At 41.3% G+C, this 143,844-nt stretch overlaps 8 protein-coding genes and 5 long non-coding RNA genes across 14 annotated transcripts in view; 12 read left to right on the top strand and 1 right to left on the bottom strand.

Annotated features, from left to right (window-relative positions):
* Window positions 1-6,186: 6,186 nt before the first annotated feature.
* Window positions 6,187-7,503, bottom strand: LOC112564502. Its single transcript, XR_003099233.1, has 3 exons — window positions 7,365-7,503; window positions 6,799-6,926; window positions 6,187-6,322 (listed from the first exon to the last, which is right to left on the bottom strand). It is a non-coding gene; the product is annotated as an uncharacterized LOC112564502 (long non-coding RNA).
* An 8,446-nt stretch (window positions 7,504-15,949) lies between these two features.
* On the top strand, window positions 15,950-31,230 carry LOC112564504 (probable ATP-dependent RNA helicase DDX58). The gene is made up of 15 exons (XM_025239359.1): window positions 15,950-16,449; window positions 16,970-17,140; window positions 17,347-17,739; window positions 18,062-18,307; window positions 19,061-19,311; window positions 19,716-19,882; window positions 20,472-20,670; window positions 20,936-21,098; window positions 23,087-23,182; window positions 24,665-24,837; window positions 27,010-27,151; window positions 27,376-27,479; window positions 27,822-27,951; window positions 28,621-28,788; window positions 29,191-31,230. The coding sequence occupies exons 1-15, from the start codon at window positions 16,236-16,238 to the stop codon at window positions 29,808-29,810; spliced, it is 3,237 nt and encodes a 1,078-aa protein (XP_025095144.1). The 5' UTR covers window positions 15,950-16,235; the 3' UTR covers window positions 29,811-31,230.
* Window positions 31,231-32,508: 1,278 nt separating this feature from the next.
* On the top strand, window positions 32,509-45,756 carry LOC112564867 (probable ATP-dependent RNA helicase DDX58). 2 transcript variants are annotated; one of them, XM_025239951.1, is made up of 16 exons: window positions 32,511-32,956; window positions 33,777-33,947; window positions 34,107-34,511; window positions 34,971-35,015; window positions 35,551-35,826; window positions 36,352-36,581; window positions 37,299-37,465; window positions 38,307-38,505; window positions 38,727-38,889; window positions 39,808-39,903; window positions 40,159-40,337; window positions 40,659-40,800; window positions 40,992-41,095; window positions 41,873-42,010; window positions 42,394-42,562; window positions 43,123-45,756. In XM_025239951.1, the coding sequence occupies exons 1-16, from the start codon at window positions 32,737-32,739 to the stop codon at window positions 43,755-43,757; spliced, it is 3,339 nt and encodes a 1,112-aa protein (XP_025095736.1). In that variant the 5' UTR covers window positions 32,511-32,736; the 3' UTR covers window positions 43,758-45,756. The 2 variants fall into 2 exon arrangements, with proteins under 2 accessions (XP_025095737.1, XP_025095736.1); XM_025239952.1 differs by lacking the exon at window positions 43,123-45,756 and having other exon boundaries at window positions 32,509-32,956; window positions 41,873-42,132; window positions 42,395-42,534.
* Window positions 45,757-48,384: 2,628 nt separating this feature from the next.
* LOC112565381 lies at window positions 48,385-51,945 on the top strand. The gene is made up of 3 exons (XR_003099395.1): window positions 48,385-48,423; window positions 49,863-50,139; window positions 51,765-51,945. It is a non-coding gene; the product is annotated as an uncharacterized LOC112565381 (long non-coding RNA).
* Window positions 51,946-57,974: 6,029 nt separating this feature from the next.
* LOC112565170 lies at window positions 57,975-61,248 on the top strand. Its single transcript, XR_003099357.1, has 4 exons — window positions 57,975-58,079; window positions 59,638-59,675; window positions 60,355-60,619; window positions 60,981-61,248. It is a non-coding gene; the product is annotated as an uncharacterized LOC112565170 (long non-coding RNA).
* Window positions 61,249-72,441: 11,193 nt separating this feature from the next.
* On the top strand, window positions 72,442-74,963 carry LOC112565169. The gene is made up of 4 exons (XR_003099356.1): window positions 72,442-72,541; window positions 73,357-73,394; window positions 74,132-74,396; window positions 74,745-74,963. It is a non-coding gene; the product is annotated as an uncharacterized LOC112565169 (long non-coding RNA).
* A 3,998-nt stretch (window positions 74,964-78,961) lies between these two features.
* Window positions 78,962-80,216, top strand: LOC112564632. Its single transcript, XM_025239588.1, has 3 exons — window positions 78,962-79,028; window positions 79,314-79,571; window positions 79,970-80,216. The coding sequence occupies exons 1-3, from the start codon at window positions 78,969-78,971 to the stop codon at window positions 79,985-79,987; spliced, it is 336 nt and encodes a 111-aa protein (XP_025095373.1). The 5' UTR covers window positions 78,962-78,968; the 3' UTR covers window positions 79,988-80,216.
* Window positions 80,217-82,371: 2,155 nt separating this feature from the next.
* Window positions 82,372-83,962, top strand: LOC112565203. The gene is made up of 3 exons (XR_003099369.1): window positions 82,372-82,469; window positions 82,971-83,250; window positions 83,692-83,962. It is a non-coding gene; the product is annotated as an uncharacterized LOC112565203 (long non-coding RNA).
* Window positions 83,963-88,566: 4,604 nt separating this feature from the next.
* Window positions 88,567-92,123, top strand: LOC112564592 (peptidoglycan-recognition protein SC2-like). Its single transcript, XM_025239516.1, has 6 exons — window positions 88,567-88,581; window positions 88,753-89,014; window positions 89,745-89,843; window positions 90,462-90,662; window positions 91,135-91,248; window positions 91,494-92,123. The coding sequence occupies exons 1-6, from the start codon at window positions 88,573-88,575 to the stop codon at window positions 91,715-91,717; spliced, it is 909 nt and encodes a 302-aa protein (XP_025095301.1). The 5' UTR covers window positions 88,567-88,572; the 3' UTR covers window positions 91,718-92,123.
* A 31,646-nt stretch (window positions 92,124-123,769) lies between these two features.
* On the top strand, window positions 123,770-128,748 carry LOC112565258 (peptidoglycan-recognition protein SC2-like). The gene is made up of 6 exons (XM_025240620.1): window positions 123,770-123,923; window positions 125,228-125,443; window positions 125,706-125,748; window positions 126,127-126,333; window positions 126,769-126,882; window positions 128,166-128,748. The coding sequence occupies exons 2-6, from the start codon at window positions 125,228-125,230 to the stop codon at window positions 128,387-128,389; spliced, it is 804 nt and encodes a 267-aa protein (XP_025096405.1). The 5' UTR covers window positions 123,770-123,923; the 3' UTR covers window positions 128,390-128,748.
* A 1,450-nt stretch (window positions 128,749-130,198) lies between these two features.
* LOC112564713 (peptidoglycan-recognition protein SC2-like) lies at window positions 130,199-134,780 on the top strand. The gene is made up of 6 exons (XM_025239723.1): window positions 130,199-130,325; window positions 131,305-131,520; window positions 131,950-131,992; window positions 132,181-132,387; window positions 132,715-132,828; window positions 134,378-134,780. The coding sequence occupies exons 1-6, from the start codon at window positions 130,239-130,241 to the stop codon at window positions 134,599-134,601; spliced, it is 891 nt and encodes a 296-aa protein (XP_025095508.1). The 5' UTR covers window positions 130,199-130,238; the 3' UTR covers window positions 134,602-134,780.
* A 1,920-nt stretch (window positions 134,781-136,700) lies between these two features.
* Window positions 136,701-142,311, top strand: LOC112564714 (peptidoglycan-recognition protein SC2-like). The gene is made up of 6 exons (XM_025239724.1): window positions 136,701-136,832; window positions 138,349-138,564; window positions 139,191-139,233; window positions 139,408-139,614; window positions 140,062-140,175; window positions 141,934-142,311. The coding sequence occupies exons 2-6, from the start codon at window positions 138,349-138,351 to the stop codon at window positions 142,155-142,157; spliced, it is 804 nt and encodes a 267-aa protein (XP_025095509.1). The 5' UTR covers window positions 136,701-136,832; the 3' UTR covers window positions 142,158-142,311.
* Window positions 142,312-142,895: 584 nt separating this feature from the next.
* LOC112564712 (peptidoglycan recognition protein 3-like) overlaps window positions 142,896-143,844 on the top strand; it is a 5,133-nt gene continuing 4,184 nt past the window's right edge. Inside the window, exons 1-2 of the mRNA XM_025239722.1 lie at window positions 142,896-142,942; window positions 143,502-143,717. Coding sequence (XP_025095507.1) covers window positions 143,502-143,717 — 216 coding nt within the window. The 5' untranslated portion in view covers window positions 142,896-142,942. The remainder of the gene's footprint in view (window positions 142,943-143,501; window positions 143,718-143,844) is intronic.

Below are 143,844 nucleotides of genomic sequence, written 5' to 3'. Positions count from 1 at the left end.
ATGTTCATACAATAGTTCGATACAGAGGTTCTTCACGAGGCTGTTATGGTGTTATTTTCCACTCTATCACATCTGTCCGTCTGTCATTATACTGTCCCGCTTCTGCCGTTATGGGACTTGCGATTCGTTCGTGTGGGCAAACAGCTTAGGGTTCAGTATTTCGGAGGAGATAGTGTTCCAAGGAGAGCGATTTACTACATAGGCATGTGGCCGATTCTAATGATTCGAGCGTTTGGGATCGTGTCCGTGGGCAGTGTGTATAAGGATCTTCAAGATGTCATTATGATTATCACATTATGTGCATGCAAGGTACTCGAACACACTTGTGACGTTCTTGTCCAGGCTATTCCGTGGTCGCTCTTGCTGAGTGGCATTGGGTTGATCGTCGTGGCCCTGCGCTACATCAGTTCGAAGCAGTGTGTGACCATTCTAAGTGTTCGGGGTGTGCATGTCTTGTTCTAGATGTGTTACTCTACGTTTTGTGTACAACCCGGTTCTCTAAAGTCTATTTGACCTCTTGAGCGCGACTGACAGCAAGAGCATAGCGTGCATGGGACGACAATTGTGATGGGCTATGGACGGGTAATCGGTTATTTCTTTTTGGTTGATTTAGTGTTCAACGCTTATCTCTGACCTTATGGCCTGGCATTGTTCAGGGGCCACCGAGCATGTCGAGCGTCGCTCTTTCTGTAAATAGCATTCTTTCCTCGAGGCTAGACTGCTGTAATAGCTCGCTTAAACACGAGTACATCGTGGTTGAAGAGATTTAAGCGTAACAGCTCTGTCGACTCTCTGCTTTGCATCTCGGGCTGAGATTGGTAGCGGCGTCACACCAGTTCGGCGTTTTGTCGAGGACGTGTAGTTGGTCTCTGTGTTTCTATGGTTTTTGAGCCGTATTGGTGGACACCTTGGGTGTTTTATAAGAGGGCGTTTTTCGTTCTCGGGCGGTTAGTTGAGTCGTCTTTGTAGTGCTGTGATGGGCTATAGAGGTTATTTCACCTAAGTTTTCGTTTCTTCATGTTCGGTGTGGGCGTTTTCAGTGTTCACCGGAGTTTTCTGAATCTGTTTCGACAAGGTTGTGGAGCCGCGGATCTTTCTTTTTTGATTCAGTAATGATTAGATTCACTGTATGTTGCAATTGATGACGTTTGTGTGGATGTTTGGCTTTGGCTAGTTTGAGCTGTGATTACTAGCAAGTATATCTTAGGATAACAGTGTACGTCAGTTTTAATTCGGGTTCGATGGCATTTAATAGGGACGCTTTGGGTAGAGACAGGGTCTTTTGGTTGTTGGCAAGATGCATAGCTTGTCGGTGAGCCAATTCATTCATCTTAGGCGTGCCGTGAAGTGTCGCGTCGTGAGTGTGACCTTTTAAAAGGATCTCCTTTAAGATAAGGCTGAACTGTTTTGTTGCTCGATTCGTGTCTACTCGCAGTTAGGTAAAGGGACATATGCTAAGTGATTGGGAGCCGGAGTCTCGTCATCAATGGGTCATTTAGTTAAGTTTTCCCAGCTTGTGTGTCGGAAAGATGTATTATTTATGAATTTTCTGTGGGGTCGTTGCTGGCGCTTCTCTTCCTTTTCTCAAACAGTACATGTTTGCTTGTTTCGGTACGTTTCTTAGTGTGCAATAAGTGAAGAATGGTCAAAGAGTTTAATTTTGATGGCCTGTCTGCCATATTTAGAGGGGTTGCGAGACTAAGTGCTTAAAAGTGTCAAACCTGGCCCTCGGCGACGTTTTTGGATCATCGCGGCGTAGTCTTTTTTTGATCTGAAAGGCATAACCGTTAATATAGTTCAAGTCTGTAAGTCTTCTATTTCTTAAAAGTGTGAAGTGTACGGGCGATCAGGTAGTATAGGGTAAGAGTAATAATTGCAAAAGTTTAATGCCCCGTGAAAGCCATTCTTTGCATTGAAGGTGTAATACAAAAGTCAGTTCCCCACAAACGTGTCTCTCTCTCGCACACACACTCTAATGGAAAGAGAGAGATAGAATAGAGCTATGCAGCAGTAAGTACTAGAAGATTACAAAGTTCAAGAAAGAGTAAGTTTCTAAAGAACTGTTTTGAAAAAAAAAAGAGCGTTTTTTTGGAATACGGAAGGGCAACTAGTGTTGTACAGATGTGTAGACCAAACATTTTCTTAGATGACTACAAGGAGATGCCAAATTGGAAGGATCAGAGATGAGGAATGGAAAAGAGTTGTGATCCTAAGCTAAACCAAAGATGAATGGTCGGAAACTGCAGCATTACCAGCCCATTTATTTTTTAACCTTTGAGATATTATTTTAAGCATTCTGCATGATTACGCATACATGTAACACATGCAAACATATACATAAACAGCAGACTATACTATACCATAAGATTAAGATTACAAAATGACAAAGCAATCCATCTACTATAAGCAAAAGAGTTTCATTGAATGAAAATTCAATTCTTTGTCACCCTTACAGGCTTATACCAATATAAACAATACAATTTCTGATTACACAACTAATTTTCCTCTAAATAATAGTTCTGACGGTTTTTAAACATGTCCAAGAGCAATAACATCGTACGAATTGTGCAGGCTTATTTAAATAACAATGATAAACCCTGGAAATAAAAAAATCTGAATGTCACAATTAACACCTGTTTGATAATTTCTTCCTGTAATCTATCAAATGTCTGAACTGAATCAATCTGTTATCTCCCTTCTTCTATTGTCTTTTGGCTAACAAACGCATGTTGTTAGATCTTTCAATAGTAGAAAAACTTTTTTTGCTCTTTACAGCCCTGGAAACTATGTTGCTCATGTCGCCAGTTCCAGGCAAAAAAGGTGTCGTTCTTCGAGCACTGGTGGTCTTTAATTTCAGCCATTTCTTCAGTGAGGTAATTACCAGCTCATCTCCTAATCTCTTTCTGTTGGACACTGCTTTTTTTCTGTTTCCTTCTGCTGCTTCTGCCTCAGAGAGTAACGGGTTCATACCTGCCAATAATCGGCACTTAGAAGCGATATCATCCAGTGTTTGAGAGATCTCAACATTTTCCACCCCTCCCACACTCAGTGAATATGAGTTCAAGAAGTTACTTGCGTAGCTTTTAGTGCAGTCTGACTAAGATTGGTCAGGGTACTGGGTTTCTTTGTTGAATTGAAAAAATCTCTTTCCACTGTAGCCATTGACCATGAGAGAGTAGGAGTAACTGTCTGACAACAAGACCACAAAACCTGAAAATCTGCTTTCATCAAGCAGGGCATCCTTAAACCAACTATCCAGTTTCTTTGTGTCATAGGGGTCAAAAGCCTACTACCACACTCACCTGCAGACTGTCAAGAAAATTACGGGAACTCTGACAATACCTTACTGTGCACAAGTCACATCATCAAACCTTTTCACACTTGGCAATACAACAAACACTTTTTCATTTTTTGTATTGATTTGTCTTTTTCCCCATGGTCTTTGGGTTTAAGAAGTTATGTTCACTAGGGTGTACTTCAACGTGGAGATTTATCCTGCAATTTTAGAAAACTGCTTTCAAAAAATCTCTGCATTCAGCTCTGAAGGCCATGAGAGTTCCATCGTTACTGATGACTGTTTCTTAGTACAGCCGTCCCGAGTCTATCAACCCTGAAGCGTGAGTTCGATCAATGCTCAGATTGACACTGGTTAGAACTGTTGCATATTTCATCAACCTGCACACAGTTGGAGGGCAGTTTCACAATTTTATTAAGTAATCTTGACATGGTAATTGTGCATCAGAGATTTTTACATAATGTCATGTAAGTCTAAACAAAGGAAACCGGAATAGAGGCTGATCAGCTTACAGTAAAATTTTTCAAAAAAAGCGTTCAAGTATACTGGAGCAATTAAAAACTAAAGAGAAAGCCAGACGACACTGAAAGCAAAGGGGTAGATAAGCACTCCAGCTTTTTACAGAATCAAGAAGATTTGTTCTTTGGGCAATGTTATTTTTTCTCCATCCACCTCTTGACAACATATTTCCAGACATAAGGGAAGCATAACAATTCCTTTTACTGTCAGCAAGCAATTGTGTTCACGCCAATCGGGGTGAGCACAGATTGGGGCTGGAAAAGATGTGAACACCAGCTATTATTTCTATTAATCTTTACTACTTCTGTGCTGGCGCTTGTCTCTAACAAGTATCAGCACGGATGTAGGAAAGTGACTCTACAAGCTCCCAATGAGAAGCCTCCTGCACCAACCGCGCCTAAAGCATTGTTCCACTAAAAATGAAGTCCACAGCTGCCCAAACATTTAACAAACCACATTGTGGATTGAGGTAATCATTCGTAATTAATTTTCGCAAGAGTTCTGGTTTAACAGAAGGATCCCATCCATAAAATTTGAAGACTAAATTGCTATGCTTGACGTTTGATTCGCTACTGACCTACTGAACTTTGTGAGTCTATGCCCGGCACATGGCCACACAAAATTCCGAGGTCACGGTCAAGCTGAAGTCCTATACCAGACATTGCTCACTCCCGAGTAACGAACATGGAAATCAGCGTTTAGTGTGATCTTATGAGTACAAGGATTCATCAAACAAAGACAACTCAGGCACGGCGACGGATGTTACACAGTCCGGAGCATTTCGAAAGTGGGAGCAAGCCCAGATGAAGTTAGATAACCTGGCTTTGTTTACCGCACTGAAAGATTCTCAGCTACGTTGGCTGTCCTCGGGGAACATAGCGAACATGCTTCAGCAGATTTTCAGCAGATCTCGAACTGTAGTCGTGATTCACAATCTTGAAGTCACAGGATCTTGGCTTCAAATCTGTTCATGGCTCATCACGAAACCTATTGTCAAGAAACATTTCAAAGTTACATTATGTCTGGCAACATCTATTTGTCTGAATCAACAGTACAGGTTTCAACAGGCCACATAATTATGACATGGATAATATAAATAATACTAAAAATTAAGTTAAAGTATTAACGATGGCAGCATAGTGTGAAAATGAAAGTTATTTCAGCTAACTTTAGCTTTAATGTTAAATTGTTTGATTTGGGAAAAATCCAAAAATAATGTATTGGTAAAATAGCATAATAAGCATCACCATTATTAATCTATACTCTTCTTTTTAATCTTTCCTGATCAGATGCCAACAAATTCAGATCAATTTTCTGCAGCAAAGAGCTGTAGTAAGATCGTGATTGTATAAAACTCTATTTGTAGTTCGAAGCATGAGGAAATGAAAATCTCAACTTTTTATAATTTTAATAATTTCTTTGCACACCTACACTGTACGCTGATCTTTAGTGCTAACGGCCTCATTGGGCTTCACCGTCCACAAGTGTAGTCTCCTCTACCGATAGCGAGGCTTAATTAAAGTGGACAAAAAACCGCAAAATGTTATGCACCGCTTTAATTGAATGTGTTTTTTATATAAGTACCCACATCGTACTAAATGACATCGACTAGATAAAATAGATGGATCAACTTACTGGGACACACTTGCAAGGCTTCGGCCGTCTGTTTGAGAGGGTGTGGAGGTTCTCGGGATGACGAAAGTAATCGTTCACAAAAGCGCGCTTTCAGAAATACTATGTGCCTTTGGTGTCTTTCGTAACCATGGTTGCTGTTTCACGAACACTTGTCGCCCATGATGAAAGATTAAGGTATTTTGCAGCGCAGCGCAGCTCGTGCCAAATGTCTTGATTGCTCGAGTGTCTTTTAGTAACCAATTTTATATTGTTTTCCTTTAGCCACTCTCGGAAACGAGACTTCCCCGGCATCTTTCGAATGTCTAGCAGACAACAGAAATTGGGTCGACACGAAGAGAGTGACTCGGCGAAAGCGAACACGGACGTTCCTCCCGCCGAGCCGAACTGGGTAGTCATGTGATTAAAATAGCAATGCAGCGAAAAATCGTCGGTATTTTGCGCCAAAGTCTACTCCGGGAAATAAATTTGTTTGTAATTATTTTATCGATATTAAAAGGACTTAAAAGGAGTCACGAAGAAAATGTAAGGACCTGTTATGTTGAGAATTTGAAAGGACCGATGGCAAATAAAAAGGACTTTTTTAAAGGCCTCTTTTGGCGAAAATTCAAATATAAAAGGACTTAAAAGACCTTGCAAGGACCTGGGAACCTGTTTTAGTAACAACGTCAAGACAGTGGCCACTGTGCTGGGATGTATATGCAGGCTTACCATGAAGCTACGATCGTTGGTGGGGGCGAGTCTGCCAGAAGTAGCTATAGTAAGGGGTGCTACTGGGTTTCGGCCTTGCAACACTCACAGCGACAACAACGATCTCGCGCTCCTGATGGCTTTTAATTCCTAGCAGCAAAAACCTTCTGAAAGATCCTGGAAGTCCTGTCACGTAGATGTCGCCCGAAGAATCTCATGAATATTGCGTGTATAGAGAAAGGGCATTGCAATAATGTTTACTGGGTTATGAGGAACTACATAAATACACGAAGATAGCACAGGGATGGACCAACGGCCAAAAAAAAAAAAGAAAAAAAAAAATAACATCCCTCACATCAATGAACATTTTCTGCCTTTAGAATAGAATAACGATTGCTTGTATGTTGCTTTCTGTACCAAATTTAGCACAGGCAGAAAGCATGCCTGGAATTTCACTCTTTGGGCCTATAGGATAAATACTGAACCCAAACAAAGATTTAACTCAATTCCTGCCCTTCACTAATGTGCACACAACAGGTCAAGACTGAGTCTCTATGAGTCTGAATTGTAGTTGACAATTACAATCGGCTTTTGTATAAGAGACAGCACTTTGTATGCTAATAAAATGTAACAAAGTCGAAGAGGATTGTGCTGCCCCCTACCTCACTGGTCATAAGAACGAAGAAGATGGAACGGCGGACATCAGAGTTCATGTGCAGCTTCCTTGCTAGGTCCACAAGTTTCTGACTAACAGATCCACCAAATGAGGGAGCAGCTGGTGCAGACTTGTCTGGCAATGCATGATTTAAGATCATACATTAGATAAACAATAGAAAAGCCTAAATTTATAACAGTTACATTTTTTACAATTTATTTTTTTTAAATAACTGGCTGCTGCTGAATTTCTTCACACAATTCACAGACTGCGTTAAATATATTTATTTAAAGTACAGCTTATAGAATTACATGGGTGAAAAGAAGTCCTAATGTCTTAAGATGCAGTTTTATTTAGAAAATATATTATAAACTACTATCTTACACAACGATATTACAATAAAAACCAACTGTTGTCAACTGTTGAAAACTGCTAAAACGTGGCCTACATAAGCTCCACGACACACGATAAAAACTAAGGTGATGTAGATATTAATTTTCATAAATGCCTCTATAAGAAACATAAAAGAATAACACAGAATCTCTATAAACACCAAGACATTTGCCAACTCACCTTGGGGCACTTGCATCAGCAAAGCTTGCCTATGACCTTCCCAGGCAGATCCTACAACCCACCATCGCCCTGCCTCATCAGCCTTCAGTAAAGTCTGCCAGTCCTATTTTTTAGCTGATTATCAGCTAGTGCCCCATCTAAACAAGACACAGTAAAAGTACATGTGTCATTGTACTTATCTGGCAATTCAAAAAAAAAAAAAAAAAACAAGAAAAACAAGAAAGAAAACAAAAATCTAAACTTTTAAAACACAGTAAATATGTGGGAGAAAAAAAACAATAATATAAAATTCAATAATATAAAAAATAATAAAATAATACAATACAGTGGAACCTCGGTTAGCGAACGCCTCGGATAGCGAATTTTTCGGTTAACGAACAAAAATTCGTTAAAAGTTTGTCTCGGATAGCGAACAAAATTTCGGTAAACGAACAGCCACGTGAACCACACGTTTGACCGACCAGGAGTGTCATCATCGCGCTCGAGACAAAGTTACGATCGGTCGTTCCTTACCTGTGCGCATCTTCTTATTTACGTGATTGTTGTTGCTTTATTTTAATAAAACAATCCTCAATCATGGCTTCAAGAAGTATTAAGAGCAATTAATAGTAGTGAGGTCATGACAAGGAAGCGGCCAACAATTGAATTGAAAAAGGAAATGATTTTATGAAGGTGGCATGTGTCTGTCGGATATGTGATGTCGTATTACCAAAGAGTTTTACAAAAAAGACAGAAGGAACAGACACTGGACAAGTTTTTTCCTTTAACCTCAAAGCTACAGAAAAGGAAAGTCACCCCCGATTTTATAATGTCACTGTGCTCATGGAGGGGAATCAGTAATTCCACCCCTTCCTCCCCACACCTCCATCCACCCACGCCGTCAAAACGGCAAGTTTTCTATGTTTTAAATGCTTTCATTAATGTTTTTTCATGTTTATTTAACTCCATTATATTGCATTACTAACTGTTCTCATTAAAAACAAATTACCTATATAGCCTGTAAACTTTCAAATATAGCGAGTCAACAGGGGCTGGGAACCAATTAAATCTATTTTCCTTTATTTCTTATGGAAAACACTGTTTTCGATAACGAACATTTCGGATAACGAACAGCTTTCCAAACGATTAGTTCGTTAACCGAGGTTCCACTGTAATATAAAATTCGAACACCAATAAAACATGCTTGAGGGTATGTAGCCTAAATCCATGAGCTGGCCCAAACAAGAGAAAAAAAATACTGGCCTCTGATGCATGCACCAGCAACACGACGCATCGGTCAACTGGCTTCCAGGTCACTCCTGGGAACTTTCCTCAATTGTTGTTGCGATATGGCCATAGGACTTCGAGCATGAACCGCAAGCGAACAGGCATATCTCCTTGACCTTCATCTTGACTTTCACACTCACGTGCCTTCTTCTGAATGTTAGTGATCATGTGACCTAGAGCTTCTGGATCATCACGCCTCAAGTTGAAGCCTGAAGCTGCAAACAAAAATTGTTTTGGACTTCACAATCATTAATTCTCTGATCATAGGTCTTCTCAGAAAAGAAATCAAACAATTTTCAGTATTCTATGGTCTTGTCCCAAAGCAATCTAAAATTCAACAAGATTCTTTATTAATCTGTCACCTTCTAAGGGGCATTGAGATGTTCAACAACAACATAAATCTATACAAATTCACACAATTCCTATACAGTATCTCTCACTCACACCAGAACCAATCCCTCAACTACAACCTAAATGATTAAATGGACCTGTCTGAAGATCATAAAAATCACCTGCCTGCATTATGACAAATTAAGCAACTACTTACATTTCAACAGTAATAGAATGAGCTCCACATCTTTTTCAGAGAAACTTCCACAAGCCACTTCATCACATCAAGCAAACAAGGTATGGAGCAGTAACTGTCAACAATGTTGTAAATAAAACCACATGTAACGTTTGGTATTTTCTTACTAAGGGTAAAAAAATAGCAATAAAAAACCAGTTTAGCTGATGACAATCATGTCATCCACAAGTGCTAGGAAAAAACAAATGCTTCATTTGTATAGTTCTATGATGAGTGTGGGCAACTTGCTGATTTTTGTTGGGTTACTATTTATTCACAAAATATGTATAATTCATTTAGCCAAAAACACAACATTGTTCTTTTTATTGCAGTTCAAAATAATATTTCTATTTCTGATGGTTCATTAAATATATGGATTTGAAAATAAGCAAGTTCTGTTGAGCCGAGATTGCCAAGCTTTTTACTAATGGGAAGGCAAGTGTACTAGTCCCTAAGATAATCTATTTACTGCGACCATTATAAAGTGTAGTCATAAGGACACTGAAGTGAATGCTGAAACCACATTCATAAACCCAGGTACTTTCTCTCTCTCTCCTTTTAACCTGTGAGATGGAAAGAGGCATATTTTACGCAGTAGAAAAGTACAGAATCATGTGACAATAGCAACTACTTCACCTTGAAGTTGTACAAAGCCACATAACAAGAGCATCATATTGTCCATAATGTGCCTTCTCCATAATTGTCCTTTGTTCGCAGATTCTCAATTTTCTTCACAAGTTTCTGAAGGAAGAATGCTCCTGCCACAAAATAAATAAAATATATCCATCATAGCCTTAAATGAACATGTTCACTCAAAACAAATGCCATGAATACTGTATGCACATACACAGCCAATAAGCAAGATTAGAAAGGGGATCTTCAAAATAAAGAGCAAATGAAGATGCTGTTCTACTCTGTTATTCCGGTCTTACAAATCACCTCATCATATTTCATTGGCATGCACAAGATTTGTTTTACATATTCACCTTATTTAACCAACAAACGTTACTTTAATAACGCCATAATATCTGATTTATTGTATGCACATGTATCCGCCCATCATCATCAACACACACACATGCAGGTTTGTGCGAGCATGTGTGCGAACAAGACAAAGACCATAGGGAATTGGGTTATTAAATTTAAAAAACATTTATCAAGATAAGGCCTTCTTTTATCATTTCTTATTTTCATTGATTTTGTTTCCCCCCAAAAAATTTGAAGATACAGTAATCAGGTTTTTCTCACAATTTATGCAACTCAACCAACTTCTGATCCAACATTATTGTGCAATATCGCCACTAGCATGGACCATTTCCATGCAAGGCGTCGGATCATAGCCTCTGATTGTACAAGCTTCTATGATCAGAGCAAAACAGCGGTTCTCTGACCAGCTGCCTTCGCTCATGTTATTCATTACAAATCTCTCATCCCATTAGCAATGCTTTTCATATTTGTTGATTCACTTGCCCTGGAGTCATCAGAGCGCCAAAGACGAACAACGTGTCCAGCGGATTCGCCTATATGATGGACAGCACGACAGTCGTCTGAACGGAATTGGAAATATTCCTTGGTAGCTTATCTTGATATTTCGATACAAACTAGGACCCAGGATATAAGCTTAGTTATTTTCACAACTGACAAGCATAGGGGTACAGAGATATTTTTATACCATATTTCTATAAGAAATGTTCCCTTTCTGGAATTAAAAAAAAAAAAAGAGCTTTTAATATTACTTCTCTGGCCATTGAACAAGTCATGTTTTGCTGCAGTTCTACTCAACCTGTTAAGAGACATATTCATTTGTTTTTGAAGCCGTCATGTGTTGCAGTATCACCTCCCACACCCATTCATGGCCTTTTGCTTGTGGGCTGATGTATTCTAAGTGCCCCATCAGTAGCACCTTTATTTTAAAATCACATCATTGCACATTTACAGTTTTATTAATGCAGCGGTTTAAAAAAAAAACCCTTCAAAATAAAATTAAAAAATCTATTTCTAATCCTAAAAAACCGGGATATCAGCAGCAACAAAAAGAGGCTGCAGAAATTCAAATCTCATTCTACAATTCGAATTAATCTCTTTTATTGCCTCCTAACTTTGAGTGAGATGGTAAAACTGAGTGAAAAAAACGACAGACAGAAAGATTAAAAGTCATGTCACATATCAGCCAATTTATGTAGTGGCTCTCTCCTGCACCAGCTACTCAAAGCATTTCACACACATACAGGAGCAAAAGCACACCTTTATAGGGCAGGCAGCTAATGCATCTCCATTAACACATACAAACAAACCTACACAGTGCAGAGCACAGTAAAATATAAAGGTGAGATATATCTATACCATTTTATCCACCATAAAAGGCAGGCTCAAAGCACTTTACAAAAATCAAAACACACATTGATTGGTATGCTGGGTCTCAAAAACCAAGAGATTAGTGCATATTTCTAGTTGAGCCACTCATTTTAAGAGATTAGGTGCATGCCTCCCATAGTAGAGCTAATCGTGCTTAAGGTGTCGTGCCATCAAACATGGATATTGGTCTGCAGTCTTGCATTGCATAGAATCATTCGATAATAAATATAATAAAGTTGATTCATTTACATATACACAGTTTTTAACATGAAATTGTATAAATTTGGTAATGCTTACGTACTTTGATTGATTGGAGTTTTTTTTTTAATTAAACAGTTCAACTAGATAATTGCAAAGAAAATGACCAAACCCACCTGAGGTGGAGGGGAATCACTGTTCCCAGATTTCATTCAACCAGTCTCCCATAAATGTCCTCTCGTAGATTATTTTTGTTTTAATTCCCTTTTCTGACCACTTTCTTGTTGTCGTGTACCAAGTTACCTTCTTTATCTGTTTTTTTACTTTTCTTTCCTCAGCTTCTGAAACTGACATGTCATTCTCTTTCTCCTCCATCATTAATCTTCCTCTTCTTCATCCAACCCTTCTCCAAGGTCCTTTCATAATCACCTTCAGCTGGTTAATTTTCTCTTCGTCATTTGCCCTCATTGTTTCTCACTTGGTATGTCACTGCAGCCTCTGAATTCACATATCTGCAAATCTCACTAATTTCGACTCTTGGTCTGGATTCATTCAGGTCAGGGATCATAGCTGCACACAAACCTAAATGCTTCTGATTCCATTTTCAACTATGTGAAAGCAATGAGCAGCAAACATTTCTTCCAGGTAAAACTGAAGGAGGCAAACAAAAAAATCAAAGCCAACTTTTAATAAGGGTTGGAACAGTTTAACATTACCTTGATCCATTATGATACAAATATCAAACAGTTAATAACCTGTTAGTTCTCTTTTAATAAAAAATGCAAGCCTTACTTTTGGTACATTTAACGTTATAAGAACCCTGCCATTCAGCGCTTCATTATCTGCTGTCCTTTACATAAAGTTACAGGCTTGTTAAAACCTGTCTGTCCTTCTTTTCTTAGGCATATCAGTTCCTCAGTATGTTCATACAGTTGGAAACATTGATTACTTAGAACTTATATATAACTTAATCTTGCCTAAACTGGTCTGCGCAAGGATTAAGGTTTCAATGTGAGTTACCCAATAATATTAAACTACATATAATTGACTTCTGAAGTATAAACGGTCTGTAGAGGATTAAAAGGCTCAGTGTGAATACTAGTCCTTTTTAGTTTGTGCCAAACTGTTTAAGTTTGGACTTCCAGTTGCTTATCATGACATTTTTACATGCTACTTTTTTATGGAGTTTACTGTATCTTTGCAAATAATACTACACAAAATGGTAAAAGGGAACATTAGGGGCTACACAGATGTTGGTGAATAAATGCCCACCAAAAAAGTTCAGGAAAACATGTACCTGTGCGTTTTCTTGTTTTCGCGACTGCTCTCTAAAATCACTTTCTTCACTGTCACCAGCATTTAAAATTGTCTGAGTGGAGTTAAAAAAAAATCTTCCAGAAGCAAATTACACTCAATCAGTCACGATTAGTATCTCATTTCTGTTAGTGCTAAATCATTAATGCTTAGATTGCAACTTAATCTCTTAAATTTGTATTCTTTTGATCTTTCTCTGCTAGGAAGTTCATGCTATGTTAGGAACTACTATAACTTTTAAATGAAGCTGTTGGTGCATTCATGGTGTTCCTGCCATTACTATAGTAAGCAGGTCATGCTTAAGATTTGAACACACAACCACAAAAGATACAGCTTAGTTCCTTCAGGGACATCAGCAAACAACACTGCCGAGCAAAGACTCCTTGCTTTTTGTGTTCACTTGAGAGTTTTCCAGATCTCTTTTGTTCCAGACTTCTCTTAAACTTCCCCAGTCCTGCACAGGGCCATATGTGCACAAAACTAAAAAAGCTTGTTCTCAGTAGTAAAACGGCAAATTTGTTAGCAGGTTTTAAAGCCTTACAGCATATATAGGCAGAAACGTAAGTGGCTCATAAATCTAGAGCACAGTTGAAAACCCATGTAATTTCCACCTTCTCTACCTTTCCCAATAATCATGTTACTTGTTTCTAAGCACCTGCTGGGAATGTGGGGCAATTTTCTGATCACAGGTATAAGCAGGCCTTAAAACTTAAAGCTTATAGACCAATTACGTAACTTTAACAACTCTGCTTACTCTTACTGTTCTGTGAGCAGGATGCCCAGTTCCCACTCTGTAATTCACCATGGAAAAACACCAGAGAACAACTTTGAAGATGTGATACTTTACAGATTTAAAAAAAGAAATCATGGAAATATTTATAACCTAAAACATTCTTCATGCCATACTTTTTGTGCCTTTTGTGATTTTGATCATTCGTTGCTTGTCCCAGCATTTCCCATTTCTTTGTCGCTCTGTTTGAAGATGTTTTCATCTGCTTCTTCAGTGCCACTTGATTGTTGTCCCAGTATGGGCTTTCATATTCTTCATTTCTGTTTCTAGATGCTCGCTCTTTGTTTTGTTTCATTTCATCTTTGGTCTTGTTTTTTTGAGCAGATTCTTCTTGGGAGAGCCCTCTTTGTTAGGTAGACTTAGATGTAAAAATGTCACTGACAAGCATGTATTCTCTGTGGGTATGTGACTAGATATTATCAAACATTTTCAGCATGCAACACGTATTATTTCATGTTGTAATCTTTTTCATATTATTACATTGTCAGCTATGATTGCAAAATGAAAACATGGATGTGTCTGTCTATTGACAGACCACTTTGTGCTTAGTGTCTACATCAATGTGCATGCAAATGACACATCATCAGTTGCATTTTTCTGAAAGCACATACATGCCTGCTGTAAAATGGGTTAGGTGATATCACTTACTAATTATTTTTGTGGTACTGTAATTATCACTTATTCAGATGAACTCATATGGGACTACACAGAGACTCTGTGGGGATCTGGTTTTAAAAAAAAGAAACAGCAAATCATTTTTTTTTCAAAACTGCATCAAATTCATCAGTCTTACTTAAAGTAGGCTTTAACACATTTAAGAGTATCAAGGCTTAAAACATGACATGTGATCTTGGAGCAGACACGTTCAAATTAATCGGATGTCGACACAATATGAATCATTTAATCACGTCCTCAAAAAAAGCTTAATCATTAACCCACATCATCATTATAGCACCATTTCAGTTTTGTAAAGAAAAGTGTGATGGCTACGTTGACCCTTTTAATCATTTTTTTTTAACTGAAGAACTATTGCCACAGAATTTAAATAAACATTTTATGCCTTACAGTGCCTGAATAATTTGTATGCAATTCGCATTTCAAATACAGAAATCCTTGAACGAAAAATACGACAGAGGCACTGCGACTAACAGACATACTCAAAGACAAATATACTAAGGATCATGAGTAATTGCTCACAAAACAGGTGTTTTAATCTGAAAACTCGTTCATAATTTTCTTTTGATCTAATCTATTCTTGCACGAACTAATATCAAGACACGTCCATGATTCTTGTTACCTCATGCTTTCCAGAAAAGTATGCGATCTTCCGCTCTTCATTCTTCTCCTTTTTGCATCTCTTCTGCGTTGTTCCTCGATTTCTTTCGCAAGCCTCTTTTGTTATTTTTCAGACTTTGCTCGGTATTTCTCGCGTGCCTTTTTTCTGAAACTCTTCATTTTCGCTTTTGCATTTTCTCTTACATGTGCAGGTGAACATTCGTGTTGCTGTAGCAGGTATGGGAGACTACTCCGACACTGAGTCAGTTGATTAAAACTAATTTGGGCGATGTGTCTTTACAATTGTTTAGTGGATTATCTTGTTTTAGTTTATTGTTATGATTAAATAATCCATTTTGTTTAATATTTTTTGCTGAAACAAAAATCTCGCTATTTTTTAACAAATTACTTCACGCAGTTCTATGATTATTTCAAAGTTGCACAATCTAAGAATATAAAAGTATTTGAATCACCTCGCCAAGTAAAAAGTCAAGACGCTATCAACAACAAAGAATATATAATATAGAAAACGCCGATTAAACAAATACTTTTATTGATATATGCAGGCATGATTATGTTAAGTTTGTGATGTAGCGCTTTAATTTACTTACAATACCTTTTCAACCTTCAAAATCATTAATTACTTTAAAGAAAATAAAACCGAAAGCTTGTGTAATCGCCGTCTGGAAACCGTGAAAACAAGCGTATTGTGACGTCAGAGGCCCGTATCAGGTTCTTTGACTAGATCAAATACACACATGATTTATAGATTTTGGTGTTCGCAATGATCAGTGCTGGCGCTCTGCTCGTGGTGTTGCAAGGTTATATTGTTAACTGCAACGTTCAATGCAAAGTTAATTGTAGTCGAGCGTTTGCTCTGCAGCCGGGAGATTTTTGAAAATACCCATGAAAACAGGGTATTTCGTGTAGACATGGACGTGTATAAGTTCGTGGTGTAGATGAAGTTTGAACAATTTTTGACAATACTTTGATCAGTGTGCGTCGTATCCGTGTGTCAGACAACATCAGTTTGGATTCCTGCATACAATGTATAATTTGAGCTACGCCACGAAAATAAAGGAAACACATTGAACAAGCTTTTAACAAAATGGATCAGGATGGTGATGCGGTTGAGTACCTTGCTATGGACGCCGCTTGTACAAGTCATTGTAGTGCCCCAGATGCAAAAACACACGACGAAGAGTACGAGGCGAAAATACGAATGGTTATACAATCATTTGAGCCATATTTTGATCTGCTTGAGTTCATACCTACACGAATACTGCCATTCATGCAACTACCTCAAGGTGTTTCATTTCCAGGTAAATAAAAACTTTTATACTTAGATACATATTTAAGAACTTTTAGTCATTGTTTTTCACTAACTGAAACTTGATTATCCCCAAACCTATTTGGTACAACATACTTTTGGAGGGCTTACAACACTATGAGACTTTTGACAAGCTGGATATAAAAGTGGTTAGAATTAGGGTTAGAGCGTGGGTTATAGTTAAGGTTATAGTCAGGATATGCTATAGGTTTAGAGCTAGGATTTTTTCTTTCTAGCTGTACATTAGAAATATTATGTGTTGGATAAAGGTTAGCTTTTTTTAAGTGTAACAACTAACGTTAAGGCATCGACATAGCCCTCCTAAAGAATATATATAGGTCCCCAACAATTTCTAAAATTTAGTTTAAATTAGTTCTATGTTATGCAGTACTTTTCTTATTTTTCTCTGCATCTCTGTTCCTCTGCATATTCATTCACTTATTTGCTTCTTTCAATGATCAGTTTTAATCATTTTCATAGTATTGTTTAAATGTTTTATTTTATTTTGCCAGGGAGTACTGTGCTGAAAACAATTTTCAGCCAGGAAGAGAAAAAAGACTATAAAAAGGCAGCAGCAACCTTCATACAAGCATTGCTAAGCAGCAGTGCTCCATCAGGAGTAATACACAGCTTCCTTGAAGCTCTTTACACAGCCAATGATTCTCCAGAGAAGCCTAATAATGGTAGATGTAAAATCTTAAGCTTGCTGTTTTATTAAGTGACATATAAATGGAACCCCTGTGGTTGAGTTTTATTCAGCTTGTGTTTAGTTAGGAGTAAATAATTTAACATTTTCCTTCATAGATATTCTGTGTTTGCTATATTATTGTCTATATTTGCTTCACTGAGAGATATGAGATTATACTTTTATTATGAATTTTGTCATCAGATGCTTGGATTGTTCATGACATCTTGCAAGTTGCCTGCTTTTGTCTTCCATTACAAGAAACATTTTTGAAACTCGTGGATGAGGACCTTGTCAATATTGATTTATTACTGAGACACCCAGGTTTCAGCAACCTGCAGGAATTACAGATGTGGACTCTTAAATTTCTTGATGAAAAAGGAGGTCATTATGCAGCCATGTTTTTACTGGTCAGTCTTTATGCTATGCTGGTTAAAAATTTGTATCAGCTTTGCCAGAAAGCGTCAGCAGAAAGTGCAGGGCTTTTTTCTGCAATGCCTGTTTGGATTCAACACTTAGTGGATGCTTTGCACCATCAAGTTGGAGACAAAAACCTGTCAAACCTTGGGCTGCCCAAATCATGGAGTGCACTTTATGGTCAGTGTTATATGATGCCACTGCTAGTGCATCAACAGTTTACTTGGCTGAAAAGGAAATTAGAGGGAGGGCTCAAGGTCAGACTTGGCAGACTACATTTTTAAGAGTGGGCTGAGAAGGCTGCATTGTGATACTTTTTTCCCTGTTCCTAGCAGAAGACTACTATTTTATTTGTAAGACTTTGAGGGAGTAGAAGGTAGCTGTAGTATACATGCAATGTAAGAGTGATAAACACATGACTCATGCCTTTGCATACAATTTAACATCAAGTGTTCCTGATATTGTGTTATATTTTATGTGGGTTTTTTGTTTTTTTTTGCAGAGGAGCTTTCCTTTCAGAAAAGGGCTCGACCAAGAGAAGAAGCAGCTGGTGAAAATGATGAGTGTGCTGCTAATGTAGATGTAGGATCCACACCAGTGACAACTGGGAAAGCCCTTCTGATGACTGATAAAAACAAGCACATTCATGCCTTTCTTAATGATACTGGAACCCTGAATGTAGCAAACTTAAGTGGTTATCTCAATACAGAGATTGTTGAACACTCTTTTGAGCATCAGAGAACCAGAGGTATCAATGTAGAGAAACTATTTCTCTAGGTATTAGAGGTTTTTTTTCTTCTGAGATTGATTCTAGACACAATACATTGAACTTTTTAAGCATCTGCCAAACTAACTGCACTACAACTAATTAGTAAAGCAACTGATCTATATGTATATTTGAAGCCAAAGAGAATTGCAATCTATAATACAATATTTCACTAAACATTTTACTCTATCTTACATTAGTGTATGAATTATATAAATACATATACGCATATGCTGCTCACTCTCTCTCTCTCATACACACAGAAAATACATTTAAAAAGAACTCTTTCAATATCTGTGAGACAAACCACATTGCAGTTTATTGGTAATACCATCTATTCTACAAAATTGCTTGACTGCATCTTACATTAGGGTAACATTTATATACTTACACATATACACTCACTATCTTTCTCTTTTACATGCACACACATATATTCTTATATTATCAAATAGTAGCTAATAGTGTTAATATTCTGATTAGAACAAACTTGGTTGTCGGGGGAAATCATCAACCCTACATGGAGAACAGACATGTGGAAAAAGATATTGATTGATTGCTGTATTAGCATCAGCTTGCGTTAAACAGTTTCTTCAATTTTTATTTTCTTTTTGATATTTGTTTCTAATTATTTAGGTTAGAAACTTAAATGACCTTTCCTAATGCTTAATGTTACATTGAGTGTTTTTAAACGTGTATCACTCTTCATTTCTTGCTATTAACATTTTATTTCAGTGCCAGCAAAGCACTCAGATGACAGTGGCTCTGTTGTGACATTTCTGTCAAATGAAGACAACTTAATGGTTTCTACGAATGACATGATAAGAGAGGGCTCTGTGATATCATTCCCTGCTGGCCCTGCAGGTGAGATCACTCTGCGAGAATATCAAGAGGAGCTTCTGTCTTCTGCTCGTAGGGGAAAGAACTGCCTCATACTTCTTCCTACAGGGACAGGAAAAACATTTGTCATCCTAAAGTACATTGAGGTAAATCTAAAGATAATTTCATGTAATACATTGAGGTAAACCTCAAGATACAAGAAAGATAATTTTAAAAAATAAATTGAACTTTTAAATAATTTTGACTGATCAGAATAAAAACAAGACAACAACATAAAAGACAACAGACCTAAGACATAAAACATATCACTCAAGTCTGTGTAGTGCAAAGGAGAAGCTTGTCACTCCGATGGCACTGGTACCTTTTCTTGTATTGGCGGTAAACTGGAACTTCATGTTTGTGGTTTGTGTTCCATGATGTGCTATTCTGTATATTGTGAGATCCAGTAAACTGCATTGGTATGATGGTGGAAATTACTGTGGCACATCATTGGTAGCTTTCCTATATAAAATATAAAGATGCTGTGAACATTTTTTGTGGGTCTGCTCAGGAAATTCTGTCCAGGGGAGGAATGGATCGCATCTTATTTGTAGCACCAAAAGTGAGACTTGTACAGCAGCAGTACAAAAGATTCCAGAAATATTTAGCAAACAACACATATTTTCGGTGTGGAAGTTCAAGAAGTAACAATGCTGCTTTCTCACAGCTTCTAGATGAGTAAGTTCTTGGGTATATTTTCCTTCACACTTTTTCTTGCTTATTTGTTTTAATAATAAAATATTATTCATGTTAGTAATAATAATATAATTTTTGAAATGCATTTCCCATGTGGATGCAAGCTCTATGCGCTTCACATAAAAAAAACAACAAACACCTGACAGTCAACCATACAAGAATCATAAGCATCAGCAAATGGAAAATATGAACTAAGTGTGTGTGGATGAAGATGAAGAAGTGAGGAGTGAGCGAAAGAGTATGCTTGAGTATATGAGTATATGGATTTTCAAAACTTTGGGTGTAGACAGAGTTCAAAGAGAAAGGGGCAGATAATTCCAAATAGTAGGGCCTGAGAAGGAACCAAATTTCTCCCTTTTGATATGTGGCACAGAGAGGATGGCAACACAAGCATACTATAGAGACCAACTCAGGTGGTAAGGCATCAGTATTAGTAGGGGTTCTCAACTGTTAACTTAAAGTTTGAGCTTGCATTTGATTAAGGTACTTCTTAATCTGTCAAAATGTAATGTTAAATGTAAGAACGTTTCAAACTGCACTCGCATGTGTATGTTTGATCTACCTTTTCCAGCTACCATATCTTTGTCATGACACCTATGTGCCTAGTAGAGGCCATCGAAGCGAAAGAGGTTCGTATCACTGACTTTTCACTCATAATTCTTGATGAATGCCATAACACTCAAGGAGATCATCCTTATCAGAAGCTCATGAACATCTACATGGATTCCAAATTTACAAATGACAGGAGAGATGTAGCCTGCCTTCCACAGGTGAGATGCATGTTTTCCTTCAGATATTTCAAAAAATGTTTGATTCACAGTGATTTATATTTACCTGCAAGATTTTGAAGCTGTGCTTATCCATTTTACTTAGACTGCTTTTTATTTTTTTTTCTGTCAATAAAAGCATATTTTTGTTTATTTGCATTTATTTCAGACAGTTTTATTTGCTCACAGTGTTTTGGAATGTGTCCATTTTAAGTATCTAAGGTAAAGATTTAGCATTCATTGATTGTGGCTATGTTGCTCTGTGAAGATAGTGGGACTGACTGCAAGTCCAGGTGTCGGAAAGGGGGGAAACCTTGAGACAGCTTTGGCGCATTTAAGACAGCTGTGCATTAGTCTGGATGTGCAGATGATCTGCACTGTCAAGACACACAAAGAGGAATTGGAACGATATGTCAGTGAGCCCTCTCATGGTGAGTCCCAGCCGTTGGGTATGATGGGACATTGCATGTCTATTTTTTCCTTTAAATAGTACATTTCCTGCTGAATCTATTTGAATACAGGGTAATTGAACTCACATTGACATATTGTCTGTGCTGCATACCACATCTGAATACAAGCTGATAGTGGTGCCTTCATTTCACCTTCACCTTCACTTTCACTTCACTTCACTGACATCAATGCCAGTTTCTGTTCAGTTGCATTGTTATCATGCTACATCTTAGCTCTGAAATTCTCTACCATATTTCTTTAGACACAGTACCTACAGTTTCTTTTTTAAGCAGTCCTCTCCCAGCCATCCAAAGCACTGTTAATTTTATAAATGAAGAACCCGATATGTAATGAATGAATAATTTCATTTTTTAACGTAAAACACTGAGCTTTGGCTTTTTTAACTGGTGGGATCATCATCATCAGCATTGTCACAGGTGAGTAGATCAAAACTTCAGACATGCATAATCTTTTAACATCAGAACATTATATATATAGTTTCCTGGATGAATCTTACCCTTCTTAAATTATTTATTATTATAATCATCATCAACATTGTCACAAACAAGTAGCACCCAGATGTTAAGATGCATTCTATAGTCACTGAAGGTGGATATCTCCTGCCAAAAGCAGAGGCTCAACAACATGTTCAACACAGTGTTGTCAAATCAGAGCACGGGTGAACACATCAGCTCACTTTTCAAAGCACAAAGATACATGCTACTCAGGGTTATGCAGGTGGGTTCATGCAGTATTTCTTGATTTAGTTCACAATAATGAAGCGCTTAAATTACATTTGCTGTTTGTAAGGAATCTTAACTCAGAAGGGTAATGGTAACAAATCTCTCCACTAATAATAAACTTATTACAAGGCATGAATGAGCCTTAAAGGTAACACAAACCCTAACCCTAACCCTTTATCACAAAATCCACATGTCCATAATTTTCACTCATCCATCTGAGCAATAATATCAACATACTTAAACCTCTCATAATCACAATTCTTTATTTATTCATCTCTAAATAATAATATAAAATGGTTTTTCCTCGGTTGGAGGCAGTTGAAGCACATGATTCAGAGGCTATGACAGTATATATTGCAAGCACCATGACTGATTTCTGAATGCTCACCAGATCAGAGATTTTCCCATTCCTGCAGTTAGTGAATACGTTCATCATTTACAGCTTTTTAATCCTTTGTACTGACCTATGGTAGTAAAGTCCTTCCCTTTTTATTTAGAACAGCATATTGTCGCGTGTCGCATGCTGGCTCAGCCTGTTGCGTCAATAAAGTTTGACGTAATTTTGTTTGGTGACTTTTTTTTTTTTTTTTTTTTTTTGATCGGGGAGGAGAGAGAGAGAAGGAGAACCATCATGGAGGAAAGTTTGACTGTGTGATCACCGTCGAAGAGACGGAGACTTGTTAGTGACTACCGTTGAAGAAACGGTGGTGGCTGTTACCGCTGAAGTTTTAACTGTGTGGTGATTATCGTACCGCGGAGGAAAGTTTGACTGTGTGATTACCGTCGAAGAGACGGAGACTTGTTAGTGACTACCGTTGAAGGAACGGTAGTGGCTGTTGCCGCTGAGGAAGCCTGAACTTGGTTGTCACGGGGGTTCTGTTGCGGGAACGGAACTGTCTGGAGTTGTGGGTGGGGTCGGTTGGCGTCCGGTTGGGAGGCGTTTGTTTTTTGTTTTTTGTTTTGTTTTTGTTTTGTTTTTTTGGGGGGTTTGTTTTTTATTTTGTTTTCATTAAATATATATTTGTAGCGTCGTTTCGTGTGCGTGTTGGTTTGTTCGGCGCTGGGAGCGGCTGGATTCGTCGCTACACGCGACACATATAGTATGTCAAGTTTGGGTCTGACAGACTGGGTTGTGGCAGTGCATTCATCATTATGAAGTTCTTGTTTTTGATGCTGTTATTGTTCTTTTTTCTGATTAATTTTGTACTTTTTTTTTTTAAATTCAGAAATTCACAGATGTTCTGAGCGCAAGAAAGATGGCTTTAAAAATGAACTGGAAAGCATGATGGAGGCTATTGAAAACGAGATGCGAAAATGGGTTTGTGAGTATCCAGGAGTATGTAGAACAATTGTACACTTTTTAACCTGTGCACCACCTATTTGTGTTAGGCAGACCTAACATCTGTTTAATGTACCTGACAACTGGTTAATGTAACTCTTCCTGCCTCAGGATACACACTTGTGTAAAATCTCACATGTACACATTCTTTTTATTGATTTTTCTTCTGCATTTAATTTATACAGCCCCATCTGTTAGCTCTGAAACTTCTTAAACTTGATGTAAGCCCCAAACTCATCCTATGGATTGTTAACTTTCTGGTAAAACGTTCCCAGACAGTCTGTTTCCAGCATGCATTCTCCTCTTCCAGAAATACATCTGTTGGGAGCCCTCAGGGTACATGTCTCTCGCCTGTAATCTTCACCCTCTATACCAATGACTGTCGTGGCACTGATTCGTCTCTCTTGATAAAATACTCTGATGATACTGCTCTCCTAGACCTCTCAAACTCACACTCTGCCTATGGTGATGCAGTAGATAAATTTAATAAATGGTGTAAAGAAAACTATCTTGATCTAAATGTAAAGAAAACAAAAGAGCTGGTGATTGATTTCAGACGCAAGAGCACTGTTATCCCTGACCTATACATTGATGGTGCCAAGGTTGAACGGGTTGATCAGTACAAATATCTAGGAACTGTGATCGATGACAAACTCACTTTTAACACCAACACAGAGGTTATTCACAAGAAATGTCAATCTAGATTGTACTGTTTACAAAAACTCCGTTCCCTGAATGTCAACAAAAAGGTTTTAAGTGCTTTTTATAGATGTTTTCTTGAGTCTGTGTTGACATTTGGATTTTTTATGTTGGTATGGAGGATTGAGAGCTAGTAATAGGAATGTGTTAGATAGAGTTGTGAGTGTGAGCGGGAGGGTGATTGGGGAGAAGCAGGAGTGTCTGAGTGAGTTGTATGAGAGGCGAGTAGTACGGAAAGCGAAAGTGATTGTGAAAGATAGTACACATGTTTTAGCACAGTATTATAACCTTCTTCCGTCCAAGAGACGTTTTAATGTTCCTAGAGCTTCCACTGCCCGTTCTAGGAATAGTTTTATAAACAAGTCTGTTGTCTTACTGAACAAGTGTTGTAAGGATTTGTGAGTGTGTGGGTGTGGGTGTGTGTTTTTGTGAATATAGTTTTAGTGATGTTTCTTATTTAGTTTAGTTATTTACATGGACTGTAGGTGTTTGTGTGAGATGATAGTTTGAGTGGAATTAAGTTGTTATTAAGTTTTTATTATAAGTTTTTATTATAAGCCAGTTGTTTTACCATGTCTTGTAATTTCTCCTCGTGAGATAATAAAGTTAAATTGAATTGAATTGATAAACAATTATACTGTCTTTTATTTTGTCAGAAAATTAAATTTAAAGATAATTAAAGATAAGAAAGAAACTGTGTAGGTATAGCTTAATATGCATTAATCAAGGACAACTGTCTTCCTGTAAGCACTTGTTCTACTTTCAGCATTGGAAAAAGAAAATTCTCCTTCTTGTGAGTCTTTGAAACTTCCTCCAGCATCAAAGCGGGGTAAACAATATTATACACAGTGGGTGTGTGAACTACAAAGTAATCTGGTCAGCCTTGTTCAGAATAAAGATAACTATGCCAAGATCTATGCCTCAGCTGAGATGCTAAAGGTAAGTACTAAAGGTAAAACAGAAAAAAATAAAGATCTTTTCTTAGTACGTTAGGTCTGAAAAACACTGATAATGCCAGCCACTCTAGACTTGCCCCAACTTTTGAATTAACTCCTGCATGCTCTGCCTTCTGTAGCTGTCATGACCAATGATATTGTGACTGTTGAGTAGTCTGTGTGAGAAATGTTTGCAGGAAGGGTTACTTTGCCTGACTGTGGACAAACAATATTTCTAGCAGCACTAAGTCGATCGATTTCAATGGAAAAACTAGTAGAATGACGAACCCAGGATCCCTGCAGCTCCGATTCAAGGTACCCTTAAAGGACTTGAGAACAGACAACCAGCAATTTGAGAGCACTGCTTAGTCTCACCAGATGCTTTGTCACAGGACTTAGTTTTGATATGTGTTTTGAGTCGTGCCTGCCATTGCAGGCTGCCTTTTGTCCTTCATAAATGAGTTTGTGTGTGTGTGAATGCATGAGTGCGATGGGCTGCTTAATCCTGTCTGGCTTAGATGTGAGAACTGCACGTATTAGTCTGCTGAATGCACAGTCAAATATAAATTTATAATGTTGCTTCCTGATGGTATAGCTGCTGTAATGAAGTGCAGATCTGAACAGTTTAAATCTAACATCTTGAACTGAAAAAGCAACACCGGAATCAAGGCATCTGTTGTACTATCACTCCATATGACTATCATTTCATAATTCAATCTTGTCACCCTTTGAAGAAACATGCTGTAAAAGTGCTATTTTTATTGTCATTATTATTATTATCAAACTGTATCATGACAAGAGATAAATATCTTGGATAAAATCTTTGCATTCAACCACATGGGAAGTAGCCTACAACTACTAAAGAACAGCAACATTAATATTTGTACTAAAGTAAGTAACAAAGATCAATACCAAAATGAAGAAAATGTCATTCAGTACATTCATGCAAATGTTAATTTTTAAAAAAGTTATGAATGACAGATATTGCCATCTAGGTGCATGTTACGCTGTTCTAAGAAGTTGTCATAGTATCAGGCAATAAATGTATCCAAAGCTACACCATGGCCCACTGATAGAGAGTGCAGTTCAGTGTCATCTGAGAATTTGATGAGATATTGACCCTCATTGTTACTGCGACAACTGTTGGTTTACAAAATAAAGAGAAGCAGGAATAAAACAGCCTTGAGGTGAGCAAGTGCATGTTGTGACTGAGTCAGAAAAGTGCCATTGACAAGTACCCGTTGCTGCCTGTCAACCAAAAAGTGAATGATCCATGACACTTGATGATGGTCACGGGAAAACTCATCAAGGAGTCTTCTAGCTAGGATATGTGGTTGAAAGGTGTTGAAGGATGATGAGGTCAGCAAACAGTAGTTGTGCATGGGCTTGTGGATTCTCGCGGTGTTTGAGCAAAGTTCACAGTTTAGCATCATCAGCATGTCATTTGGACTGGTGTGCAAATTGCATGGGGTCAAGACAACTGTTAGTGGCTTTTAGAACCAATGCTTTGATGATTTCTCCAATAGATACTTTTATGACGAACGATGTTAAGGCCACTGGTCTAAACTTACTGAACTGAAGATTCATTATTATTAAATGTTTATAATTAGTACAATGTAAAGCCAGAAAGGCCAACTGCGTACTTGGAATCTGCACTATAAAAGCAAGCTTTATTATTAAACTGTTTAATTGAATACTTTCTATTGACTAGACAGAATACCCTGCTTACCCAGCCTTGCAATAATTGTGTTGTCTTTGAATTATTGCCTCATTTGCATGGCAGGGACAAGAGAATTGCTCTACAAGAAGCCATTAATGTCTAGGCTCAACCCTTGTTGGGCAGAGCAAGAGGCAGGGTTACTAGCATATAGTAGGCTTACAGCCCAAGAAATTCCAGCATTAGCATCGTCAGTGGCTAGTCTTACCCAGCAACAATTGTCTTTCCAAGCTTCCAAGTCAATCACAACAGTGCATCTCCTTATTCATGAACTGGCCCTTTTAAGTATACAAATAGTTCACTGTGTTTAAATGTTTCCTAATGTGGTTGTAACAGATTATTTGTGCCAGAGCAGAACAACTGATATGCAATCTACTTCCAGAAAAAGCCTATCACTGTGGCTTTAACTAGCCTATGGCCTTATCAACTTTAAAGTTTATGCTTATCTTCATCATATAGATGTGTCAGAGAGCTCTACTTCTGAATGAAGACTGCGAATCTCAGTATGCCTTGGATTTTCTTAATAGCTACATCATCAGCATGCAAATGGAAAAGCCTCATCTTCAGGATATTGATAAGTGGCTGTTACAACAATTCAAAGGTAACTTAATTTCTTTTTTTTATTTGTAATCTCTAATTGCACATGTGTCTAATTATTAACATACATGATCATGATGCTTAAAAGTTTATGACACCAGAGAATCTACATATGTTTCAGTGTGTGGGTGCCTGTACAGATGTGGTTATGTTTATATTTGCTTAAGAATTCTGCTGGGCACCTTATCATGATAGACTGATGTCAGATGTCATTCTATTGTTTGACAGCACGTGAAACAGATTTTGTCAGGGCAAGCAGGGACAAAGATGACTTCAATCCCAAGCTGAAAATGTTGGAAGAGATCTTGCTTGATGTTTTGGAGAGAGACGGGGTAATTAGCTTTGTAGTCATGTCTCAGTCATGGCTTTGCAGTCTACACCGCCTGAAAAATGGCTTCATTTAAAACAATAAGCTCAAAACATATTTCACTGGTGTGGCCCTATGCTTCTCGAGGAGTAACAAAGAATAAACTATATATTTCATTGGAATCCTGTACTTTCTTATTTTCAAACTTTTGTAATGCTTCTTTGTAGATATAGGTAAGAGACTCTTAGCTGGCCAAGCCTATCTAACGGCAACTTTTATCATTTTACATTCAACAGATATGGTACATATGACGATGACCTGCTAATGGTGTTGATGTGAGTCGATTATGTTTTCATTTTCTTGATAGAATGCAGCGGCTTGCATGGTGTTTGTGAAGACCCTGGACCTGGTGGAGGCGATTATAAGCTGGATGGAAAAGCATCCAGTCCTGATGCAACTGTCACCTGGGCGTATCATCGGGTGCAATGCAGATGATGGTATGATCCTGGGGAACGTTGGGGTGTTAATAATGGGTTGGCTATGACGTGGATAGGGAGGGTTTAAATGAGATGTGGCTATAACTATAGATCATACTGGTTTTAACAAGGCATAGAGGATACAGCCTATAGATCATAATGGGTCTTAATGGGTTTTAGACATGATCTCGGACTACATTAGGCTGCATCTTTAAGTGATTTCAAACAGCAGTTTTAAGACGACTTTCAGACACTCCTCAGTGCACTGTAAAAATATCATAAACTCAATAGGGATATGCCTATGACTAGTGGATGAGACTGAGTCTCCCTGGGATATATTACCATCTCTGGATAAAGGGGAGTTTTAATAGTTTTAATCTGTGGGTGAAATAATGGACCTGTTATTAATGCCTAAAGTGTAATATTACTATTGATAAAGGGATTTATTAAGGATTTATACCAGTGGTGCTCAACCTTTTCTCGCCCGAGGGCCGCACTGGACACGATATGTGTCTCATGGGCCAGAACATGGCTGTTTTGCCAAAATCATGACGTTTAAAATGAAATCATGTTGTGTCTGGTTAAAATGAGTAGGCCGGATGTGGCCCGCAGGTCGTAGGTTGGGCATCCCTGATTTACAATTAATAAGCAGGCTGTTTGAAAATGAAAAGCTTTAATTTTCTGCAAAAGGAATGTCCAAGTCTGGCTTCAGCGATGTCATGGCCAAATTTAACAGCGGTATCCACAAAGCTGTTGTGTGCACATCAGCTGCTGAAGAGGGGCTAGACTTCCAGGCCTGCAACGTCGTGGTACGGTACAACTATGTCACCAATGTGATCGCCATGATACAAACTCGTGGTAAGGCATCCTTCACACTTTGCCCAGTTTGTGAGTTGTGATGGTACCTCTCACCCAGAGCGTGTGAGCTGCTAGTATATATGGCCTGTGAGTATGTGCGTGTGTATTGTGAGCATAGAGTGTGCATAGTGAGTGTCGATTGTATTGAGAATGTAAGCGTAAATGGACTGTTAACTTTAGTGTATAGCTATGGTAAACTCAGAGCACAGTCTGGTTTGACTGCTAAATAAGTCAGCTGAGACCTACAACTTGATGCTTAAGTATCTTGCAATCGCTTGATGAGAGCAAACACAACTGTAAATTTTGGATAATATGGCGTTACCAAATAAATGTGTAGCGATAAAAGGGAATAAAATTGTGTATACTGCAGACAATTTTGCACATACCCACTGACTTTCCCAGGTCGTGCGCGCCATATGGACAGCCAGTACTGTGTGTTGGGCGGTGCCACAGGGGCCAGCGCCGATAAGGAGCAAGAGAACCTGGAAAATGAGCGGCTGATGGAACAGGCAGTGCTGAGGATCCAGAGTGACATAGAGACGAACCCCAATGAGTTTGCACAAGAGACAGAGCGCCGGCAGCGAGACCAGTGGGAGGAGAGACTGAAGCGCAAACGGCAAGTGGAGGAGGAGCGACAGGAGCAGGGTTTCTACACCAAAAAATACAAGCTGCTTTGCCAAAAGTGCCAGGAGTTTGCGTGCAACTCCGATGACATCAGAGTTATCGAGAACAACTGTCACATAGTGGTGAACGAAAACTTTGCAGATAAGTGGGACAAAGTTAATGAGAGTTCCATGAGAAAAGTCATTAGTCGTTACATCGTTATCTTGGCTGACGTTATCTGTATGAAATGTTCCCAACACTGGGGTGTTGTGGTCCGCCATGTGCCCAGTGGCCGGCAATACCCAACCTTGAAGCTAGAAAATTTTATCATCCAAGAGACAGATACTGGTAATAAGTTGCCAAATAAAAGAAAATGGTCAAAGGCGCCATTTCATGTCCCCTGTCTTACAGAGGAGTAAAACATTTATTTCGGAGGAACTTTGTATAGTTGTATGTGGGGCTGGATTGAAGACGTACCTAGGCTTAAGTTTGCTTTTTTAATGCATGCATGAAGATTTTATTCCCTAGGCTGGCTAGCTAATCTATCAAGTTTTCAGTCTCTGGAATGCATTTCCAGTTTTGCAACAAAATTAAGGCAATAGTGGTGGGGACAGCCTGGTGGTTAGCATGTTTGACCAAAGTAGATCACCAGCGGAAAGCTTGCCTGGACATGTGACTGGAGAACTGTCTGCTACCCATCCACTAAGAATACTTTGAAAGGGCACTGGTTTGACTAGTAAGGTAAAAGGCAACAGAAAGAGAGGATTGGATTCTGCTTTTCCAGTATCAGAACCCAAACACAGTTCATTACCTCTCTAGGCAATAGGCCAGAGACCATATAATATTATATTCGTCTGTCTGTCATATTACAAAATAAGAATCAGTTGTCAAGAATGCAAGAGGATCTATATCTGTGGGGTTCATGCTTGCAGCTGATCTGCAAGAGCTGGCACAAATAAAATCACCTATTTATAGCACACTTCATTTTGGAACAGAAGGTCCGTTATTCAGGCCAGTGGCTTGAAAACTCCTTTTGATCATCCAGCAGATGATAACTTCCTGATTTTTCTCCTGCTTTATCTGGGAAGGAAGTTAGTGGTCAAAGGTGAGGACTGGACTGTTTCTTGTCCTAGACATGGTGAATCACTTACAAGTCACTGCTCTTAAAGACACTAGACCACTAGACTTTATTTTTACATCTAAATGTGCAATGTCCCATCCATCTTGCTAGTGAAGTGTCACTGATGTGCTGATTCACTATTGGTCAAAGTGCATTCAGAAAATGCTTTAAATCGCTATTTGTAAGACTGATTTTAGAAAAGTGCATCTCAAAGGCTGCTGACTTCACCAGTCAGCAGGGTATTAACTCATCAAATTAACATGTCAAGCAACACTATAATGGTAAAGAACCAATTTATTTTGGTCGCTGTGACAAAGATTTTATCTTTTGGTTTCAATTTTTGTCTTAAAATGCTTCAGGTGCTGTGATAAAATGATATTAATATCCATAAGACTATTTTATTGTATGTGTCTGTAGTTTAAATGCCATTGTTTTGCTTGCATCAAAACATATTGTGTAGTGTAATATTGTGTAATAAGTGAATGTCACTTATTAATCAGTGTGAAATATGTAACTGTGTTTAACCTATGCTAACACAAAATACATGACAGCTTATAAAAGTTTGCCCTTGTCACTTATTTGGTAGTATGTGTCTTGGTAGAGTAAAGACAAAGGACTGTCAAATGTATGACTACAGCAAGATGTTTGAGGTTTTAAGCGATATTTCTATTGCGAAAAGTGTTTTGATGTTGAATAAATATTTAACCACTGTATGGTGAGTTTTGTGCTTTGTGTTTTGTCCAGGCACGTTCATTCTGGTGAATGGAGGAGAAAGATTAGTAGTGAGAAGGAGGAGGCACGATAGGTCATGGTATAAGGAAGGTGGATTTGAATTGTTGGAAGTTGAGGCAATACTGTCATTGTTGACATTATTTCCCTCAGGTTACAAGCACAAAAGTAATTGGAGTGTTGTGTGTCATTTCCTGGACTAGAGCCCCAACAACATTTAGGACATTGAAATTTTATGTCAAATTGCATAAAAGTCTTATGCTTTATCAGTATCATCCAAGAGAATAGATATATCATGCAACCATGCATTTTACTGGGCTGCCAACAGTTTATTAAAGTTCTGCTTATTCTATAAAGCATACAGTGTAAAAAGACTTCAAAAATTAAAGAGCAGAAAATCAAAAACCATATCTTTCTTGACCCTAGCCTTCATCTTCGTTTTAAATTCGATTTAAGAGGCATTTGTGAGAAACAGCTGCTGCAACAGATATACATATGCATCGCGCAGGTGTCTTCTGCTGTGAAGTAACATAATAAGAGACAAAGACATAACTTTGATGCATTTTGTTGTTAAATGTTCTGTTTGATCCGGATTTTCTTCCATTTTTCACCAAGAATGATGATGTATTTTATTAATATAGTTTTGCAAGTAACACATACAGTAGCTCACAAGTTGTCGGGGATAATGGCAGCCTGCAGTACCTCAGCTTCAGTAGCTTTTAGAATAAGATACATTTTTTTAAAAAATCAGATTTTATGAAGTCAGTTAATTGGGAAGGGTCATTCTTATTTTATTGTCGCAATCTTGTTTGTTTTTCTTTAATTATTTGATTGTATATTTTAGCATTAAGTGTATTATACAGAATTTGTTATTTTCCTTATTTATTTCACTTAAGTGGTATGATTATTGTATACAAACTGAAGCTTTTGTCACATTCACCGTGTAGTTTTCTTGACTGTGTTGCTTTGGTTATAATCTCTTTGCAATGTGGAAATAGGTTGTTGCACCCCCACAACAGCGGTCTATCCATAAAGAATAAGAATCTCTCCATCATAGGGGTTGTCGCCAAAGTTCTTGCCCTCACACAGTCATGGACCACACCCGTTCACCTGCTGTCCTCGAAACTGAAAGTAGGTTTTCCACCTTGCTGACAAACAGAGCATAGTGTAGACTGGAAATTACCAGAACACTTCGATCGGTTTCGTTTTCTTGTTTGCTGAAGGCAGAATGTTAGAGCAAAAAACTTTACCCGCAGGATGTACTTCCTGTTTCTAATTCGTCAGCATACATGTATAGGTGTTTACTCCTGTCGTCTGCTTTTCTGTCTGCTCAACTGTCAGCTGTTACCGCTGCTGTGAATGCATAAGACGAAGAACCAAGAAGAGGAGGTACAAACGACACCGATGAATGAAATAAATGGTCTGGGTTTTGATATTTAGTTGACATCAGCTGAGCCAGTACTGTAGACATAGGACTAGCGCAGTTTAGTGTGGCTATGGAGTCTAATGCAGGTGGCAGGGTGTCAGAGCCGGGGGTCAGTACGACTGCTAGCTCCAGCCTGGTGGACCGCTCCGAGGATGCGGACAGGTGTGAACATGAGGCGGCACTAAGGGCGACCCTGTGTCTCTTTCAGTCATTTCTGGGTGAGTTCGGATTCATGCCCACCCGTGTAGTAACATTCTTGAGGCTCCTTCCAGGCATGAGCAACTTTCCTGGTAAGTGTTAATCTTCCTCATTTTTCTCTTTTTAACCCTAACCCTCCTCCTCATCTTATTCCATTATATTTTATTTTCTTGTTTTGGCCGCCAGTGTGAGTACACGAGTGGTGTGTTGTGGATGTGAGAGATCATGTACGTGTGGGTTAATGTCACTATATATATATATGGCTGCACAGCCTGCACTTACTAAATCCTTGACAGGAGAGCAGGGTGAAGCAAAGACCGATCTGGAGGGAGGTTAGAATAAATGAACAATACTTTATTTGCGCGCGCGGGTGACGTGTCGACACATACACCGAGAGTGATGGGAGAACGTTGTGATATTCTGTGCCACCTGGCGAGTGTATCTTTACCTGGCGAGCCCGTTTCAGCAAGAACAACAAGTCAGAAAGATTCAACCCAAAACACAGTCCTCTAATAATAATAATACAAGTTGTAGAGTGAGATATGTGTATATATATATATGGCTATTTGTTAAGAGCCGAGAGTAGCACGCGCTCGACACAAAGTCACTTTACTCACTCACCTGCTGTGTGCAGGTAAAACAGCTCTGACGTCACTAATGGCCCGCGCGCACTAAGAGTCGCACACAACACAAATAAAGGCGGGTGCCATAGAGGCTGCAACATTATTGATACTAACGTGGTTTTGTTGTTTGTCGGAAATAAGCTCTTTTGTGTCTCCAGTACTCATGTGATAGTAGTGCGTTACTCATTTATTTTCACGGCTCTCGCTGATCCACAGACTAAACTTGGTATTGAGGCTATCCATGTTCGACTGAACTGTAATAAGTTCATATTTTGTTAATATTAACAAGGACGTGCCACGCTGAGAGAGATACGGGAATGTGAAGATCGCAGCTTGTATTCAGAGGCAACGACACGTTTTCTGGGAGACCTGCTCAGCGAAAATGCACCGACGGGGGCGGTGAGCGCTCTCATGGACGCTTTGTTCGACGCCAACGACAGCCCCGACAACCCTAACGAGGGTGAGTCTGTTTACACAGCTACAGATGATGATCTTAGTTTCCTTGCTCTAGATAATTCCAACACATGACGAAGGAATATCATATCAGTGAACGACATAATATTTTATCAATCTGTTTATATTTATTTGTTTGTTCAAACATTTATTGCCGACATCGCAGGAGCGTGGCGATGTCACGACATCCTGACTGTGGCCAGCGGTTTCCTCCCCTCTCAGGAGGCTCTGATTGGCTTCATAGACTCCAGCGAGATGGACATCGGTCTAGTGGCTTCGCACCTGAGCAGTCACGGTCTCCTGACACCTGACGACATGGAGAAGGTGATGACACTCCCGGACCTTGAAGGTCGAAGGTCAGCTGCCGTGTACATGTTTGCTTGTTTGTACGCCACGTATGTGGACTCTCTGCGAGTTGAGTGGCTCATGCTACCTGATTACCCGGCGTACACAGGACCACCCGCCTGGCTTCAGACGCTGCTGGACACCCTTGGCAGGTATGCTGGGACAAACATGCAAGAGGAACTACCCCACCTGCAGCTGTCACCAGACTTCTGGATAAACATAGAGGGTGTGTTTTATTTATGTTTACGCATGCGTTTATCTTGTGACTTCAGGAAGACGTGTGTTAGTTTTTATATGTGTGTGTTCTTGCCTGCTTGCCTCTGTGTATGTGAACATGCATATCTACATATATGCTGCGCCTATGTGTATGTGTGTGTTTGTGTGACACAGAGAAAGAGAAAGCATGAATATCTGTTTGTGCCTGTGTCTCTGTGTGAGCATGGATGTGTCTGTGACCTGTGCCTGTGTGTGTGTGTGTGCCTGGTCATGAATACACGGCATTGGGATTTACAATAAAAGAGGAAAGTAAACCGTTTTAATGAGATAAATATTTTTAAAATGGTGTCGGATACTGAAAAAACATTTTATCCTGGTCTCCTCTTGGCAGAAAGTAAAGCAGATTTTAAAAATAACGTAGGTGGCTGTTGTATTTTGATTATTGTGCGTTTCTACTTTCTGTGTTTAGAACAACTCACCTTTCGACGAAGTACCGCGAACAGCAGAGTAGATGGTGAGTATTAAGGATGACCAGATCATCACCCCCCCTCCTTTTACTTCAACACCATTATCATATTCTCCATCATCATCTTTCTGACCGCTGCGATCCGCGTCACCACAACTACGAGAACATCAGCAGGAACAACAACAATCACATTACTACCTACACCATCGTTACCTGTCACCGACAATATCTTGTTGTCTCGTCTCCTCACGGGGTCATATTCCTGAAGCAGACGTGTCACTGCGCTGGTGGTCCATAGTTAACCCCGAGTCGCAACAGATGAAGACCTAGCTCGACGGCTGGAGGGACCAATCTTGTCCACTGTCCCTAGCTTTAGCTGAACATGGCTTGCTAGGCCTATGAGTATATAGCGGAGGTCATGTCCCTCGTCTTGCTCGTTCTTTATTCTTATCACGTATAAGTAGACTGCATGACTGCCTCGATCTCTTGCTTTGCTCGATGTACATCTATCTTTGCATTGTTCCCCTCTCCTTCTTCACTTAGGCAGTGCACGTCGCTGACGATACATCTCTCTTATTTTCAGATGAAACCGGAAGTGAGGCTGGCGAGTCTGTCGTCAGTGACGTCACGGTGACGGGAGACGCAGACAACACCCACGTGAAAGAGTGGGACAGACGGGACAGAAATGTGGATGAGGGTAGAGGATACGGCATACAGCGAGTCAGCGCCTACATCCTTAATCTTCATCGAATGAGCAGTCGACTTCTGAACGTTAACCCTTTCAACGTGGAGCTTGTGCAGCACGACCAAGTGGACTACAGGGATCGTCTGCCACAGGCAGTTAGGACGAAACACACAAGTGAGAACGATATCAACTTTTCCTCCTCACTAACAGCATATCAGTCTTATTAATAAGTTGATTATGAAGTGGGAATGTTAGAAAAGCCAAACTAAAGTCGTCATTGAAGAAACTATTTGTACCTATTAGAACAGTTCGTAAGTATAATCTCACCAGGGTACAAACATAATTTAATTAACTTTTTATGAGTTTTAAATGATGACTGGGGAACAGTGGAGGGGTGAACAGTCAGCCACGCTTTGTGGGTTCCCAGGGCTCGTGTTGTTTCCCGCTTGAGCGTCCATTGAAGCGTAATGTAGATTCATTGACCGTGTGTTGTTTACAAGCCAGCGGTTACAGTCTGAAACCAAGTCCCATTTGTGATTTCTCACGAACCTTTCGCCAGAGTAATGATTTACAACAATTCAAACGTAATTAGAAATTTCAAACTATGCATACCTTCAAAACAAGGGAACTATCTCGTTTTGCATAGTCACACGTACGTGAAAAACTCGTGATAGTTACTGGCTTGAGGTCTGTCATCAGCGTCTGACGACTGGGATGAGCGAAGTTCAGTGAGTACAGCAACATCATACGAGGAGAACGACAAGGCAAGTGTCTTGGGGAAACAGGTCTTAGCACCCAGGGAACCCGGGCAGATCACTCTACGAGCTTATCAGGAGGAGTTGCTGACCTACGCCCGGGATGGACTCAGTGTGTTGATTATTCTTCCAACCGGAACAGGAAAGACCTACATCATCTTGAAATACGTGCAGGTACCTTGTCGGAAACACAGTCAAACATGTTTCCTTTGTTTGTATGTTTGTACGTGTAGTCAGCAAACTACCAATAATGTTTGCTACACACGCTTTTCTAAACAAGGGCAAATAATCAATCATCAGCAGTCGCAGAGACCGGATGTAGAAATTTGCTTTCCTCTAAACAAATTAAGTATAATATTTTTGTGAAAGCTGTATACGCAAAAGTTTAAAATATAATTAAGGATCTTGGGGCTAGTGGCGATATGTTTGTAAGTCCTCTAATGCAGACGAAACAGCCCCATAGAAAGATTTTGGCAGTAACTGTGTGTTTGTGTGTTTTGTATACAAGGTACATTTAAACCTTTTGATTACCGAGAAGTGAAGGCATAATATATACTAAATGTTTTATTTTAATTCTAAATTTATACAGGTAATGTGTATATGTTTACAGAGCGGTTTGGTAAAATCTGCATTTAAGAATTCTTGCTTGAGTTTCTACATCAAAACTACTTGCAAACCAGCATGGAATCCACTTTCAAAGGTGGCTGCTAACCGAAAGCACCAGAAATAAAAAGATTAAGCGATTTGTTATATCAACAATTGTACGTATTCAGTGGGATGCAAAATGTGAAGCAGCTAATTTCAGTTTGGTTAACAGCTTGTGGACTTCCACAAAAAGTATTTACATCTTTTTGAAAAGTATACTTAATTAAAAAAAAACAATCCTTTCAGGAAATATTGTCTAGACCAGGAACTGACCGAGTTGTGTTTCTGGCGCCAAAAGTCAGGCTGGTGGAGCAGCAGTACAAAAGATTCCATAGTTATTTCCCCGATACTACCTACTTCCGGTGTGGAAACTCGAGAAGCTGCAAATCTCCTTTTTCACAACTCCTGGACACGTAAGGCTTCAGCTTTTGGCTTAGACTGTGCAGAGTGCTTCAGATTGCTGGATTTGTTAACTCATTTCAGTCCATCAGTCCACCGTTTCTTTCTCATCCATAAGTGTTTTTGTTTGTTTGTAAAGTAACAAGGAATCAAGGAATGGTCAGAATATGTATGGTCAGGTAGCAGACGACGAAGAATGGCTTCACAACACCCAATGATAAACATCGTTGATGTTCAAATGTTGCGAGTTGCAGGCGACCATTACAGTTTAATGTTGTCCGTTTATTTACTGACTGTCACAAAGGCCTTACGAGTGAACATTTACCTTTGGCACTGATTTCAACGGTTATATGGGCCTCGTTTGCTCGTACGATTGCTGGTGTCAATAAAAGAGAGACTTTCTCCCGCACTAATTAAAAATATTGAGAAAAACAGAGATATTGTTAAAGAATTTTTTTGCAGATATTTCTTATCATTTACTAGGTTCCGTTACTAACAATGTATTGTATACTGTCGCCGATAAAAGCTATAATACTGTGTCTTGAAAAGCGACTTCGGGCACTCGGAAATTTAAACAGAAAAGAAATCGTTTTTATTTAATTTATCGAGATTTGTGTTTCTCCTTGCAAAGCATTAGTAAGTGATATAAAAGAAATGTTTGGAGCGTTTTTTAATTATGTGAGTTTGTTTACACATTTTTGTGTTGGATAACTTTTGTGTGACATAGTTTAAACTAATTAAAACATTTCTGCATGATCATTCTTCTTTGTTTGTTGGATGAGCACCCATTATGGTGCCTGTATGCCTGAGCACACTCAAGCCGCATTGATTTAGACATGTTTGTTATGCTTACAGTTACCGCATCTACGTGATGACCCCCATGTGCCTGGTGGAAGCCATCAGAGCCAAAGAGGTCCGCATCACCGACTTTTCGGTTTTGGTTCTGGACGAGTGCCACAACACCCAAGGTGGCCACGCCTTCGCAAACCTCATGGACCTCTACATGGACATCAAGTTCGACAATCAAGGACCAAGCTTTTCTCGTCTTCCACAGGTGATTTCCCTGGGACATCAACACGCAGAGAAAATAAGAAACATTAATCTTACATTTTATTTTTAAATTGGATCAAAATGGAATAGTTTATTGAGTACACTCAGGTTGGATCCGAATTATGTGATTCATTATGTTTTGTGTTACTTATGTTTTTAACACATTATCATAACTTATCATCATCAAATATCAAGCATCACTGTTGTTACTCATTTCCCGCGCAGATAATTGGTTTGACAGCCAGCCCTGGTGTAGGAAAGGGAGGCAATCTGTCGACAGCCATTGCGCATGTCAAGAGTTTATGTGACATCCTGGATGCTGAGAGAATATGTACAGTGAAGAAGTACGAAGAGGAGCTGAGGTATTTTATCAATGAGCCCATTCACGGTGAGCAGATGTGGTGATGTTACTTGTTAGAAGTAACATAAAATAAATGTGCTACGCTCGCCTGCTTGCTTGACAACTTGAGAAGATTGCTCTCTCCCTTTCTTTATGTTAACACATGCATGCCTCTGAAATCCGTTTGAAGTCTGAGGCCCTCCGTACAGGTCCCTTGTACCCCAGCTATCGGCAGCTTGTAATCGCGAACTCTATGTGCTGAAGGCAAAAAAAGAGGTTTAACATTAATTTTCTTGGACACTAGACCGCACCATTACATCAAATAAAAACGTAAACGTGTATCATTATCACTAAACAGCAGAATACGATGCAAAATACAATATTTGCTTTGACCTGGGCCAAGAGAGTGTGGCCATTTGCTTTAAAAAACACACAAAACACACACAAAAATCACAATGTCTTTGTTGGGCATCACGCAGGCCTCAGGACGTAGCCCTGTGTCAGTTTTTGAACATGGTAAACCTTTGTGATCAAAGGGAGAACATTTCCGTATCAACAATAACCATGAATCATGAGGTTTTTACTGACAAGACCAGCTCTGTGGGGAGGTTCCCCGCTTCCGTTGGAGCCTTAAGCAGGTGCTTATTGCGCTGAATGGCAAATCCAAAGCTGTTTCTTTTTTTCTTTCTTGCTAGCCTCCCAATCTATTTTATGTCTGTGTATTAGCATTATGTATTCACTCAATATCACACCACTGTCTTTATTTCACATTTAGTAGATCTGTCAATAACCTTAAGAAGTAGAACACAGCCGTCTGCAAGTGTAGTCATGAATTACTACGAATGTAATATTCTCAACGTGTTTGACTTCTACCATTGTATATTTGTTCAAGAAGCAGTCTTTGGCATAAACCATGGTATTTTATGTCAGTCTGTGTTTAGTTGTGATCTGATTGCTGTCTAACAGAGGTTCACAGATGCTCTGGACGGAAAAAGGACACGTTCAGAAAAATTGTTGAGAGCATGATGGCGTCCATTGAAAACGACATGGCCTCGTACTTAGGTAAGTTGACAGCTGCACTGCTTGTAGGTTGTAGCAATAAATTAACTGTATTTTGAAGTTTACAAACCATTGAGCTTGAAGAAACATTAAAACAAAAACTATTTTAAACTTGGGTTTTTACAAATGTATCTAAAGAGTAGGGATAGAGAGCTGAGTGATGCCACATGCAATCTGTTTGAGTTTAATGAGGATAAAGAAGATGAGGAAGATTTTGGTGGTAGAAGATGGCGATGATACGAATCATTTTATTTGCAGAACGAACGTGCAAGAACATTTCTTACGAGACCCTCAAAGGCCAGCTGGCAGCTCCGACAGTCAGTCGAGGACAGCTGCGCTACACACAGTGGGCCAGGAGCCTGGACAGGGACCTGGTGGACCTGGTGCCAGACAAAGACCTCTACACCTCGCTGTTTGCTTCGGTGGAAAAATTGCTGGTAAGTTTATCATTTTCAGGAGAGATGATAAATAAAGCAGAACTCTAAGATGTATCTCGCTGTCCATCCGAAGACGACATAATTGATAAAATATCATTTCAGCAGGTCAGCTTGTTGATAGGCTTACGCTTTATTTCTATGTACATTAGTTTTGAAGGAATCATTTAACCACACAGTAATGAAAATAGTTGCCAACGATCTGTGACTGACTGGGAATTTAAGTCCAAGTAAAACACTTTAGGGGGATTTATTCTACTGTAAAATGACAAATCAAAAGGTGTAAGGACACCGGCTTCAGATGATGCCATGATGGTGTTGCAGGACTACCAGAAGGCGTTGGTTCTCAATGAAGACTGTGAGTCGCAGTACGCGCTGGACTTCCTGCTGGACACGTTTAACGAGATGAACAGCATGCCGCAGCGACTGACGGAGGGCGACAGGAGGCTACTGCGACAGTTTAGGGGTAACATCATGGGGTTTGTCATTAGGGTGGCAACTACATGTCGTCAGGATTTGTCAGCTTAGGGCTACCTGTGTCTCAAGATTTGTCAGTTTAGTGATAATTGCATGACTTAAAGACTTGTCAATATTATTGTAACTTTGTGTCATCAAGATTTATCTCTTTATTGCATGATATTCACGATCTGTTGGCAGAGAACGAGGCAGAACTGGTCAAGGCGAGCGGGGACAAGGAAGACTCGAACCCCAAGCTGAAGATGCTGGAAGATATTCTGCTCAACGTTATGGAGAAAGAAGGGGTCAGTTCGGCCTGTGGTTGTCTTGATGTTTCCTGTTACTTGAAAGCTCTCATCTGTGTTTATAGATACATAAATCTGTCTTGGATTTCGTGTCAATGTTACCATGTCAACATCGATATGAAAGATGACATAAAGGCCAGTCAGGTTTGTCATACATATCCCCAGTGGGTGCATAACAACAGGTGGCCATAAAGTCGATCAACCATGACCGGTGCATACACTGAGGTCGACTGGAAGCAAGTCATTGGTTCGAGCGTCCTGTGAGGCGCCTTACAGACTCGATATTAATCTCCACTCACAGCTACAATCCTCTGGAAACATTTGCGTTGAATCTTAGTCAAATGAAGCTTTTTTTTTAACAAAATCAAACTAATGAATATTTGATAAGAAACAACATAAGCGCTTTACAAATGCTGCATATTTCATATCTAACAATTGTTTTCTCTCCCGGACGAGAGTTCCGTAACCAAAAGCGAGTTCGTGAAACAAAAGGATGTGCTTAAAATGCCAAAATGTTACTGTAATTCGCTGTCTCTAAAGTATACATATTTGTATACATTGTAGTTAGCAAAAGACGTCCGTTTAATGTGTAGAAGCTAAATAAAATGTGTAAAATATTAAATATTGAAGAATTATTTCCTGACATAAGCCAATGTAGTTTACGCTTTATACCTTACAACCATACGTGAAAATTTGTGTGAGATCTAACAATTAAAATACAATTCGTAGTAAATCGTGTCATGGGATGAGATAAATGTGGTAGGAAATTTGTTTCAGGACAATGTATCATGTATGGTGTTTGTGCGGACCATAGAGCTGACCAAAGCCATCCACCAATGGATTGGAAAACATCCTGTACTCCACAAGCTAACACCGGGACGTATCATAGGAAGCAAAGTTTCTTCTGAAAGCACAATAAGAGAGTTTATAAAAGACTTCCTCTTGCTGATTACAGGCGAAAATCACCAGCGAACTCCTAAACATGGCAACCATCCGGGGAACTTTCAGTGCAAATAGGAAACAGCGGGCCAAGAGAAGTATTAGAACTGTTTACAAGGAAGAATTTATCGTCGTATTGATGTGCTTTGTGGTATATAGTGGACACATCAAAGCGCCGAGTTCATAGGGATTTGTTATTTCCTAGTGACTTACTGAGAATACACGATTTGTATTGTATATTAATTTGACACCAGAACCGTGTATTTAGTTAGGAATCTGTTTAGAAGAACAATAGTAGGTTACTTTAGTTGCAAAATGTTCCTGAGTCTAACTTTGAAGCAAACTCCTCATGTTTGTCAGGGATGACCAAGGCTCAGATAGGAGACGTGCTGGTCAAGTTCAACAACGGCGACCACAAAGTGGTGGTGTGCACGTCGGCGGCGGAGGAGGGGTTGGACTTCCAGGCCTGCAGCGTGGTGGTACGTTACACCTACGTCACTAACGTCGTCTCCATGATACAGTCGCGAGGTAAACAGGCCTGTAGCCTGGGGTTACTGCCTGCCAGGCGCTGACATTATGTATTCACACTTTCTGTCTGCCTAATAGTATGTACTGATCACGAGGCTTGGTGCTTACCTCACACGTGCCTATTTATAAGCATGTGTATGTACATACACACGCAAACACACATGCAAGAACACTACAACACGCGTGTAATCGTGTGTTCTGTTGAACACGGTCTGGTGATAAACCGAGAACACAGAAATTATGTAATGTCTGTCTGCATTTCTGTCTTCTTGCACTCAGACCTTCCGTTCTGTCTTCTGTTTGAGGCTTAACGAGGCAAAAAGGCTGACATAATAAAGTTGCCTTCTGTTGCCGTCTGTCTGCTAGCTCCTTAGTTGGTCTGTTATTTTCTATTTATTCACGTTCTTCATATTTCCATTCTTTCTTCGTTTGTTTTTTGTTTTGTTTTTTTACTTTCACAAAAGTATCAGCAGATGCAAATATCATGCCCACACAAACACACACACACACGAAGATTGTTGTCAGGGTGAAGGACGTATCTTCTGTCTGTGAATGTCAAGGTCGCGCACGGCGAATGAACAGCCAGTACTGCGTGCTGGACGACCTCCAGGGAGGGTGCGTGAGAAAGGAGAATGAAAACCTGGCCAACGAGGCGCTGATGCAACAAGCCGTGGAACACGTCCAGAAAATGATGGAGGACAACCCCAACGACTTCCGGAAGTCAATGCTCGAGCGTCAACAGTCTCAGGTGCTGGCCCGGAAACTTGCCATGGGCGCCACCGTCACCAAGAGAGAACAAGCGGGCTTCTCCACAAAAGTCTACTATCTCCGCTGCCGCAAATGTCGTGAGAAGGTGTTCACTTCTTATGACATCAGGCAAATCGGCCAGGGCTCCCACACCCTGACAGATGACCATTTGCGCGGAAAGTGGGCCAAGACTCGCGAGCTGCCCATCCCCCAGCAGTGGACAATGAACATGGAGCGCGTTGCTGGCGTTTGCTGTAAAAGTTGTGGGCACAAGTGGGGCAGTCTGGCCAGGTACATCCCCAGCGGCAACGAGTACCCGATCTTGAAGCTGGAGCATTTTATTCTGGAGGATATGGCCACAGGAACAGAGATTTCGCGCAAAATGAAATGGTCCGATAGGTTGTTTAGTGTTCGAGAACTTACTGAAGAAGAAAAGGGGAAACTGTGATTTGGGGTAAATATTTTTTAAATACACTAATAGCAGAAAATTAAGAAAGACAAATTATATCACAAATAGCGACTTATCAGTTTGAACGGGGGTTCATGATATTGTTTATTAGAATTCACAAAATAGAGAAAATCTCCACAATGTTGATAGACTGATGAAGATACGTTGCCATTCGACAGCAGCCCATCCTTCAGGGCAGACACCTGAAATGGAGCATTGGTCGCCTTTGTTTACAGGCAATACTGAGGCAGTCTGGCCAGGTACACTCCCATGGCAAAGAGTACCCGAGTCTGGAGCTGGAGCATTTCGTTGTAACGGATATGTCCAGTACAACAGAGATTTTGGTGAAAAAAACGATGTGATGGCTTGTTTAATGTTTGAGAACTTACTAAAAAAGAAAAAAGAGAAACTAATTTGCTGTAAATGCATTTTAAAGACACTCGGAGAAGAAATTAAAAAAACTAAGGAAAATCGTACTACAAAAAGCGACTGCTCAGTTTTGAATATGGGTGTCATTCTTGACATGCTTTTTATTTTATCGGAATTCTCAGAAAAAGAGAAAATCTCCACAATTCGGTAGGTTGATGAAGATAATTTATGATAACTTAGTTTACTAGGATGTTATGGATTTATATTTGGTTTACTTAAAGCTATGAACTGAAATTGTATGTAGCATAGTCATCTACTGGGGTGAAGATTGCTGGATAAGTGATCACAGAACATTATTTGCTTGACTGGTAATCAATGAAACTTTTATGTAATATAGTAATCTATTGGCTTGGTTTACTTGCTTTGTTATAGTAGGAAGTTTCTGTGTAATCATAATTGATTTTTTAATTACACTTATATCTCTATATCACACTCACGATACATCTATTTAAGCAAACTGATGCAGTCTAAAATGAAGGAAAAAACTAAAGTTGCTTCGCTTTAAAAAAAATTGTATTTACACAAGAAATCCTGTTTATGGTTTTGTTCATAAAAACAAAATACCGTTGAAGACATTCATGGAATCAGTATTAAGCACCGTGTTCACCAGTCATTGTCCTTATTAGCTTTGGATTCATCTGGAGTCCAAATATCCCCTTGGCTTGTCTGTGACTATAACTATGGTCTTCATCAGACTTGGTTGGCCGCTTTGATATCTCTCTGTTCAAAGATCCCTGATCAGTCCGGGGTGTTATCTAAACTGACTGACTGACTGACTGATTGACTGACTGACTGACTGGCTGACTGACTGACTGACTGATTGACCGACTGACCGTTGAGACTTAATAAATCTCTCTTTAGTCGTGAAGGTCCTCTAAGACCAGCATCCCTCACCTCACGAGAGGCTGACATTCCCAGCTTCTTTAGTTCCAATTTCAAAATGGTTTTGCTGTCTGGTTTGCCGTTGGCAGTTGTTGGAAAAAGAATCGACAAAACTCAACTTCACAGGCTGCATGTAAGTTCTGCACATTGTGCCTGATCTCTATTAAAGAACCGGAAAAGAGAATGAGACAGAAAACTGCACACAGGTGGCAGATGGCTGCACCACAACCAGCCCAGGGTGCAGTGGTGGTGGTCGCTGCTGTATGTGACGTCAATCACAGACCAGCAGAAGTCCAGAACTTTCTGTGACGTCAGACTAGGTTGTGGCGCGAACTCTTGATTAAAAAAACTGGATCCGGTACGGGTAGAATCACCGTTATCTGCACCCTAGGCCATTGCTGGATGAGGTGTTCCAGCCACCCCGGGTAGATGATCTGGGACTTTCGAATGATGGACAGAGTTTTAAAAAGATTAAAATAAACTTTTAGACGCCAGTCGTATTCTCTCAGACATTTGCATTAAAGTTACTTTAGAAGTACAGTTGACAGTTTACACTGTGTGGGGTATCTAATGTATAATTTATCTTATCGACTGTTTGCTTCAACATTTTAAGATGGAAGTTAGCAGATAAGCATTTTTTATTAAAAAAATTGTACAATGGAAAAATAAAGTATGCATAAAACTGTTATGACATGTCGTACTGTCGTTGGACAGTTTGCACGTCAATGTAATTTCAGTCACCATGAAAAGTAAACATTATCTTTCTGAAAAGCATAATTTTTATCAAATTTTAAAATTTGAAAGTAATACCACACTTTTATGCAGTTTTCAGTTGAACATAACAGACTAAGTCAAAAACATTTCGTCTTCAGATTTCATACAGGAATGCCCTAGTCAACACAAAACACGCTACTTTCCTATGATCGTGTATGTAAGTTTGTGTGTGTTGTTCAACCCACAACTTGACTTCAAATGACAGACATTTCATATATATATGTGTACTCATACACCCATATATATATGCATTTGCGTGCATGCGTACACACACACACACATACAGATCGTTCGCGCAAATTCGAATAAGTTGTAATAAACCACGAAATCTGACTAAGGTGAACAGTTCATGTAGCCAGCACCACCACAAACAACAGTTGATGTAATCGTCTGAAACAAACATTTCATCTTCAAGTAGGGATGAGAATCGCATAAGGTAGACTATTATTATAGCAGCTTGACAAGTGTGTTGTGAGGGGATGGGGAGGGAAGGGAGGAGCCCCCATGCACAGTCCAGTCCCCTGATAGCATCATGACTAGCAACACTAGCTGCCTGCTCTGACACTTGACATCAGTCGTCTGCCGACATCATCAGCCGAGACGACCAACAGCCCGAGTGCACTCAGCCATGCAGCCAGCCAACACTATCGCGGCTCATCCTTTCCAGCAGCTTGTTCATCACACCCCGGGTGGTCTACTGCGCACATTCACACTAATGAAAGCAGGTCTGCAGCGGTGCAGATGAAAGTTTCACCCGGTGTCCAAGGTGTCCCACCTTTTCTCGCCCGAGGCTCGCACTGGACATGAAATGACATCTCGTGGGCCTCAGCATGGAGGTTTGGCCAGGATCATGTTAAAAATGAAATGATGTCTGGTTAAAATGAGGCGTTAGCTTTTTCACCCGTGTATTGTCCACTATTACAACACACACTTCATATGTTAGGAAATGCTGAAATGGCGAATACTTAAAAATAAGGACAAAATAATGGTAAAAAATTTAACTTAGAAAACGAAACAAATTGTCAATCTGTGCAATCAGAACAGCTTCTTTAACAGTAAATCTCTTCGACTTTCGATCCTTCACCGACAAAATTGTGCAGTCAGTGAGGACAGTCTGTTTATTAACCGATGACATGACGAGGGCTGTGTGGTAAGGACAGGAAGCCGGGTGGAGATAACAGGGCACTGTGGTCAGATAACAGAACTGTGTGTAATAACAGGGAAGCTGGGGAGCTGTGATCTGCTCGGTACGGCTTGTCTCAGTGCACTGTCATGCTTAGAACTGGGGACAAACATTGCAATGAGTGGATGTCAGTGTGAAGGATGTTGCATGTTGGCTACATGAATGTAATGTTAGTCAACATACATGTCACACAACGGTTACATCAGTTATTTCTCTAGTTAATATCCACGTGGAATCCATTTGTGACAGAAGTAGACCGACACTAGGTGCACACAAGCGTGAAGAACACATTGAAAAACTGTTAGAAAAGAAAATAATTTTCTTAAAAGAGAAAGACCGAGCGAGAAAGATAACCTTTGTAATTAGAATAAGCTCATGAGTGTGTTTCATTTGCAACTAACGGTCCTCCTACAGTATTTAAAACTGCTTAATTACTACATTAAGACAATTCAAATAGAGGAACAAAATGAAGGTATAATGGTAGGAACTATTTACAGGGTACACGGACTTTTCGCCGACGGACGTTTCGCCGCCGGACGTTTCGGAGCCGGACGTTTTGCCGACCGGACGTTTCGCCACCGGACGTTTCGGAGTCGGACCTTTTGCCGACCGGCGTTTCGCCGCCGGACGTTTCGGCGCGGGGCACTTCATTTCGGCATTTCACGCGGGACCTTTAGCCGAAGTCAAGTGTGTGACGCCCCTTAGCTCACACATTTCTCTCGCCATTGTATCAATGTATCAGTGAACTCTCTTTCACTATCCTTCCTCATGTGAACCGTTAGCTCACACATTTCTCTCGCCATTGTATCAATGTTTTTTCTCAAAGCTGTTGCGCATAATCTGTGACAATCAAAGTGAACTGTCTGTGAAGTCTGTGTGTAAAATTTGTTGGAAATAAAGAATTATTGTGTAATCTAGTAGTTACTTTCATTCTTTGAGAAGTAAGTAAGCTCTCTCTCTCTCTGACATAATGCGGCGAAACATCCGGCGGCGAAACGCCGGTCGGCAAGACGTCCGACTCCGAAACGTCCAGCGGCGAAACGCCGGTCGGCAAAACGTCCGGCTCCGAAACGTCCGTCGGCAAAACGTCCGCACACGATTTACAGACAGTTGTGCAACGCTGATGTAGCTACAAACCTTGTTGTTGTGGTCGTGCTGTGTTGACACGTGTAGAGACCTCAGCAAGTGATTAGAGGTCTGATACATCAAGTGAGGATGGGGAGAGAGATGGCGAGATAGACAGACGGAAAGAGGGAGTAATGTTACTCAATTATTCCACATTTGTTCTCGATTCTAATATATGTCTTTTCCGAGATTGCCTGATATTGTGTTGTATAAATACAGGTTGTGGCTGTTGTAGCGGCATCGTCCGACCTGTGTGCCGTAGACATGAACAAGGTAAGCAGCTTACAATGATGTTAGTTGTTCTGAGGTTGGGGGCAGTTCCGCTTTTACATACTTTCAGGCATTTTACAATCTAAAATTGTTTTAAGAATATAAAAGCATTTTTCCAGACCTGTGTTGCTCTCAGCATGTCAGTGTGTGTGTGTGCGCTTGTGTACTCGTGTAGATGTCAGAAGACAAATATTCAACAACAGCGATCCGCTAATTTGTTTTAGAACACTTTGATGTGCAACTAGCCCCCGATGCTTGTCTCTTTTCAACTGTGTGTTTAATTAATATCACTGAAGACAGTAAATTTTAAAGAAAAGGTTTGTCAGGTATTTTAAAAACATTTACATTTCTAGTTAGTCTTTGTTTTGTTTCTATGACGACTGAAGGAGAGTTGAGTGTAAAGCTGACCTACAGCTTCCACTGATCTTGTGCTTTGACTTAATTCTTTATTTAGTGTGGTTTATGTTGAGCACATAAAATACAGCACATTTCTGTAATAAATTATATGCATTGGGATCAAAACATTACAGACAAGTATACATCAATAGAGGTATAACATTACCCACAAAGCTTACCAGTCCCAGTAAGGTAGGAGACGACAGTTTCTACAGTGATGTAAGTTCCTACTATGTAGCAGTCACATGGAATCGCTCATTTGTCTTTATTTCATTCTGTTTCGCAGAAGGATCCAAACAATTTCATTATTTTGTATGTTTCGTCTAGTTAAAGATACACTTTAGTGTAGATCTCTTATTATCTGCTTTACGGTTAGAAATAGTTCGGTAAACACTTGTCTCCATTCTGTGACAACGGAGTTTCCTGTCCATGTACAGCAACAGTTAGTTATTCCACTGACCTGTGTTACAACCTCATGATGATGCTGAGAACCTTTGTGCTGGGTATCTAGGGTAGATCGCTCTTAATTACAATTTGTAAACTGAAATAGTTTTGAATATGTCGAGTATGTCCACTATAAAATTATACAGTACTGTACACCTTTCTGAAGCCGGGGCTTATAATTTGTTTTACTAATTTTAGCCTTGATTGGGATGTCACAGGATGAATACAATAGTATGATAAGTAATTACATCCAACAAGTCTTTATTAGTTCCTAACACATCTTTCTAATTTGTTATCATATCCAGTACAAGTTAAAAGTATATTTATCAACTTCAGACAAGTTAGCGTATCTGTTAGTGACAAAACTGTTCATTGCCCTACATCTCTTGCGATCATTCATTTATTATACAGTTACGTGTATCATTTTAGCTGTAGACAGGTAGGTGTATTAGAAGAGAGCAATACAGCTAAACAGAAGTTTTATAAGTCATCTGCAATCTTGTCATGTTCAGGTGCAATGTGTGTGCATCATGTGCTGCTCATTTCATGTTCATGTTCACCTTCAAGGTGTGTACCTCACCTGTTGGTCATTTGATGAGCAGGTGCAAGTCCTCCTGAGTCTTCTCGTCATCATTCTCCCTCACCATGCTGACGCAATCATGTGCGCATGCGCAACTGATGCGGTGAGGTGCCGAAGTGCTCCTGGAATCTCGAACACACAAGTCCATGTCATGTACCCTCGGGAGTGCCTTGAGTACCTGGGAGAGAGCACTCGTGCTGGAGCTTACTTATGGAGGAAGATCCGTCTCAACAATGATGACGTTGCCTGGGTTCCTAGTGACTGGGTGGAATTAAAGTTCAAGTTTTTCTCTTGCTGAGGTATGTGTTACTACTTTATAAAAATTTTTTATAAAATTTATTTCTGTATGAAAAAATATATATTTTACATCCAAACAGGAGAATAGTTCTCCTTTGTTTGTCTGTGGTGGGGCCTCCCTAGATAAGGGAGGTGAGGAGATCAGCAGTTTTCTGTTCTCTGACGTCTGTCCCTACTTTCACAGCGTGCTCTCGTTTTGACAGTGTTTCTCTTTCTCTCTCTTCCACTTCTCCTCCCCTTTCTGTTGCAAGTTCATGAAGTTTGATAAAACGTAAATTACGACCCAAATCCCACAACCAAGTGCCTCTTCTACTTCTCTGAATAACTCTGAAACTTCTGTTCATCTATTTCTGTTACCAATCATGGTATCTTTAGACCACGGACAAAGTTCACACGTGTGACTGCTCTTCATCAGTTTGACGATGACAATGACAGTGATACACTTTATTTTTCACAATGGGCAGTTTGAACATGGGAATTTTGCAATGTCTGCTCTTAACAAGAGAGCTCTAAACACTTCAGAACGCTTAGTGATGGCAAGAATAAATGGTCTCGAATAAATGGTTTCATCCAAATTAAATCCTTCAGGAGGCAGCACACCAGCGAGCGATTTAATGTTCTCCTTGAACTGTACTACAACAATTTCTGTGCATATCCACCCGAACCGAAGCAAGCTGGCGAAATCGAATCCCACCATTGGACAAGAGCGATCACGTGACATGCACAACACCAGTGTCATCACACTTTTCATCGCTCAGCTCAGTGTTTCTACTGCAGTGTATGCCGAAACTGCTTTCCGCTGCTGGTCTCCCTATTTCACCTTTGACTTCAAAGTTAACTAAACCGTTGTTTTACTTAATTCTTCCTGAAGAGTATGTGTGAAGTTTGTTTGTTGTTGTTGTTGTTGTTGTTGTTGTTGTTGTTGTTGTTGTTGTTGAAGATAGTTGTCAGGGTGCCTGGCTCATTGGAACTGCCGCCTTTGATTCTCTGCCCTGCTGTCTTAGTATGACAGTGCCAGCTTTTCTCACACACATACACACACATACAAACAAACAAACACACACACAAACACACACACACACACTTGTAACTTTAACTCTGCCTCACTTCCGTCGTCTCTTCCTGTGTGTTCCTCGTTGTTTGTGTGCTCCATACCATGGACTGCCACACGAATCCAATTCCACGCCCGAAGACTGGTATTTAAGGACTTTCTACCCCTTAGTCTGGGTGTCTAGCTTACAGAGTGCTCTGGTCAGTCTTCCGTGAACTTGTTTTTGTTTGTGTCTGTGTGTTTGTGTCTGTGTGTTTGTTTCTGTGTGTTTGTGTCTGTGTGTTTGTGTCTGTGTGTTTGTGTCTGTGTGTTTGTTTCTGTGTGTTTGTGTCTGTGTGTTTGTGTCTGTGTGTTTGTGTCTGTGTGTTTGTGTCTGTGTGTTTGTGTCTGTGTGTGTGTGTCCTACGTCATCCCATAACCTTTGTGTGCTGCTCTTGTGCTCTCTTCATGTATTATCTGAATTCATTTTATTCTTCCACCTACCCGCCTAACCGGCATATGACGAGTACAGAATTTCGGTGATGTATGAGGTTCACAGTTTGTCTCAATCTTTGTTCTTAACTCTTTATTTTTTAGCTGAGACAGAAAAGCGAAGATTTCAGCAGAGCGTCCACCCTTGGATCTTCGCTCAGCCACCCTGGGCCTATTCACGTCACGTGATTACTTTAATTTTGTGGGACCCAGCATTTGGTTCGTTAGTTTTGTTGGAGCATTTGGCTTAGAAATGTGATTGAAATAAATCCGTCTCGCAAGCAAGTCACGTGTGTTCGTGTTTATCTGAGGTTTATCGTGTTCTAGACCGACACGAGTGACATAACGACTAACGAAGGACAACATGGCGATGGTTGATGTAGTAGTAGACGCTGTTGTCCTAAGCCTCACTGTTTGCTGGAACAGAGGCCATCAAAATGACAGAAAGCATTCAAGCTTCAACTAGAACTAAAAGGAATGTGTTTTGACAATAGACCTATATTCATTAACCACCTACATTGGTTGAGACACAGTAGAAGGTAAACTAAGCCTTGACACTGAAGAAACAAGTAGTTCTCACAGATGTATCCTTGCGCTTTCTTCAGCAAACGGAAGCCACGTGACTGGTGTTGAGTGACTACAAGCCTGACTGGACATGAGGTGAATACGACTGTTATAGAAACCATCATCTGACACATTTACTCTACAGTATGAAGTCAGCGAAGTCTTTGTAACCTTTAGACTTAGGGTCACATTCCATGACCTCTTAATGAAAACACTATGATTGCAGAGTGCAGGTCGTAATCATGATTGTCAAGTTCATGGGACACTACCTTGAGTTCCAAGAGACACTGACTGTATTACAGACATCAAGGTAAACTGTTTCGACAAACAACATCCAGGCCCGCCGTCTGTTAGTGTGTTAGATGTATTAATCAAAATATTTATAACAGCATTGTATTACTATGTGTGTTAATAATATTTATCACAGAATTACACATATTAATTATTCATTAAGCACACTTTTCCCGGTCAACCTCTCATTGATGCAACAAAAGCACTCATCAAACCCTGCAGCAAATCCTGTCAGCCACAAACATGTCCAGTAACCGTGAGCTCAACTCACTCCTGTCAAACCACTACACACGAGCTCCTAACCTTCCGTTTGCCCCTCAGGTCACATGACCACATCAAACAAGTTGCTGCTCTCCACTAAACAATTATTTTCAAACATTCTCCGTCAGCATGTATGCATTTGTAGCCATTTTGTCCTCTTCATTCTTCGTAAAAAACAGAGGTTATCTAGAGGACAGTTGTTAAACCAGATGTTTGGTTCTGTCAGCAGGAGCAGCGACTTGATTAGACAGACACAAGAAACACAGGAAGCACCTAAAAATATAAGAAGATAACCCAGTTCAATTTCTGAACTCGGCATCCCGCCCACTCAGCCTGTTTGTAATTAGGTTGTTGTTGGATACTATTAATTAGGCTGTTATTGAGCACTATTAATTTTAAATGTGTTGAACATTCCCCACTATTATGTGAATAAAGTCACGTGAGCACTCTAACCTCATGACCTGCAGTCGTTTTTATTGTGCGACACTGAAAATAATATCTGCAATACTGCAACATGTGCAACAACGCAAGTAACCGCGTGTAATAACTCATCTAACAATGCATGGAACATAACATGGAATAAACGAACAGATTACATTTCTCCAACAAATAAAGAATAAGCCACCAGGCTCCTCCTAACAACACTGACAATCACGGAGAACTTTTTCTTGAGACTGAAAGCGACATGTACCCGGCTTCAGAGGACAGTCCTGCCATCCTATGTTTTCATCTCACTCCAGTTTCTTGTTTGTGCACGTGACAGTGAGATGAAACATGTACAGTGTGGATAATCGTGCGACTCGTGGAGGTTTATCCCCAGCAAATCCGCTCCTTTATTTTCTTCTCTCTCTCTCTGACATTATTTGCCGTGATATAGGCTTAGTTGCTGGCACGGCGTAAAACACCCCCACCCCCCGACATTATTTTTGCCATGATTTATGCATTTTTTTGTGCACCAGTGCACGGAGGATCTTCCTATAGTCTGGTCGCTTGTTTTCATGCACGTCGTGTACATGCACTATGTGACCTGCAGATAAAACCGACTTAGCAGTTGTCCTCACCTCAGTCACACTTTGTTTGTCCGTACAGAGCCTCTCAGGACTCGAGCAGGTGTCAAGGATTAATGCATAAAAATAAACACAATGAGACACGTCTGCTTGTGAATTCGCTGTTAACTTTCTCATTAGATTGTAAATGCTCATCATAATTACTAAATTACTAAACCCTCAGCTTACTCACAGGGACGAGTACAAACACTGGTCTGAGCTTTGATTTCTGTACACTCGAATATTTTTTCAGTTTACAGAGCAGCTTGATGAGATTGACACATGTATTGCTCATCAAGAAGAAGTGTGATTGTCTGATTTATTAATTATTACTGATGTGATTGACGGAAAGCGAGTTTAGTTCAGAGAACGACAGTGACACTCGTCCTCACGCGCCACACGTCACAAAAGATGAATTAGAGGAACAAATCCCACAGTCAGTGATGTGTCGGTGTCATGTCAATAAAACCCTCATGGCCAGCCTTGATGGTCTGATAACCAACACACTTCATTAGCTACTAATGACCAATGGATAACAGTTTTGAATTCTCAGTGGTGTCCCCTAGACAGTTGTGAAGAAGAGGGTTAGCTCCCTTCTCGTTGAACTCCTTGCTGTCTCGCTGCTTCCTTACATCTACCCAAGTGGCAATTAAATAAAATGCGTTGAGACCGAGGAGAAAGCTATTTTCTTACCTATGTGTTGTTTCTATTATCTTTCAACTGTAGACAGCTACCTTGACCTCCATGTTTTCTACTTTTTGTGGTGACGTGTCTTCAACAAAGACAAAACGTTGATCTCGTGTTCACAAACTTTGATGAGAGGCTGAGTATGGTAAAAAGTATTTCAATAGGTTATATGTGATCAGGACCATTGAATGGTATCTAGATATTGGTGTGTAACTGTCTGAAGTCTGTTCCTTCTTAACTGTTGTACCGATCCGTCATGATTCCTGAAGCTAATGTGTTTACTGTCTTCTGCTCGAGTTGTAAGAACCACCTTCAGCAAGTCCATAAGTATTTATCTGATAATTGTTAAACAATGACACACTTACATCTATATGAGTTTCTGCTTGATTAAAAAATCAAAACTGAAATGAAAAAATGCTGGTCTCTGTTTGTGTTTCTTGTATTAACATGTAGATAATTATTCCGTGTTGGTGTTCGGAGAAAAATGTCCTACCTTGGTCGACTATGATGTGACCCTCAAGTAGGTGCTCTTGAACTCGGCCGAAAATGTTCTCAGGCATTCTGAGACAACGAAGCAGCCATGGATCACAAAGGAAGTTCTCGACTTTTGCCACTGGACTTCCCTGAAGATTGAGAAACTGAAAAACCTTGAGGCAGCCTTGCTTACAGGAAGGTTAACCGCGAAAGGGAAAGGTACGAACACAACCAAGGAAACCTGGATTTAGACAGATGCAATGAAATCCAATGAAGTTTACTTAGTTTAGTTTATTCCTTGCTACTCCTCCTGGTGCATAGGGCCGCAACAACACATCGCCAGAGGACCGGGTATAGGGCAGCACTCCCACCCTACCGCTCACGCACACACAGAGACACACTCTCACACACAGACACACCTCAGTTGGGCCCACGTGGTCCCCACGTCCTTTGCCTCGCTCTCTACTTTTCCAATTCTGCTTAGGTCTCCCAGCTCTCCTCTACCCTGAGAGTTCTAGTCAAGTGCCTGCCTGGCCATGGTGTCAGCTGGTTAGTACAGGGTGTGTCCTATCTACCCCATTTGCGCTTTTTAATGTCTTGGCTAGTGGCATTCTGGTTGGTTCTTTTCGCCAGGCTGCTGTTGGAAATATTTTCAGGCCATCTTATTCCCAGAAAATGGCGTAGACATCGGTTGGTAAAGGTCTGGAGCTTGTAGTTGGTGGTGTTTGTCACTCCCCAGGTGTCAGAACCACACAGTAGAACAGTCTTCACATTGGTGTCGAAGATGTGGGTCTTACTGCGGAACGACAATGCTCGGGAGTTCCAGATGTGACGTAGGCTGTTGAAAGCATGCCTGGCCTTGTTGATGTCATCGTCCGCTCATCATCCTTGTAGACAAGGCTCCACAGATACGTGAAGCTGTTTCCAGGATGTTCTCTCCTTGAATTTTGGATTGTGAGTTCCTGCTTGTTGTTAATTGTTATCACTTCTTTCTGTTGACCTTTAGACTAGTCATCTCTGCTTCCTCTGCTAGCTTACTCAGTTTGCTTTGTGCGTGTTGTTGCCGATGAGATAGGAAACAAATATCATCTGCAAAGTCCAGGTCCTCTAGCTGTTTGGTGAAGGTCCACTGGATACCGGTGTTGTTGTCTTGGGTTGTAAGATTGTTAGCGATAATGTGCAGCCCTGTCTTACGCCGGTATTCACTACAAAAGGTTTAGTTAGTTTGACATTGTGATTAACTCTGCAGGACGAGTCTTCGTACAACCCTTGAATTATGTTTTGTTTCTTCGAAGGTATCTTAGTGATAACATTTTATATTTAAGCAAGATGGTTTATGTTGTAAATGGTCCTCAAGCAGATATTTTCAGTAGATGTCGCACTTTCTTACTGTAGTTTAGATAGTTTTTTGGTGCACCCACGAATTCAATCACAGAGAGTGCAGCCAGAGTAAAGCACATATTCATTAAAGCTTCAGCATTATGTGATAATATTGGATGTTTTAAAGTTTCGAGTTCTGCCAGGTGTCCCGAGCATCCATTACTGTCCACTTGTGATTAGAATGTGGACAAAGCCTCAGAGTTGGCCACAGATGCTAGTGATACAGCTGCTAGTCAATGTGCTCTATGTCTATGTTTCTATTGTCTCAGTCCTGTTGTCGGCACCGAGCAGTTTGTCTTGATGTACATGACGTGTGTTCATGTTGACAGTAATCAACAGACAGACAAACAGACTAGAGTGGAGCTGATGTCACAGTTCTGTCAGAATAAAAACGATGCTGCTACACAAATGTTGTGTTTTCTTTATTAATTTCCGTTCAATAAATGTTAGTCATTATTCCAGAACTTTTAACTTCTTCCTGTTATGTATCTTTTTAATACAGTTTTCCTTATCATAACCTTGTACATATTGATAATTTATATATATATATATCCGTTACTCTGTCGTAATGTTGGTGAAGGACATCGAGATATACAATCTTCTGGTGGGGGCGGTGGTAAATCCCAGAAAATGACACACACACACGTACACACACACACACACACACACACACACACACACACACACACACACACACACACACACACACACGCGTACACACGTACACACGTACACACACACACACACACACACACACACACACACACACACACACACACACACACACGTACACACACACACACACACACACACACACACACACACGTACACACGTACACACGTACACACACACACACACACACACACACACACACACGTACACACACACACACACACACACACACACACACACACACACACACACACACACACACGTACACACGTACACACGTACACACACATACATTCAGTCAAAGCTGACCGCGAGTTCTAAAAGATTTTTTTCGCCTGACTTTTAAACTTAAATGTTATTCTCCTTACAAATTTTAAACTATTTTTTGTAATGACTAGTTACCTGCAACAAGAATTTTAAATTGTCTGACAACGAACTAAACCCATTTTAACTTATTATTTTAGATAACAAAAATTACTACCTACATGGTGTGATTCAAAATATTCTTCGTTTCTAAGATTGGATTATAAAGGCCAACGAAAGTCAACTAAATAAAACTTGTTTTCACTGTGGCGCATTGTTACAATCCACAAGCAAATTAGGATAAAAATTAGGTTGTACTTATATCTGTAATTATGTGTTTAATTACTGTTGTTTAACAGTTTGTATCAATGTGTTTCTCGTGAAGGCAGACCTTCAACAGGAAGACACAATGAACCAAGCACACTGTTACAATATTTATGATGGATATTAAATTATTAAATTTTGAAATTTAATTCTGTCTGGTACGAAATGATGAAATTAATAAAAACAAACGAAGAAAGTTAGAAATTAAAAAAAAAGAGGGGGCGTATAGTTTCATATTATCTCCAATATCGTGAAGTCCCAGTTTTTCACACGAGGACAAACAAAAATGTTTAGTAAGAAAAAAAGCAACCACATCCTGGACACGCCAGTCACGGATCAAACTCAATAAAAGCAAAGCTGCCGGAGTCTGGACATTGACAGGGTTTGCAAGACCACACAGTTGCTTAGGAAACTAAGGTAGGTGGCGACAAACTGGTATAACAGAAATGATGCATTGCGTATAAATCAAATAGAAATATAAAGACAGAGATTCCAATAGCCATCTGTAGCCGCTAATGTAAAATTTATTTTAAAATAATCCACTTGTAAAGGTCTAGTTACTCTAGTATAAATAATAATTAATAAAATGTCACTCCCAATGTCTGGGTAAAGCAAGGCTCTCATCAGTTCTGTCCTTGTGTTTGCGTGTGAGGGGCTAAGCAACGAGAGAGAGAGAAGGGTAGGATGATAGATTAATGAGAGTATCCGTTAGGTAAAACAAGTGTGTAGTTTTAATGGGCGGCAAAGCTGGGAAATAAATGACCCTTTTAATTCTTCTGTTCTTACAAGCCCCATGTGGCCACTTCAATTTTATTTTTTAAACTTTTAAAAATACTTTAAGAAGCCAACCTATGCGAGTTCTGTTAGAACTATTCTGTGGCTTTAATTTTCAGGCCTGGACTCTTTGGTGATGAAATCCTTAACTTATTTAGTGAGACAGAGACACCAGCAACTAGTCAGATGTCTCTCTCTAGTCACACATACATTGTGTGGCCAATAAACTCTGATGGCATTCTTAGTGCCTTGGTGACAAAAGCAATAAACTCTTCTGTTTTTAAATATCTTGTGAAATTTATCATGAAACATGCAGGGTGTTTCCACATTTACATATAACGATTATACGTGTGGATAAATAGATAAAATTGACATCCAGTTTATAGAAAATTTTACTAATGCAATCTGAAATTTATGACAGTAAGAAACTATTACAAATGAAATATTCAAAAACTACTCTGTTTCCATATTCTCAAGGCTTTTAAAATCCTATTAAAAAATTTCTGGTAACTTTGCAAGATTATTTTATAAAAGAAATATTCAAGGGAACCCTGTAAGTAAAGAGAAAAAGGAAAAAGCAAACAATAAGAAATAATGATAGAAAAAAGAAAGAAGAAAGAAACTACAGGTGCACTGACAATGTGTCTAGTGATGTATAACACATTTTTGAAATTTATCTTGATTTGTCAAAGATCGTAAACTAATGAAACAGCATCACAAATAACATTTGCAAAGTGTAAACTAACAAGTCGTTAAAACGGTGACAACAGGCTGTGGCGCTGGTGGTTGCTGGGAAGGGAGATAATTTCACAAGTGGTGAAAGCAGCAGACAGGCAGGGTATAGGTACAGAGAGAGACATCGCTCTACTCATCGCTCTACTCATCACTTTCCTCATCGCTCTACTCATCGCTCTACTCATTGCTCTACTCATCGCTCTACTCATTGCTCTCCTCATCGCTCTTCTCATCGCTCTACTCATCACTTTCCTCATCGCTCTACTCAACGCTCTACTCATCGCTCTACTCATCTCTTGCATGAACAGATGCTAAAGATGTTATTTTCTTAGATGATGAAACTACAGGCGCAGTGACAAGACCGCTGTCATTACAGATGTTGTTAGGACTGTTGTACACCTGTACCAGGGTGTAATACACGGCGTGTTTTCATCATTAACACATGCAATCACGTGACTTGTTTCAGGTTCTGATCGCTGCCTAATTATCTTCAACATGAGGAAGGTGAGCATGAATCACCATGTCTTTCACTGCTTTAATCGTTTCTGTATTTAATGTTTCCCTTTGTACCTTAATTACCTACAGTTGGAATCATAGCAAGTACAAGGGTCTAATGAGTTCAAAGTATCAAAAGCCTTTGTGTGCTCACGTGTCAAGGGAACCTTCCGGATGTTTCAGGCTCCATCAACACCACCAACCGCCTCACGCCTGGGTTGACCTAATAATAATTAGCCAACATGATTAGTCTCTCACTGCACCTGAGCTCAGTCCAAGAGGAAATTGTTGACCGCCAGGTGTTTGAAGGTGTTCACATGTTGGTGTTATTTTCTGTTGATGAAGTTCTCGACTTTGCTCACGCTGTTTGCTTCATCCTGACTTTGCTCATGGTTCTGGTGATTCCATTCCATAAACACCAGCCCTGAGTCCCAGACTCACCTTGTCCTTGCTGCCCGCCATCACTGCAACAGCTCTACGGAGGCTGCATGATAGCTTGGCGTAGTAATTCCAAAGTATCAAACTCATCAGACAGGTGACAGTAAGAAAGGTAGAGACATTACAGAAGTGTGTGTGTGTAGTATACTAGTCATGCCATGTTCAGGTGCAAGCTGTGTACGTCACGTGCTGATCACGTCATGTTCACGTTCAAGGTGTGTATGTCAACTGTTGGTCATTTGATGAACAGGTGCAAGTTCTTCTGAGTCTTCTCGTCATCATTCTCCATCACTATGCTGACGCAGCCACGTGCGCATGTGCAACTGATGCGGTAATAGTGCGCGACGCTCCTGGAGTCTGGAACGATCAAGTCCACGTCATGTACCCTGGGTGGTGCCTTCAGTACCTGGGTGTGACCATTGAAGCTGGAGATTACTATTGGAGGAGGATCCGTCTCGGCGATGGTGACATTGCTTATGTTCCTTCCAACTGGGTGACCATCGAGTCATGCTGAGGTGGGTGCTGCTGCTTTATGAAATATTCTTACGACTGATGTTTAAGGAACGTGTACTCTTTAGTCTGAGAAAGAATGCCTGCTGACACTTTTTGCTGAATTTATTTTGTTTTTGTGTACATCTTGCTTCCTTGGTGTGTTCTTCATCTGATTTAGTGCCAGAGTGTCTCTCTTTTTCTCTCTCTCTCTGCCCCTCTCACTCCTCATCTTTCCTCTCCATTATCTCATCCTTCTGTTCTTTGCTACTGGCTCCTATCTGTATCTTCTTCGTCTCCTCTTAATTTCTTTATCCGTCCATCAAAAGCCTGATGTAAGGAGCCCACGTGACATCAGACGTCATGCACTGTGTGTCTTGTCATCAGGTGGCAGTTAGAGGAACTTCGCCCATTGACCCTGGACTCCAGGGCCTGTCCACAACATCTCGACCTTCTGGGCGCCAGTTTCTTTACAAGACACTCAGCGACCGACTTTCTACTCAGGTCTCTGCCAAAAGTCACGTGAGCTCCAATGATGACTCCTGGTAGACATGTGATCAAGTTACTTTTGTCACACCCACCATTTTGTTAGTTCGGGTAGAGCCCGTCAGGCCAGAAATGCAGTGAAAAATAAAGCTGTTCAACAAACAAAAAAGACATTCATGTGTTTCACTTTGAGCCCAAGTTTTACATGTTATAGTCCATCAAACAACTAAAACAGAATGACTTGTCACGCCGCTGTGACTTGCAGTGACTACACGTGACTTGCAGTGACTATATGTGACTTGTAGTGACTTGCAGTGACTTGCAGTAAGTACATGACAGTAACAGCCTAAAGTCCTGTTATTCACCTGCCAACAAACAGCAGATACTCACAATTTTATTACACAGAAGTCAGTTGAATCGTTAACCTTTAGACTTGCGATGAACCCGAAGTGAATTCGTTTTGACCGTAGACTTTAAGCTTAGTCAGGACCATAAACTTTATGGTACACAATATTGATGGTCAACTGTAGCGACCGGTGACTTGTTGAAAGTTGTTTTGACACCAAACTGTCATCGAGGGTCTTTTGGCTCTTAATTAACCATAATGGACCATGGTCTAGAAACTGACCGCCGCCAACTGTCTGAGCCACAGCAAGCTCCGTCGTCTTCACGTGGAGTTTATGTGCTGGAAACAAAGTCCAAGCAATGTAGGTGCCAAACTTCTCCGAATCTTCAACATTGAACGTGACCAAGGACTTTGCAGGAGCAGGGCACCCACCTCCGTGGGACACCACAAACTTCTCTTATCAAGGAAGCTGCGCCGCTGACCTTTCTTATAGTGTTGATATGGGATAAGAAAAGCAAGAGAAAAATTCTATGAAAAGGCACATCAGCAAAGGTCCTCTAGATAAGTAAAGTTAGTTGAGGAGTCAGGTGTACCTTTCCCACAAAACTAGGAGAAAGCAATATCACGAAAAGCACTTTTTGTGAGCGTCTTATTGTGCAAACAAAACTAGAGTGTTAGAGCCAGTTCGGGATTTGTTTTTATTCAGGTTCATAGTAATAGAGCCCATGAAATTGTTTTCCATTTTACATCTTTCGTAAACTTGTTTTATGTGATAACTTTAAAGGGGAAATAGCAATCGCCCCAACCAGTGTCGACTGGTTGACAAGCCTGAATCTCATTATAAAAGAAAGGGGTGGGGAAGGGTATGGAGCACTGTAGAGGTGTTTATGAGGTAAACAGCCTAAAGTTCTAGCCTATCATTCCAAGAATATTGCTTGTTGATAAAAACATGATACTTGTGTTGTGTCTGCTGAGTTACAGTGAATATTTTCTTTTAGCCACAATTTTCAGAATAACTGTCGGCTAAATGAATGAGTTTCATAAAGCATTGTCACGCTTCGCCGATGTTGCCTAACCGGCATTTTACGAGTACATAATTCCGTGATGTAATAGGTTCACAGTTTGTCTCAGTCATAATTTTAAGAGACAGAAAAGCGAAGACTTCAGCAGAGCGTCCACCCTAGGATCTTCGCTCATCCACTGTGGGTTGCAGGAGGCTGCCCGCACCTTGTGTACCACTCGAGTTCCAGCAACGGAATTTTAAGATATTACCTTTACCTAAGTCACGTGAATACAAAAATCAACTCCTGTTAGACATCAGAGACAGTTAATTTTGTGGGACCCAGCATTTGGTTCGTTAGTTTTGTTGGATTCTTTTGGCTCAGAAATGTGATTGAAATAAATCCGTCTCGCAAGCAAGTCACGTGCGTTCGTTGTTAACTGAGGTTTATCGTGTTCTAGACACGTGTGACATAACGACTAACGTCTGCCAGTCAAGCTGCGTGCTTACTCGTTGATCGACATCAACATACTACCAACCGCCATCAATGATGTTGAATGAATGAATTCATGCCGTTAAATATCACCAAATAATTTAAGTCTTTACCTGCTTTTTTGGCTGAATCATTTACAGACGGAAATAAATAAAGCACCATTCAAAAGCGTATATACTCTTCAAAATACGAACCGTTTGTTCCCTGATGCCTTCAAATCATCTTCCTTGCCTCTTAGGTATTTACCAGTGATATTTATATATAGTGGTATTTATAGCAAATTTAAATAATAGCAATTAGCAACGTGTGTTAAAGTATGGCAACGCACTTAAAACATAACAATGAAGACAATGCACTTTGAAGTTAATAGTTAAAATAAAGCACTTTCACAAGAACAGTCGGACATGATGTTTAATATAGTTGCAAAACGACATAGCAGACAGTTTCTGTCACGACATTGTCAGAACCTCAGCTCGCGACACTTGCACGTTCTTTCTCTCAACACACAAACGATCACGAGTTTTGCTTTTATTATAAAAGTTAACAAATAAGTAAAACACTGTCACTAACACAGTCTAAGGGAAGCCCGCCAAGGAGGATTAACACTCTTATGAAAATAATCTACGAACATCAACTCGTACATACATTCAGTCTCGCACGCAGTAGTTGTCTCCCTTTAACTGACAACGTTTATTGCATATTACTTTCAGTTCTAGTAGAAGATTGAGTGCTTTCTGTGATTTTGATGACATTGGTTACAGGCAAACACTGACTGCGGCTAAGAACGACAACGTCTACTACTACATCGCCATTCGCTGTTTGACATCGGCATTCACCATGAAACAAGTGGGCTTTGTCTTGGCCCTTGCTGTTTGTCCCAGAGTGTCAGACAATGTACAGCCATGTACTTAGAAAAGGTACAGCCCTGTACTTAGACAATGTAAGTCTTGTACTCAGACAATGTACAGCCCTGTACTTAGACAATGTAAGTCTTGTACTTAGACAATATAAGTCCTGTACTAAGCAATGTACAATCCTGTGCTCAGACAATGTACAGCCCTGTACTCAGACAATATAAGTCGTATTTAGACAATGTACAGCCCTGTACTCAGACAATATAGCCCTGTACTCTGTCCTTATGTAGCGAAGTCTCGTTGTGAATGTCCTATCGTCGTGCAAGCAAACATTACGAGTCAACTTTTAATGTGTTCTTTGCCGAAAAGAGTGGCACATCAACTAGAATATTTATTATTTTGAGTATATAACAGAAAAACATATTAAAAAGTTTAAAGGCCCTTTTGCTCTTTTCGTCAGATGCAAGAGCGTATTTCTAAGGGAGGCAACGTTTCCCTTCTTCAAAAGTAAGCAACCCCCTCTCTTGTCTCCCTTGCCTTGATCTCTGGCCGAGTGTTCAAACAGCGTATTACTGATTGTTCTAGAATTGTAGATGGTAGAGCTGGTGTTGTTATCATTTGTTGGTCTGACTGAGAGTGCAACCTACTTACCTGTGATACTGTGGGATAAAAGTTTGATTTGGATTTGAACTAGAAATTATAGCCTGCATCACCGGTCAAACATTCACACGATCTGATGTTTGTGAGGAGTGAGTTGTTGGGAGACCCGCCAGTTCTCAGGGATCAGTTGTTTGTGACGGAGGATTCAGTAGCCTCTGTAAGGATGCTCATGCCACTCAAGTAATTTGACAATTCATGTGGAGTACAGCAAGGCGAAATCTGTCGCCTTTTGCTTTTGCTTCGTTTTCACGTGATTTAAAGAACTATTTGCTAGAGAATATTGAAGGCCGTCAATTGTTATTGAGTTAAGCTACTTGTGTCAAGATATTCATATTTTTGTATGATAATGACATGACGTGATATGTTCTCTGAAAAAATACTGAAGCATTCAACGGCTTGTTTGCATATTATGCCAGGTGGTATTTGTTTGTTACTGTAAAGACAAATCAAGGGACTGTTTATGTAAAGGCAAAATGTGTAAACTACATGTTAACGTGTAAGAAATCTTGAGGTAGTGTGTGCTCTATTCAATTATAGTATTATTCAACTCAATTCTAACAATAATTTCTCAGCTGCTCGAAAGAATCTATAGGTCGTTCATATTGGCAATGTTGTCAATCCTCTGTATATCTTAAAACCTTTCACTTCCTGCACGTATGGATATCGATAAGATGATCGATTCTATATTGACTTATAGTAGGGCTGTTGTTTTTGTATCTAACTATAAAGTTAGAAGTCGTTTATTTGACATGTACGTATAAAAATGGTTTATTGACTTACATGAGAAGAGGACACATACACACACACGAGCATTGGAATTACAGACCAGACTACAATGAGGCTTCACGGAAAACACCTAACAATGTGTAAAGACCATCTTTCATGTGCCTGTGGGGACAGACTTAGCATCCCACAAGTGTTGTTGGAGTGCAGTGAAAGCAACTAGAAAGAGAAGGACTAAAACACACTTTAGATCAGGGGTGGGCAATTAATTTTCCTAAGGGGCCGCATGAGAAATTGGGATGCCGACTAATATAGTTAACTCAGTTTTACCAATACTGTATATATAGTAATACTGGCGGGCGGGCCAGCGGCGGGCCGGTCAGAGACACTAGGCGGGCCGGATCCGGCCCGGGCCGCCCCTTGCCAGGTCTGGTATATATACAGCGGCGGCCAGCGGCGCCGGACAGACTGGCATTAAATGGCTCAACCCACCTAAAGAACTATAGCATAGTCTACTTTCATCAGTAGCACCAATAGCAACAAGCCATCCAAACTTAGACTAATATAAGATAGGCAAAGAGTTAAAACAAGACAACATAACCATTAATACAGAAAAAAACCGAAAAGTGCCACAAAGAAATGACCTCCAGGCTCCCTCGGCACTAGCAGCAGGGGACAGCAACAGGAAAAGAGGTTGACAAACACAGTTCACACCAAAATAGACTTGAAAACCTCCTAGACACCAACAAGAAAATACCCATGTGACCGTTAAAATAATGGGGTATGTTATTTTGGTTCGCATTGAATTTGTGAAACTAAGACTTCTAGCTAACAAAATATCAAAGGCTACAACCTACAGGCAACCTAGTGATCAGTATAAGCAATCAAGGAATAAATCCACAGAATGGTGCGCAAAAAGAACACAACAAGAAAATACAATGCTATTTACGTAAACAGATGGTCTGATCAAAGAGGATACCGTTGGTTCGGCGGTTGATGTTTCTAACATTGCATGACATTCACACAGCGACTCGTGTTACCTGGGGAGAGCACAAAGAAAACAGCAACCCTTCCCCCTTCCTTCACCCACATCCCCCCAATATCCCCCCAATATCCCCATCCCCCACAGTGCAAAGTCACCGACAGGGGGACCCACTTTCACATTCCAAAATCAACAACAATTCCAGAATGAGTAAAACATTTTTTTCATCTGAAAACTTTATTATCTTTCGAGGACTCTGTCGCATATCTTAAGTTTAAAGCCTTAAATACTAATGTACCTGTCCAGACAGAACGGTTTAGCGATATACAACGGTTACAATGACACTATTCTAAGTATAAAACATGTCATACTGGGGACGAATTCCACTACATTCTAGTCAATGATTACTTCAAGGATTAAAGAGAAAAAATTAATTCATCAATTTTATTTTTAACAGTTAATTCTAATATTCTCTTCTGTTCCCCAGTATAAATGTAATCAATAACATCATTATCATCCTTAGTATCATTTTTAGGTTTCATGTGTGTATGTAACACTGTCTTATATTCATACTTTTATTCGAGCTCTATGTAATTGATTCAAGCTATATGAGGAAATTGTATAAATGATTTTCTATTTGTGTAAAATATCAATTTTTCCAGAGCCTCAAAGAATGAATAAATAAATTTAACATTTAAATTGTAGAAATGCCCAACCTTCTAAGGAGTCGTACTCAGTCGCCATCTGGGTCCATTCGACCTTCCTGCAATCACTAGGGTATCTGCTATACCCCAGCACATCAGCCAATCAGATTAGACTTCACCTGAATAACAATAATAATACAAAAAATGTTTGCACTTCTCAAGGTTTGGTGAGATTCACTAAAGTACCAAAAATAAGCAGCAGATAATTTAAAGAATAGTAAAGATTAAACATAGTAAACTCTTTTTGTTATGTTACAAATGGAGTGTGCAGCACCGTACTTTATCATACAACTCACATCACGCGCCATATTTTCACCTCGGCTGCTGATGATGGTGACTGAAGCTCCTCTAGGTTCTCGGAGAGACAATCCAGTCTGTTCTAATGAGAGTGATGATGTTGTCATAAAGCTGTTCTTATTCTCTATGCTAACTGACTTTATTTAAAACGTGTGGTTATAAAATAAGAGTGATCTTGACTAATGGGAATAGACTATCTCATCTGTATACAGTCACAGAGGTTCTAAGCACAGGGATGACAATTAGTTTCTTCCAAACACATCGCTTGGCATTTTTGATATAGTCGATAGAGTAGCAACACATCATTTTATCAAAAATGTGAGCAAAATGTGTCTAAAGTATAGATATATAAAGTAATATATAGTAATATATATATACATGTATATACGAACGAATGCAACTGTCTGATACAGAAATTCGTGTGTCTGTTCAGCGGATGTGGACAGGTTATGGCATTGCTTTGTGCTTTCATATCGAGGTCCTCCGAATCGTCCTCTGGAATAAGTAAAGTGTTATCCTGTCTGTTTTTCTATTTTCCACTCGCTTCATGCTAACCCAGACACTAACAGGTAACCTTATTTTCTTCCACACATAAACATACAAACTTATCAACTTTACCATCAAACGATTTGGCCGTCAGAAAATCCACTTCTCTGGCATCCACCAGGAGGTGCCTGTTGCCCCTGTGTTGGGTGACAGGTGTTGGTATTCAAGTGTTATTCTGTTTGCCTCATCCACGTCTCCATGCCTTGTTGCCGCCAACCCATTGCGACACCTGGTTACTTGTCTCATTAGTTTCCTCCGCCTTGATGTGTTGTGTGGGTACACAGGTAATAGTACTAGAAAACAACAAGAGCAAGACATGAGAAACCCCATTTGTTCTGTGGGTACGTGGGTAAAAACACTTGCTAATCAACCAGAGGAATACATCACAAATCCCATTTACATTTTCATCTAATCAACTCCCAAACTTCTGAGAGTAGAAAACGAAAAGACATTAACTCCAAAAATATACAATGCTTTAAATTGTAATAGTGAATATCTTAGAAATTATCTCTGTATTTTCTGCAGATGAAAACGAGAACAGATGACTATAATTAGGGTCCTACCAGAGCTCTCTCTGAGTTCGTGATGCTAATATTATGATAAGAGGAGATTAAAATTCACGAAGACCACGACGATGATGTTGAAAATGAGGCTGTAATTCATGCTGATGAGCTGTACAAATCTTAGTTGTACACATAAACTTACAAGTAAAAACTAAAAGCATAAAGTAGAATAGACATGAAGAGAAGACAAAATAAAGCAAAAGTGAACAAGACAGTGGAGAAACTTTGGTTGTTTTTATAACCCTGAAAAATTACATTATAATCCCTTCCATTACACTTTGTTCTTTTTCTTTTAAACCTAAATATTCTTCCAGCAACTGAGTACACTCCTATAAGTCGACAAAATATTTAAAACCCTTCAGGAATTTAAGTACTTCGCAGAGCACAGGGACGTGTGCAAAAGGCATTAAAGTCTGTTTTGTTTGAGATGGTGAGTAGGGATGACAGTTTGAGGCTGTGTTGTGGGTGACAAGTCATTGACTAAATCCATCACCATGGCTTCTACTGTCATTTCTCTCTGTCTTACATTATGTTGTTTTCTCACTTTTTATTACATAATGCATACGTGCATCCAAACGTCTCAAATGTACATGAAAAGTATTATATTTAACTTCACAAAAAGCACACATTTCCCGGTCAACCTCTCATTGATGCAACAAAAGCACTAATCAAATCCTGCAGGAAATCCTGTCAGCCACAAACATGTCCAGTAACCGTGAGCTCAACTCACTCCTGTCAAAACACAACATGAGCTCATCACCCTCCGTTTGCCCCTCAGGCCACATGACCACATCAAACAAGTTGCTGCTCTCCACTAAACAATTGTTTTAACAAATTCTTCAACACCCACATTCATTCTACTAAAAACACTACCACAATAAAATCATAAGGGAGATAATGAAGTCGTGGAAATAAAAAATATTATTTTGTCTATAAAGCACCAGGGCCTGTGTGGGCTGCGGACATTTCTATTTGAGCAAGCCTTGAACCAACAACCTATTCCTAAGTTGCTTGTTTTTTGTTTTGTTTCGGTTTGTGCTTTGTTTTGTTTTTTCTCTTTTTCCTAGGTCCATGATACTTGTACAACACAAGCTATCATACTTAAACATATTTTTAATTCCTTTTTCTCATCATTAGCTAGAAATGGAGAACAGCACAGACCACAGGCAGCTTTTGAGATCTGTACTTAAGGTTTATTTAATACTCCGAAGTAGTTACATCTCCTATATATATATTACTCCTTTCTGTTGTGAACAAAATGTGTTTCTAACAATGACATGTCTTCTCGATTCGGCTTTAGAGGGAGCTTGTAGGTGGTCAACAGGTTTGGCAGCCTACAGCTGTGATAACAATATGCATCAAATAAAAAGCTCCACAGCCTGACACTTTCGTAATATAATTAAAAAAAACTCTTGGGGGTTTGAAATAATTTTTCCATGTTTAATACAAGCATTTATGTTTAGTTTAGTTAGTTTATTCCCTATTGCTCCCTTGAGGAACATAGGGCCGCAAGAACTCCTGGCCTGCGGACCTGGTATAGGGCAGACCCCCTCAGGGGGATCCAGGTGGTCCATTGCCTCACTTTCGAATCTGCTTCTTTTGCAAGTCAGCATTGTATGTATTTGTATCTGTTTCGTCCTCTTCATTCTTCGTAAAAATCAGATGTTATCTAGAGAACAGTTGTTAAACCAGATGTTTGGTTCTGTAAGCAGGAGCGGCGATTGGACGAGACCGACACAAGAAACACAAGGAGGAAGCCTCTAAAAATAGGAGAAGATAACCCATTTGAATGTCTGAACTCGGCATCTCGCCTACTCCCTCCGTTTGTAATTAGGCTGTTATTGGACAATTTTAATTAGGTTGTTGTTGGACAATTTTAGTTGTTGTTGGACACTATTTTTAATTAGGCTGGGAACTATTAATTAGTTATTGGGAACTATTACTTTTAAGTGTGTTGAGCATTTCCCATTATAATGTGTGAATACAAGTTCACTGCAAGGTGCAGCGTTACGATGTACAGTAGCACGTGAAAGGAATGCAAATTATATATATACTTAAACAAACAACAAACTTACATCAGGATACTCATGTGCGCACCAACATCACACACAGACACCACTGACACTTCATCTGAGGTTGAGCAGCTGGACCACAGATGGCACAAACGAGTTGCAGGTGTCTGTGACTTGTACCTGTTGGCATGGAACAGTGTGGAATAGTGTACAGTCACGTGACCACTCGTGCCTCATCAGCTGCAGTCGTTTATTGTGACAATAATATCTGCAACACTGCAGTGTATGTAACAACTCAGTAACCGAGTGTAATAACTCATCTAACAACGCATGCAACAAAACGCGGAATAAATGAACATCTACAGATTACTTTTGTCCAACGAATAAAGAATAAGACACCAGGCTCCTCCTCCAAACAATACTGACAATCTTTGAGAATTTTTTTAGACTGAAAAGGAGATGTCCCCGACTCTATGGGGCAGTCCTTCCGTCCACCATTTTCATCTCAGTCCAGTTTCTTGTTTGTGCACGTGACAGTGAGATGAAACATGTCCGATGTGGATAATCGTGTTGATGAGCACCTTGTGTGACCTTTCGAGGTTTATCCTCAGCATCTTTCATCTGTGATTTCCTCTGACTTCTCCCATGACAAACAATTGCAGCTCTAAACTTTAAATCTTCAGCTGAGGAATGTGTCGCCAGACCGATCAGACAAATCAGCTTCTTTATGTTCTTCTCTGTGCAACATTATTTTTTCCATAATTAATGCATTTATTTTAATTTCATAGATTTCTTGGATAACATATAACTGTCTTGGTTTAGTTGTTAATACACTTCTTGCTCTCATTATTCTCGTTTTCACGCGTTATCCCATTCTCTTGCCTCTCCTCTTACTTTCTTCAACTTCCCTCTATTATTATTATTAATTATTATTATTATTATTATTATTATTATTATTATTATTATTAGTAGTAGTAGTAGTAGTAAACGTCACGAACTTGCTCACAGGGCTGTAATATGGCGGTAAAAATCACCATTAATAATTAATAATATTAAAACAGAATATGCTGTGTACAATGGAACGTGTCGAGTACATATTGTATGCTCAGGTAGCCGCAGGAACCTGAAATAGGTAGAACACCTGCTTTATGTTGTAAATGATCCTCGAGAAGATATTTTCAGTAGATGTCCCACTTTTTTACTGTAATTTTTTTGGTGTATCCTTGAATTCAATCACAGAGAGTCCAGCCAGAGTAAAGCACACATTACTTATAGCTTCATCATTATTTGATAATATTGGATGTTTTAAAGTTTCGAGTTCTGCCAGGTGTCCCGAGCATCCATTAATGTCCACTTGTGATTAGAATGTGGACAAAGCCTCAGAGTTGGCCACAGATGCTAGTGATACAGCTGCTAGTCAATGTGCTCTATGTCTATGTTTCTATTGTCTCAGTCCTGTTGTCGGCACCGAGCAGTTTGTCTTGATGTACATCACGTGTGTTCATACTGACAGTAATCAACAGACAGACAAACAGACTAGAGTGGAGCTGATGTCACAGTTCTGTCAGAATAAACACGATGCTGTTACACAAATGTTGTCTTTTGTTTATTAATTTCCGTCCAATAAATTTTAGTCATTATTCCAGAACTTTTGACTTCTTCCCGTTATGTATCTTTTTAATACAGTTGTCCTTATCATAACCTTGTACATATTGATAATTTATATAAATAAATATTTATATATATATATCTCCGTTACTCTGTCGTGATGTTGGTGAAGGACATCGAGATACACAATCTTCTGGTGGGAGCGGTGTTGAAAATCGCAGAAAGTACCACACGTACACACACACACGCACGCACGCACACACACACACATTCAGTCAGGGGAGAAGCTGACCACGAGTTCTAAAAGATTTTGTTCTCTAGACACAATGAACAGCGCACTGTTACAATAAAAAGCCTTCTGCCTTTTGTCATTATTGTTTATGATGGATATTTAATGAGTATATTTTGAAATTAAATTCTAAATTCTACAAAAGAATGAAATTAATAAAAACAAACAAAGAAAGTTTGAAATCTAGAACAGAAGGAGCGTATGGCTTATTATTATCTTCAATATCATGTAGTCCCAGTTTTCAAACGGGGGCATAAACAAAATTTTTTTGTAAAAATCATATCCTGGACACGCCAGTCACGAATCCAACTCAATAAAAGCAAAGCACCCGGGGTCTGGGCATTGACAGGGTTTGCAAGACCACACAGTTGCTTAGGAAACTGAGGTAAGTGGCGAACATCTTGGAAATGAATAATCCTTTTCATTTGTTTGTTTTCTTTGTGGGTTTTTATTTTTTCTTATAAGCAGCAGATGGCCATTATTTCATTTTATGTTTTGAAACGATTAGGGTTTAAGAAGCCAACCTATGCGAGTTCTGTTAGAACTATTCTGTGGCTTCAATTTTCAGGCCTGGACTCTTTGGTGATGACATCCTTAACTTATTTAGTGAGGCAGAGACACCAGCAACTATTATGAAACATGCAGGGTGTTTCCACATTTACATATAATGATTATTTATACGTGTGGATAAATAAATAAAATTGACATCCAGTTTATAGAAAATTTTAGTCATTCTGAAATTTTATGACATAACAAGAAACTATTAAAAATGAAATATTCAAAAACTACTCTATTTCCCTATTCTCTATTTAGAAATGTCTTGCAACTTTGCTTGTATCTACTCACGTTATTTTATAAAGAAAATATTGAAGGGAACCCTGTTAGTAACGAGAGAAAAGAAAAAAAAAAACAAGAAGAAAAAAAATGATAAAGGAAAGACAGAAGAAAGAAAGTTACATACAAATTACTGCATTCGCGCAAGGACCGACGCTCGCAAATGAATGGATGAATACAATTCAATAAACGACAGAATGAAAGACACTTGATATGTCGCATTGTCTATAAATAGACAGAATGTTACGAACATGTCAATCATCCAATGTATTGCACTTAGTCCTACACGTGCGCTGACAATGTGTGTAGGGATGTGTAACAGCTGTTTGAAATATATCTTGATTGCAATCACGTGACTTGTTTCAGATCCTGATCGCTGCCTAATTATCTTCAACATGAGGAAGGTGAGCATGAATCACCATGTCTTTCACTGCTTTAATCGCTTCTGTATTTCCTGTTTCCCTTTGTACCTTAATTACCTACAGTTGGAATCATAACAAGTACAAGGGTCTGATGAGTTCAAAGTTCAGGCTGTTCCGTCAACTCGCAAAAGCCTCTGTGTGCTCACGTGTCAAGGGAACCTTCCCGATGTTTCAGGCTCCATCAACACCACCAACCGCGTCACGCCTGGGTTGACCTAATAATAATTAGCCAACATGATTAGTCTCTCACTGCACCTGAGCTCAGTCCAAGAAGAAATTGTTGATCACCAGGTGTTTGAAGGTGTTCACATGTTGGTGTTATTTTCTGTTGATGATGTTCTCGACTTTGCTGACGCTGTTTGCTTCATCCTGACTTTGCTCATGGCTCTGGTGATTCCATTTCATAAACACCGGCCCTGAGTCCCAGACTCACCTTGTCCTTGCTGCCCGCCATCACTGCAACAGCTCTACGGAGGCTGCATGATAGCTTGGCGTAGTAATTCTAAAGTATCAAACTCATCAGACAGGTGACAGTAAGAAAAGTAGAGATATTAGCAGAAGTGTGTGTGTAGTATACTAGTCATGCCATCTTCAGGTGCAAGCTGTGTACGTCACGTGCTGATCACGTCATGTTCACGTTCAAGGTGTATGTCACGTGCTGATCACGTCATGTTCACGTTCAAGGTGTGTATGTCAACTGTTGGTCATTTGATGAACAGGTGCAAGTTCTTCTGAGTCTTCTCGTCATCATTCTCCATCACTATGCTGACGCAGCCACGTGCGCATGCGCAACTGATGCGGTGAGGTGCCGAAGTGCTCCTGGAGTCTGGAACGAACAAGTCCACGTCATGTACCCTGGGTGGTGCCTTCAGTACCTGGGTGTGACCACTCATGCTGGAGATTACTATTGGAGGAAGATCCGTCTCAGCGATGGTGAGATTGCCTGGGTTCCTTCCAACTGGGTGATCATCGAAGCATGCTGAGGTGGGTGCTGCTGCTTTATGAAATACTCTGGCGACTGATGTTTAAGGAACGTGTACTCTTTAGTCTGAGAATGCTTGCTGTTCAGTTATTGTGGAATTATTTGGTTTTTGTGTCTATCTTGCTTCAATTGTATGTTCTCCATCGGCTTTCTTTCTCTCTCTCTGCCCCTCTCACTCCCCATCTTTCCTCTCCATTATCTCATCCTTCTGTTGTTTGCCACTGGCTCCCACCTGCATCTTCTTCGTCTCCTCTTAATTTCTTTATCCGTCCCTCCACAAGTCCATCAAAAGCCGGGTGTAAGGAGCCCACGTGACATCAGACGTAATGCACTGTTTGTCTTGTCATCAGGTGGCAGTTAGAGGAACTTCGCCCATTGACCCTGGACTCCAGGGCCTGTCCACAACATCTCGACCTTCTGGGCGCCAGTTTCTTTACACGACACTCAGCGACCGACTTTCTACTCAGGTCTCTGCCAAAAGTCACGTGACATCCACCATTTTGTTAGCTCGGGTAGAGCCTGTCAGGCCTGAAGTGTTGTGAAAAATAAAGCTGTTGAGAAAAAAAAAACAGTGTGTTCTCATTTTGAGCCATGTTATAAACCAGCAGGTGTTACAACCACACCATCACATGACGAAATGAGAACGACTTGTCACGCCGCTGTGACTTGTAGTGAGTATGTGTGACTCACAGTGACTACAGGTGACTACATGTGACTTTTAGTGACTACATGTGACTACAGGTGATTTGTAGTGACTACATGTGACTTTCAGTGACAACATGTGACCACATGTGACTTTTAGTGACTACATGTGACTACATGTGACTCAGTGACTACAGGTGACAACAGGTGACTTGTAGTGACTAAATGTGACTCACAGTGACTACAGGTGACTACATGTGACTCACAGTGACTCACAGTGACTACATATGACTGTCTGTGTCTGCTCGCTAGAGGCAGTTGAGTGAGTGGAATCACTGCAACCCGACATCAAAATCTCAGAAGGAATGACTGAAGTGTCCAACAGAACTGAATTAAACATACTGCGATAACAAATATACATTAGCGACATAATTCTTTCAAATGAAGTAGAAGGAAATGAAATCGTTACACTCAAGAAAACAAAGTAGCCTTGATTACAACTTTCGGCAGGTATCCGCACTCCTTCAGCATCCAGGTGACTGGTGTCGCGAATACAGCAAAAGCCTAAAGTCTTGTTATTCACCTGCCAGCAGAAACTGATCTTACATATTGACTGCTCCTGAGACAAAGCATGGCGAGAAGCACTTACATCGCTGGCAACATCGCTGGCAACATCGCCACACACATCAGTGCCATGTAGCAGGTACAAAGGTACATGAGCCGCCATGGTGTGTTTACACTTCCGTCTACACCTACAACCTTACATCCAACTAGTTCTACTCTAAGATCAGGTGTTTGTAAATGTGTAAAAAACAAATGTTATCTGCTGACCTTGTCTGCTTTTGGGACAGAGCGTGGAGGTGATTGTAGAAAACGAGAAACCCACAGATAAGACCATACAGCAGATAGAGGCAAAGAGTAGAGATAAACTATCATCACAGCTCTACAAGGTACGAAACGTCTGCTGAGGGAGATAAAGAAGTTTATATTGAGAGGGAAATACCACGTTGTTTATCTGGTGTAAATAATGATGTATCCACATCCAGTTTACCACACTGTTAAATACACTTTGATGTCAGAAAGCAATCGAGAAAAAGCTCGTGTGCATTTTAAAACTAAACAACTTTAAGCTTTTAATTAAACACAAACACACATCGTCACAAAGAATATGTTGGACCTTGTCATCGACTGCTGTCTGTGTGTCTATGACAAAAGCAACTTAGTGCTCGTTTGATGTGTGATACCCTTGTGCGCTAGGTCGTCACAGTAACAACAACACCAACAACACCAACAACAACAATAAGCGTGTGATCTACAGCGAATACTCACACTCACAAAGCAACATGCTCTCAGTGCTTAGGACAGAATACGAAGAACGGAAGAAGAAAGAACTATGCAGACAAGGAATAAAAGACAATCATTGAAGACTCAAAGAGGAAATAGGAACAAACAATAAACATGAAGTGTGTCTATAGTCCACAAAGGAAGACGAGCATGCAGACTCGCCAATGGACTATAATCACAATATTAACAGCAATGTTCATTGGTGTGTGGAGTGATGCTCATGTAGCAGATGTAACCTGGAGTCCGTTGGAAGGAGAAGCACGAGCTCTGTGTGTTGTATGCGAGTCAGTCAGGTATCTATGGTAACCGTGCTGGTCACATGACGAGGCAAAGTTTCTGTCACCAGGAGCAGGTTAGTACACGAGTAGGTCTAGCAGGGTGGGATGACTACATCCAGTCTGTTACCTCCACTCGCCAAGCCCTGCTGAGGGAGAAGATGAGAAAAGCTTGCCAGGGCAAAGGTCACAGTCCGCCCTGTCTGTTGTAGGCGGAAGTCGTCGTGGAGAGAGATAAGAGATATGAAATGTCACTGGTTCTGGACATATGGACGTACTTTAATCTCTTATATTTAGAACAGATATATAGCGCCTTTGGTTGAGCTAGGGACTGATCCGTGAAAGAAATATTGTCGTCAGAAGATGACACGACTTGTCTCCATCCCTTGCCACACCCCACCCTCACCCTAGCCGAGGGGAGTACTCCCATACCTTGTGGGTAATCATTGGACAGATGAAGGTTAAGGGAGTAAATCGTCTCAACGCCTCATGATGCTATCACCACATCACTTGCCAAAAGTTTTCCATGATACAAAAGCATCGTCCAGGCCCTAGAGGCCGCGTGTTCGCGACTATGGCGACTATCCATGTGTGAATGGTATGGACCGTGGTCTATAGAATGACCGCCGCCCATTGTATGATCACACAACAAGGTCCGTAGTCTACACGTGGAGTTTATGTGCTGGAAACGAAGTCCAAGCATTGTAGGTGCCAAAAATATATTAAAAACTTTCTCCAAATCTTCAACATTGAACGTGACCAAGGACTTTGCAGGAGCAGGGCACCCACCTCCGTGGGACACCACAAACTTGTTATCTTAACAAGGAAGCTGACCTTTCTTATCGTGTTGATATGGGATAAGAAAAGCAAGAGAGAAATTCTATGAAAAGTCACATCAGCAAAGGTCCTCTAGATAAGTAAAGTTAGTTGAGGAGTCAGGTGTACCTTTCCCACAAAACTATCATATTATGAAACTATCATGAAAAGCACTTTTTTGTGAGCATCTTATTGTGCAAACAAAACTAGAGTGTTAGAACCAGCTTCGGGATTTGTTTTCATTTAGTTTCATATCAATAGATCCCATGAAATTGATTTCCACTTTACATTTTTCGTAAACTTGTCATGTGGTAGCTTTAAATGGGAAACAACAATGGCCCAACCAGTGTCGACTGTTTCTTGTTGACAAGCCTGAAACTCCTCATGCAAGAAAAGGTGGGGAAGAAGCAACACTACAAGATCTCTGTGGTCTGTGGACATCTACACAGCCCCGCCTCACCAACTACCGACACCTTACCCCCAGAGTCGGTCTTTCCCTTCTACCTACACCTCTCTGTACCAAGCAACAACCTACAGACTTTCGGCAAACTTTCATCCTTCCTTCTCTGGCTCTGTGGTTTTCAATTTTCTTTCCTTGTTCTTGAAACACATTTTTTTCTGAAACACCAGGATTAGGATTATATTGTCTGCCATATTCCACCTAACTGTTCCCCTCGCCACACGTTCCTGTTCAGTCCTTGAACTTCCTGTTTGCCATAGTGTCCTCTTTATTTTTCTTAGTCCTATAGTCAACTGTCAGTTTTGTTTAATAGTTGGTTTTTAAGATGAAAAAATGTCCTCCAAGAACCCGGAGGTTCGGAGGCCTGGGGCAAAAAACAAAACAGTCATGGACACGTGATCTGCCAACGAGCAGACTTGGGACCTGCCGTTGGATTCATTTCGTTGGGGCATCGATGGTGCGCTTGCAAGCATATAACAGGAAGAGAATGTTGCTGAAAGCACTAGAATATTTGCTGCTGAAAACAATGGAAAGGCCAACTTCACATATTATTAATCTTTTTTTATACCTACAGCGAAAATTACTTCAAAATCTTGTTGAGTGAATTTGATGTGAGTGAACCGCCCTCGTGAATTTGATGACAGTCCAGGTTGGTCTGTGTTCTCAGTGCAGCAAACAGACAAGATCGTTCATTGCAAGATATTTATATGACAAGGTAGATATTCATTGTCTGTATATCACCGCATATAAGCACCTACAAATATTTACCTGTACTTGCCTGAGTGGATGAATAAAGTCGCTTTCCTCAATGCCAAATGCAAACGGTTAGTAAGAGGACAAGCGGGAAAAGACAATGTTAAAATAATCAAAACAAGAAAGAAATAATAAACTGTTGATACATTTTAGAGAAGAAACAGCCATTGCTTACAAAGTAACAACAGAAGCCTGCCATCTGTGTCACCAGATTGTCTGGTATTGTGTTCCTGCGCAAACACGGGCATGTATATATGTTTCTGTGATGCACACCGCATGATCACATGACCACCGACACCTGTGCAGGTCTGTTCACGCTGTTGTCTGTCGTCACGATGAGGAAGGTAAGCTGCATTCACACTAGTACTTACTGTTCCGATGTTTAAATGTGAGTCTTGACTAAAATCAAGGTGGACAGCCTGGCCAGTGCTTACAAAGTGTTCATAAAGTATTCGGAGACAGATTGATAGGCTGATACCTTTATTAGTGGTTTGTACATTTGTTGTTGTTTTCCTTGTTTTCGCTGGACTCTGCTAAGCTCTGTTTGACAGCAAGTCGTTAGAATCTTGTTGTCAGGCCTTTAAATGAGAGTGCAGGTAGACAGGTAAGTCGTCTGCTGTTTTTTTCAGGTGCAAGTTCTCATACTTTTGGTCATCAGTCTTCTTCCCCACACCGACGCATTCTATTGCGCATGCGCGAAGGAGGCGGTCAACGTGCGACTCGGTCCAGGAACTAATTACCCCAAGGTCTCTACGCTGTACCCCGGGTACTGTTTGATGTACCACCGGGTGATCCTCTTGAGTGGTGGTTACTACTGGATGAAGGTCGTGTACGACGGTCAGAATGCCTGGGTGGCTTCTAACTGGGTCTCAGTGACACCATGCGAGGTTGTTTTTGTTTGTTTTTGTGTTTTTATTACACAGGACATAGAATACACCAAATATAGCACATTATGTACGTACATAAGCACAACACATACAAACAGTAACACAGTCACTTAACAGTAGATGCTTCAGCTAAACAGGCCGTGCATGGTGCTGTACACAAGGTCTTCCCTCCAGGAACCCTTCCCCTCTTACACAAACACACGCACACACACACGCACAAAGTACATACACACATGTAATAACAAAATTTTGTCCAAGAACCTCTCACACAGGTGTGGTGTTACAAGTGTGCTCTACAGACTGTCTTCTCCTCTACTCTGTTCATCCATCAGGTACTGTTCGTCAGTTACCTCATCATTCGTGTTTACACTGTTGGTTTTCATTTTCATTTCTCGTAGAAGACATCCCTCTACTAACAAGTGAAGCACTCAACTGAGGACCTGCCCAAGCTCATCTCATTCTCATCGAACTCTCGTTGCCTCACACGTCCTCTACCTCCTGTGTTGCCTCCACGAATGACTCAGGCTTACCCAACAGTCACGTGTGATAATCTGGTAAAGAGTTGTTATTGAGAATCTTTATTGACTATTTCGCTAGAGCTAGTCCGCTGAGAGGTGTTCTCATAATAAAAATGATTTGAACGTATGCCACGACAGTGTCCTGGGTTTGATGTTTTACAGAGCAACAATATATATATATGTATGAGATAATAGCAATATATGTCACATGTTATCTGTCCATTGGCGATAGTTACATGATGGTTAATAGATGACACCTGTACAAGAGCGACACAAGACACCAAAACAGTTGCACCTGTCTTTCATTTCACCAAATAACCTGAATGTGTTTCATATTATACAACTTTCAACCCCCAAGCATCACAGAAACAAGTCTCAGTGATTGACACTCTACACGCTTGGTGCACGTGTTGGGTCCTTTCCACAAATATTCCGTTTGTTACTCAAACCACGAAGTCCATCTGCAGCCGAAATCGTTAAGAACGGTTACAAACATTTTGGGAAAGTGAATTTCACCAGACAGGTGTTACTGGAGGCTTCAGGTAAACAGCCGGTAGATGATCGTAGATGTCATCCCCAGAACCAGGAAGTTTCGAAGCCTGTGGAAGCAAAACTAAACAGTCATCAACGATGGCAGCAGGTGAACAAATAAACTGTTGTCATGAGTACGATAACGGAAAATACTGCAGGACAGTTTTTGTTGGGATATCCATTAATGGACTTATTGTGTTTGTAAACATTTCACAGCAGGAACATGATTCTGTCGACATTACTAGGATATAGAAAGTATTGGCAGAAAAGACTTTGTCAACATCCATCATAAGCCTAACATAAAAATAGCCAAACAACTCGAGCAAACACGTATATACGGAGGAGGTATATCTCTGTTGATGGAGCGATGTGTCTGTAAATAAACAGGATTAAAAAATAAAAACACTGAAAGTGAAAATTGAGATCGGCATCGAGAGTGGGCATACATGATTTGGCTTCTTATTCCTAAAAACGAAGCTCTAGTTTAGCAGTCTCTTAAATTTCTTTATGACAATGTTTATGTTACCAAGTTTGTATTGTTTGCCTGTTTATATGAATCTAAGCTGGGATGGCATGCCACTATGGCTACTTAGTTGCTGACTCCGAGTAAAACAACAAGCCATCTACCTGCCCCTCCTCACCCTGTGACACTGAATAACGGACATCAACAGGATCATCCCTGGAGTTTTAAAAAATACAAAACAAACCAGTCAACCTTGAGCTTTCTTCATTGAAATCTCTGGCAAATTGCGGTTAGTCATTCAGGAAGGGTGTTCCCCCATCTCCAGGTAAAGTGCACCATTAACACGTGACACCTGGAGTTATTGGTGATTACCCTGGAGTGTGGATAGTAAATAAGGCTGACACACGGTGTAGATACAATTTGATGTCCTTTAAAAATGCATCGTGACACAAGAGTTTAATAAGAAATTATTTTTGTATGAAATACTCTGTTTTGGCGTATACACCAATGGGATTTTTGATGTTACATTTTAAGTCTTGTGACATTACTTGTGTTAGGTCACGCAGTTGTGAAAAAAAATTGAAAGGGATCATGCAAGGAAAGAATAAAAAAAGACGAAAGATTGCGAAAGAGAGAAATAAATTAACATAAGGGTAACAATACCGAATGAATGCAAGGAGCCAATCAAGCAAATGAAAGGATGGATACAAAAATCAAACTGATTTAGGATTCATAGAATCAGAGCTTTGTTTACATCTCTACCGGTGTATGTAGTCTTCACACTTTGCATTCGAAAACTTTTGTGATTAAAATATATTACAACTTTCCCACATGTATAATTATAGTCCATGGGATGATTCGTAATGAATGTTTTAGTTGGATTTGAATTATAACAAAATTTGTAAAAAAATAACTATTTGAGTAACCATTATTTAAACAAAACAAGGATGAGACTGTGACACCTGTAAAATTTTGGACAGTGTCATAACATCCTAGTGAAACCACTCTGAGATTGCTCTGCTAATTGTTTATTGGTTCAGACGGAAAGTGTGACATTTCTGTTTAGTTAACTTGTTGTACACTTAGTTACTATTTTGTGATCTTGTTCAGCGCGATGAGTCCAACTTTGGCTGACATATTGCCCTTTATAAATTGCCACTGATTTTTTTTTTCTACAGGTAGTGCAAATACAGGGGGACTGAAGAAAAAAACCGTTTGCTTTCAAACGTTATGTTTCGAAGAGTGTAACAAGGGTGCATTATCGTAGTATGTACCGAAATTAAAAACCTGCAGTCACGTGACATGGTTTGTTCCTATTTAAGGAGCAAAGTCTGTATAGGTGATTCATATCCACACCACAGCCTGACCATCGTCAAGATGAAGAAGGTGAGCATCATTTGCAAAGTCCCGTGATTTTTGCGTTTTTGTTTGGTTGTTGTTGTTGTTGTTGTTGTTGTTGTTTTTGAAAATCGTTTCATGCTTCTTTTTCTATACTTCTCTTTCTTTTTTCTTTAGTTAGTTTTTTTCTTACTTTTTCTGTGGTTTAAATTGATTTTGTAACATCAAAAACTACATACGTTTGGTGTTGAATAAAGTCGTATATGAACAAATTCGTGGCAAGACATTCACTCGAAGATAAAATCGACGGCAGATAACAAGTTAGTAAATTAAAATCGAAAAGAATTTTCATTAGGACCAGGACCTGCAAATAGGGTAACACACTGCTTTCTGACTCAAACTCATTCATATGTGAATTTAGTGCAAAGTTTTGATGTGGTCTTTGCTCTGAGTCAAGCTTGTGCGTGCTCTTAGTGCAGTGAAGTAATAAACGCGTATTTTTATGTCCCATACGTTTCACACCTCACCTGGTGGTCATGTGTTGTCCAGGTGCCAGTCATCCTTGCTCTGCTCGCCATCATTCTGTGTCACCGTGCGGAGGCATTCATCGTCCAATGCGCATGCGCAACTGATGCGGTAAGAGTGAGGAACAGGCCTGGAATCTGGAACACGCAAGTCCACGTCATGTTCCCTGGGTGGTGCAGGCGTTACCTTGGAGAAACCGCCAGGGCCGGAGATTATGTTTGGAGGAAGATAGAGTACGACAATGCTCCTGCCTGGGTTCCTACCAACTGGGTGCAAATCAAGACCAAGTTTTTCTTTTGCTAAGGTGTGTGTTACTACTTTATACAATTCATTTGTGTATGAAAAAAAATATAGTTTACACCTGAGCAGTAGACACAGTTTCCTTTATCCTTTCTCTGTCCATGTACATGGGAGGGAGGATGTGACTGTAATCAGTTTTTTTCTACTTTCTTGCTCTTCCGCATTTTCGAAGAAGCGAGCTCTCTATTTGTGTATAGTTCCTTTCTCTCTCTCTCTCTCTCTCTCTCTCTCTCTCTCTCTCTCTCACAAACATATGCACACACTTCCTCCCCTTTCTCCATCTCTATTCTCGTCCTTCCATTTTCTTGTCTTGCATTACCTCTCTTTCTGTCTTCCTGTCTTTTCTTTATTTCTTTCTTCATTCTGACAATTTTGCGTCCATCACAACCCGAGACTTCTTCTGTCGCTCGCATGGTGTCTTAATTCTCATGTTCAACTCTTGCAGTTCACATCAAACGGATCGCCAGAGATGTTCAAGTGAACGTCTGCCCTTGGATCTGCGTGCAGTCACCTGAAGCACCCGGTGTCTGTCCACATCTCTGAGGATGCTAATACCTGGCGACTGTGAATGCTGAGCCAGTCCCTTCAAAATTTCACGTGCACAAAAACAATAACTCCAATTATGTTTTTAGTGGACATATAATAAAGTTATTTATAAGAGATTCAGTATTTTTTGTTAGCTTCTTTAGAAATTTTTATTTTCAAATTTTATTATAATAAAGACGTTTACCAAGCAAACTATGAGTACGGTTTGTTTCTACAAAGTCTTCATGTAACCTGCCAGCATTGCTCCTTGTCACTTTGACTGCGTGAAAAAAGAGAATCAAAGACTAAGTATGAACGATGGCTGACATCCTAACAGATGACAAAGTGACGATGGCTATTGTAAGGTCATGATCTCTGATAAAACCTCTTGCAGTCCCAAGCCGACAACCGAGTGTCAATTCTATTTCTTAGAATGACTCTACTGTATATGGTAAACATGATGTGTGCATCTCACCCACATGGGGAACAACAGTTCAACTAAACCTTGTGTGACTGTTCTTAACCAATTTTGGAATGACTGGTCTTAATAAGATACCACATACAAGCTCTAAAGACTTCAGAACATTTAATACTGACAAGAATAAATGGTCTCGTCGCACTTTCATCCTAGCTAAATCCTTCAGGAGGCAGCACACCAGTGAGAGATTTAATTTTCTCCTTGAACTGTACTACAACAATTTCTGTGCATTATCAGCTAAAAATAATCCAAGCTGCCGTCATACAAGACCACCATGACATGACATGACATGACATGACATGACATGACATGACACGACATACTTTATCCCAATGACTCGTTGTCATTATGACATGGAGGGATAGATACAATATTTACAATACAAAAAGCATATTCAACGGCAATCTATCGACAAATGGACACGTTCATAGAATTTGAACCTAAGTATGGTATGGTCATCAGGCAGATTCTCTTACCAAAGGGAGACGACTAATTATATCTACAGGTGTGTGCGTTATACTTTCATCCATCCTTACATACACACATCTATACGTTGTTACAACTTTGAAACACTGTTAAATATATGTACAGCTGCATCTAAGTGTATAGAAGCAAGCCACTTATTCCAAAAGAGAGGGTTCAGATCCAATAAACACCAAGGATGGACATGCGCAGACATGGAAGTGTAATGCCTTCCTGTTTGGCAGAGTAGTGTCCCTTTGGAAAAGTGCGAATGTAAGTATACGACAGGATTTGTGTCAGAACACAGGGGTATGGAGAGACAGTAGATGTATGTCTGGGAATTAGGATTTTGCACATTTACTGCTACGGCCATCTGCACCACCATTGGAGAAGAAAGATCACGTGACATGCGCAATACCAACGTCATCACTGGTGTCTGCAGAGCTCAGCTCAGTCTTCCCACCGTAGTGCAGGTGAAAGCGCTTTAGCCGGAAATCAAACTGTATATTAAAGTGTAGTTTTGTAAACAGTGGATGTGAAGGTTTTCTTGCTGTTGCTGATGTTGAATGACAGTTGATATTAAAGTAGACAGACTCAGCAAAACTACAGACAACAGCCTGAGTGTGTCTGCTGTGAGTTGAGATGAGCACGTGTGTGAGAGAGAGAGTGCAATGGACGAAATATAAGTATGAAAAAAGCAAGATGTCATAAGAAGTAATTATGCAGTTGATAACCATGCTCAATGTTAATAAATATTTTCTGTAACTTTCTTGTAATTTTGATGTTTTATATAAAGAACTTGTGTCACGCAGAGACTTGTGTTGAGGCATGCACTTACCTGTTGATTTTATTCCATGGTCGGCTTTTTTCAATCACTCAAATAGTAGGTGCGGCATTAGTGTGAACCCTTTAAAGTTTAAAGTTTGTCCAGTGTGCGATAAAAGTTTGATGTGTTCCAGTGATCCAGTCGGGTCAATATAAATACAGACAAATAAATAAATTTTGGTGGCGGACATTGAGAGAAAGGATTAGATGGGCTGAGTCTGCAAAGCTAAAGAAGGAAAGACTTTCAGTTTGATACATTGTGAGATTCAGGTACCAACAATAACTATGATATTTCTGATGATCGGAGTCAGATAAATGCTTACCCACGAGAAAGTAAAAATAGAACTACTTCTGAATTTAATTCCGAAGATATTGTGTATACTATAGAATACAGAACTCTATAAGATTGATTATTATTTTTAAAATAGGACTTAATTCGAACTTGAATATTTCGTCAGTCAAAAAAAAAAAATAATAATCTTCTCAATAGACACACTGCATTTCTGAAAAATCCTGTCGCAGAAATATTTCAGTCAAAAGCAAAAAAGAATAATAAAGATGTCCGTGACCAAGATTTAAAATGCAGAGAGCCACCTGAAGTCGTAAAACAACAAAATAATAAAATGCTAAAGTCAGTGCTCACAAAAAAGTTTGCAACATTTTCTCGTAAACCGTTTCTATTCAAAGCTGCGTCCTTGGCTGTAAGAGTTGTTGGACACAACTTGGTGCAATGACCAGCTGTCATTTACAGTTGGTTTCCAGTCCACGGTCTACTTTCTGGGCTTAAGTGCTCAATTGCGTGGAATAATAAAGTAATAAATTACTTCATTGAGCAAGCCCCATTCTCAAAGTGATACATTGTACTCCTTACTTCCCGACACCAGATTCTATCAAATAACAACATCATAAATAAGAATATATGACACCACCATCAGATGAGTGTTTCAAAAGTGGCAAGGGACACTACCACACGTCAAGTGTAGCGTCCTCCAGTGAGAACACCACTCGTCAAACGAGAGGTTTCGGTAAATTTATAGGCATGGCATTGTCCAAGAGTTTCTGAGAAAGAAAACGAGACAACCACGCTTTAAAACTGAAGGTCACGTGGCAATAAAAGCGTAAACAGAGTAAAAGTCACGGGACATTAAAACTGTTTTTAACGGGACAAGTGTCGACACAATTTGACCTCAATCAAATAAGTAGTGTGTAAATGTCACAGGAACGACTTATGGGGAGAACATCCGGGACATTGAAAGATTAGTCAACACTTTGCACACAGCACAGAGCACGTCAGCGTTGTCTGCCCTTGTCCTTCATGGTTCAGTGACTCGTGCAATGGTGCGACTGGTAAAACCTGAGGCAACCAGCTCCCCCAGGATCACAGGACCCAACTGCTGGAACCGACGACCTAAACTAAGTTCCTGAAACCACCAGGACCAAGTGTACAGCTCGTCATCAGGAGCTCGACAGATGCTTAGCATCAACTCAGCTAAACTGCTTTATAAACAGGGTTTATTGTAACCTTTCACCTTTCTCCACAGACCACAGACAATGAGAGATTTCAAGGTGATACTAAATAGCAATTTAATCTCTTCTACTATACAACAACTAAAGCTTCAAACATTTTTTTTAAATTCCGTGGATTATTGAAACGAACCAAAATAGTGATAAACAGTGGGGAAGGTATCAAGACAAAGCCTGACAAAGAGAGAAAGAGAGAGACGAGCAGCACCCATTGTGTAAAGGTCAAACTGTCATAAGATGTATGTTTGACTTGATTGCATATTTTAAATGTTGAAACGACAGGGCAGTTAATGGGCAATGAATTTCAAATAGTTTGACCACAACAATAAAACAAATAATCACCAGCTTCCCCTCACAAAAATAATTTTCAAAATCAGTACTGATACGTGTTACAGGAAATCAGAATTTCAGATGAAAAATGTCACGAGGCACGTGCAAATTAATTGACTCCAAAAGGGTTCCTTGTTTTATAAAACTTCCACGTTTGTAAGTGAAGGGTGAAGTGTAGCACTAACCCAAGAGAGGTGCACGGATTTACTGGGGATATTAAAGGTGTGGGTCACCAGACAGTGACATGACATTTTTGTCCCCTTTTAAAATGTCTGTAATTTGTTGACATGCTATGTGAAACAGAAACTGTCACCACGAATAATTTTTGAAATACAAATTGTACATAATTTAGTTAAACTGTCACTAAAGCGATCGGGTGGCTTTTAGAAGACAGTTTTATTGGCCTTTGTTTCAATAACTGTATAAAAAGAAACATATTTTATTGGAATGATCGCATAAGAAACAAAAGAAATATAGAGAAAAATATTGAAAAATCCTCGATAAAAGGATATAAAATAGAAAGAAAATAAAAGGTAAACGGAAGGATGGATGGAAACAAATGAAGACGCTTTACCATTAGTTAGATCTTTGAACTTACAAAAAATGCTTGCAATATTTACAAATATTAACCGAAAGTAATGATCCCTTCTTTACATTTAATGAGTTTCTTTGAAAAAAACTTCAAAGTCCTAAAAGGCTAGGCCGAGTACAAAATGATTTTCCAATGAAAAAGTTTAGTTTGAAGTTTTTAGTGGGATTTCAATGAGCGAGCTTGGCTTTTCTTCAGCATGTAAGCTTAAGTTGTATGATGCTGGTCTTTAATTTCAATCTTGACTTCGATTAGCCTTCAATCACAGGTGAGTTAATGTTGCGTTTTCCAAAACTTAACAATCTTCGAAGTAAGCTGAATTTGGAGATTTTAAAAATGTCTCACAGAAACAATATATTTCAACTGGAAAAAGTATCAATCACAAGAGAAAGAGGTACTTCTGTTACGGTTTTGAAAACTCTTGTTACAGGTAGTTTTCATGATTTCTTCAAATCTTGGACGCGGTAATATTACTCGGGGTGTGCTTTCTTAGTAAGCACCGGTTGAGGAGCAGTGATCATGTGACCGAGTTGGCTTCTATTTAAAGAGCAGATTCTGCTGGGTTCAGATCCAGACCACGATCTGTCTTCAACATGAGGAAGGTGAGCATCATTAGGATTTATCTTCCTTTATTTTAATTTACTTTCAATACTTTCAATCAAATCGCTAGTATTTCTTTTTTTTTTTCTTCTGACTTTCCTTGTTTGCTTTCTTCTTTCTTTATTTCTTCGTCTAAAATGTTTTAGTTATAGTAAGCGTGCATCTTTATTTAGTTTGCAGTGTTCGCTGTTCTTGTGCTCGCTGTTCTCCGTCATTACACGGAAGCCTCCGACTGCGCATGCGCCAAGGGAAATGTGGATCTTCGTGGCGCCGCTGTTCTGAGCTCCGCAGTTGTTGGCTCCCTGACTGCCGGTGACTGCCTGCCCTACCTGGGCGACACCACAACGGCCGACAACCTTCTGTGGCTGCACCTGGACCTGGAGAGCCAGGATGTGTGGGCTGCTGCAGATCACCTGGACCTCCGCGTCTGTGAAGGTGAGAGAGATGGTGGGTGATCACAGAGTAGACAAACTCCACAGTCTACGTACTAAGACACACCAGACATATTGGCAAACCTGGTTTTTCCCCAAACAGCGGTTTGTCAGACCTGTTTGCCGGCTATTCTGCAATCTGTTATTTGTGTGTTGTTGTTTTAAACAGTTAGAGTGGAATTTTATTGGGTGAGTGATTTGATGTTGAATCTGTTTGCTGATTGTTATCATTAATGTTAATGTGATGTGAGCAAAGGTCGTATGACCACAATAGTCGTTTGATGGTGTCCAGCTGTTTGTGCCATTGGCAGCCATATTACAACCCCCAAAACGGTTGCGAAACTTTAGAATATGTAAAAGAGCAAACACGAGCCGTGTATGTCTCACAACAATCAGCAAACAGATTGAACATCAAATCACTCACCCAATAAAATTACAATTGCAAATATCTGGAAACAGTTTGGCAAAACGCTTTATTGAAGAAACAGGTTTGCCAAGTGATATCTTGTGTATCTTTACCTTAAGTTGGTGGGTAGATGCACACATAGCACCCGTGTTGTTACAGTTGCTAAAATGTTGTTACAGTAATGTTAGAAGCACAAAAAGGCGAGAACTACTCTTCATCCAGAAAAGAATCGCATAGTGCAAAACACTAATGCAGGTCAAATTAACATGAATGTTTAGTCCTTTTATAGATTATTGTTGTAACTGTTTTGTTTATTTTTTGTTATCAGATGTTGGTGATCTTGAGCTTTCAGCGGATATTGGCGAAGTTCCAGAGGGTGTTGTAGAGAACCCAGAAAATATTTCGTCAGTTCCTGAGCGCATCAAAAGTAAGTTCTGACTGACACAGGGTTGTGGATAACTGCTTTAGCTTATTATTTACTATCAGTGTACCCTACATTCACTTTATACAGATATGATAGCACAAGAAATCCACGCTCTTTACAAATAGGAATTCTTTTAATTTTATTATTTTGGTTTGCATTCTGATCTTGGTTGTAGTAATCTTTTCCACCTGCAACTATTCTCCTCCTCTGCCCGTTTTATTTCTTAATAATAATTCTTGGTTTTGAGGAGCTGGAAGCAAAACCCATTTGTCTGCACGTTTACTCGATAAAACTAAGACCGCAGAGTTCGGGAATGAGAAATACTGACTGAATGATACACTTGTACCAGACAAACAGGTCAAGTGACAGAATATCTTAAAATGACACCATTTATTTAAAAATGTCAAATATGATGATTTTTATCTTATTTGTTTGGGGTTTTTTCCTCTTCCTTTTTTTCTCTGTTTTCAGACTTTTACTTCTTTCTTTCATTGTTAAGAGTAAGATTGCAGGTTCACGAATCACTGCTAGAGATGACTATCTTCATATTCATCAATCCAGCATGTTTCTTTAAAAGGAAACTGTTAATAATTAGTCCTCAAATGTGTGATTTATTTGCAGGAAGCACTCTGCAGTTGCCCGGATGTCCTACAATCATCACGCGCGCCCAGTGGGGGGCTCGTCAGCCCACTGAATACATCGGCAACATGGCAAGAACACCGTCCTTCATCTTCATCCACCATGGAGCCTCGGCTTTCTGCAGTTCTCGAACTTCATGTCAGAGCATCATTAGAGGCTGGCAGAATCAACACATAGGCCAAAGTATGAGTTTAAACTTCGTCAATGATTTGCTCGTGTAGAATGTATTTTGTCTATATTAACATTATATCTGCCTCTAAGTGATCTGTTTTTCAACATTTTTATGTTAACATGTTTAATTAGCTTACTTTATACCAGAATTATAGTCATGTGAAAGTAATTTTTTTCTAAATTTGTGTTATGTGCACAGTACTGTGTGATTGTTGCATGTATATCACATTTGACACTTACCAATACTTGATACTAATAAACAACATCAGATCCTTTTTATCTGCTAAGACTTCTGCGACTGATGATATATAGCCGAGCGACAGGTCCTTAAATGTAACTTTGTGTTTTCTGATTTTAGCACAATACTTCTCCTTAACTGAGAAGTGTGAGTCGGCTTGAACTACTTGCTGCGGTCATTACAAGATTTAACCGCTTCTTTACAATCTTTGTAGATTATTTTATATTATTTCGACTTTTCTAACAGGTTACGGTGACATCGGCTACAACTTTATGGTGGGCGAAGACGGCAATGTTTACGAAGGGCGTGGATGGAGTAAGATTGGGGCTCACACTTATAACTACAACTTCAATGGGATTGGTAAGTGATGAGTGTCCGGGTTAGGGTTAGGGTTACACAAACGGTAGTAAAAAAAGAATTAAGTTTGTGATAATGTGTGCGTGAGTTAGTCCGTGTGTGCATGCAGAGATATGTGCGTGTGTGCGTGTGCGCATGTGCATGAACTGTACTGCGTGCGTTTCTAACCTCCTGACAAACATGTAGTATTTACTAACATTTGGTTCTATAAAACAAGATGTGACACTGTGCTCGTGTTTGTTTGTCAGCCATCTCCTTCATCGGCAACTTCCAGTCTCGCAATCCCAACCTCGCTGCACTCAACGCCGCTCGTCAGTTAATTAACTGCGCGGTGCGCAACGGCAGGGTCACGAGCTCCTACACCCTCAAAGGTCATCGGGATGTCAGGAATACCGCTTGTCCTGGAGAGACGCTGTACAGGCTGATACAGAGCTGGCCCCACTATGTCTCTGGATCCAGACTTTATGGCTGAGAACAAGGTCGCAGCACTTCATGGAATTCTAATTTCGTTTTGTTAGTTTCTTTCTCCCTATAGTCAAGGACGCAGACTACAGTGTATCTCTAGTTTGATTAAATTTCATAACGAGATTACAGGATCAAATGAGAAAAACGGATCACGATAAATAAACCGTGGACACAGCGATGTAAAATATTTTCTTACGGCTCATTAAACACACACACACACGCACCTACACACACATACACATAGGCACGCGCGCCCAAAGATGAGACAGCTTTTATAAGAGAGCTTTTTTAATCATTTAGTTATATTATACAGATTTTAAGCTTGCCTTTTGATAATAAATCATTGAAAGCAATTGCGATAAATGCATATATGGTTATATTTTGAACGATTTGACCAATAAATAAATGCTTTTTGCTACAGGTTTCCTTTCTTACTCTCTAGTGAACGATTGAGAAGTGGCTTTGTCCATCCATCTATCAGTTCGTCTTTCCTTCTCTCTCTGTCGGTCTAATGGACATCAGGTGTTAATCCCTCACAGACGTCTACAAGCTGTAGAACTGAGTTCAGGGGACGCAAGCCATTCGCTTGTCGTCGCAAGTAGAGAAATGAATTCGACTTACCTCCCTTCAATGGTTTCTAGCAGCTTCCCCACGTTTTGGACTGTCTGTGGGCACAGTTCTTTCTTCGTCATGTTTTAGACCCAGTGAGCCACATACACTTCACTCCACCTATAATTATAAACTCAAATATTTGTTTTAATTAGCGATATTTTTTACGCCAAGTAATTATACAAACAAGCTGATTATTTAGGTGTAAACAACACGAGTGACAATTTGGTGGCGAGCTATATTCATTAACACAGTACAGATGACGGAGGAAGGAGGTTAAATATGAAACAGCTGGTGATATTAAGAAGGACAAAAGAACAGTGACTTTTGTGAATATTGAAGTTACTCGTATCATGTGGCATCTGGTAAATAAATGGTTGACAAGAAAAGAAATGACAGTCAAGTGCGACTGAACTGGACAACTATCGACGCAACGGAAACGATTTTGTGATTTTATCGCCATTGTGACTCACAAAGAACTTTACAAAATTAAAAAGAAAACACATCCTTCTCCTGCTAAGTCTTTTATCATCTGACAGAATGTTTATTCCATCACAAGTTTAATGAAGTACATATGTGATACTTGAAATTGGATGAAACTCAAGTAGGTCGAAGTAACATTTTTGCATCCCATTATTTCATACTGAAAACAGCACGAGTGGCCGTTACCATGATTGTTATCAGCTGCAGTACACAAGTGACAATAACACGTTTTTAACACGTGCGGATCGTAAAAAACTACTGAAGGCCGGAATATTGCATCCATGATTTTAGTTAGATGGAGAAAGCTATCCCCAAAAGTTCAAAATAAATATCTTTCTAATTGAACTGCGACTGGGAACGACTGGGACTGAGTGGAGAAATTTGCCTGTGTACCAAACGGTCAGAGTGTGGACTTTTAAGTAGGACAAAATCTTGCTGATTCTCAAATATATATATAGAGAGAGAGATTACAGTTTAAGGTTTAAACATTGGTCTAGTACACATCAGGAAATATCATAATTATGTATATCAGTGATTAAATCTTTAACTTCTTCGTATTAAAAATTTAGTGATGTAGTTTAAAACTATTAAAATTACATTTAATATTATGTATATAGTATTTTTACCAGTTGCATTCACTCATTAACTGATGTATGTTTGTTATTCTAAAATTCTACTTCCTCCCTCAGCATTTTGTTAAAGAGCTGTTGGGCATTAACCCTGCATTTGGTATACTTACACATCAACATTTCAAAAAGCAAGTCAGCATATAAACGCGAACAAACTTCTCCACCCCAATATTCCTGTGAAGAAACTGCCTGGCCAAACACCTACTTTCTTTCGTTCAAACGTGTCTTACATATCACATTATTTCCACCCTTATGACACAATTCTAACGCTTATAATCACACTGGAAAATACTGATCAATCTTTTCACACAGAAGTTGAGATAAATGCTCGTATCTATAGTCCTTAAAATATGTTTAATAATCAGTTTAATAGCCCAATATTGTTTGCTTTGAAAATGAAAGGACACAATCAATACACAGTATGGCAAAAAGACTATATTACATTTTTTCTTTCTAGAAATATGGAGGATTTCCTGTATAAACGCCTGTTTTTAACTTACTAACTCCTCAAATCCCATTCGTCTAAAATAGACAGACGCAGCAGTTCAATTATTCGGTAAAATTTATTAACGTTCAGTTTCATTTCATTCTATTTACTCGGAGAACATGACATGATTTATATCTTGTTTGTTTACGTTTGAAGCCCTATGTCAGGCTGCCCCGAGGTCCTGTTAAAGGGGAGAAGAAATCGCAGTGTTTGATGCAAAGATCGAGAACTATTATAGTTTGTCTGAGGTTTGTTGTCCATCTTCCTGGTGTCGTCTTACAACTGGTCAGCAAGATGGCGGGAATGAACATTGTAGCAGTCCACTTCTTTTAATCCGTTGATATGTAATTCGCAAAAACCTCTGTCAAGAAGGGAGCGAGATACATAACATTGTAAGTCAATATTTCTTTAGTACTAAGTTTTCTTATATGAATGATTTTTCGTATATTTAATTCCTTTAAATCTTTATTTTTAGCAATACTTTGTTGACATTTGCTGCCAGTGTGTTAAGCATGCTTCTGGCAACGACTAAAATAATTAATGTGTGCTGTTCATGAGCAGTTATGTCCTCCTGTGTTCTGTGCAGACATCAAGTGTCACAAGTGAATCGCTTGCACAACTGTCCGCCCCGACAATAAATAATACACGGAGAGGTGGGAGCTTGAACCGAACCCACTGAGTGGCCCCACCACAGAATGCGGACACCCCGCCCCGCCCCGCACCTCCCCCTTCCTGTGTCCCCACCGCGCATCCTGTGACGCGCGCATGTGGGTCGCCATGTTGGTGGGAGGCTGAGGCGGCCTCGTTACGTCTGCTTTATTTTAGCTGCGCACATCCGCACGAGGGCGCAACGCCCTGTCTCCGGGCTAATTTTAGATCCTGGACAGTCGTAAACTGCCACTGACGTCACGAGAAGTTGTTTGGCGACTGATGGTGACGTCATCAAGGTGTTGAATGGGGTCACGTGGGGAAAGGGCTGTGGCCGGAACAATGTCGATGGCACTAGTGTAGAATTTTTGTAAACAAAAGCTTTGGTGAGGTTAAACAATTTTCTGCCGCCAAAGGAACCGTTAATAGTACTGCGGGGGGAGAGCAGACAGGGAGGAGACACAATGACAAACACGCACAGCGACGCACCTACACACGACGAGATGAGAAATACAAGGAAATGGAGGGGGAGATAACAGTTCAGTGAGGAGTCAGACGGTTGGAGTGCGTGTGGGATGAAGACTAGAGAGAGGATGATAGTGAGAGTAATAATAATGTGAACTGATGACGTCCACCATCACCACCTAGACAGATGGCGCTGTGCGCAGACGATCAGAAATGTGGTGCATCTGATGCACAGCAATAAGTCCAGTCACACATTTACTTATCCCGGACATTATCCCTGCCATGACACACGTGGCACAGTCCTCAGCCTCGTCATACTCACGTGTCACATGACACTGTCACTGACGTTTGCACATCGATACTTATCCATACTACTTCCTGTACTGCGCAGTGCAGGCTGTGCTTCACCACTGAACACCAGCGCCGTCTGGTGTGTGATAGACAGGAAGAGAACTTTGTGTTGAAGAGTCGATAAGTTCAGAGGTTGAGTGTTATCTCACAGGTCAGCAAGTGCAGCAGCTGAGGTCATGGAAAGATCTATTCAATAGATGACAGTGTGCAGTTCATTAAGTATAATTCTTGACAATTACTGGCAGTTAGCCCCCCGCGCCCACTGGGGTCAGCCAGTGCACACATCACACTCAGGGAAGTAGTCATAGCTACAGGGAACGGTCACAGGGTGGGGTCACTGAGGACGACAAGGGGAGGTTGACTGTCAAGAACACATTGACAACTGGACCAGTGACCGTTGACTCGCTAAATAAAATCACCTGCAGACAAGGTGTGTCAGGGTTAGTATAGTATATATATAGTATATAGTACAAAGAAAACTGTTTATATTCATGTTCATGACAGATAATAGGATGGCTACAGTAAGTATTATTATTTATCTCACAATAGAAAAGAGAACTGAAAGATATACTAAACCACGTTTTCTCATTAAAATATATTGCTTGTGTGCCAGCGCACCCTGGGTAGTACAACACACCCTGGATAACGAGGGAAGCAAGCAGCAGAAGGGAGCGATGGACAATTTCGTTGGTGAGGTTTTCTTTATCTTTCTTTCATCTCACTCCAAGATGGTTTGTCAGTGAGATGTCTGCCTACCTGCAACAGTTTGTATGTGACACGTCAGCAGGTGCAGGTAACACAGACTACAAGACAGACAGAGGGTAATGACATGAACTGCACTCCTTCATCTTCTCGACAAGCTATGCTGCCAACTTGCCTTTGCCAAAGTCGCGCTCCTGCTGTGATAAAAGTATGGTCAGCTGATAGAGGTCAGAGTTCAGATCACACACACCAACACACACAAACCAGTAGTCACACAGATAGTCATGAAATGTTTATACTATCAGAGATAGTCATTAGGAGAGACACACAAACAGAACAGAGTAAACAAACACAAGGACAGGTGAAATAACAAAGAATAGATTTACATAGACGGTTGAACTTGATATATAAGAGAGAGAGAGACGGAGGGAGAGACACACATACAAACCCAGACAGTCAATCAGACCATCAAACACGTACAGCTCAATGAGACCGACAAAAAGGAAGGACCAGCAAACAAAGTTGAATAAATGCTTGAAATTCTCTCTCACACAAACATTAACAAAAGGAGAGATAAGGGAGAAAGGAAGTGATGCTGCAGAAAACACGACGCCATTAGCCCGGATGTTGACAGTCTCTCGCGACGTGCTTGCGGACACCAAACTCCACAAACACAAACACAAACACCTTAAACACAAACACCACAATCACCACAAACACAAACACAAAAACACAAACACAAACACCACAAACACCATAAACACAAACACAAACACCACAAACACAAACACCACAAACACAAACACAAAAACACAAACACCACAAACACATACACCACAAACACATACACCACAAACAAAAACACAAACACCACAAACACAAACACCACAAACACAAACACCACAAACTCTACAACCACCGTCAAGTTGACGGAGTTCCTTGTATAACTCAATCCTGTTGATTCACTCAGTCCTGTTCCAGTCCCAACTGATTCATAATTAGTTCCTATTAATTCTTTATTTGCTTCTCTCTGTCTCAGGTTGTGTCCCTTTCTACGCACGTGCCTGCTCTCGTCCTACTCTGTGCGACTTCTGTTCCTTGTCACTCGTGCTTTCTTGTTTCCTTTTTTTTTCCTTGTATTTTTAGGTTACTCAGCCACGCTATTGGTGTTGATATTATAGGATTTCCAGTGTGACACTTTCATACCATTGTGTTGGTGAAATTCTGGTTAATCATCTGACAGATGCACGAGTGTTGCTGCCTAATTATCTCCCCTTCTGATTCGTAATTACCTGCATCACACCATACTTATCTATTCTTTTTTCTGCCAATGTATTTCTCCTGTACTCCTCCTAAATACCATTGCTGTTTTAATAATAAAAGAAAAAATACATAAATGAAATAATAAAAAAGAAAGGAAATAGTAAGAAGGAAGACAAACAAGTGAAAGAGAGGAAGGAAGGAGAGACTGAACGAAAGAAAGAAGCCTTGCACACTCATGTCGGTCGAGTTGTATCAGAAGTTAGAAGCGAGGCCACAGACTGACCTCACACCACAAAGAGGACGTCCGTTGGCGCCTGACAAAAATAGAATGTCCGCAAGACTGCGGCTTCCTGCTGCACAGCTGGAAATTCTCGACATTTCTTCCTCGAGAAAGTGGAGAGCAGCTGGCAGCTATATTTAGACAGCTGTAGCTTACGTCGGAAATATCTGCTTATCTCACGGACTCTCTTTTTCCTCGGGAAATTTCGCATTAAAAATGGACGTGAACACTTTATTGTTTGAACTTTGACACACGCGCCGCTAGGTCAACGGATATCGGCCTGAGGGTCACGGGGGTGAGACGTCGAACAAAAAGATTATTTTGACATTAGTGAATGAACAAGCACAACAGAATGAATTTCTCTTTCCTCATACGTGACCCCCCCCCCTATTCTTACATCAGTGGTACTCTGTGATCCATACAAACACGTGTACGCTCGTACACACACGCAAATACACAAACTCTCACACACACACACTAATACACTATATCATGTATATCAATGATTTTTGGTTTCTACACTTCCAATCTTTCCTCTCTTTTGCATCCCACACTCAAAAAATCTCTCACTCGTGCTCGCTCGCACTTGTTGGCTGGTTGGTTGGTTGGTTGGTTGGTTGGTTGGTTGGTTGGCTGGCTGGTTGGCTGGTTGGAAAACTGCTTCCACCTTGAGAGAATTGCAGGCTATGGGAGATATGGAGTGGGGAGTACTCGGAGAAAACTCGCGCTGCTCATCCCTGTAAACAGGTGCCATATAAAAAGTGTCCCGAGACGAGATCTGAACCTGCAGCCTCTAGCTGCAAGGATGACAAGCGACTGTTGTAACCACTACCCTCGCTGGCGCCCCCTACAGACCTGACACACAAGGCCGAGCACTTCAAACACCAGACGGAAAACAACATTAGCTCAACGGTCTCTCAAAGTTCCAGCAAAATACACTTGAGTAGATTGGGAGACAGTTAGAGACCCTGTACACAGACTGATGACGACACACTTTAAAACTGGGGTTTGTCACAAACAACATACTGGCTGTCTCTAATTAGCCGACTATAATTAGCTGCTTACAATTTAACTCCAATGATGTGATAATTATGGTTAACACTTTTAGCAAGAGGCTTCATCATTGACCAAAGCTGTTTATGAGCACTGCTCAGTGTGATGTTAGTGTTATGATGATTGTACAGTGTCATGTCACGTTTGTGGAGACATTACCTGTCAGCTTCTGTCATGACACATTAACAGTTTTATTTCATTTTATCTTCCTGATGCATTCATTTTTTTACTTGTACAGTTTTAAGCTTTACATGATCGTGCTCTTGATGAATTGACGTTGTCTGGATGTGTTACAGATTTATGTATGTAGGAGACAGTTACTTATTAGGTGTACACTGGTCTACTACATGTCAGTAGTAGGTGTACACTGTCTACTGTCTCCATCATGTCTAAGTTGTGTCTGTTACAGAGTGTGAAACTTGCAGTATCATCTCCACATCCGTGTGGCCTGGTGTCATCAATGTGCATTGTCAGTGTGACATCCACATTACGTGGGAACTATATTTTGTTCTGAAATTCGTGATTAGCATCAAGTGTTTGTCATTTCCTATTTTTTATAACTGCACTCAATGTTTCCTCCTAACGAAGACAAAACCGGAATATTAACAGGAGACCGAGAGGCACGTGCATAGTCTACACCAGACCTGGGCAAACGCCGGCCCGCGGGCCGGATCCGGCCCGCCTCCTGTCTCTGACCGGCCCGCCCGCTGGCCGCCCACCAGTAAATATACTATATATACAGTATTGGGTAAAACTGAGTTAACTATATTAGTCCGGCCCTCTAGAACCATTCCAGTTTCTCATCCGGCCCCTTGGGAAAATTAATTGCCCACCCCTGGTCTACACATTTAAACACCTCCACACAAACTTCACATCAGCTCAAAACGCAATTCTTGTTCTCCCAGTCTCAAGAACAGAGAGAGGAATACACATACATGTCACAAATAATACACTAACCAGTATTTAAAATCAAATCAAATCAAATCAAAACAGACTTTATTGTCTGCCCAGGAGGACAGAAATTTGTCTTTGTCACATACCCATACAGACATTTAACAAACAGTTAGGAGTAAAGTGAGGAGAAAATAGTGTTGATTGCACCAGTTCCATCAAGGCAGTGTATGTTTATCCTAACAACAAACCATTGGAGTGACCAAGGGCCTAAAAGCACTGCTGAACAAAAAGAAACATTTTGTTCATCACGGCAGAAGCCCACGAAGAAGATTAGTACATAGAGAGGACCATGATGCTATCCGTTGGGTGGGCAGAGGCTCTACGAGCGGCATACTAGTTAGTCCGCTTTCAGTAGTTTGCCGGTGGACGCAACGAGTGTCGACGAGATTGAAACAGAGGTCGAGTTAGCTCTCGCCATAAACCGATGTGTCACAATGCGGCTCGTGGTGACATCTTGAGCTCGCTGGAGGGACCTGCCAGACGTCGAGTGTTGATGCTTCCGCATGACGCAAGAGATACGCCGAGAAAGATCTTGGGTGTCTAGTGGAGGCGTACGGCGAACGGAAGGATGTCGACATCAGTTGCCACAGCAACGTGATGAGGTGGTCGACGAATACGCCGCGAAGCTTCCAGAATTTAAGCAGGCGAGTAGAAGTTTCGGCGCAGAGCGTCGAAGTGGCGGGATTGACACCATCCGGAGGACTGCAGCCCGACCGGTCAGGGAAAGTGACTGCCCCGTTCGTCCGTAACAGGATGACAGGGAAATAAAGTGTAGTGGCCTGACTGGAAAGTGTCCGACGGCGGAGGTTGTCATTTATGGCAGTTGAGTGATGGCGTTGCTCGACACCGGCAGTGAGGTACGACGGTCACTGACGAGTGGGCACGAGGCACATACAGGACTTACAGCTAAAACAAACTCAGGAGTGGCGGTGGGGACATGTTACGGCCAGCGTCTGAGGACGTTCCTATCCTGGTGGTCAAGACCTGGTCGATGTGGTCACAAGTGAGCGCAGGAGCGCGTGTCGCTTCTACTAGGGAAGAACGTTCTTGATCAGATAATGGACTCTACCGCCAGATGTGGCGCAGGCAGTACAGGCAGCCGTGCATGAAGTCATCTTTGAGAAGAGACATTGTCAACAAAAGGACTGGCTAGGGCCGCTGGCAACACGCCCGTCCAGGATGCCAATGGGTCTGACGTCCACACCAGCCACTTTCCAGAGGTTAATGCCAGACCACCATGCCGAACTTTTTAATTTCAGTCCTTCTTGTGTACCTAGACGATCATTTGGTATACTCCAAGATAAGGGACAATTCAACTGCGGGAGGCGCCATACCTTCAGGATGACGACAGTGAAGAGGAAACGCCAGGGTGGTATGCTACTCTTCCAAACCATCACCACAGAAACTCTTGTGACAATTGCCTGTGGTGCCAGAAGTAAGTAAAGCAGTGTCTGTGGTGTTCAGATGACAGTACCAGAAATGGAGTCCCTATCGTGTCCGAACCGCGCAGATCGCAGCGACTTACCGCGAGAACAAACAAACTCGCACAAAGTGTGGATGAAACAGTTCGTGTGACGCTTGCCATGGCAATATGAATACATGGATATATTTTTTAGTTGCGGTGAATCGACACCGTAGATGACACGTACGCATGTTTGATCAGTTGTTTATTTTTGCTAATTGTTCATTTTTCTTCAACTTTACCGCGGCTGCGTCCAGAAAATGTCATTGACAAGAATGACACACAGAGGTGAATGGCTGACAATAGATGTCAGCACTCACTCTTCTTCAGTCTCTGTTGTGATTCCCCTGAGGTCCTGTGCCTTATTTGTCAGGATGGTGATGGCTGCTGGCACGAGGGACCTTCTGAGTAGGCAGCTTTCCTTATGCGTGGTACCTTATAGCGCCTGCCTGAGGGCAACAGCTGGAAGCTAGTGTGGAGAGGGTGTTGTTTCAGGTCCGAAATGATGTTATGTGCACATGCCTTCTGACTGCATGAAGGTACAAGTCAGAAAGTGGCAGCTGTTGCTTGACCAATATTTTATTTGCCTGGTGGATGATTCTGGCCAGCTTGCTTGTCTTTGACTAGTAGATGACCATACCAGGCAGCGATGTTGAATGAGAGGATGCTCTCAACAAGAGACTGTACACAGTCTCCAGCACTCCAGAGCTGACGTCGAAGCTGCGAAGTCTCCTCAGAAGGTCAGCCGTTGCTGGGCCTTTATGGTACACTTGGATATCACGTGATCACTAAATGAGAGCTTTCCGTCGATCACTGTACCAAGGTACTTAAACACGGCAGCCTCTGCACCTGCTGTCCCTTGATTTGGAGTGGTGGGGAGAGGGGTTGTGCCATCTCTTCCTTCGTAGGCTCTTCCAAAGGCCATCTCCTCCGTTTGTCAACGTTCGATCCAGAAAGCGCGGTCAAACATCCTCAGCAGTCCCCCACACAGGCCAGGTACTGTGACAGGGACTGTCGTCTTTCAGGCCAGCCCACAAGGCCATGTCATCTGCATATTTAACAAGTTTGAGAATAGCACTGTGAATAGTAATCCCATTGTGGACAGGATGGGGGAAAGCACACATCCCTGAGGGTACCCGCGTGTTGAGGATCTGCTCATCTGACAGAATCATCATCCACTGACAAATAAACTCCGTCGACGAGCTGCTGGACCTATAGTAACCTGTGTTGGAACTCTGAAACCACCCTCTGTGGTCGTCCTAGGAATGATCTGATCCATAGAACTAGCCAGTGTTGACATCCAGGTCTAGTAGGCGCTGTACAAGAAGGTGTGGCTGGACGTGTTGAAGGCGCTGGAAAAGTCCATGACAGGACCCGAACATAGGTGCCAGAAGTGTCCAAGTGTTGTAGGATAGTATTTAAAAGCGTGAGAGTTGCATCGACACCCCCTGCGTGCTTGTAGGCAAACTGCAAAGGATCCAGGCGATCAGCCATGGTGGGGATTAACAATCTTCCCACAACTCTCTCCAAACACTTGGCACAACAGACGTGAGAGCCCAGGTCGAAAGTCTTTCAAGTTGTAGCATGGGCTTCTTTGCACTGGTTTATTGTGGATGTTCTCCCACCGCGGTGGGACACTATGAGAGTCAAGGGAGAGCTGAAAAGTCTGGTTAAAACCACTCAGCTGACTAGCACACTCTTTGAGTACTTTGCCTCTCACGTGGTAGTCAGGTCCAGGGTTTACGTGGTTCACATGAAGAGAATTCTGACAACATCTCCCTCACAGATGGTGACAGTGGCTGCCGACAGTGAAGAAAATATTTTCTGCTTCATGCTGAAGTCTCTCACATCAAACCGCGCCGCGTAGAAAGTGTTGAAGCTCATTAACAAATGACACTGGGGTCATCACACTTTTACTCTTTGTGTCTTGCGTTCTCTACCCATCATGGTGTCCAGGCCCTTCCAAGCATCTTGCGTTGCCCTCAATTAATTGCTTTCTACCTTTCTTTCTGTATTCCACCCTAGCCGTTCTTGCCTTTTGCCCTGAACTCCTTCTCCTTTTCTTTCACTTTCTGTTGTCTCCTTGCATAAAAGCTATCTTCTTTTCATTGAGACAGTGCTTCAGTCCTTTACCTAGCCATGGTTTTGTTATTTGGATAGCTGCAGATCTGCTTGGTAGGGATGACAGACTCTTCACAGAGGTAATGTAAGAGGTGATTGTGTCTGCCAGACAGTCCAGGTCGTCTCCACAGGTAGTGAGAACAGATCCCAGTCAGTGACCTCTAGGCAGTCTCTGAGCAGCTCAGTTGCTTCATTTGTCCAGGTTCCTAATACATAGTGTTGTCGGCTTTCACGTTTAAGGAGCTGTCTTATGTGGGTAGCAGATGAACAATGTTGTGGTCCGATCTGCCAGCGGCGGCCGGCACTTGGGAAACATAAGCGGCCGGCATTACCGAAACACCTGTCTAGCGTTCTGTCGAGGCGGGTGGGACAGTGACGTATTGATGGAGACAGGGGAGCAGCTTACTGACATCACAGCGGTTGAAGTCACCGAGCAAAAACACAGGCTGATCAACCTGATCTTGTTGTCGCTCGATTATATGTGTCTGCAATGTGCTCAGCTGCAAGGTTGAAGTCTGGGCCGGGCACATAGACGAGGACCACAGTGATTTGGCCGAATTCACGAGGTAAATAATGCGGCCTGAAGGACACTGTCAGTATCTCATAATGGGGGGTACTAGTCTGTTCTGTACTGTGTATTTCGTGGCCCATTTCTCATTTGCAAGCATACACACAGCCTCCCCCTACATGCATTTTGTCGCTTGTGCATCCTGTCAAATCGAATCGTTGTGTTCTTCAAGTCCGATGTCTCCTCTCTGTTAGCCATGTTTCAGTGAAACAGAAGAGGTCACAGCGTCGGTAGTCTCCATCGAATTTAATGAAGCGCAGAGAGCTCATCCTGTTTGTTGTGGAGAGAGCGCACATTCACAGGGTGATGCTGGCAGTGGATGTCGGCACCTCTCCTCTTCAGTCTGTGTCTGACTCCTCCTCTAGATCCTCGCAGTTTCTTTTTCTTTGCCGCCCTGTGTCGAATGTCACTGGATTCACATCAGGGCCTGTGTGGCCTTTCTGCCACAGCGAGCAGAAAGTTTCGACTGTAGATCAGCATGACTGTGTCGCCACTCTAACACATCGAAGTGTGAAAGTCTGCCACGGCACACACACGCAAGACTACACTACACTACTCATAGCACCGATCATGGCAGATCTATCGCCGATTCAACTAGGTATTGGGATTGTAATAGATCTACTGGTAGGGACGTACTCAGTCATGAAGGGAGTGTTGTAAACAGCCAGATAGTCCGATTGGCCGCCATGTAGTCCATTTCAGTCAATTTCTGACACAATCTATACATCTAAAAACAAAACAACACACAACCATCACAACACTCAAGACACCACGGAATCACATCCAAACAGTTTTGGTAAAAGAAACAAATTTCTCACCCCAGTACAGGGGACACTCACACGCAGCAATACGGCTGCTACCTCACAGTCGACGTATTGAACACCAAACAAGTAACACTTAAAGTCCTCATCATGCACAAGCTTGAGTAAGCGAAAAATTCCCGTAGAATTCAAACACGTCAAAAATACGTAGAGAATGATAGTGAACAGCCTACAGAACCTACCACAACACACCAACCCCATCACACGTGCAACCAGCATGCACCAACGATCAACCACACGCGGACAACCGTACAACAACACATACAGCAGGGTGCCGAATAGACACCCTAGCCCAGACATGTATATACCTGCACCCGTGACAATGCCAATATCCGTGCATCCCCACACAAACAAACCCTAAACACAACAGCATAAAGAACATTGTACACCCCCACAGACACTGTGGAAACATAGCAACTCAGTCCAAAGCTTTGTCTCCATGGGATGCAAAGCCACGTCCCCTACACCAGCAGCACGCATGACGCCAGGCTGTGGCCACAAATACGTGATCGCGCGACCGGACACACACACCAAACCACAAAGTGCAGCCGTGACCTAAAACGACGTGACGCACGTCAAATCACAAGCGTCACGCATCACGCGCAAGTAATTAATTCACGCGGAACCACTTTATTGATGTGGCAGTCAGCCACAGTGTCTGAGGGAGGAAAACAGGAAAGGCTTGCCTGAAAATTCACTTCAGTTAAATACCAAATCCACATATTTGCTCCAAAACCAACAAAACAAAACAAAAAACAACCAAACACACCCAAACCAACCCAACACAACACAACCACAACCCCAACCAATACCACCAACCCAATCAAAACTACACGGTGAGTCCCGAATGAACACAACAAAAAACCACACATTATTCTTGTAAAAAACAAGTTTTTTTAAAATCACCAAAAACGTTGAATTGTCAGTCCAGCTGATACATTGTACGTAAGACACTCCATTTCACATTCTTCTCTGTCATAGGAGCGTCCCTTCCCTCTCACAGAACAAAGAAAGGAGGAGGTGGGGAGAGAAGGAAATAAAACACTAAAGTCAGAGAGTGATAGATGAAGAAAATTGAGGAAGACAGAGAAAATGTAAGTTGTGCAACAGAGAGAAGAGAGTTGTACTTCAACTCTCACTCAGCCAACCACAAACCACACCCAACAACACACACAACTGCACCCTCCGGTGAAAACCAACACCACCACCCAAACAAAAAACACACACAACAGTTTAGTGCACAGTTTGCACAGGAATGTCACAAACAACAGTTTAGTGCACAGTTTGCACAGGAATGACAAACAGTTTCCCTGCCTGCAAGAACTCTTGGGTCCCTCATGGGACCTCTTCGGGAAGAAAGTTGGGTCCCTCGCGGGTTTCCCACGAAAGAACCATTGCATACCCACCGATCGCCCATGAGAAGTCGTGTTTTCCCATCAAATCCCCTCCCACTCCCCTTTGTGTATCCACCCTATCTCACTTTACTTACATTGGTACACAGGCTTGCACACCATGAAGAAAACATTCAACAGCTTTTCAAATCTCGTTTTACTTACAACGCATAAATGTAGGCAAGAGATATCATTAAATAATTTATTATTTACACCAAAAACTATTTTAACAGTTTACATTATTTAAAGCATTAAGAATTGTTTTTGAAACATAAGCATTCATCCAATTATTTACATAAAAATTACAGTCAATAATTTTTACCCCATGAAAGTTATTTTTGAATAATTATTTATAACATAAAGTCAAACAATTTACATAAAAGATAGAAAAAATATGACACCAAAAATCGATCAGAGTGTGGAATCCCTGTAGAAGAAAAGAAAAAGTTACAATGTATTATATTTTTGATTTTGCTATGTAAGTAGAACTAACCTCTCACATAGATGAAAGCTTAACTCTTTCTTTATGCACTCAATACAGGTGGCCGATTTTGCCCTGCTCACTTGTTACGCAGTATTACATTGGGCTTATGCATTGTTTGTAATTTTTTTAGGCCTTTACAGCTCGTGGTTTAAAAGAAAATTAATAAGATAAGATTAGTTTAGGCCTTTATGAACACATTATCTCCTTACATGACGAAGGACGTACGTTTGACGAAGTCTCGCGTATTCTACACTACCTGTCCTTTTCGATGGTACACATTGCGAACATCATGCATCTGAAACGTTCGAATAACAAAAGAAAGAACATCCCAGAGGATATTCTGCTTCAGATGAAGGAGAATTTGACCACGAAATGGTGTAAAAATGGTTTCATCTGCTCCCGATTTTTTTTGTTTGAATGTGTAAAAAAAAAAAAAAAACATTTTCCAACTTCACATAATATACCTAAATTTTGTTGGATTATAATAAAAGTGAGTTCACGAGCAAGTTACGGTAAAATTGTTCATCTTCCACTTCTACACATTTTGATCTGTCATAATCAATTTAAATTGCTTTGTTCTATCTGTTTAGTTTTTTTTAATAATTTTTTGAAAAGGGTAATGTCATGCGTACAGGGGGGTTTTTTTTTGACCGCCTTTAGCTTGTGTAAAGAAGAGTTTTAAAGCTTTCGTAAATCTTCTAATTTACTAGTGAGATTACTAGAACTTGAAACAGAGTCGAATAAAAGATTTTTAAACGGTAATGTCTTGATGGCCATTTGTGTGTATAAGAGTTTTGGATAATATCTGAAAGTAACCAATTAATCTTTAGTACAAAAGTAAAGTAAATAGGCCTACTGAATAAATCCACGAAGAATAATAAACAATGCTCACATTAATAATTTAACTTGACAAACTCATTTTTGTATTCCACTCTTAAACCGCTCTGCTCATTAGATGGCATCACCCTTCGAATCATTCCTCAATCATAGTCTGTCTCTTGGACTGCAGCTGTGCACAAATAGAATTGTAAGGTAGACTAACATGCTATTGTACACAATAATAATTCTGTAAATGTAGAGAAAAATAATACTTAGATTCACTATTTTTTTTTAAATTGTTCGGAAACTTGTCCTTTTGTTCATATTGACGTTTACACCTCAAAGAAATCAAAACCAAAACAAAAACTACACACCATTTAATATACTTCTCAGCTGAAGTGACTGGAAACTTTTTCCCCTTTGGTTCCACTGAGCCAACTCTGAAGATTGCAGCCGTTTTAAAATTCTCCGTGCACGAGAGGTGCTGAACCTGTTAAAAAAATCTTTTAGTTGTTTCCACCATGTAAAATACTACAATACAAATGCGAAATAAATTAATTCAAACTGGATTGGGTAAGTTTAAGATATAATGCTGAACCCTACTCCACTGATGAGGGATCAATGGTTGCATGATGAATATAGCTACAAACCAGACCCAGTCTCTTAAATAAACCCTAGTGGACTTCAGAGAAAATAATGGCATTAAGTGACTCAAAATCACACAAGTTAATTAAGAGTTTAGTCAAAGCTGTTCTTTATGAAAGTTAGAACAATTTTAAGTGGTCATAGTTAATAGACACACAGACTGGTCATTTTGACACCATGAAAGCAAGTGACAGAATTATTTTATAATAAAATCTATGCATATAAAATACTACATTATTTTGTACTTCTCATAAAATGTGTAATTATTTTAATGCAAATATTACACTGACCACACATTCTTGTCAGGAGAGTTAACCTGTAAGCCGATGCTATGCCTGCCTGTTTGTTAAATGGTTTATCAAGACTGTAAAGCATAACATACATATTAACTGTATATTTGATAATTAGCTAAGCTAAAGGTAACATTTAAAAAAAGGTCTTACTAACACATTATACTTAAATGATACTAACCTTTTTATCAGCTCCTCTTTCCCAATTTGAAGAAGCAGGGTACTCAGTTTGTGAATTACATTAGTGCTTTGCTCAGAACTTTGCTGAGAACTCTGTTCAAAAATGTATTTGATCAAAATATTACTTTTTTAGTCTTTAAAGGTAATGACAAACAAAACTATGGATGTAGTCTATTGAAAATTTTTTTAATTAACAGAAAAAATGTTTAGATGGATATAATAAGGATGTGCATGTGACCACTAAAACACAAAACCTGGTGCTTGTATAGTGATCCTTGATGAAATCATAGAGGGAGACAAAATAAACTTACTGGTAAAATTCACTGAGCCAGACCTAGTCAGTGTGATCTGCAATTAAAGATTGTTATAATTAGTTCTTTTTGTAAATCATGTAAAAAAACTGAAAAAATGGCATGCAGCATTTTAAGGACAAAGAAAATATATTGTGATCAGATAAGTGATTGTTAAGAAAAATGTCAGACTTTGACAAAGTTCATTGCATAGCATTGGATTTCATACATTTTGTTTTAATTTCAAAGTGTATAAGTACAAAAATAAAATTCTTTCTTTTGCTTTGCATTAATTTTCCAAAATTTTAGTTGTTCAGAAAGCAATGTGATTGTCTCGTTGCTTTCCCCTAGAATGCACCAAGACGGAGACGAACGTTTGGTAATCGCAGCACCGCTGCAGTGGCGTAGGAACCAGGGGAAAATACAGGGGGGGGGGCAGGAATATCCTTTTGCCCCCCCAATATTTGAGACGTAATTCTCACAAAGAGCAAAGAACAGAAGAAAGGTAGGGGAACGTAGAGAGGAGACGGTCATCACCGTCACAAAAGCGGGCCCTGAGGCAAGTGGAGGCCCTAACACCTCTGACGATCAGATCGGGGACAGTCCGTTGGTATTGTTTGCCATGCTAATTGCAGGCTGTGTTGAAGCCTGAGCGAAGGAAGCAGCCGGACAGTACATCGGTACATCGAGTGTCGTCTCCCTCCCCCCTCCCCCATAATGCGACGCCTTTTCTTTGGCGGTTTTCGTTTGACCAACATAAAACATCCCCCACCCACTCGCTGTCACCCACGGTGTGTGACCGAGTGTGACTGCGTGGCCTGTGCATGTGTGCATAGGTGTGTGCGCGCTGGTGTACATGTGCAGAGCTGGAATGTTGATCGTTGCTGTCACGGGGGTTTGGTGTTTTCTTGTTTAGGTATACTGTTTGGTAGTGTATTTTGTAATAGAGGTACTGGAAGAGCTGACCAGTAGGTAACATGGGAGACGGGGGGATTGCTCTTGACCGGAAGGGTTAGTGAGAAAGATGTTAAGCGAGATCGATAAGCTTTTGAAACTGTATCTTACTATCCCAGTTACCACGGTAACTGCAGAACGCAGTTTTTCTGCCTTAAAACGAACAAAAACATACCTGAGAAGTTCCATGACACAAACGCGCTTGAATAACTGTCTCATTATGCATGTATTTAAAGAGAGGGTTGATCTGCTTAATCTGGACGAGATTGCAATTGAGTTCATTAATAGAAATCACCGAGGACACAGTTTTTTTGGCACACTGACTTGCCAACCTTGATTAATATGATTTATATGATTATAACGTTTATCACATTTCTTGTGAATGCGTTAGCAGGGAGTCATTCTTTAATTTGTTTTTTTCTTATTTAATGCTGCTTTGCCTTTAACAATAAAGCAGCGTGTTGTGATGCTACCACTGTGTACGTGCGTGCTCTACCCCCCCCCCCCAATCCTTTTTACGTAATGTGCGAGTGCGAACGCCGTTCACTGTCAGCAGGGTGTGCCCCCCAACGCCGAACATCTTCCTACGCCAGCAGTCCGTAAACTTGGCAGAATTTTTTTAACTTAAAAACTTAGTAGAAAAACTAAGAAGCTCCGATCTTCGTCAAACTAGCCAGCTTTGGCTACAACATGGAACTTGTACTGGGCAACAACGACTGCCACAAGGAGACAAAATGTGTCCTGACGACTCGTGGACAGCACGAAGTTCAAGCACTCGCAGTCCTGATGACAGTCGAGGAGAGAAGCAACAACTTTCTGACACAAGTTACAAACCTCTGAGCTCAAAATTCCAAGTGCAATGAAGCCAAAGCAAGTCTGTTGGTAAGCTTTGCCCTGCCTCGCACCAGTCGTATGGAGATCCACTGTGGAGGATGGGGTTGCCGTGGAGTATTAGAGGTAATGTTAGGGTGCAGGCGTCTCATTGTTAGTCATCCTGAGCGCGCGTTTATCAGGACTAACGCTCAGACACTGAATATCTTACCAGTAGGTGTACAGTAGCCTAATTACCGCGCAGAACAGTGTTCGATTCCCGCCTGTCTGAGACAGTGAAGTTTTCTTCCCTCTGTGTGTTCCTCCCGCTTTCCCCCAAACACACCCCACCCCAACAACAACTCTTGCTTTAACGCATAACTCTTGTTGACGAGTGCAGCACACAGTAAATAAATATTGTCATAACCATGAAAAATTTACATGACTGGTACTTACATCTGAACAAGAAAAGTAGCGATGGAAATTCATTTGTAAGGATCTGCGTGCGTGCGTGTTCGCTTGCTAGACAACAGGTAACTTTGCATTAATGCCCAGAACAGGCAGGAGTCTGGGTGGCGACTCACATTCTAGGCACGACAAAGTTGTCCCGCTGGTCGTGAATCATTTCCCCCTTGCCTGTCCACCCTACCCCCCTTAGCAGACTCCCCGTCGCGTGACTCCTGGCGTCGGTGACGTCACCATCCGGAAATATAGGAACTGTCAGGACAGCCATGTTGCTGAATGTGCAGGGTGCCTACCCACCTTGGTCTTGCACTCACCCGTGCTCGGGCCCCGAGCTTAGCAAGGAATAATATACTGAAAGTATTACACCCTGTAAGTTGATTTTGTTTGCAATAAAGGTATTTATCGTCTCAGACGTAACAAACTGACTTTTTAAGCTAACTTTAAAAAAATCTTGTTGAATAACAACAGTAAATCCTTGTTACATGTTACGGGGAAAGTTGATGATGTTGTTGTCACGTCACGATTAAGAGAGAATTCTGACAGTCTGGACATAATATATTAAAAATAATGTAGGATGACCAGAAAATGTGATGAGGATAAAAACGACGATGGGGTTAGGACTGTCATGCTTGTCATTCAGAGGTTAGCAATACAACATTACCTCGAGTCCTACATTTCACGGAAAGGTTTTACATATCATCGCTCATTCACTCGCTCACTTGTTTGCTCTTCTGCGCTAGAAGAGATAATTATTGCCAACAATTATTATTATTATTCGGTTTTCTGAGGTAATTATGTGTGTGATCAAATAATTTGTTACATAATGTAAAAACAGGATGACTATTTAAATGGTCACTGCAACAATGTTAATGTTTCTTCCTGAAAACTGTAGGTGAGACACAGCTTACTCATTCTTACAATTACAGTCACACGCAGAGTTTGAAGATTTTGTAAAATTATAAATAAATGACAGTGGAACGACATTTGTTGAACAGTTTTGAATTTTCATAAATGCTCGACGAGGCCAAACGACGGTTTTTTATTGCCAGGAATACAGTTTTAGGTTTGAAATTATCAAAATGTGCAACTCCTTTTAAAAAAAGAATTACTCCAAGGAAGCAGATATTGTGACTAGGATAAGCCTGTGAGCCGCGGCTTGTCACCTCGGCCTTTGTACATCTACTTGGCATTTGGGTGTTGTTTTCTCTCTACCACCACACGACATGTTCGTCCCCACAACTTCTTTACTCTGTGCTTCTAGTGAGACTTCAATCTTTTACCAAAGTGGTCGTTTAGTCTGAATACAGTTCATCTAACAAATAATGAACTTTTTGTTAAAGTTAGTAAATATTTATCGCTGGTAATGGACAAGTTCGTTCTTGACCATTCTATTTATTTTGGTTTTGTTTGTTTTGTTTTTTTTTTTAATGTCTGTGCTTATGCACCTGTGTGTGTTTCGGCAGGAGAGGAGTTTTTCGATTTGCAAGAGGTAAAATGCTTTTACTAGCTTCGTGCTGGGGGTGTCCACCACACCTCAATAATGTACATTGTGGGCAATTATCTGAAGATAATTTAGCTGCGATTTGTTTATATTACTTGTACGATCGTGTGATCCAATTGTTTTACTCAGCCGTAATTTTTGTTTTTATTTTCAGTCGTATGAATAATGCAGACTAGAGATTAAATACAAAGTATACTTTTGTTTTCCGATTTTCATTGCACAATTGCCTGATATTTGCTGTCTAGAGTCTTATTGTTCTCTCCCCAGAGCCTAATTTTTATTCCCGATGCTAATTTCATCATAACCAACTGCCCCGAAAGAGCACCCAAAACCCCAAACAACTGCCTTTGAACTGTTGTTGTCAGCATGCTAGAGGCCAAATAAAGAAATAATAAAAGTAGTTTCTTCACTCCCCTTGCTCCGGTGTCAAGAGGGACTAGGGTATAGCATTTCTCTTGGGACACGGTTGGGTTTGTTTCGCCCAGCGGCGGCCATATTGCTTCTCGCTCTGATTTATGGGTAGACAGACGCAAGAGCCAGGGGACGAAATCCTAAAACAAGGGAGACAATTTACGAGCAGCATCGCCAGTCTCCTGTTTCGTCTCCATTCGGACTAGTTTTACCTTGCCTCCAGTTAATTTTGCTGAATGTTTTTTCAAGCGTGATCAAGTGCGTTTTGTCGTCTGGGCGACCAACAATCTGGATGGCATCTCGCGATCTTATCCGTGGGTCTGTCCGTCTGACTGTCTGGCTGTCTATCCACCTTGCTCTGGCACCTGACAACACGAGTGAGGTGTTTCTTGACAAAACCTTGCGGGAAGGAGTGTTCTTTCCGGAGTATTGTTCGGAGAACAAAAAATCTTCAGCTACTTACCTGGACTGGCAGCTGCCATCATGTGCAAATCTTGAAAACCATGAATGGATCAGATGTTGTCTAATACCTTGAGAGGTACACCGCTTACAACCAACGCCTAGCAACCATCTAAACCGCAGACATTTTAAAGTATTTCTAGATGACTAGTTTGCGATTAGCTGGACACATTGCACCTGTCTGCGATTGTTCCTTTTGCCGAAAGAAAAAGATACAGGAACCCTATCTGATCCCTTGATTGAGCAGTTGGCTACAGGGCCGTCGTCTCGCAATGAATTATAGATGGAGTCTGCTAGTGACACTGATACTGCTTACAGGCATGGTATGTCACTGAGGGGCACAGCAGTTGAATACTTCTTTTCATATCTTTTTCATGCTTTTACAACTGCCTCTGAAAATATTTTTTTAAATAGTTAAAAGCGATCTGTTCCTATAAATTTCATATTTGTGTCACACCACTAATTTTTGCTTGAATATTCACAGCTAACAGATGATAATCCGTGACCTCGACAGACCTGAGCAGTCAAAGAGGTTCTACATGAAATGTTTCTTTGGAAAAAGAGCTCAGCGCCGCCTGTCTTGTCACAACAACAACAACAACAACAACAACAACAACAACAACTACTACTACTACTGTCGCTAAGGACACAGCAAGCTGATGTTCTCTTCAATGATCTTCACTCCATTGTTTGATTAATCGTCTGCTCTAAGTTATAAATGTTGTTACGGATTCGTTCCATGTTCAACGTGGGACGTTCTTGATGTTGCAGGACATTGTGATAGCAGTGAGAGAGTGAGCAGACTATACTGTACCCAGGGTGGAAGCAGGATGCTGGCTGCAGTCTGTGACAAGATGGAAAACCTCATTGTCACTGACTGCTAAACTGTCCAACAAAACGTAGGAGGCAAAGTCTTGTACCTGCTCCTGAGGTTGGAGTATAGAGGGAAAGTCAGTGACACAACATTTTCTCGCAGTCCCTAACTTGTAGTCCTGCTTCATAAAGTAGGTCTCAGTGTACACACATGACGTCATTATAATAACAACAGGCGTTAAAATGTCGAGTTTGCAATAAGATGGAATATGGAAAATGGTCTGCGTACATTTTTTTAATTGTTTTTCATATCAGGCTGGAACTTTTCTCTCCCCCTCTCTTTCTCTGATCCTCTCAAGCATGCACGAAGACATTTTTGTTTTCTACATACACACGCTATATCAATACATGAATACCATTCGATGTTCTTTTCCTTATTGCTATTAGTGTTGTTTTTATTATTCACATGCATCACACATAAAGCACACGCACGCACACACACACGCTAACGCTGAATGAAGCACGCGCGGGCCGTTGCCCAATGTCTTGCTATATTTAGCCCGCGACATATTGAGTGATGACTTTCAGATGGATGTAATCGTGTTAATCTTTGAGTCATCGTGCTTGTCGTAATGACAACAAATCATTCCCCACATCTGACACTACTTCACGCCAAACAAAAAGTCTGGCACCGCATCCCTGACATTACTCAGCAGCACAACATGGCCTCCTCAGGCAGACGGAGTGGACGACGGAATCGCAGCCCGGATGTAGTCAGTTTTGTTCCAAACGATTACTAAAAAATCTGCACGACGGAAGCAATTAAATTTACCACGCTTACAGTAATCTTGTTATGTTTCCACTTCAACGCTTGTGGACGGTGGAGGCGCTGTTCTACAGTCAAGAGTGAAAAATGTGTTTCTTGCCGAGCAACAACCGTTTGGTAATATTGCCGAGGACAAGAAAGCTGCTAGCCTGGCGGTTACAAACCTTGGTCTTCTTGCTCTTCTTTTGATTCCTTGTGTGACAAATGTCATCAGTCAGTTAAATGTAGACTGAACATCCAGCTAGGCGTGGTAGAGTGGTCGTGTCCTCCACACAATTAAAGAATCACTGAGAGAAAACCTCTGACGATGTATAATTAACTTGATCCTAACAGAGAAATTTGCATGTTGGCCATTGTCATGAGAAACTCATCCATTAACTTGCCTTTCGAGCACGATTTATTATATGATCGTCACTACAAGAATGCTTGATGATCTCAAACCAAAGAGTGGGTACGTTTGCACCCTGTGAGGGGCTCCCATACCCAATCGAGAATCGTGCGCGACCTACTGACCGGAAATGATTTGTGTTTCGATGATCGTACATGTCAAGCTGCTTTTGGCCATTTCCCGTGTACCAAAGTTATTTTTCCTTGCAGGCTTGGCCATTACACTCATTTCAAACATGACAGTATTTTTTACATAATGCGACATGGCACATTCCTTCCACACCAATGTCTCTGGCTGCTTCTCCATTGACGGACAAAGCTTATTAGTTAAATAACCAACTTGTTACTGCCAAACAAGTGGCAGTCCACAGACATTATCACACAAGATGATGTTGACATGACATTTAAAGGTTTGATGCAGACTGAATATCAGCTGGACCGTTTTCATTCATCCTTAATTTAGTATTTCACCACTCCATGAACACTACTCACTCTCGTGCCTTTATGTCAAAAGTTTAGACATTGTTTTCTTTTTTTCCTTTTTTTTTTTTTTGTTGTTGTTGTCTGTTTGCCAAGAGTGTTGATGCACAAAAAATTATTTTTAACTACAAAAGTTCCAATTTTAAATAATCATTATGTTAAAATTAAAATAATACAAGATATGTAAGTTGCAAAGTCTTTCAGTGGATTAGTAGCAACAACCTCTACCGACAGGACGCCAGACATGACTCCACTTCATGATTTGAGAAATCTGTTTGACCAGACGTTTAAACAAAGAATGTAATAATAAATGAGATTGAGGTATGTCACAAACCTGCTGCGCTATGTTTTTTAATTTTTTATTCTTTTTTTTTGAGCTAGGAAGGAGACAGGGAAAAAGTAACTGGAAGGGGGAGGTTGAAAGACAGCAATTACTGTCTGAGTGCGCGCCACACAGGGATGGCCGGCCAGGCTTTGTTTTTTTGTTGTTTTTTTTTTAATCAACTGGTGTTGATAGGTTGTTTTGTTCGAAGAACAAAGGAAAGAGTGTTTGAGTGTTTGGGATGTTGCTGTGTGAGTTTTTCCTTGACGGGGGCGGGGAGAAGTAACAGTCTCCTCGGTGTCATCAGTGTGTCCGGACGTTTTGTTTGCAACAAGTCTTGAACCGACTTGGTGTTGTAGTCCTGACCGGACTGTGCACATCCTGACCAGATTTGTGTTATTTAACAAGTCCTGAACAGAATTGTGTTATTTAACAAGTCCTGAACAGAATTGTGTTATTTAACAAGTCTTGAACAGAATTGGAAGTTAGCCTTGACCGGACTGTGCACATCCTGACCAGATTTGTGTTATTTAACAAGTCCTGAACAGAATTGGAAGTTAGCCTTGACCGGACTGTGCACATCCTGACCAGATTTGTATCTTGGAGGTGAGTGTGTATCTTTGTTGATTGTTCGGTGAGCGTGTGTTTAATGTTTGAAGAATGTTAGTTAAGTTTTGAACTTGCCATTTAGCTAAAGACTTTTTTTCTCCAGGTTTTTTTTTTCTCACTTTTGTTGTTTGATCTTCGCTTATTCATCGTATCCGCCTCGGGCTCACCAACCAGAGCTGAATTAGAAATAACTTCAGGAAGAGCATCGGTGTCAGTGAAAACTTTGTGTTACTTTCAAGTGGACATATTTGTGTTACCTAGAAGTGGAAACTTTGTGTTATATTCAAGTGGAGACTTGGTGTCATTTTCAACTGGAGATTTTTTTTTAGGGGGAGGGGGAATTGAATGGTCGGAAGGAACATAAGATGTGTTGTGACAGTGGAAGTGTTCGGACTGTGGGTTCGGAAATTTGGAAAGGTGAAAAGTTCAAGTGTTTATACCTTTAAATTAAAAACTGCGGTTGCTGGTGATCCCACAGGGACCCACGGGGCCCTCGCTGCTCATTTGTCACTCCGATCACGTGACACACCCGCCACGCTCCGCCTCGCACCGTTGCGTTAACAACCCTTGTGCGCATGCCCGACCTCACCCAGCTTTGTTGAGCGGGTGGCAGGGCCATCGAATAGCCATTACTGATCATTACCCATAATTTGTCACCAAGAGGCTAGCCGGGTGGAAGTACGGAAAAGAAGGTAATAAATAAAAAAAAAAAAGACAAAAAAAGGTGTGTTGGGGACGGGATCTGATCTCACGGCTACCGACAACTTATAACTTCAAAGAAAGTCGTTTCCTTGTTGTGCTAACGATGGCGCTGTCAAAGAGGTACTTGGTTTAGAAAAAATCCCGAGACTAAGCTAAACATTTGTGTTTGTCTCGCCTACTGGCTGCTAAAGAAAGGAAAGGGTGCTGTACTTTGAAACATTGTCTGACGGGAAAACAGTTCCAGTCTCGACCCTGGCAGTTCCCCTTCTTCTCAGATTTTATCTCATCGAATGTCTCGCTTCAACAAAGGCTTCATGACCAATTTCCGGTAAGTGGATTATGACAGTGCTATCTTAGGAAATAACGATGATGATACATTGAGTGGGCTAACTGTGAGTGGTTTACTGGCTCTAGGCTCCTAGAAGAGCTTTTTCTTGTCACTGGGCCAAGCGAACGTGGAACTGAGAGCTGCTATGAAGTAGTAACCACAAGGCTTTATATCAGTTTCATAAGGCTTGATGCAATTTATATCAGCTGCAGGTAATTCTTTTCCGAACTGAAAAGGACAAAATGAATGTCTCTGCCCTGTGACTTATATGTCCTGCATGTCTCCTTTACAAACATTTCGGAACATCTGACTGCAAAGGTTCGACAGCCACAAACAAATCGCAAACGTCTCACTTTCGATGAGGCCAACCATCTGTGATATCATTTGTTTTAAATCGGAGAGGGAATCAACACTACGATGCCCAAACAATAAGGAAAGTGGAGAAGAGAAGACAGAAGAAGAGGAAAGATACAGGGAGGAGGATACATGAAAAGTGTGGACAGCGCTGGTGTGATTAACTCCCCATGGGGCTTTGAGGAACCGTGAAAAATGGACAGAACTGGTGGCGAGGTCACCGTTGGTCAACGAGCATGAAAGCTGGGTGTCACATGACAGTGATTTGTCACTGGCCACCTTACAAACTCAGCTTCATCTCCATGTTCCGGTGAGATGGTCGAGGAACTCGGGAAAATGTGCTTCTGGGGAAGAGATGGAGATGAGAAATGATGTTACAAAACCAGATGCGTAGGTAGAAATAGTAGGTTGCCATGAGAACGCTGCGGTAGGTAGAAGTGGTATTCGAATATTAACGTCTCTGTGGTAGTCCTGTAAGTCCAGATGTAACTGTGCTTTCAACATGATCATAGACATACAAAATGGTGGAAGCAGCACACACACACACAAACCCACTTATCTTTTTAGTCTTCTTTGTCCTCCTAGTGCCACAACCATACCACCCCAGCGGATCCGGTTCTGGGAGTCTTTCTTCAGTTGGGTCTGCCTGGCCGAGGATCGATCTCCTCCTGGTCTGTCTCCGAACCCTGCGTTTCATCTGTGAGTTTAAGTCCAGAACTCGTCTCGTTAAACTCGGTGTCAAATTGCAATAAAATCAAATTGTCAACCGTACACTGCAGTCTATGCAAAAACTTAGTAAATACATTTTTTACTAAAACAAGGATATCGGCCGGCAGCTCTTCCTTGCGATGTAAGTGTAGAAGCAGGACTGAAGTATCGTTGGAAGTCAGAGAAACATTGCAGTGTACTGCTGACGTCAAGCAATGTCTGTAAGACACAATAACAAACACGTTAATGCTTTGTACAAAGCCAGGATCGTGTTTTCACGAGCAAATCTGCTATGTTTCAGTTCAGATGTGAAATATTTTCACGGGTGAGTCCCTTAGCACGGACACCTCGTGTCGCGTAGTCACTGGGTCAGTGGAACTTATTCTCTCCCTTGTCTTGCTAGTGTCTTGCCGTCCACACAAAGTCCTCGACATTATGGGATAGCAATTGTCATGAACTGTGGAGGGCCGGCCATCTTGTCACTTATTTCTTGTTGGTGTTCTTTGTAGGTACTGTTGTCCGTTTTCGATGTCCTCCATTGACTGGGCAGGCAACTCTGGGCAGTTGGAGGTACCTAGGGGGACAGTAGCAGGGTGTTTGTGGTCCGTCGTGCACTAGTCATCTTCGTTAACAGCAGCCTCGTTGTCGATGACGTCACCGGTTCTGGGGCGTGTGCGTCTCGGTTCAGCGGATTTGTTCATTGTTGTAAACGGCGAACTTGACTTCTTCACGAACTTTAGGCACGTTAGTTGGTAACGGCTGAATAGCCTGGTGGTTAGAGACGAGGTCTGAAGACTGAAAGGTGGTGTGTTCAAATCTGACAGTGACAAATCAAAAAGAGTGAGTGAGTGAGTGAGTGAGTGAGTGAGTGAGTGAGTGAGTGAGTGAGTGAGTGAGTGAGTGAGTGAGTGAGTGAGTGATCAGATGGCGGCTGGTCCTTCTGCTGGCTTGTGATGCAGCTCCTGCATATAGTGACCAAAGTAAGGGAGGCTACTCATAAAGAACAGACATAATTCGGATAGGCAGGTAATAAAATGGAAACAATTAGAGAGGTGACACGAAACAGTTGTGACCGGCATTACACTGGCATTACCTTGACATTACATTAGAGCTTCGTGAAGGTATCGGACAGTATGGCAACACCAGTTGTACCTGCTCTCCCCATCTAAACACTAAAACCTGCTACACGTCACAGCTCCAGCGGTGGTAGTAGTACACGTCACAGCTCCAGCGGTGGTAGTAGTACACGTCACAGCTCCAGCGGTGGTAGTAGAAAGTAAACACACGCACGCACGCATCCTTAACCCATTCAGTAAGAAATACAATAAATTCGAGCAACTTGACGGTTTGGAGAAGTGGGCGCCGACAGACATCTGCATTTCTCTAATGACTAGTCATGAAATGTTCCACCTTGACCTGTGACTTTTGACCTCTTGATAAAATCTGTATTTTACAGACCAACCTGCATAGAAAGTCATCCACACTCAAATAGAATCGTTTTAAAGAGGATTTTCCTGGGACAGGTATTCTAAGCGAGTGTGTAGACAGTTTATGAACCCTAATCTTTTTTGTATGTGTGTGTGTGTTTGCTTTTTGGTTTGTTGGCTTTTGTTTTTGTTTATTTTCTGTTTTGTTGTTGTTGTTTGTTTTTTGTTTTTGTTTTTTTGCTTAAAACTCATAATCCTCCGTCTGTTCTAGACATATTTAAGTTTGTAAGGACCAAGATTATGGATAACCTATTGACCTTATTATCCAGCTTTAGATAACACTGTTGTCTTGTACTTTAAACTCAAACGGCTTTGACCTACTGGTCTACCCACGGAAGGGGAATCCCCAGATACAAGACTTATTTCTGATTCGCTACACAGATGGACAGTTAACATTCTACCAACATTTGTGACCCTGACACACAAATACCAACACCTGCTGACTGTGTGAATGTCCAAAGCAACAGTTAAAGTTAGAAACTTCTAGTAATGTCCATGTAAACTTTGACAGTCTTTGCTGAGATGAATGTCCGTTTGTCTGCTTACATGGGACAGCATTCAACTGAAGATGAAACTGAGATAAGTACATTGAAAGAGAAATTAAAGTCTAGATAAGTATACCGAAACTGAAACATGTTTGGAAACAGGAATACAGAGATACCTCGGTTCTCGAACATAATTCGTTCCGGGAGGACGGTCGAGAACCAAATTGTTCGAGAACCGAAGCAATGAAACCCATAGGAAATAATGGAAACTGGATTAATTCGTTCCAAGCCCCAGAAAATGCCTATTTACTGGACTAATTTGTATATAATATGTAGAAAAACATGAGTCTCAACAAGAAATAAGAAATAAAAGTGTATTTATTAAAAAATAAATAAATAAATAAAATGTACAGTACAGTACAGTACATTATGTCTCATTTGCTGTACCTGTACCAAACTTTCTGGCAGGAGGGAATGAATGTTGAGGGAGGAGGGAAGGGGGTTGATTTTGGCTTGCCATACTCAGCAGACAGATCCGAAACACGTGTGCCCTGTTCATATTTGGCAATGATTTCTTTCTTCAGCTCAATAGTTGTTCTCACAGCTTTCCGCTTACCTTTGTCTGCATTACCACTTCTGGCTTTCTTTGGACCCATGTCTAAGGGTTAAATTCAGTGTACAGTACAGTAATTTGCAATACAGTACAGTACACACAAAACGTGACTCTCTCTCTCTTCACTCACACTGATGACGCAAGCAAGGCGCGCTGGGCGGAATGAACGCCATTCGGCTCAACTCGGCTCATCTCGGATGTTCGAGTTCCAAATATTTGTTCGAATTCCAAGACAAAATTTTCTCGAATTTCCTGGTCGAATACCGATTTGGTCGAAAGTCAAGGCGTTCGAGAACCGAGGTATCACTGTAATTACCAAGTATGCTGAAGCTGAAGTATAATGAACAAAGAAACAGCGAAGTGTACTGAAATGTATTTTCCTTGATAGTCTAATGGCTTGAAGCCCTCCCACAAGTCCGGAGACTGAGTGATTAAAGTTTACTCCAGGCCGGACACCAACCCTTCACAGGGGGAACCTGTACAGGTAGGAGAAGTATGTAGGAACTTGTCGCCAAAAGAATGTTCTCGTCATGGATTGACAAACAAGATCCTGAGGTGTCCTGACACTCCTGACACAGCTCACTGCACCCTTCCTACCCTGACCTCAGGTGTGCCTGTGGGTGACTTGCAGGGTACAGTGCACCTGTCACGTATTCGCCAAGCCTGTCCTTGTCCACACCCGCTTTGTTGCCACCTGAGGTTTGGGTGGTGGCAATGGCAACGGGAAATCAAAGGAAACAGGAGTTGGCTAAAGTTCAGTTTACTCTCGCATTCACCTCCTGCACCACTCTGAGCACCTTTACACCGGACTCGTTCACCAGCCAACACAAAGGCCCACAAGTTAGAATACACACTAGTCAGTCACAGACCTGTTTACTAGGTCTTCACGCCAACCACACGGACAGAACTGGAGTTCACAGGGCCTGCGTGTGTGTGAGAGAGTGTGTGTCAGAGAGTGTGTGTCAGAGAGTGTGCATGTGTGAGTGTGTGTGCGTGTGAGTGTGTGTGCGTGTGAGAGAGAGAGTGTGTGTGCATGTGTGTGCATGTGTGTGCGTGTGTGCGTGTGCCTGTCTCCTTCCTTGTCCAGTTTTCAGTGCTCGGTGATCGACTTCCGCTATGACGGCGCTAACGGGATTGTGTGAGGACGACAGACAGTTCAGGTTCAGAAAGGCTTACTTGTGTCACGTGATGCACTTCCCTTGTGGACGAGGCTAAGAAGTACACTGCCCTCCCCCACGGGGATCAAAGGTCGTTTCTTCCCACTCAGTGACATTGAGTGACGTCCCTTCCGGAGTTTTCAGTGCAATCACCTTTCGCCACAAACAGTCTGTTATCACTTGTATTAGCGTTATCGTTACGACGACCTTTGACCTTTGACAATCCCAGGAGGTTTTCTACGCCGTCACATGACCGATATAATTACTTCCTTTTTCTGTTCTAAAACTTCCTTTTGGAAGTTTTATAATTTGTGGTAAACGATTATTCTGAGAAATTACAGAAATAGTGTTTTTTTTACAATTTTTACTTCAGAATTTGAAATAAAAATAGCGACACTAATTTTATTCATAATTTTTACCGCTTTTCTGTTCCACTTCTATTTCGTCTAATTTTCTGCATAGGAAAAGAAAACTTAGTGATTTATATCTTTATCTCAAAGTGGACGCAACATGTCAGGTCCCCATATCAAATAAAATCACACACTTAGTGAAAACAAGTCTTTCAGCAACTGGCTGTATGTGAACAATGGGAGCTGCTATGAACATGGTCAAATAATCTTGAACATTTGTCCTGACACGGTAAATACGTAGCGGAGAGTAGACATGGACAGATTGCCTTGACAACAGACATTCCCACAGTCTGTCCATCCCTTTGTTCTGTCTTCGTCATCAACCAGTGGTCACGTGTCAAACAGTAAAGAAATTAAAGTATCATCGTCAGCATTACAACAGCGTACAATACAATGAATCGTGCAATCATGTTACGTGATTTTCACGTGATTGGAGCAGTACAAGAGTCGACTGATACAAAACCTTCACCGGACTACCACACATACAGTGGCTGTAACGTTTTCTTGTATTACTTTATGTTTCAGCTCTGTTATTGACTGATAATTATTTCCTTGTAAATAGCCTGCTGATATCATAGACACATAGACACCGACATTTCCACAGTTGACAAAGAAATACTTTTTAAGAATACGGTTTTTTCTTTCCTTGCCAACATCAATGCTTTAAAGTCTGTAGCTACTAATAATGTATACAGGAGATAGATAAATAAATCAGAACCAAGGTCCGTTAGTCAGTAATTTTATAATAGAAGCAGGAAATCGTGACTAATTTTTTTTTTCAGAACCAGCCCCTGGGAAAGTTGCGGTGTGTGGCAGGCTACATTTATCTGTACTGGACTCTGTCTAAGACATGGCAGCGAGTCTTCTAAGTCCGGTCTGCAAAAGACTTTGCTGACAAACACCTGCTTAGTCATCTGGAAGGCTGCGTGAGAGGAAGGTGAGCAGTGAGTCGCCTGAGGCTTTCACTCAAAAATAAACTTTTTGTAAACTAGACAATGAGAAGTTTGTTGGGCAGCGTGCAGCGACGAGACATTCAGACAAGAGACAGACAGACAGACCTGTACACACTGCCAGCACCATCAGCTGCAGGAGACACAAGACGCTGTGAGACCCCTGTGAGACATGTGAGACCCCTGTGAGACCTCTGTGAGACCTATGAGACCTCTGGGAGACCTCTGGGAGACCTCTGTGAGACCTATGAGACCTCTGGGAGACCTCTGGGAGACCTCTGTGAGACCTATGAGACCTCTGTGAGACCTCTGTGAGACCTATGAGACCTCTGGGAGACCTCTGTGAGACCTATGAGACCTCTGTGAGACCTCTGTGAGACCACCAGTCCACTACGACTGTCCAGTGCGAGTCTGTCACCGATGCTGAGTGCCACTGCTGCAAGCTGCCAGTCACATGACACTCTGTTGTCCCAGGCCTCTGTAGTTCTCGCTCTGGTCCATTCCAGCGGTTGATGTGTGATTTATGGAGCAGGTCGAGTAAGTTGCTGAGTATTCTGAGCTCTGGTGTTGCTGAGTATTCTGAGCTCCGGTGTTGCTGGGTGAGCTGCACTGTGACCAGGTTGCCAGGTGGAGGGCAAGAGGCCGCTTCTCTCTTGATCTTGCTTTGTGCCGACAGTGGGTTGCCGTCTGGCACTGAGGACTGATGTTTGGTCATACACTCGTCTCTCAGTCTCATTGCCTTTTGTAACATTCTCTGGAGAACTTTCTGTGTGAATATTTCCTCCTCACCTGTAGTCCATGACCGATCTTTAGTTACCTGAATTACGCCCTTCTGAGATGTCTAACTGCCGCTTTTCATCTTCATCCCTTCTGCAGTTATCTCACATCTCAGAAAGACCTTTTTTCTCTTCACTGCTGCTTTTACCTTCTCTTTCCATTCACTCATCTTTAGAGTTCTTTTCTACTATAATTTCTTTAAGGTGTTATTAAGATTATCTTAGGCATTGTCGGCCGAGATTACGATGAGGAAATTGCGGAAGGTTAGAAAAAGAAAGAAATTATACAAAGCCTAAATAATGTAAGTGTTGGCGGTGAAGTCATTGTACTTGTATCCTGTGTACAGCTGACTGGTCTTGTGTTAATACAAAGTGTCGCCTTTATCGCCTTTCCTCCCAGTCTACGTATCTGTCTTCCTCCTTCATTCACAGAAATGTTTTATTACCTACAAACACATTCGTTAAAACATGCAAAGACGTTTTCTCACCTGTGAATAATCCTCTTACATCTGCAGATGCGGTTCATAATTGCACTGTTGCTTGTGCACCTGCATGGTCAAACGGAAGCAGCGCAGTGCGCATGCGCCACTGAGGGACTGAACGTGCGCAGTGCAGCAGGAACGTCACACGGCATCGTCCACGTCATGCAGACCGGCGAGTGCGCCACCTACCTGGGCCAGTCGAGCCAGGCGGACGGATACACCTGGCTGCACCTGAGTGTTGCTGGGCAGGTAAGTCAACTGAACACCTGTTCGACTCTCTGCACTAACTCCTGAATATTTGATGTTTGTGTAGCAGACGGTGATTATGTCTGTTGCTGCCGTGCACGTGGTCAGACAGGTGGCAGAGTCACGGAGAGAAAAGCTGAGAGAGGCAAAGATAAATTTGTTTACATCAACACAATTTAATTTATTTATTAAATACCTTTTTTTCTATAACTCTCTCCTCTAATTTTGTATGCAACTTCACATTCATGTTTACATTTCTTTGCAGACTGGGTGGGCGGCGTCCAACTGGCTGCACGTTAAAGAATGCGGTTAGAATGCAGTTTCTATTATTTTTACATCGATCATCTTCCCAGCTTACAGACCTCACAACACACGGGAAGGAACAAGTAGGGGCTCGGGACATGCGATGTACAGGCGGTGTGAATATTATTCTTCAGGGTATTGCTGGCAGTACAGCGCAGAATTGTGTGTGTGTGTGTGACATTTCTTTGAATGACTTCATGGCGTGACATGCACCCACCCGTGGAGAGACAGACCGACAGAGAGACAAATACAGCCATTTATCATCTGTGCGACAAGACCAGCTCTCTAACCTCTCGTCTCTCGAGTGTTGTGTCCACGTGAAGGTCTCACATACGGGTGGATGCGCTCTGAGTCTGTGATAGAAGACTTACTCTGCTGCTCAGGTACCAGCTCCGTGCAGTTGCCCGGATGTCCACACATCGTTACACGTGCTGAGTGGGGTGCACGTGCACCCACAAGTCACATCGGCAACATGGCGGCCTTGCCCATCTACGTCTTCATCCATCATGGCGACGGCAGCGAATGCTTTGACCGGGCCTCCTGTATCACCAAATTAAGAATTTACCAGAACTACAACATGGACACCCGAGGTACAGGGCTTATTCTGAGAGAATATTGTGTGTGTGTGTTTGTGTGTGCACGCCTGCACTGGAGAAGAAAGCTTTTATTGTTTACTCCTTTGGTCCTTTCAATAGGGGCATTAACAGGCGACATTATAACACTAAGATAAAAAATTAATTAAGAGTTAGATCTTCGCAAGAAAATGCCACAAATATTTATTAGTCCTATAAGTATAAAAGCATTTGAAATGTGTCAAATAAGGATTTTGTAAAGGTTATATTTGTATTTGTGTTTCCTTCCTGCGTGCGTAGACTCATTAATTATATAACCCTCGTTAGTCAGTGAACTTTAATGCCTTGTTAAAAAACTCGTGATGTTTGAAGGTGTTGTTGTCCCCTTTCCTCTGCATGAGCTCCTGTGTTACAACAACAACAACAACAGTGACTTTTGTTGCTTGGCTACAGGCTATTCCGACATCGGCTACAACTTCGTTATCGGTGAGGATGGCAACGCGTACGAGGCCCGCGGGTGGTCAGAGATCGGGGCCCACACCCTGGGCTACAACAACAACGGCATTGGTAAGTACACAGGCTCCACGGCTACAACAACAACGGCATTGGTAAGTACACAGGCTCCACGGCTACAGCAACAACAACGACATTGGTAAGTACACAGGCTCCGCGGCTACAACAACAACAAGGGCATTGGTAAGTACACAGGCTCCGCGGCTACAACAACAACAAAGGCATTGGTAAGTCAAAGGGTCATAAGGCAACAATAGAACTCCAATTGTAAAAACAATACCAACAACAACATGGCTAATTAGTCTAATTATAAGGCAATATTCCTAGTTTGCACTCTTGTCTGTAAGAGAGATATTGGGCAGTAACAAGATTACAAGGCTACAGTCTTTACTAGGTACAACAACAATGTCACAGGTAATGACAGGTGAGTTTTGTAGTTCCTGACTCGGACTGTTACCCACATTCACCGAGCGTCTTACCGTCTGACACGTTTCCAGTGTGCTACACATCAGTCGAGGTTCCTAGGGCGGATGACACACTTTCTATGAATGTTATTTCCTAAGCCGTGACTGGACACATGAGGACACTCAATGAAATATCCCCGGCACTTACTGTCACTGAGAAGTGTCACTTCAGGGGAAGTAAGCCACTTCACTTTCCGCATGCCGGCGCAAGTCACGTGATAACGCGCGTAGTCAGAGAAGATAACGAGATCAATGTTCCTTTGCTTTTGACTTCAAGGGTGTATTACAAACATCTAACAATAATTGCCTGTTGCCTAATCAGCGATTTTAAGAAGAACCAGTTATACAGACCTCCTACCGCCATGTTCCTCCCCAGCAGCATTCTCCCCCAAATCCCGAGTTTCGTACTTATAGTTGACTTTTATTATCAACAGCACGACCTGCAACATTCCCCACCTACTGCAGCGGCTGTCAGCAGCTCCCTCTGTTGTTACAAAAGTCACTGTCATTGTCTTTTATTGTGATTTGCGTCTTCGGTCCACTGCCCCTCCTCACTACCTCAGCTCACCTGTCCTCCACCCCCCGCCTCCACGCATCACCGCAAGCGTTTGATCTCGTCTTTTCTCGTACTAGCGCGTTATACACATCCGTAATTCTGTCGTCAACAGCTTAAACATTGTTAGACAAGTCTGTTGCCGGGTGATTTCTCCTGAGGTGTAGTAGGTGAAGTCAACACTTTATAATCCACTCACTGTATTACCATCACCAAATAAATACAGCCTTTGGACTGCACTCCTTACACATATTATACATTATAATGTATTATTTGGTGCATTGTTGTGTGTGTATGTGTGTGTGTGTGTGTGTGTGCAGCGATCTGTGTCATCGGTAACTTCGACAACCACGTGCCCAACGCTGCGGCGCTGGCCACGGTGAAGCAGCTGATCCAGTGCGGCCTGGCCAACGGCAAGATCAACCCTAACTACACCCTCAAGGGGCACCGTGACGTGGGCAGCACTGACTGCCCGGGCACTGCCCTCTACAACCTCATCCACACCTGGCCCCACTACGCTAGTGGCACGGCGCTGTACGGCTGACCGCGGGGCCTGGCCCACCACGTGACACGTGACACACACGTCGGCTTTACGTTGCCATCACGTTGTGAACTACGTTTTGACGCTGTCTCCACATTGAACGCTGTAACGTTTCGCGACGTCAATGTTTGGACAGTGAATTATTTGTCTCAATTGCGAGGTCATGTTCTTTTTACCTGCGGAATCACGCAGGCAGTCTGAAGGAAGTCACGTGACTGCTGACAGCACATTATCACTGCACCACAACTTGACACAGAGAGAACACTGGGAATATATTGAAAAAATCTTGAGAATATTAAGAAATAAGATCATTTCATGATGATCGTCAGCTCAGTTTATTCGATGCAGCTCAATGTACATTATATACACTATGTACGTTATACACATTGTATACATTACATGCATTATGTACACTATGTACACTATATATATTATATACACTATGTACGTTATATACACTATGTACATTATACACATTGTATACATTGTATGCATTATGTACATTACATACATTACATACATTATATACATTATATACACTATATAACACTATATACATTATATACGTTGTATACACTATATACACTATATACACTATGTACATTATATACACTATGTACGTTATATGCATTGTATACACTATGTACACTGTACATTATATACACTATGTACGTTATACACATTGTATACATTATATGCATTATACACACTATGTACACTATATACATTATATACACTATGTACATGATATATTCCACACACAGTCCTGCTGCACAACAGAAAATGGGAGAAAAGACAGAAGGACGTGTAAACAAGGTCCAACACTTGTGTCCACATCACAGCAGGACCACAACAGAAACACAGTCAAGGAGAGCTGACCCTCGGTCTGGGAGGTGAAGGGGCAGAGCTGGGGTCAAGGACTAGGCTGCAATGATCTCAGCATTGTCCCAGCAGGAGACAGAGAACAAACCCAGAAGGACAGCTTGTCTTTAAATGTTAACACATTCTGTCCATCCCGCTTGGTTCTGTGTTCATCAGTAAAAATAGCAAAGTGTCAATGTGAACAGAAGCAGGTCGAGTTAGCCGACAGGAGCACAATAAAATAAATAAAAATATAACAGTACTTTTGTAGAGTATAAATGTAATGGTAACAAAGACACAAGTAATAGGTGATACAATAAAAACAACCACATGAAAGAATAAATGAGGGAAAAAATAATAGTTTAATCCCTTTCAGAGATGTAAACATATCAGCGTTAAAATGTAAACTGTGACACATTTGTGTCATTGGTGTCATGGTGACATAGTATATCATCTCAGTGCTTAGGCCATGATGTGGCAGATGAGGGATTTGTCTCAAACAAACCTTCAGGTGTGTGAACAGAATGATCTGACATTAAGTTACAAACATCATCCTGAACACTCAGCACGCGCTGTCGTCGTCGTCGTCGTCGTCGTCGTCGTCGTCTTACCTGTCATAATTCTGGTGCTGACATGACGTCTTCTGTCAACACTTTGTTTTGTTGTTGTTTCATAAACACTAATGACTGTCCTTTTCTATCAGATTCACAGATATTAATTAAGCTTCGAAAAGCTGGAAAAGCAATCTTATTTTCTTAACAAGTGTTAACATTAATGTCTTTTGTCTGTCCTTCCCTCCATCAAAGGTATGAAATATGTTGCTGCTAATTGTTGTGTGTACAGGCGTGTCCGTGAATGAGAAACAAAACAACAATCAGCAGTTGTACAGACACAGACAAACGTGACTAGTCTTATCATGACACAACACAGTTTCTGGGAATTATTCGCTGCCTCCACAGGTGAGATTTATCTTTTGGAGAGAAGTGAATGCATGGCAGCAGTCGACATAAAGTCTGCAGACACACAGCTACCTGCCAGACGGATCCTGTCCACTGTCTGGAACCTACCTGAGGCTAAGGTGAGCAAAGCTCGGTGACTGTGCTTCAAACTTTCAGAATAGACGATGTCTTACCTGCTGCTGGGTGACTGAGATGACAATACATTGACAACAGACTAGTTCAGTCTACAGAGACTGCTGACCTTACGAGCCTGACACAGACATAGAGGACTGAGGCTTCCTGATGTCCACAGGTCTGTAGAAATGGCAGTGCTTAGAGAGAGACCTCACCTGGTTCTTTTGCTACAGCGATGCCGACAACATTCCCTTGTTTATTTTACAATAAACTGATGCACTGCATTCTCCCTGCCATCAGTGTGGAGGTTACTCATTAATGTGTCCGCAGCTTGACCACTTAATTAATACTTTAGAAGCTTGACCAAAGATGAACTAATAATTGACTAATGCTTGATGAATATGTCCGCAGAATAACGAATGACCACTTCCTTCACAGTTATTTATTAGAAACAAAACACATAACACATAGCAGATCGTCAAGGATTGCCTCCATCTGTGTCGGAGGAGTGGATTTGCATGCACACACCCGAGAAAAGTCACAGTCTTTGAGATAGGTGTAAATTAACGAACAGGAGGAAGGGAGGAACAAGCTCGCTCTCAGAACAAAGTTACCTGTCACACGACACATCTTAATCAAGACCTGTGCTTACTTCAGAAGATTGTGGACGGCAACGACTAAACCGACACTGGAGACGATGTTAGAGATTAAACTACAAAAATAACTGAAGCTCAAAAATGACATTTTCCCACATTTGTCTTAATCTTCTATAAAATGTAATATGTTTGCTATGGACCTTCCCTTCTGCTGTTGTTTACTACACGCTAGACACGTCGTCCTTACTTCATTTCCTCCCAGTTTACTTATTTGTCTTCCTCCTTCATTTACAGAAATGTTTTATTACCTACAAGCAAATTCTGTAAGTCGTCTAAGACATGCAAAGACGTTTTATTCCACGTGTGAATAATTCTATTTCATCTGCAGATGCGGTTCATAATTGCGCTGTTACTTGTGCACCTGCATGGTCAAACGGAAGCAGCGCAGTGCGCATGCGCCACTGAGGGACTGAACGTGCGCAGTGCGGCAGGAACGTCACACGGCATCGTCCACGTCATGCAGATCGGCGAGTGCGCCACCTACCTGGGCCAGTCCAGCCAGGCGGACGGATACACCTGGCTGCACCTGAGTGTTGCTGGGCAGGTAAGTCAACTACACAAACACACCGACTACCTGTCCTCCTGTCTGTCTGTGACCTCATAGTGTACACGGCTCAGGTGTGTGATTGGCAGTCATCGTGTTTTGTTGGCTTCCTGCACATGCAAACAGAGGACGGAATTCTAATCAGAGACAAATGGCGAAAAAGGAAAATGAAAAGCAGTTTTTTCATGAAAAAACCCAACTGTCACTCTCACATTCCCATCCTATTAGTAGCTCGCTATCTTCTGCTGGAGATTACTTTTAGAATTTCTCAAAACATTCACACAAATATCCGTCTTTCAAAGGCTCATAAAAGTGTGAATGAGTGTGAATGTGTATCTACTTATCTCTCTCTCTCACACACGCACGGAGTCTGTCCTTCCTGTCTTTCAATGCTACCAGCCCGTAACGAGAAGTTGTTTCTCTCCGCAGACCGGATGGGCGGCGTCTAACTGGCTGCACGTGGGAGACTGCGGTGAGTAGAGGGTGTTGTCGGTAGTCCTGTCCTCCCCCACGTTGTTGCTGGGTTCTCTGAGAGACTTGTATTCAAGTGAAAGTTATTGCTGGAAGTCCAGAGAAATAATTGTATCACCCTCACACCACAGCATGAGTTACTGGTCTCTGTGTATTAAAAGCCAGTGAGAGAGTTGTTCTCACCCACAGGTACCAGCTCCGTGCAGCTGTCCGGGTGTCCACACATCGTCACACGCGCTGAGTGGGGTGCACGTGCACCCAAAAATCACATCGGCAACATGGCGGCCTTGCCCATCTACGTCTTCGTCCATCATGGCGACGGCGGCGAATGTTTTGACCGGGCCTCCTGTATCGCAAAAGTGAAAGCATATCAGAACTATCACATGGACACGCATGGTACATATATTTGCATAATTAATAGCATATAATATGTGTGTTTGTGTGTGTGTGAGAGAGTGAGATGATGATGGATACAAAAAGAAAGAATAAATATATCGACGAGCATAACAATCATAGCGCAGCGATCTACAGCCACGGCACGCTGACAGTACTCAGCGAGTTCCTGTAGCAGTCTCTATACGTCACTGTATACTTCACTGTATACTTCACTCTATACTTCATGTATACTTCCCACATTCGTGAAAGAGACTGTTGTTGTTGTCGCTGTGTCTGGTGGCCTGACTGTGTGACGACAGTAGCGTATGTTTTGCTGGTGACGTGCAGGCTGGCCCGACATCGGCTACAACTTTGTTGTCGGTGAGGACGGCAACGCCTACGAGGCCCGCGGGTGGTCAGAGATCGGGGCCCACACCCTGGGCTACAACAACAACGGCATTGGTAAGTACACCGGCTCCACGGCTACAACAACAACAACGACAACAACAACAACAACGACAACAACGACATTGGTAAGTACACCGGCTCCACGGCTACAGCACTAACAGACTGGACTCACTCATATTAAATCTCTCAGTCACGTGACAGGACATTAACCCCTCAAGTGCTGAAGACGAATGTAAGTTAAAGTCTGTCACAACATCAGAAATAACTGAATTCCACCTAAACCGTCTGCTAGTGAGTGGCGAGAAAAAAGCACTACGAAAATACATTCATCACAGGCGATTGTTCTACATCAGTCTTTCTGTATCTACAGTTCAAACACATGTTGCATCTGATGAGTTTATAGCTGATACATTTCCTACTTAATACAATGGCTTACTTACCAACCCTGCTGGACGGCTTGAGGACACTAAGATGTCTTCTAGTACTGATACTGATTGTCTGTCCTGTATACTTCCTTCCTCGTCACTGCAATGACTACAACATGCAGCCCTTGCCTGCGGCTGAGACATCAGAGAATAAGATGTACAAGGTCTCCAAACAAGCTAGTCACCTCAAACAATAATTATAAAAGGGAAGATAAAGAGGAAACTGCTCTTTTAATATTTTTTGTGACGCAAGCTCCTACAAAAGATCGTGTGTCCATTGTCACACCTTCTTATTCTAAAATCTCACCAGCAGAATCACATCTACAATTATACAATTCTTTCTTTCCTAGCATGTAGAGTGTTTTCGATAATTATTTTGTCAGTATGAGAATGATGTTCCTTCACCTTATTGACATGAGGTGAGCTGACTGTCATTGCTCTTGTCTCTTTGACCTGTCCTGAGTTTCCTACCTTGTATTTTCCATCTACCTCTTTCTCACTGGGCTCAACATTCTGCCCATGGCCTTTTGGATTTTCTCTACACCTGTGTACAGTCTCATCCCCTGCCTGTTCCTCCGTCTGCTGCACTTACGGTTTCTTTCCACTAGTCGGGGGTTAAAGGTCCCGCAGTCTCTGAAGCTTTCCTGTCCGCGCTGCTCCTTGTCCTGTGGATCCCTGGTCTCTGTGAGGGCGGCCCGGTGGCGCAACGGTTAGCGCCTGTCACCAATACAGTGAAGGTTGGCTGCCCAGAGTTCATTTCTCGTCTTGGGCACGCTGTTCTTTCTCTGCACGTGGCATCTGTTTACAGGGCTGGCTGCCTTGCAGTGACATAGCCTTAGTTGCTGACACGGCGTAAAACACCAATTCCCCCCCCCCCTCCCTGGCCTCTGTGTATGTTTACTCTAGGGACAAAATATTCTATTACATAATCTGGCCATTGTCACACCTGAATGAGGACTGTACATAAAGTCAACACTTCATAATCTGTTCACTGAAGCTGTACTATCAGGGAATAAATATCAGCCTTGGACTTTGCATATGGTAGTTGTCATTGCATGATTACCACAGTGTGATCTTTGTGTTATCCTGTCTTCTACACAGTGAGTTATTATCACAGACTATATAGTTCTTGCATTGTGTGTATGTATACGTGTATCTGTATGTGTGTGTGTGTGCAGCGATCTGTGTCATCGGCAACTTCAACAACCACGTGCCCAACGATGCGGCGCTGGCCACGGTGAAGCAGCTGATCCAGTGCGGCCTGGCCAACGGCAAGATCAACCCTAACTACACCCTCAAGGGGCACCGTGACGTGGGCAGCACTGACTGCCCGGGCACTGCCCTCTACAACCTCATCCACACCTGGCCCCACTACGCCAGTGGCACGGCGCTGTACGGCTGACCGCGAGGCCTGGCCCACCACGTGACACGTGACATTGTTTCAGCGTCATCACGTCGTCACGTCGTCACCACGTTGTCTTTACCTTGTCGTTACGGCGTTGCCACGTTTCATGCAAACCTTGGACTTGCAATGATTGACAAACGCTGTCACTAGAGTGAAATACAACTGATGTCGCACTGTTGTAGTTGTTGAAGTGTAGATGCTCGGGAGGGAGGCTGTGGGTGTAGATCAGCTGTGGAATGCGAGAAGACAACTCTCTCTAGGAACACTGACACATAAAATATTTCAAAGAGGATTGCATGTTGTTTGCCTTAAAATTCAGCAGAACATTTACTCCAAAAACAACACGAAACAAACAAAACAAACAAAGAAACAAACAAACAAAACAACAACAACAACAACAAACAAACAAACAAGGACCTGTAAGTGGTCGTGCATGAACAGTTTAAACCTGCAGTAAAAATGTTAAATAATCTTCATTTGACCCACCACGTGACACAACACAGCCGACTAGGACACATTGTCCTAAACACGTGTTTTCTACGTTCATCCGTCGTCAGCTATGTCCTCTGTCTTTCTTCTCACCCGGTGTGTCAGTCACTTCAGTGTCGAAGATGAAAAGTGTCACGGTGACAGTCTGACGCTAACCATGACACGTCTGTCCAAAATAACAACACAAGGAGAGATTTCAAATTTAGCGCTGAAACACATCACGTGCATGGTTGGGGTCAGAGTTGAGAATAAATTTTACTTTACTGACACAGGAAAAAGTTCTTTATATCTTCGCAGTTTGCTGTCATTGTTTGATAACTCACATGCTGTCCTGGTCACGGCCGTGCTTAGGGGCAGGGAGGTAGGGGAGGCATCTGTCCGGGGCCCTGTGCTTTTGATTAAAATGCTAATTAGGCTCCAAATTAAATGCCCTGTGCCTCGCGCCCCCTGGGGACTAAAAACGGTCCTGGCTCTTGTTTTATCGTGCTCCCATCTTGCTGTTATTGCTTAATAATAATAAAAATAATAATAATAGGATTTGTACAGCACATTTCCACACACGGAGGCGAGCTCGATGCGCCTGACAAGAGACTATAGGGGCTGTAAGGGATGAGGTCATGTGATGTCGTCACAACTGAGTACAAACAGGCAAACACACACAGACAGACACACAGACACACACAGACAGACACACAGACACACACACGGACACACACACACATATCTATTTTACTGACTTTGTGAATGAACACGTGTGAGTGCTGTAGCTGTTCCAATGTCCATAAAGTGCGTTGAATGAAAGTCAGAGAAGAGTTCTCCATGGCGAGGCAGAGAGCAGCAGTCATAGTTGTTTAGGTCGTTAGGGTCAAGGTTCAACTTGTTTAATAACGGAGTGACAGGCATGCTTGACAGAAGGAGGAACAGAGCCAGTACACAGGGGATGACTAATGGTGCCTGTGATGATTGGAATCAACGTGTCAAGGCACTCAAACAAGATGGTGGTCCTGTCATTATTATTATTCACAGGCACAACTGCTTGTATGGTGTTGGTGCTGGTAACTTTTAAAGTTTCACAGCTTTTTTCTGATGAAGACAGACCAACAGAGCTTAGTCCGGTGTGAGGGCGGGTACTGGCTACCCCTACCCCTACCCCTATTATACTCCAGACATTTACAGACACTTTGCTACGACAAACCTTTCTATCAATGGTAGCTAATACTCAATATTTAAAACTTAAAACAACACGCTTACTTTCTTTTTCCCAGCTTCAGTGATGTAATAATAATAATAAGGAATTTTATACAACACTATATCCCTGCAGTATGAACAAGTTCATTTCTCTCTACAATGAGCAGAGTGGACAGACAACTGCATCGACTGACAGACCTTCACATCAACGACTGGCACAACAAGCGGTGAGTAGGGTTCACCACCTTGAGCCAGTAGGACGAAGGTACATCTCTGTCTTTTCATTTTCTATATATATCTGTGATGTGTATGGACGTGTGTGTAAAACCGAACCAAAGCCCGTCACTCAGTAGTGCTAGACCAAAAGAAGACATGACTAGTCTTATCATGACTACAAGCAGATCCTGGGAAAAATGTAAACTCGCACAGGTGAAGCCTACCTGTGTGTCACGACAGCAAAAGTACTTGTCCTTTCCCCTTAAAAAAGGCCGCGTGGATAGAAGTTCTCGTCAAACAGCCTGTCTGGTTGTCTGGAGTCACAGGACACAAAGGTGAGTCTTTGACTGGGACTTTCACTGAGGACAGTCAGCTTGTCACTAGTCTCATGTTCTCTATTGGGGTGTGCAATGAGCAATAGCAATACATGGCCAGCAAATGACTGTCAGCATTAACAGGTGATGTGTAAACAAAAGCTCAGTAGTCAGTGTCCAGGGTGGACAATCAAGCTTGACTAGTCACTACCCGATATGTCAGCGGCTTGACTTATGAAGAATGAGTGTGTCATTAACGGGAATAAAGCTGACAGATTGACTGAGGGCTCCCCACCCATCAGGATTCACTCGCCAAAGAGAGTTTCTCCCAGCAAACCAAAGGTTGTAAACAATGGCATTCATACCTGTGGTAGTAGTGAAACTTAGTCATTGTTTCCTCCCTTGACCGATAGCGCTCGTTGGGGGCAGCACAGGACAAGGACAAGGTCCACCACATGACAAGGACAAGGTCCATCACCCACCCAAGCAATGGTCAGCAGGTCGTGAATGGGACGACCACCCACGTCCTCATGTTTGTAAGCCAGGTCCTCCCTCAAAGAACCAGTGACCAAGTGCGACCTTCACTGATGTCAGGCTGAGAAATGTCCTGAGTTCGTCTTCCCTTACCTCAGCCTCCTACATTCACACACATGGCATTCAACTAGGGATGCCACTGGACGATCACACAGCCAGCATCTTTCAACCAATGGTCAAATGGCCAGCTTGAAGAAATGACAAATCTTTATTGACAAGGGGCACAGAATAAGCAAAACTTGTGCTTTATTGCAGCTCGCCCTCGGACTAGGTAGTAGAGAAAACGCTACATGCATTCAAAAAAAGTAACAGAGATGAAGACCACCCACCTCCCCGATCACCAGGTACCTCTTAGGTGGCAGGGCGGAGGAAAACTCTCTCTCTCACCGCCCTAGCAGGTGTGAAACGACCACAAATGTTTGCACCTCGTCCTCCTGCAAAACCGCAGACAACGCTGGCACCTGTCTTGGCGGCCATCGCCACCCGGGATCTGACTTGAACACCTCTACCCTCGTTGTCTACCCTTGGGCCTCTAGCCGTCTGTCCTATCTTGTGCTCCATAAAGGCCTGTACACGAGACTTTTGTAATTAATTAAGTCTAGATGTGAGGCACTTTCCTGTTTCACTTAAAACTGCATAACATACCATGACAGGATACACACCGACATGACACAGCGACACGACACACAAAGACAGTAAATAATATACTTTATGTTACTGGACCAGTTACTTATCTTTATCTTTTCATTTATTTATTTCGTCCCTGCTCATTTCTTCCTCTCTATTTTCAACAAAGGTTCTCTCAGTTGATGTTTTCTGGACTATTCCTTCTTCTGTTGTTTGCCCCAGTTAGACAAGTGACCCTAGGATCATTTCCTCCCAGTCTACTTAATGTGTGTTGTCTTCTTCCCTCATTTACAAAATTGTTTATTACCGACAAAAAAATTCTTTAAAACTTGTAAAGAGGTTCTTTCACCTGTAAATAATCGTCTTTCATCTGCAGATGTGGTTCATAGCGTCCCTGCTACTTGTTCTCCTGAACGGTCAAACGGAAGCAGCGCAGTGCGCATGCGCTACTACGGGGCTGAACGTGCGCAGTGCAGCAGGAACGTCACATGGCATCCTCCACGTCATGGAGACCGGCGATTGCGCCACCTACCTGGGCCAGTCCAGCCAGGCCGACGGATACACCTGGCTGCACCTGAGTGTCGCTGGGCAGGTAAGTCAACTGTTGAACTGTTCCTCCTGTCCTTGATGACTTTATGACTGTGTACGACGACGATGACAAGACGATGACAAGACGATGACACTACGATATTTGTGTCAATGTCAGTGTTGTGTACAGAAGAGCGGCAGAGAATCACAACAAGAAGTAGTTAAGACAAAAGGACCCAAGTTCTTTTCTTCTTCGTGTTCTTTTTTTTTTCTTCTTCTTCTGTTATTGGTACCAAGGGTACCAGTCGTTGGGGAGACACAATGCACCCAAGTCGAGGTGAACTCACGGCAGCCAGGTGAGTGTTTTGCCCAGGTAAGAAGGTCGTTGAGTGGACAGGTGGTCAGCCTCCCCAATGTCATCAGCAGGGTGCACGTCTGGCAGTCGCGGAGCATGATGGGAACACGAGAGACCGCCTGAATCTGGTGCGGAAGCTGAGCCTTCTGCCATCCCAGATCTTGTGGAGCTGACCCCAAGTCACCCTCCTCTTAATAGTTCCTTATATTTGTCCGAAATCTTATTTTTACAACTTTCTTAAGCGCTCAAGTATGCACACACACACACACACGCACACGCACGCATACACACACACACTTTCCTTGTTTCTGAAGTGCGTTTGTTTCTCTCTGCAGACTGGATGGGCGGCCTCCAACTATTTGCACGTGGGAGAGTGCGGTAAGTACGAGGGCTTATCTTATCTGTATTCCATCGTCTCCCAGCGTGAGTTAGACGGTGAGTGAGGACATTGCGAGTTTGAGTGACAGTCGTCAGAACTAAAATTATCTCGCTTACACCAGGGGTTACATGACACTGGTCCTTTTTTATTAGAACAGATGTTCTCACCCACAGGTACGAGCTCAGTGCAGCTGTCCGGATGTCCACACATCGTCACACGTGCTGAGTGGGGTGCACGTGCACCCAAATCTCACATCGGCAACATGGCGGCCTTGCCCATCTACGTCTTCGTCCATCATGGCGACGGCGGCGAATGCTTCGACAGGGCCTCCTGTATCGCCAAAGTGAAAGAGTACCAGAACTATCACATGGACACTCATGGTACATAGACTAGACTGTGTGAGTGTGTGAAGAGTAGACAGTAAACATAGACATGGTCCAGCACGTGGCTGGCACTGAGCTGTGACCATGGTCAGTGATGTGAGCAGCGATGGTTGTGGTCATGGTGGGTTTGTTTAGATTATTTCTCTGTGCGCCCATCGTCGTCGTGCTCCTGACTGGTATCCTAGGGTACACCGAGTTAAACAACGAGGATAAGATATTATCCCCATCCCTGGTAAATGATTCAAGTATTCGTAGGACTTTTCATTTTTCCTTCCTCTCTTGGTCGCCATCTAGCAATCCTTCTCTCACTCTCTCACTTTAAAACACACACACTCACATTTCGCCCTATACTTCACTACATCAGAGGCTGTTGTTTGTCTCACCTGTGTTTCTCTACTAAAGATATCGTGTGACAAAAGTATTTTTGTTGCTGGTCGCCTGCAGGCTGGTCCGACATCGGCTACAACTTCGTTGTCGGTGAGGAAGGCAACGCGTACGAGGCCCGCGGCTGGTCCGAGATCGGGGCCCACACCCTGGGCTACAACAACAACGGCATTGGTAAGTACACAGGCTCCACGACTACAACAACAACGGCATTGGTAAGTACACAGGCTCCACGGCGACAACAACAACAACAACCACAACAACAACGGCATTGGTAAGTACACACGTTGCACGGCTACAACAATAACGGCATTGGTAAGTACACAGGCTCCACGGCTACAGCACTACCATCAACTCTGAAAGACATAATCAACATTGGTAAGTACAGAGGTTTCAAGGCTACAATCCCAGTCGTCAACACGCACTTCATCATTGGTAGGTAATGAGATAAGAAGGCTACCATCTTGTCTTTCTTTGAGACAAGGACAACAAAGAACTGTTGATTGTCGAGGTCATGGAGACCGCAGTTCTAGCCGACTGTCAGGAATTCTAACCTTTACAAACTCTACGACAGACGGCAGTTACAATTCTGCTCAAACACTAATAATCATTCATTTAGTTTGAACGATGTTGTAATGATTGAACAGGAAAAACCCAGTAATGATTTAGATAAATGATAAGTGATTTCTCTCCATTCCATTTCTACATTTCGTCATTTCTCCATGTCTGTACATGTGCCGTGTGAAAGCTGATGGCTTCCTACTCACTACAATGTGTTTATATTCTCTCTGGTGGACTGTCTGAGCACTGAGATGTTCTTTCTCTAACACACATGTACATGTCCTTCCTCCTCACTTCAAAGAATATGATGCATTCAGTGCAATACCCTTTCATTTCCTACGGGTGCTACAGCAGGGGAAGTAATTGGACATCCTGACTAGGTGGAGCCACCTATCATAAGCAACCTAACAGGGAAGATAAGGACTAAGCTGTTTTTATAAACGGATTTCATCTCTTCCAAAGCAAACAAGCTCTAGTTCTGTTTCAGTATTCTCTAGAAAGCTGTTTGTTAATTAACTTCAGTTAAACAAAAGCTTGTGTCCATGTCAGACCCACTCAACTCTGTTTACATTGATTGAAGCAACATTTAAGTCCGTCAGACATGCTTCCCCAACCCTCAGCCCCATGGGCCACTGTCGTGGCTTTGCCAGGAAGCATCGTTTATTGCAAACATCAAGTTTTCTCCTTTCCCCAAAATACAGGTTTTTTGGTCTAGCGTTTATTTCAGAGCAGCAATAATAAAAACAAACTTCATCCACTGTCGTCTTCACAGTCCTCAGTTATAAGCAGTCTTTGTAATATAATTATATTTTTACATGGGGCAAAGAGGTTAGAATCATTCCCTCCTAAATTCTTGTTTTTCACAGCGTGTACAGCCTGAACAACAGCCATTTGCTCCACTTCTTCAGTAACTGTCAATAAGTCTCAGTCTACTAGTAGAGAACCTTCCTGTAGTCATGACTTATGTCCATAGTTGTCCTCCTTCCTCGCTGTTCCCCACTTCCTTCAGCCCTCTGCTCATCAGTGCAATCCTTTGATCTTCCCTGTAATGAGTCCACCATTCAGTCCTGTCGAAATTGTTGTATTCTAATGAGGACATGCGGCATATTTATATTATTCAGTTTTGTGGATAATCAACTATTATCACAGAATGTAGAGCCTTGGATCATAGCGAGGACGTGTGTATGTGGACTGCTGTCTGTCTGCCGAGACCAACGCTTAGACTCTTGCGAAGTTCTCCGCTGTTAGTGTCGGCGAGTCTAAACAAAGACTGTGATTAAACCGTGTGTGTGTGTGTGTGTGTGTGCATGTGTGTGTGTGTGTGTGTGTGTGCGTGTGTATGTGTATAAATATGTGTGTGTGTGTGTGCAGCGATCTGTGTCATCGGTGACTTCAACAACCACGTGCCCAACGCTGCGGCGCTGGCCACGGTGAAGCAGCTGATCCAGTGCGGCCTGGCCAACGGCAAGATCAACCCTAACTACACCCTCAAGGGGCACCGTGACGTGGGCGACACTGACTGCCCGGGCACTGCCTTCTACAACCTCATCCACACCTGGCCCCACTACGCCAGTGGCACGGCGCTGTACGGCTGACCGCGGGGCCTGGCCCACCACGTGACACGTGACACACCTGTCGGCTCTACTTTGGTCTTATCTTGCTTTGCACTGTCGGCACGTTCGACACAATTCATCGACTTTAAAAAAAAAATGAAGTTTTGTCTATAGACTAATAAAATTCCAGACTACACCTGTGCCCATCTCGCGTGTTTAATGTGTGACCTGACCTTTCACCGCGCTGTTATCAATTTCATCCTCTCGACATGTTGTATTGTTTTCTATCCTCTTACCGTCTTATGTCCTCTCGCCATGTTGTATTGTTTTATCAACACTTTTTATTACTATGATACCTATCAGCGATGATTTGTAGGTACTGGTTAACAAAACAATAGATCTTGCCCCAATAATATTTTTCTCTTTTCTTTTCTTCTCATTATCACTAGTATACAATCTGCGTAGCTATCTGCAGTGTGGATGGGTGAAAATATAAATCAGAACCAAAGTCCGTTACTCAGAAGTTTTGCAACAGAAGCAGGCGGGACAGTCTTATCAAGACTAAAAGCAGATCCTGGGAAAATTGCGAATGAAGCACAGGTGAAACTTATCTGCATGCGAGGACCAAAGCTTTAAAGCAGCCAGCGTGAGTACAGCTCATCGTCACAAAGTCTGTCTGTCTGTCTGTCGCACTCCAGGACACCAAGGTGAGCAGTGAGTCTGTGGTTGATTATTACTCAGTCATCAGTCTGGGACTATAGCGAGTTGTCTGTTGGATGGTGTGCACAGTATGGCTGCCTGTCATCAGTAGTGTCAGCACTAACCAGGTGATGTCAATACAAGCTCAGTGGTGGTGTCCGTGTGGACAGTCCGAGTCCACACCTGTCTGTTGTAAGCATCGTGCAGACAGCATCACAAGTTACAGCAGCAGCTCCTCTGCATGTGTCACCAGCATATCTCTTGACTAACGGATATTACTAACAATTAAAGAATTCGTCAGCAGCTTAACCGAGGACTAACGATGAATTAACGACCACTGAGAGTTAGCAGAATGGCTAAGGACTCCTTCCACCAGTGATTCACCAAAAGACTTCTATCAGTAGGCTGACGACGGCCAGCCCTTGCAGCAATCTGTCTGCTCTAAAGGCTGGGTGATGGTTAACTAGGTTGGTCATGCTGATGACTACATCGATGATACTACAACGCCACCAAAGACAATTTTCACTATACATTAATTGAGTCCTCTACAAATATATTTTGCTTGGATTCGTTCTTTGCAGGAAAAGTCACGATTAGCTTTTTCATCTTTTTTTTCCTCCTAACTCACTTTTTCCTTGTTCATCCGCAGAACTATTCTACCTGTGAATGTTTTTCTGTCATCTGCAGATGCGGCTCATAGTGGCGCTGTTGCTTGTGCACCTGTACGGTCAAACGGAAGCAGCGCAGTGCGCATGCTCAACTGGTAGTTTGAACGTGCGCAGTGGAGCGGGAACGTCACACGCCATCGTCCACGTCATGCAGACCGGTGAGTGCGCCACCTACCTGGGCCAGTCCAGCCAAGCAGAAGACCTCACCTGGCTCCACGTGACTGTGGCTGGACAGGTAACACGTGACACGGGGCGCTGACGTCAGGTTTGACATACATGATACATCTCTGTGTCTATGTGGAGAATGTGACCCCATGACCAAGCAATATTTACTTTTGTTTGTTTTGTGCGCGTGAGACCAC

The sequence above is a fragment of the Pomacea canaliculata genome, linkage group LG5 (assembly GCF_003073045.1).
Source record: "Pomacea canaliculata isolate SZHN2017 linkage group LG5, ASM307304v1, whole genome shotgun sequence".
Classification (NCBI taxonomy): Eukaryota; Metazoa; Mollusca; class Gastropoda; order Architaenioglossa; family Ampullariidae; genus Pomacea; species Pomacea canaliculata.
Note: the sequence above shows the minus strand (reverse complement) of the source record. Positions and strands in the feature narration are given on the sequence as shown.

What these genes read in the sequence shown, in the direction of transcription:
- LOC112564504 (XM_025239359.1), top strand. Translation starts at nt 16,236, where the DNA reads ATGGATCAGGATGGTGATGCGGTTGAGTACCTTGCTATGGACGCCGCT. An exon ending in TTCTCACAGCTTCTAGATGA is followed by an intron (nt 19,883 to 20,471) that starts GTAAGTTCTTGG and finishes TACCTTTTCCAG; the next exon opens with CTACCATATCTTTGTCATGA. An exon ending in CCTCAGCTGAGATGCTAAAG is followed by an intron (nt 24,838 to 27,009) that starts GTAAGTACTAAA and finishes TTCATCATATAG; the next exon opens with ATGTGTCAGAGAGCTCTACT.
- LOC112564867 (XM_025239951.1), top strand. Translation starts at nt 32,737, where the DNA reads ATGGAGTCTAATGCAGGTGGCAGGGTGTCAGAGCCGGGGGTCAGTACG. An exon ending in GCTACTGCGACAGTTTAGGG is followed by an intron (nt 40,801 to 40,991) that starts GTAACATCATGG and finishes ATCTGTTGGCAG; the next exon opens with AGAACGAGGCAGAACTGGTC. An exon ending in CTCCATGATACAGTCGCGAG is followed by an intron (nt 42,563 to 43,122) that starts GTAAACAGGCCT and finishes GTGAATGTCAAG; the next exon opens with GTCGCGCACGGCGAATGAAC.
- LOC112564632 (XM_025239588.1), top strand. Translation starts at nt 78,969, where the DNA reads ATGACCACCGACACCTGTGCAGGTCTGTTCACGCTGTTGTCTGTCGTC. An exon ending in CTGTCGTCACGATGAGGAAG is followed by an intron (nt 79,029 to 79,313) that starts GTAAGCTGCATT and finishes TGTTTTTTTCAG; the next exon opens with GTGCAAGTTCTCATACTTTT.
- LOC112564592 (XM_025239516.1), top strand. An exon ending in GAATCAACACATAGGCCAAA is followed by an intron (nt 90,663 to 91,134) that starts GTATGAGTTTAA and finishes CTTTTCTAACAG; the next exon opens with GTTACGGTGACATCGGCTAC. An exon ending in CTACAACTTCAATGGGATTG is followed by an intron (nt 91,249 to 91,493) that starts GTAAGTGATGAG and finishes TTTGTTTGTCAG; the next exon opens with CCATCTCCTTCATCGGCAAC.
- LOC112565258 (XM_025240620.1), top strand. Translation starts at nt 125,228, where the DNA reads ATGCGGTTCATAATTGCACTGTTGCTTGTGCACCTGCATGGTCAAACG. An exon ending in ACCTGAGTGTTGCTGGGCAG is followed by an intron (nt 125,444 to 125,705) that starts GTAAGTCAACTG and finishes ATTTCTTTGCAG; the next exon opens with ACTGGGTGGGCGGCGTCCAA. An exon ending in CTACAACATGGACACCCGAG is followed by an intron (nt 126,334 to 126,768) that starts GTACAGGGCTTA and finishes GCTTGGCTACAG; the next exon opens with GCTATTCCGACATCGGCTAC.
- LOC112564713 (XM_025239723.1), top strand. Translation starts at nt 130,239, where the DNA reads ATGGCAGCAGTCGACATAAAGTCTGCAGACACACAGCTACCTGCCAGA. An exon ending in ACCTGAGTGTTGCTGGGCAG is followed by an intron (nt 131,521 to 131,949) that starts GTAAGTCAACTA and finishes TTCTCTCCGCAG; the next exon opens with ACCGGATGGGCGGCGTCTAA. An exon ending in GCTGCACGTGGGAGACTGCG is followed by an intron (nt 131,993 to 132,180) that starts GTGAGTAGAGGG and finishes TCTCACCCACAG; the next exon opens with GTACCAGCTCCGTGCAGCTG.
- LOC112564714 (XM_025239724.1), top strand. Translation starts at nt 138,349, where the DNA reads ATGTGGTTCATAGCGTCCCTGCTACTTGTTCTCCTGAACGGTCAAACG. An exon ending in ACCTGAGTGTCGCTGGGCAG is followed by an intron (nt 138,565 to 139,190) that starts GTAAGTCAACTG and finishes TTCTCTCTGCAG; the next exon opens with ACTGGATGGGCGGCCTCCAA. An exon ending in CTATCACATGGACACTCATG is followed by an intron (nt 139,615 to 140,061) that starts GTACATAGACTA and finishes GGTCGCCTGCAG; the next exon opens with GCTGGTCCGACATCGGCTAC.